This window comes from Anthonomus grandis, chromosome 17 (assembly GCF_022605725.1).
Source record: "Anthonomus grandis grandis chromosome 17, icAntGran1.3, whole genome shotgun sequence".
NCBI lineage: Eukaryota > Metazoa > Arthropoda > Insecta > Coleoptera > Curculionidae > Anthonomus > Anthonomus grandis.
The window spans coordinates 53,038-197,216 of NC_065562.1; the positions used below are offsets into that span (position 1 = coordinate 53,038).

The 144,179-nt window shown below is 33.5% G+C and overlaps 1 protein-coding gene and 1 pseudogene across 1 annotated transcript; one reads left to right on the top strand and one right to left on the bottom strand.

The window, feature by feature from the left end:
* The first annotated feature begins 41,987 nt into the window (after positions 1-41,987).
* Positions 41,988-118,857, top strand: LOC126746540 (uncharacterized). Its single transcript, XM_050454850.1, has 4 exons — positions 41,988-41,994; positions 42,036-42,215; positions 42,260-43,072; positions 118,412-118,857. The coding sequence occupies exons 1-4, from the start codon at positions 41,988-41,990 to the stop codon at positions 118,855-118,857; spliced, it is 1,446 nt and encodes a 481-aa protein (XP_050310807.1).
* Positions 118,858-136,508: 17,651 nt separating this feature from the next.
* The window catches only part of LOC126746541 (putative nuclease HARBI1), a 7,841-nt pseudogene continuing 170 nt past the window's right edge, over positions 136,509-144,179 (bottom strand).

Sequence of the window (144,179 nt, forward strand, 5' to 3'; positions counted from 1 at the left end):
AATAGGTATATTAAATTAACTTTAAATAAGTAGATAAATGATTAGTTTAGATACGTAAAGAAACAAATATACATAGAGTACAAAATGTAATGTAACGCAAAATACCTTACAAGTTAATTTGAGATAATACGGACGACATAGGCTATAATAAATTACTTTATAAATCCCTTAGAATGGTAGGATATATAAAGAACACTATTTTAAAAAAAATATATATATTTTAATGCTATTATTAGGTTAATCACTATGGTGCTAAATCAGGAGCAGAACATGAAGGAAGAACAAGATTACAGAGTTGAGGTAAGCGCGGGAGCTTATTGGAAACCACTCCCAGCGACAAGAATCTATGAAGCTACAGTACCATTGACATATGAAACGGAATGGACCGAGGATACCGATGACAACACGATGGATGTAGGAAATCTCAAATGCAGCCAATTGCAAACGAACGAATGCTTCGTAATAAATAGTATAAGAGGACTAAATAAAGCATTCTTTAAAGAATTAACTTTACTTAACGAACACTGGGGCATAGCACCACTAAGAAACAACGAACCATCTAAGAGAGAGAAGAGGTCTCTAGACTTTATAGGCTCAGGATTATCATGGTGTTACGGAGTGGCAACATTGCAAAAACTAAATATGGTCGAAAACTCAGATGACGGGATCAGGAAAGGGCTAGACACAATGTCACAAGGACTGTCCGATACCGTAAAACAAATGAGCGAAAACTCCAAACACTTTCAAGACTATGAGAAATTAGTCGCAGCAACGTTCTCGGACATGGAGCTAAGGATAAAGAGCATAGAGAGGTTCACTAAACAACTGGAAAATAAGGTGGCAAACACGACAAACGAACAGGAATTACTAATAATGACAAACTTCTATAACGGATATCTAAACCTAAAAAGGATGGTATTACTAGTAAGGACTCTCAGGAGACAAGCTATCGTAAATTCATGTAGACACCATAAAATACCGGCGGAAATTGTCAACCCGCAAGTCCTAAAAAAGGATCTGGAGGATTTCGAGTCAAAAATCGCAAATTTAGAACAAGGACTGGCCATCCCTATATCTGAACTAGCAGCATACTTCGAAATGCCCATATGTGACTGTTCCTTTACAAAATCAAGTATATATGTTCACATAAAAATTCCAATAATTAAGAAAAACAGAAATTGGCAACTACTAGAGTTAATAACCACACCCTTTGCTTGGTATAACCAGACCTGTATTATACGCCACCAACCGCTATACATTGCAGTGTCCAAAAACGGAAATAACCAGGGCGACTTAAGACAAATATCGGGGACAGGCCTACATGAATGTAAGCCATACCAAAATAAATTATGCTATTTACCCAGATTCTCAGCAGACATCCTACAAGGGCCTGAATGTGCGAAAATCCTATATAAAGGGGCAACAGTAAAAGAACTAAGCCAATACTGCCCAATGGACTGCCACTCAGCAACATCGATGACAATATCCGAAATTAAAGACGAAACTTATGTCATTACCCACCCGAAACAGGACATGACCATCTCTTGTGACAAAAGTAAGCCTCAGAAATTAGACACGACATTAGCACGTCAAGGCTCTATCAAAATTTTCCTCCCATGCAAATGCCACCTCAGCGTAGGCAATGCAGTTATTATACCTGAAAATTTCCCTTGTCCAGAAGACATCACTACCAATGCAATAGTAACCCACATAATACCTGCAACCTGGTCAAATCTAAATTCCTATATCCTCAATCCCAACATTATTAGTACCCCACCACTCTACAAAAACATTTCCGAATGCCTAAATACAAATTGGACACTAGAGATACCCCATCTTAACCTCACATCCAGCGATAACACCTTAAAAAACATTCTAAAATCAGTAGAGAAAAACTATCCAAATGTAATCACTTATGGTGATACACATAGCTTTCACGGGGACTCATTTTTTCTAATTTGGAACATAACCATTTCAATCTTGGTAGCGTACATCCTAATTAAACAAAATAGAATAGCAATAGTAGCGGCAGTTCCACAAATACGTGGAGAAATAGACTGTCATGAAAAAAGCCCCTCAACAAGTGTTAAACACGAGGCTCTCTATATAATAATTTACACTTCATGTTTACTTTTCCTTCTATTCTTATTGACTTATATTTTATATATAACGCTCAGATACTTCAAAAACAAACCAAAAAATTCAACTACAACCCAAAATCCCATGTCCCTTAGAAGTGCAAAAACATTTGACGAAACAATATTATACCCAATCCCCGACCCAGACAATGACTCCGAACCCAGCATCGAACCAAACGCCATGTCAAGGTTTCGGCTAGATATAAAAAATAGTGCTAGCCTTTTATCACTGTCCCCTGGTAAAAAAGTAGATGCTAGTATAGAACGCATCGAAATAGAATAATTACTTATTATTTTACGCAAGCTTGCATATAGTTAGTATATACTGGGGCCCCTCTGAAGATGATACATTTCACCATGTTATTTAAGCCTTAATTGTAGTCATGACAATCTAAACAATTTAAGGATAAATATCATAGTAATTTGCAAGTCACATCAGAAAACGTATAAATAATTTTGATTTACGCGCGTATATACATATTCGAAATGAAGTTTATTGAAATAATAATATATTGAAATGAGATGATAATGGGGAAATATTATAAATATATCGCCGGTAGGCGAGGGACAGCGAGCCTAAGGCACATAAATATTTAAGTAAAAGCTAAAAAGAAAACATATTATTAAAAATAATGTAAAAGAAAGGGTCTAATTAATAATCTATAAAAGTTAAAAAGACATACATAAATAAAAGTTATTTAGAAGAGAGGGGAGAAACAATTAATGAATAAAAAATATATTTTTTTTGGGTTTTCTATAAATAAAAAACTTTGTTATCTAAACTCGAAATACAAGAAACTTCAAAAGATCTGAGACAAAGGAAAATTAATAAAATTTGATTATGAGTCAAATTATCCTAAAATATATAATACAAAAATTGCGAGGAAGTCAACAATTTCTGAAGATATAATATAAAGATTTAACATGAAATCAAAATGATTAAATATAAAACCATTAAGCACCATATAATAGCACATACTTACACTTTGTTCTTTCTTTACATATAAACATACCATGAGATGCCACACGTACAAATTCGACCTGAACAGAAAATAAGGGTACGCTCCTACCAGAACCACAGAAAGTAGCCGATGGAACCAGAACCAGAGCCAAACAGGAACACCTCACATCCGCGCACTGCCTTGTTGTCAGTCCTGACCATCCCAATCGCAGACAGGGTGATGCCAGAGCCATGGCCATCCCAGGACAAGCTAAGTTACCACTGCGCCAATGGTCAAAGTCCAAACTTGCCCGAACTCACGACGCTACCAGCAGCGGGTTGAAGTGTTCAACCTATGATCTCCAGTAGGGGATGCCAACATTACGAATCATGGATTCAGCTGAAGATACGGCAGGGGCCATCCATAAAACACAGTAAGCTTATGGGATAGCTCACTGGAAATGGTCAAGAAGGGACAAAACAAAAACCAAAAGTTTTGTCACGCCACAGCAGCTGCAATGAAGGAGTCTCTGCCTACAGGTTCCAGGAAACCGACGGCGTTGAAGGACTGGTACAAAACAAGGGAGAAGTCAGGCATACAAGGGGGTGTCATGTGATGTCGCAAGGGTTGCCAACGGACGAATGGAGGCGTCAAACCCGTAGGCGTTCCAGACGAGGAGTCAGACATACACGGGTGAAGGTGTCCTAGGACGACACATGGAGGCGTCAAACCTGTAGGCGTTCCAGACGAGGGGCAGGCGACAACGCTATGAACGTCGCCGCGTCGCCACCTTATGGACCGGACCCGGATGCTGAAGACATTTTGTGTTCAGAGACTACGTAGTATTAAAAAATGTGGACATCAAAAGCGATAGTTACTTTAATTGTAGTTAAAATTTAATGAATAATAAGGGTTCAGCTCTAATTAATTATACGTTATTTAGGCACATCGTTGTTCTGATCTTACTAATTGTAAATTTTTTTTTCTTCTGGGTCTTCTTCGATCATGATTTCGATTGTTAACAATAAAGCTGGAGGCCAGCTTTTCTATGCACGGGGGATATGTCAAACGAAGATAATTCATTAAAAAACATTTTAAATTTTATTTTATTAATATAAAAATCACTTAAAAATATTCGTTCGGTATACCAGGTCATTAACCCACAAATTGTGTAAGTAACAATTTCCTGATTGCATGATGAAATAACCAAGTCATTTCGATCGTAAAAAGATTGCAAAAGTACTTTGTCGACAGAACGATGGTTTGGAAAAAACCGGAAATTCTGTTGACAAAGAAAATTAACACTAGGGTACGACGAACGAAATTTGGCAGAGTTACGACCGGGTCTCGGGCAAGAAGAGGTAACCGAAAGCAGTGCGGAAAAGCTTTGTGAAATGTTTGCTCCAAGAATAATAATAATGTAAGTACAACATTTTATCATATCGAAGAAGATCACAATTATTGTCACTTTATTAAGTTACGTAACATTACTTTCACTTTAATTATAGAATTCGCTACATATTCCCATGTACTTAAATTATTAATCCTGTTATGTCGATCTTAGTTTATCTCTTGTAAAATTAGCTCTTTTATTTGGGTAACTCCACTTAAATCGTTATAATTATATTTTGCTGTCAATACAAGGTATTTAGTAAACTATATATTTTGTTTCAATGCTAAAGCGTACCTTAAGGTCCTAGTTACATACAATGTATGTAACCGTCACACGGCCTGGTCCTAGACCGGGCCAACCCCCGGTGTGACAATACTACTAAATTATTTGAATCTTTCTTCCTTTATGATAAAGAAAGAGTATATTCCAATAGGATTTGCTCAAAAGAAAGTTCAATAGTAATTTTAATAATGTTCAATTGGTAAAAATAAGCTCAAAGTAGGTTTTTCAAATATATGTTTCAATGAAATTTTTAAATTAATAATAACTTAAAGTAACTTTCCACTCGCTCAATCCCAAGTAAGGGAAAGGGTTTGAAAGGAAATTGGCACTTACCTTTTTCCAATCAGATGAATCCCCGCGTTGCTAAGGTGCTGTGTACGTGCTGCTAAATGGTGTTTCCACTGATCTCTCGTCTCAGAGCGATTCTGATAAGGTTTGATCTCAGCTTCCACATTCGTATCAGGACTGAAGAGTTAAAACTCACGTTTTTACGATTGATCGTCTCGATGACGTGCAAATCTTAACCAAAAACTGCCCTGATCCTACCCGACTGCGCCAGTTATGTTTCCTATCACGTTCATAACGTTTTAAAAAACTTTTATTTTGACAAGCCGCGATACAGTGTACTCTAAGCAAGAACAAAGATTACCTTAACTTAATATTACAAGTGATTATGTAGACTAAATAATGCAAATAAAGCATGAAATATAATATAACTGAGTAAGCATATACATAAGCAAAATATTATATATAGGGTGGCATAATTGTGTACATAACTGATTTTAAATTAATTTTTTTTAGCAAAAAGGATTAAAAACATGCTTTTTTTACTAAAAATTAAGGGGGCCAATTACTGTATTCGTAAGATGTATAGGGTAGATAGTTATCAGGCGTAGCTTTACGTACTATTTCCACCTTCCGGGCTTTATCGTCCTTACAATGCCCTTGATACATAAATAGCTAAAACGTTGATACATCCGCTGGCTGGAGAATGCGGGTTGCATTGGGGTAGAGGGATATGAGAATAATTTCCAGGTTACTACACAAGTGGCTTAATTTTCGATTAATATGTGTTTTATGACCGTCGACAAAGAGTATTACCGGAATATTAATGCCTACTTTTTTTAAATGCTTATAGAAACTATTGGTTACATATTCGTAGAAGATTTCTGTTTTCATCCAGCCTGTATCACTAGTTGCGAATGTAAATCCATCAGGAACAGAATCACCGATTTCTTTACGAAGTCTTTTACCTGGATATATGATCAATGGCGGAGTATAACTTCCCGCAGCACTAAAAGTAAAGAGCACGGTAAGAGTTGTTTTTGCTTTACCCGATTCTACCTTATATACGTTTTTGGTGCCCCTGGGCGCGATTACTTTTTTATTTTGGGGGCATAGTTGAAAATTCGTTTCATCGGCATTAAACAGTCGCTCGGGATGCTGAAGCACTTCGCTGTATCATTTTTCACTTAAATAAGAATAAATACCATCAAACCAAGATCTTATATCACTCTCGCTAACGTTGGATGATGCAGCAGATACTCCTTCAGTTTTTTGGATCGTCAACTCCGGGTGTCTTTTCATAAAAGCTTTATACCATCCATCTCCTGGCAGGTTACCTTTGAATGGCTTTTCTCGAGGTGATTCATCGAGAAATTGTTTCACTGAAATTTGGATATCCTCTTTTCTACGCGGTAATCCTTTTTTTTGGCACTCTTTAATCCAGTTAACCAAAATGACCTCTTGGTTGTTAGAATGGGAGATGGGCCGTGGGAAGTTTGGAAAACTTATCTGACAGCCTAAATTGCAAAGTAGCTCTGGGAATGTTGTACTTTCTACAAGCTTCTCTTTTGGGCATTCCATTATTTACTTCCTGAAGAGCTTTATTTAAACTATCTTCCGAATACCTTTTAGTATATGATTCTTGATTTGCAGTCTTAGGCATTCTAGAATAAAAAAAAATGACAATAACAACTATAAAAAAAATAAATAAAAGGTTTTAATTATGTATATTATATTATTATTATTATTATTATTATTATTATTATTATTATTAAAATAGTTATTATTGTTGCTATTTTTAACAAATTATGCCAAAAATGTGGCTTAAGAAAAATTGTGTAAACTCATCAAAATGCTATTTACACAATTATTGGCCACCATATCCGATAATTATTGGTCGTGGACAATAACTCAATCCAAACAAAATATTTTATCTATATAAAAAATATAGATAAGGATAAGTAAGGATATATGGATTTATAAGGATATAGGTTGTTATAACAACGAAAATGTATGCTTAAAAGCTAGTTATTTATAATTTACAAGATTTACATAAAAATGTATTGTTAAGTATTAAGTTATCAAATTTTTTTTCTACACAAGTGTCATGAAACAGTCGAGTATAATTAATGCAACGAATTCCAGTTTTTCTTATGGTTATATTAAATAAACAATTGTGACATAAGCCCGTTAATACTTTTATATTTTTTAGTATCGTGTTTAAACTATTTGGGGGTTTAAAAAAAATTGGAAAGAACGTTAGTTTTTTTTGCTTTCTCATCAGGTGTGAATAATTTTCTTTTTGTTGAATAAGGTAAGCTTAAATAATTTACAGGTGAAACGTCATTGATATCAACTGGTTCTATTGGTTTTAGTGGAGAAGACAGAAAATCAGAACTTTGATCTAAAGAGGTTTTATAAGAAGTCTCTGAAGATTTGGGAAAAATCAATTCGACCTTTTTAAAATCCGAGTTTAGTGTGTTAGAAGAGGAAGTAGTATTTGGCAAATGTACTTTTGCATTGCTTTTTAAAATAGTTAAATTGTTATTAGAAAAATGTTCGTTGGTGTTATTCGTTAAATCTAAGTTAGCATCAGAATTTTCCTTCATATCAGCACTTAGTTTTTCTGAACAATCGGATGGAATTTGTTTTTCCTGAAGGTTAATACTGTTAGTAATATGTCTTTCTAGTAATAAATTAGGATTTTTTTTTATCTTCCTTATAATTAGAATTTTTTTTATTTGCTTTTCCTTTTACCATTTTCCCCTTACTCTTTATTTCTTGTTGCCTTAAACGTTCTTCTTTTCGTTTTATCTTTTCCTCTAATTCAAATTGTTTTTTTTTCTATTTTAGCTTTCTCTGCATTTTTTATAACTGTAGATGTTAACACAAAGGGAAGTTTTTCGGTTTGTTTCTTACCTTTTCTTTCCCCTGTTACTGGCCATACAAAATAGTCGCTCAAGGACTTATTTTGTTCAGATGAAAGAAGCAAGTCTTCTGAAGCTACATGATCATCGTTTTTAATACTTTTGGTATTACCACTAGAGAAAGTACAGCTTGGATTTGCACTGTTAGCATCAGTTGAATTTAGTTTCTCATTTAGGTCTTCTTCTAATATTATAGGAATATCTTCTATCTCAACATTTTCGAAGTTTGGTTGATCCTGGGGTTCATCTATATTAACGATATTGATTTCTTCCATGTTTTTATTTAAAAACATTTTATATAATTTAAACAACATTTGAAGATCTTAACTTCATCAAAATTTTTAAAAAGGGTAATTTTTTCTAAACCAACAACTGAGGAGAATTCGTCGAAAGTTATTGATCCGGATGCAATAGAATTACTATTACCAACCAATGTATTAAAAGGATCCATATTATTATTTCTAGCCTTTACTTTGCCCGTACATTTGGAAAAATCTATGGCCGAGACATTCCATGGAAAAAGACCACATGCTCGAAAACCGTTTTGAATAACTTCAGGTCTTAATTCGTTCAAAGCTGTGGAAAGTATAGGGGCAAAATTTTCTTTGGTTATAACACTCTTTGGGTACTCTCTTCGAAATTTTAGTACTGCTTTATTCCAATATAGTTTTAGGGGCTTAAATGCAGATACATCGGCTGGCTGTAAAATTCTTGTTCACTTGTTTGATATGTGAGATGAGTAACGTGACCGTCAACAAATAAAATTATAGAAAATTCAGTTCCTTTATTAAGCAAATATTTATAAAAAATATTTCCAACATATTCGTAAAAGTTATTGTTCTTCATCCAGACATTATCACTACACCCCACCCCCCAATCATCAGGAACTGAATTGGTTACCTGCATAGGTAGCCTCTTATAAGGGTAAATAATCATAGGTGGTGTACGATCGCTGGTGTTGAAGATAGTGGACTGTATATTTATTGAGAGCCTTTTGTTTTTATTAAAACATTTATTAAACAGCTTAAAACTGATAAATTACAGGAGCAAAACTGAACTTAAATGTTATCGCGTCGCGTGAATATCTGGAAGAGAGAGAGCGGAAAATCGGGCAGTAAAACCACCAATACTGCCGGAGCTTACACTTGAGTCTGTTTTATTGGCCTAATAACAGATGGCGGTATTAGTTACAGAATAAATACTTATGGAAATGTACATACCGCCGGCCTTGAAATAACTGGGTATTTCAACACAAAAGAAACGAACAATGATTAATTAATTGTTTTGTTCTACGTCAACTGGCAATGGACATAGCTTTGTTATTGCCCTCCTCACTACACCATTTTTTGTGCGGACAGAAACCACGCGCACTAAATTGTCATTTCCGGGATGCACTGCAACTACACGTCCTAAAGGCTAATGCATGGGTGGTTCGTTGTCTTCCTTCAGGAGAACCAAAGTGTCAATTTTAATGTTCGCTTGCTTGACACGCCACTTTGAACGCTGCTGTAAAGTATTCAGATAGTCTTTGCTCCACCTTGTCCAGAACCGTTGAACCAATTGTGAGAGCTGCTGGAAATGCTTCAACCAGTTAGTAGAAGTGTCTAGAGTAGCACGTTGAGGTACAGCAACCAAAGCCTCTCCAATTAGGAAGTGTCCAGGCGTCAATACTTCCAAGTCCGTAGAGTCATTAGTAAGGGGAAATGAGGGGATTGCCTCAATTTGCGTGAGTAATGTATAAAACTTTCAAAATTCAAATGATAATCTCCGAGAATTCGTTTAAGGTGGTATTTAAAAGAACGAACTGCTGACTCCCAAATTCCTCCATGGTGGGGAGATCTTGCAGGGTAAAACGCCATTCAATTGAATGTTCAGCAAAATAAGAATTATATTTTTCATGTACCGTATCTCGGACTATTTGAGTTAACTTTCCAAGCTCATTGTTGGCGCCTACAAAATTGAGGGCATTATCGCTAAATAATTGAAGCCCCGACGAGAGACAAATCTTTTAAAGGCGTCCATAAATGCATTGGAACTCAAATCAGTGACTAATTCAACATGACAAGCACGAGTACTGAAACAAACAAAAATGCATAAGTAGCTTTTAATCAAAATTCTGGAACGCGTTTTTCCGTCCTTCATCAAGTAAGGGCCGGTGTAATTAATACCGCAAATTAAGAAAGGACGGGAAGGTTTGACCATTTCAGTAGGCAACGAACCCATTAATTGATAAATATTTTCAGGCTTTACGCGGAAGCATACCAAGCATTTACGCAAAACACTTCGTACGCAATTTCTACCAGACACTATCCAAAATTTCGTTCGTATTTGAGATAAAATTATTTGGAGACCAGCATTCAAATGCTTTAAATGGAAATGATTAACCAATAAGGTCGTAAGAGGGTGTTTTGATGGTAATATGACTTGATGCTTACTGTTGAAGGGTAAGTTTGAATTTACTAATCTGCCACCCACTCGCAGCAAATCATTTTTATCGAGAAACGGATTTAAACTTAAAAGTTTACTATTTCGATCCAAAGGTTTCTTATTTTTTAGATTCTCGATTTCCCGTGAAAAACAATCTATTTGCACTTATTTACAAATTTTAAAAAGTGCATTTTCTAGGTCAGAAGTTAATAAACTGCCTGTTACCTTGGAAGGACTCTTTGTATTGTTGCAAAAGCGAAATATATAAGCAACAACTCGAATTAAAGTAGTATAAGAAGACCACTTTTAAAACATACTATTCGGGGTTCTAACTTCATTTTGATGAACGATAGGAAAAGATAAATGTATATCTTGTTTTCGTATTTCGTTACCTGAAATTTTTATTTTACGCAGGCTAGGCCAAGTTTCCGGTTCTTGACTTAAAAAAGATGGTCCGTACCACCATAAAGGCGATTTTTCCAAAACCTGTGGCTCACAGCCTCGCGAAACAATATCAGCGGGATTGTTTAATGTATCTACGTGAATCCAAGTAATTCCGTCAGTAATGCGCTAAATTTCAGCAACACAGTTTGCTATAAAAATTTTCCACTTGCTTGGTTCTGAACTTCAAAACCAATCAAGTACGATCATCGAATCGGTAAACAGAAAAATATCAGATATTTGACACTTTAAATTATTAACTACGCGGTCTAATAATTGAGCCAACAACATCGCGGCGCATAATTCAAGACGCGGCAAGCTAGTTGAGCTTAAAGGTGCTAATCGAGATTTGGAGCAAATTAAAAGTGAATTTAAATTACCTATGTCGTCACGAGAAATTATATACAAGCATGCGCCGTAAGCGTCTTGTGATGCATCAGAAAACCCACAAATTACTATTGATTTTGTAGAGCTGTGCTTTGAAACGACGCATCGCGGAATGTTAAAATTATTTAAATAATTTAATATCTCAAGAAAATTAAGCCATTCCTCTGAAATCTCTTTGGGTACTTGGTCGTCCCAATCAAGGCAAAATTAATTTTGTAAAATTAATTTTGCCTTGACTATGACTGGATTAATTAATCCGAGTATGTCAAACAACTGACCAATTCCGGCTAAAATTGAACGTTTCGTTATTTGTACGTTATCCTACTTAAGAGAAAATGTATAGCCGATTGTGTCATTTTTTGCATTCCACGTAGTGCCGAGTGCTTTTGTTTCTTCGTCGCCTTGTATACAGTATGAAGTAGGAAAATCGTTTACTTAAGATGTGCTCTCTAGCACTCGAAGCTCGTTTGACATCCATTTTCTAAGATTTAGACCTGCTTTTGCTAAAATTTCTGAAACCTCACTTTTTAGTTTTAACGCATATTCGATGTTATTATGGCCAGAGATAAGATCATCAATATAAAAGTCGTTTATAATTATTTTACTTGCGTTAGGATGTGATTTTTTATGTCTTAGACCGACTTGATGAAGTACTCGAGTTGCTAGAAAGGATGCACTCGCCGTACCGTACCGTTGATCGCGCCAAAGAATTCGTTGCAATTTTCTCTGCGATTCATCGACTAAAATCATTCGATACATTTTTTCATGTCGGCAGTCATAAGTATAGGGAAAAAGCGCATTTGTAAAACAATTTCAAACACGTCTTTTTGAATTTTTGGCCCTACTTTTAAAACATCATTTAGACTTAAGCCTGTGCTTGATTTGGCACTGGCATTGAACACAACTCGTAATTTTGTTGTCGTACTTTCCTTTAGTACAGCATGGTGACTAAAATAAACATGTAGATCCTCGGGAGAATCTAAGGCTGGGTCTATTCGCGTCATGTGACCCAAGTCCTCATATTCTTTTAGGAATTTTGCGTATTCCTCGCGTAAATTCGGACCTTTTTCTACGCGTTTTTCTAAAGAATTAAGGCATTTTAACGCACCCGCGAATGACTCACCAAGTTGTATATAATTTTCCTTTAAGGGAAGTTTGACTATAAACCGACCGCTTTTATCGTTTCGAACATTTTCCTTAAAATGTAATTCGCACTCTAATTCCTCATTTGTTAATTTATCTTGCTTACTTCCTACCGTTTCTATAAGCCAACATTTTATCAAAGTATTATTTAAATAATTATTATTATTCAGATTTAAAAAACATGAAACTGGCTTAGACGAGTCACTATGTCTGAATGTTTATTAGATAGGGGTCCTGCAATAATCCAACCAAATTTCGTATTTTGCAAGATTGGTTTATTGCGGCCTAATTCGATGTTTTTATTATTTAAGCTGTAGTAAATTATGATGGTCGTTTAGAAAACCAATTTTTTTTTTTTTTTTTAATTAAAATTGTGACTTATATTTTTTATGTAAGCACAAGGTGGACTTAGACAATTCAGTGAGAGATTTAAAGTGGACTGTATTTGTGTGAATAAAAGTAAATGTGGAAAGGTCGAAAAACCAGCCTTTAAAGATCCTTACCTTAAGGTGTCTGTATCCGGCTTCAGCAGGCCTGCTCTGGACTTCTTGGGTCTTCTAATTCGGGTTTAATCACTAAGAGTGGTTGCGGGTTTGATAAGTAAATCACAATCTGTGATGCGGTAAGATTAAGACAACAGTTGCGGAAAAAATGTATAGATCACGACACTGGAATCAATGCGCGATGATCAAGTGCTAACAAGGAAGTCGTCTTCTCTCTGGTCTCCGTTCAGCACAAACCAAAGGTATTCAGAAATTTAAAGGCTATCGTACACGCGTAGATTTGTTGTTGTTAAGACTTAGAAAATATTAATTAACTTGGTAATAAAGGAGAAAATTAAATTAATTGAAATGGTAGTTTTAATTTGGAGAGCAAAACAAATAAATATTATAAAAAGAAAAAATCTAAACTATTTGGACGTTCACAAACTAAATGTGGACGGACCATTTCCGCCCGACCAAAGCGCAAGTTTATTCTACCGGCAGAGGACAAAGTTTGACCGCGGGCCTTTTAAAAGTGCCAGTAGACGTTTTAACTTTAGCTACTCTTACAACTCCATCACTACCCGGATAAGTCTCCAAAATTCGCCCTAGCGGCCATTGAAGTGGCGGGATTTGGTCTTGTTTTATGACAACAAGTGACCCAGGTTGTAAAGAAGGGGAAGACTGATGCCATTTTGTGCGCTGGTGAAGAGTATGAAGATACTCGTGAGACCATCTAGACCATATGGTTTGTTGAAAGCGGGTTAATAACTGCCAACGAGATAACCGATTAATAGGAATAGTTTCCAAACTTGGTTCAGAGGGCGCTGTTAGAGGTTCCAACAGCAGAAAATGACCGGGAGTAAGAGCGGTTAAATCATTAGGGTCCAGACTCACAGGAGTTAATGGTCGAGAGTTCATTAAAGCTTCAACTTGGGTAAAGACAGTATAAAGTTCTTCATAGGTCAGGATATGATCTCCGATGACTCGAACTAAATGAGTTTTAATTGATTTAATATTAGCCTCCCACAAACCTCCAAAATGAGGTGAAGAGGGTGGATTAAAATGCCAACTAATCTGGTAATTAGCGGCTGCATCACGAGCAAATGAATCGAAAATTTTACGAGCTTTTACAAAATTAGTGCCGCAATCACTATAAATATGTTCACATCGGCCTCGCCGACTAGTAAAGCGTTTAAACGCTGCGACAAAAGCTTCAGCAGTTAAGTCGGAGACTAGTTCTAAATGAACGGCTTTAACAGACATACAAATGAATAAACACAAATAAGCTTTAAGTGTTTTAGAGCCTCGAGTGCGTGACATCGTGATAGTGAACGGACCAGCATAATCAATCCCTACATGAAGAAAGGGTTTAAGTTGACTAATGCGGGGAAGCAGTAAATTACCCATTTGGGGTGAAGTAGCTGTTGGATTGGTTTTCCAACAAGTAATGCATTGCGACAATATTCTTCGGATCGTTCGTTTAGCAGATAAGATTCAAAACCTTTGAAGCACTAAAAAATGAACCGTTTGGACTCCAGCATGGAGATATTGAATATGAATAGATTTAATCAGTAAATCTGTTAAACGAGATTTAGAAGGCAGGAGGGCAGGAAATTTTCGGTCATACTCAATAGGTGCGTGACCTAGCCGACCGCCAACTCGAAGAATATTGTCGGTATCAAGAAAAGGTGATAGTTTCAAGAAGTTTTTAGATAATTTTTGACCTGTTTGAAGAGAATGAATCTCATTGGCAAAAAAAAGTTCCTGACTGCGTTTAACAAAACAAAGGCTAGAGCAGTATAGCTCATTAGAAGAAAGCATTTCCAGACGCTTTTGTGATAAATTTTTGCAATTATAATAAAACCGACGAATATAGGCCAAAATGCGTACCGATTTAGAAAAAGATGAATTTCGATCAAGAAGACTGTCAAGAAAATTTGACTCCACAACCGTAGCCAAAGTTGTGACAGTACGTTCCTCAAAAAAGGCATCAGCAGAAGGTAATGTTGTTTCAACATGATTGTGAAACGGAAATTCAGAATTTTGTAGAATAGGAGCAGTCCACCATAAAGAACAATTTACCAGTTCGGAAGGCAGCATCCCGCGGGAGCCCACGTCAGCAGGATTGTCTGCAGACGGAACGTAAAACCAAGAACAAACATCCGTGTTTTCTTGTATGAGAGCAACTCGGTTACTTACAAATGTTTGCCATTTGTGCGGAGAAGATTTAAGCCAACTTAGAGCTATAGTGGAATCGGTATAGCAAAAAACTTGAGAAATGTCAAGTTTGCCAGAAAAGACTTTTAAAACAAAAGCTGAAAGCTGAGCGGTTAAAACTGCGGCACAAAGTTCAAGTCGCGGTAAGGAAATTTTCTTTAATGGAGCAATTTTGGACTTAGAACAGACAAAATAAGTAAAAATTTGAGAAGCAGGGGAAAAGCAACGAAAATACACAGCACTACAGAATCCTTTTTCACTCGCGTCGCCAAAACAATGAAGCTCACATCGAGAAGATTGCGATAAAACCATAGAACGACAAAGATTAAAATTATTTAAACTAGAAAGATCGGTAGCGAATTTATCTCAAAGCCGAAGAATGTCACCAGGCGGTTCCTGATCCCAATCAAGTTTTAATGTCCAGATTCGTTGAATTATATGTTTAAGTAAAAACGTAACCGGGGACAAAAGACCTAAAGGATCAAAGATTCGTGCCAAGTGAGATAAAAGATTTCGCTTGGTACAACTTCTGTCGACAATGTTAACTTTAAATTGAAAATTATCTGTTACAGCATTCCACTGCAATCCTAGGACCTTTAAAGATGCTTCATTTGCATTACAAGAATCAAAATTTACCGGATTTATGGCTACCTGATGAGGTAATAAATCATTAAGAAGTTCCGGGCAATTAGAAGACCATTTTTGAAGTTCAAACCCTCCCTTTAGCAACAAAGCTGTAAGTTCAGTTTTAAGGGACAGCGCAGATTCAAGCGATGACGTTCCCCCGACGTAATCATCTACGTACATGCTAGAGCGAATAGCTTCAGCTGCCAATGGATAGGTAGCTTCTTCATCATCGGCCAATTTTAATAAAGTTTTAATAGCAATATAGGGAGAACAAGTTAAACCATAAACCAGTCTTTTGATACGGAAGTCCTGGATAGGTTCATCTGGAGAGAATCGCCAAAGAATGCGTTGATAGTCCTGATGATCAGGAGCAACAACAACCTGCCGATACATTTTAGAAATATCAGCAGTAAGAACAAATTTGTGGTAACGAAAACGAAGCAAAATAGACACCAAATCGTTCTGCAGTTTTGGACCACAATACAAGGTCTCATTTAGAGAGGGTAGGTTGGGCAAATGAGCAGATCCATTAAAAACGACTCGTAATTTTGTAGTTAAGCTCTCAGGCCTAATTACACAATGATGTGGAAGATAAAAGCAATTAGATAACGAAGGAGATACCGACTCCATGTGATCTAAGTCAAGAAACTCCTGAATAAACTGACGATATAATTCATAGGTTGGGCGATGTTTTATGAGTTTGCGCTCTAAAGAATAAAACCTATGGAGAGCTAATGAACGTATATTACCAAATGTAGGATTTTCCTCTTTAAAAGGCAATTTGACAATAAATCTACCAGAGTCAGATCGTTGGTATGAATCTAAAAATATCTTTTCACACTGAATCTCGTCTGACGATAAATGATGTTGTTGAGGAATTTGCTCAAGGTCCCAAAATTGTTTAACTTGAGATTCCAATGAAATAGGATCATCAATTTGGCAAAATAACGTGGTCACTGATAAAGGTCCGGGGGTTGAAATAGGTCCCATTAAGATATAACCAAAAACAGTATTTACAGCATCAGGCTGACCTGATTCACCCCGAATGCGCCCATCTAGTAGCAGCTTAGAAAATATATCAGCTCCTAGAAGCATATCCACAACATCTGGGCAATGAAATCGTTTATCAGCCAATCGAATATTAGAAATATGTGACCAATTTTCAATATTAAGTCGATGTCTGGGTAATTCTTCACAAATTTTGGGAAGAACAAATGCATCAAGGTTAAAGGTAGGATTAGCTTTATGCAAAGGTCGAAGAGAAAGAGTAACCGCGTGGTAAATGCGAGTTTTCATAGAGCCGAGTCCATGTAACTGCACTGAACTTTGCGTGGGACGGAGACCTAATCTTTTGACACATTTGTCAGTAATAAATGAGGTCATGCTTCCACTATCCAATAAACAACGTAGCGGCTGATAAATACCACGATTATCGAGAATTTCCACGCGGGCGGTAGACAAAAGTATGCTAGAATGAGATGAAGTAAAACCTGTATGCACAATAGGCAACGAAGGCTCACTTGAGGATTGAGCTTGCGAAATTAGAGGAATATTTTGAGAATTTGAAGTCGAAGTTGATGCGGGTAAGGACAAGCCTGAGGAATTTCGTGAAAAATGTAATAGCGTATGATGACGTTGATTACATTTGTGACAATTTTTATCAGAGCGACAATCAGCAGAGCGGTGACTAGTACTTAAACAATTAACACAGCTTTTATGTGTTTTAATAAGCTGATAACGCTCATGAGGGGTTTTGGATAAAAAATCTGAACATTTAAAAATTTGATGATTGGATCTGTTGCATATTTTGCAATTGGATGTTGTTGAATGTTGGGGGTCAGTTTGGAGCATTAACGACACAGGGCGTGATGGAGTTTTAGAAGTATAGTCGGGTTTTTTATATTGCGGTTTAAAGGAATTTTTCTTTGCAGATAAACTTAAGTTGTCAAGAACCATGCAGTTTTTTAAAAGAAAATCATATAATATTTTATAGGTAGGCAGCGAAGTGGAATCATCATAGAATAATTCAAATCGAGTAATTACGGAAATATCTAAACGTTTTAAAATCATTTGTATTAAAACAAAATCCCAAGAATCGGTGGGAAGACCTAAATTCTTAAGTGCGGCAACGTTTTCTGAAAAAATATCCAATAAATTCCTAAGTTCGGTTGGATTGTCACTAATAACCTTAGGCGCGTTTTCTAGATTATTCCACAACGTAGAAGCCATTAATCTGACATTTTTATAGCGTTTTATTAAAGTTTCATAAGCGATTATATAATTTGAAGACATTACAGGCAAATGTTGTATTGAATTTAAAGCAGGACCTTTAAGTGAGGAAATCAAATATGTAAATTTCTCACAGTCAGACAAATTCGAATTTTGATGAATCAGTGCATCATACATGTCAATAAAGGGTGGAAAAGAAATTATGTCTCCGTTGAAGGTAGGCAAATTAATTTTGGGTAATTTAGCTGAAGTTACATGATTGTTTAATAATGGTGATAAAGACGTGCTAGGGATACATTGAGAATATAGAGATTTAATTTCATAAAATGTAAAATCGAAGTCCTTACGTACCAGATCTTCCCTATTAAAAGCTTCATTATCAGCAGAAACCAAGCAAATAATTAAATTATGATTTTCATAAAAAGTTGCGTAAATGGATTCAATAGTTTCAAACATGTATTTAAAAACTTCAATAAATTGTAAATCCCCTTTTTTAACATTATTCGCAACTGACTGCATTTCTTTTAATTTTTGGATTTCAGTTTGGCGTAAAGCCTGATGTTTTTTAAGTTTGTCAGCCATAATGTAAAAAAAAACTTTTCAAGTGACCTCTATTGATCAAAACTAAAGTTTGAAAGCAATAAACTAAGTTTGTAAAATGAATCGTGGGCGATAACTGCTGCAAAATAATTAATATGCTTAAAATTAAATTAAGGAAAAAATCAAAAAATTAAATATACATCGAAAAATGTAAAAAATCGGATCGTACACGGTCTCCTTTATCCTCTGCCTAGCGAAATCTACTTTAACAATACGACAATAGCGGTTGAAATTCCACTTTTTTTCTCGGAAAGTGTCCAGTTTTTTATGCACTGACTTTTAACTAATTTCACTAGTTAACATGCCTTGCATATGGGAGATAAATTTTAAAATAATAATTAAATATAAATTATTCAAAAAAAATTAATTTGAAAGTTCCAAATAATTCAGGCAATTAAGTTATATAGAATATTAAATGAGAGTATTTATAATGCAGAGCTAGCCTGCGTTTTTCTCCAAACAACAACTACTTTAATTTAAAAAAAAAAACAATATTATGTATTTTTTTTTTGAATCATCCGTGCTCGATTTAGGACCAGTGTGGTCGTTTAGAAAACCAATTTTTTTTTTTTTTTTTTAATTAAAATTGTGACTTATATTTTTTATGTAAGCACAAGGTGGACTTAGACAATTCAGTGAGAGATTTAAAGTGGACTGTATTTGTGTGAATAAAAGTAAATGTGGAAAGGTCGAAAAACCAGCCTTTAAAGATCCTTACCTTAAGGTGTCTGTATCCGGCTTCAGCAGGCCTGCTCTGGACTTCTTGGGTCTTCTAATTCGGGTTTAATCACTAAGAGTGGTTGCGGGTTTGATAAGTAAATCACAATCTGTGATGCGGTAAGATTAAGACAACAGTTGCGGAAAAAATGTATAGATCACGACACTGGAATCAATGCGCGATGATCAAGTGCTAACAAGGAAGTCGTCTTCTCTCTGGTCTCCGTTCAGCACAAACCAAAGGTATTCAGAAATTTAAAGGCTATCGTACACGCGTAGATTTGTTGTTGTTAAGACTTAGAAAATATTAATTAACTTGGTAATAAAGGAGAAAATTAAATTAATTGAAATGGTAGTTTTAATTTGGAGAGCAAAACAAATAAATATTATAAAAAGAAAAAATCTAAACTATTTGGACGTTCACAAACTAAATGTGGACGGACCACATAGGGTTAAAATGAAACAACCTTCTTAGGGTTAAGTAGGATAATATAATGAAATATCAAAAAGCTACATCCAAGGATCGTTGAACTTCCCGTTGACCTGGTTTATGATAATGCTTACTAGACATTATAATGTTTTGCTATATAGAATTAATTAATGTATTATTACAATATAGTAGATTCCTATTTACACAATATTTGTTATACTGGGTGATACTTCCATACTACACCTCCCTGGGAAATTTAAGGAATTTACATATTTCTTTTAAATTAAAAATTCCGGATATATATACTATAAAAGTAACAACTCTTCTTAACACATTTCTAAAATTATATACATACATTCAATTAATATCCAGTAATTTTGAAAATTTCAACTTTTTACCTAAATAACCCCTTTTTTCCATTTTTTTTTCACAAAACCTTAACTAATAATACACCAAACTAATAAATTAATTAATTATTACCTAACTATGCGAAGGGCCCTTTATGCACTAATTACTTACTTATGATATAATTTAGTTCTATTTTTATGGATTAGAATCTCTTTATTTTCTTTTACAATTTTTACATTAGGAGATTCATCTTGAACGACTACATACGACCCTAGGAAACAAGGACTGGCAATTTTATTACCATTATATTCATTTTTAACGAGAATTAAATCTCCTTTCTTATATTCAATGGAATTTATATTTTTATCATAAGATATTTTTCTTTTTTCTTTTGAAAGTAAAATATTATTTCTTGCGTCATCATGAGCTTTCTGTAACCTGTATTTCAATTCAATTGGATAACTATCAAAATTGTAAATAGGTTCCACGATATTTTTTAAATTACTTGATATCTGACATTTTTTCCCAAAAACAAGCTCAAAAGGAGTATATTTAGTTTCAATGTGAACTGCCGTATTATACGCAAAACACCAGTACGGAATCCATGAACTCCAAGCTGTGACATGGTTTTCTGACTGAATTCTTAAATATGCTCCTAAAGCCTTGTGTGAATTTTCCAATGACCCTATGTTTTCGTGATGGTATGCGGTGGAATGAACTTCTTCTATTTTTAAATTTTTGCAAACTTCACTCATTGTAGAAGAAATAAATTCAGATCCCCTATTTGCAATTTCCTGCGGAATTCCATATCTTAAGATAAAATTTTCCACAAATGCCTTTGCAACTGACACAGCATCTTAATTTTTTAATGGATATGCTTCCACGAATTTTGTTAATTCACACTGCAGGGTAAGAATATAGGAAAAATCATTGATATCTGTAGGTAGCGGTCCTACAATGTCTAGATAAATTTTTTGAAACGAAGAACTGGCTGTGGTAGTAATCACCATTGGCTGTTTTGTATAATGATTTGAATATTTTTGTTTTTGACACATACCACATCTTTTTACAAATCCCTTAACATCATTATACAAATTTGGCCAAAAGTAATACTTTTTTATATTATTTGTCATTCTATTTATACCTGCGTGTCCACTGGTTGGAAGTAAATGAAAATCATTTAAAATAACTCTTTTTTCATCATTGTCCACTACTTTGATAATTCCTTTTAAAATATTTATTCGGGGCCCCTGATAACTAATATTATTTTTTATTTCTTTCCCTATACATTCAATTAATTCTGCAGAATTTTCGTTTTTTAAAATATACAATTCTTTTATGTCAGCTCTCTTACTAATATCGGTCAAGTCTCTCAGCATTCCGTCTCGCGTCAATGTTGATCGAGAATTTTGACTTAAATATACAGTAAGATGTAGTGGTACATAATAAAAATTTCCTGATTGTTCAGTTATAATTTTTGACAAAGATTTTATTCTTGATGAGTCTATCAAGAATAACTCAGTGCAATTTTTTGGTTGTCTAAGGACTTCCACAATGTTTGGTTGATCAGGCCAAGCACTATGACTATCCTTGTCCAACTTTTCATCTTCTTCTGCTATATGTTTACACTGATTTCTAGTCATAACAGCAATCATGTCATTGTTCATAGTTTTTAACTCATTCGATGTTAGAATAATTCGAGATAACGCATCCGCTGTAACATTTTCACTCCCTTTTACATACTCTACATAAAAATCGTATTCTTCAAGGCCTAAGCGAAATTTTGTTAAACGACTAGATGGGTCTGTAAGGCTGAATAAGTACAACAAGGGTTTATGGTCTGTCACTATTTTAAATCGGCGTCCGTATAAGTATGGGCGAAAATGTTTTACAGCCCAATAAATAGCTAAAAGTTCTTTGTGAATAGTTGCATAATTTATTTCGGCCTTATTTAAACTCCTGCTTGAATATGCTACTGGTTTATTATTTTTGTTCGAAAGCACTGCTCCAATAGCAAATTGTGAAGCATCTGTTTGAAGTATAAATTTATTCGTGTCCGTAAAATCTGGATACTCCAACACTGGATATTGAACCATTGCTTTCTTTAAAATTTCAAACGCACTATTACACTCATCTGTCCATTCAAACCTCGCATACTTTCTACATAACTTATTTAGGGGTACAGATAATTCCGCGAATTTTGGTATAAATTTCCTATAATAGTTGGCAAAAGCAACAAAACGTTTAACTTCATCTGAATTTTTTGGAATAGGATATTCATTTAAAGCTTTAATTTTTTCTGGATCAGGAGAAATGCCTTTATCGCTAACAATGTGACCTAAATAAAGAAGTTGCTTTCTTAAAAATTCACACTTTGAGGGATTTAATTTTAAATTTACTTTACAAAGTCTACTAAAAACGCCCAATAGATTTTTGTTATGTTCTTTAAGATTCCTTCCAAAAACAATAAGATCATCAATATAAACAAAACATTTTTCATAATTTAGACCTGCCATCGCGATTATCATTAATCTAGAAAATGCGCTGGGACTAATTTTTAACCCCATTGGATATAAGAACTCGTCCTCGGTAACCTCTCTGAAAACGCTGACCAGGTAGACTCGTATTACCTCGGCCACGATTATTATAATGAAAATTCGGATTAGCATTATTATTAAAATTTCTAGAATTACAATTGCTATGTGTGTGTCTATTAAAATTATTGCTTCTAAAAAATCTTCCTGTAGGTGGTAATCTTTTACCGCCTCTGGCAAAACCTCTATTATGCCTTTGAGATAAATTGAAAATTTGTTGATTTTGGGTTGAAATTTCTTCATCTTGTGCCGCTCTTATGGCATCTTTTAAAAATGTAAAATTTCTGGCTGATATGATTGTGCTAAGCTTTTGATTTCTAAGCCCGTTTGTAAACTGTTTTACAGCTGTTTTTTCATTTGAAGGTTTCAAAACGTCAAAAGCATTAGAATCACCCTCTGCCTGAGAAATTTTCAAATTTACAAAAATATCTTCGAGCTCTTTGCCAAAGTCAGAAATAGATTTATCTCCTTGTTTAGTGGCAAATAATTTAATCTGAAGGGCAGTATCGGATTTTTTAGTTAAAAGGTGTGTTCTTATGTCCCTGATTAGAGCCTCAACAGAACTATAACTAGTGTTTAAACGTAATTTTGCGCTACAAGAAATTCTTGTTTTCAAAATAAAACTAATTAACAAAGTCTTTCCCTCATCATTAAGCATAGAACTGTAAAATTCCGCAGTTTCACATAATTTATTGGTAATGGCCTCTGAATCATCCATTACGGGCAAAAGGCTTGTGGCAACTTTAAGATCAAAAGAAGACATTTTCGATTCAAGATTCGCGCTTTGTCCTGGAATTTTTTGAATTTCTTGGTATACCGCTTTAATTTTTTCTATAATTTCCCTAGCAATGACAACATCCGAATCATCTATTTCCGAATTTTTAATTTTTTGATTAATATCTGATATCTCTTTGCTTAATCGAGAATAAACAGTTTTTGCTTCGCTTATTTTTGTTAAAGCTATTGGTGTTTTTCTCCTATCATAATTTAACTTTACTAAATAGGCTCTGATATCTTTTAAAAAATTTAGAATATCCTTTAAATTATCTCCCATTAAAATAAATACCTCGCTATTTGTAATAAAAATTAAAATAATAATCCTTGTTATAACTGAGTCCGTATTTAGACTAACAATCAAAATAATAATGGGTACTATAAACAATTTAAAAACTTACATGTAGGTATACAACTAAATTAATATTAGCACTTTTTAACAGCTACTATACATCTTTGCTCAATTTGTAGTTATAATATTCTTTTTCCCATTCCATTTTCCATTCAATTCTCCATTCTATTTTTCCATAGTTATATTTTTATTATTTTTTAATGTCCATATAACCTAAAAGAGAACCTAAAATTTTAAACTTGTTCCTCTTCGTCTAGCTCAGCTCTGGATCGTCTTAACTCATTTTTATAGATTTCTCTGCGAATAGTATGCTTCAGTCCTCTTCTACAGCGTTTAACCAAAACGTATATGGCAACAAGGGCCACGGTTGCTACTAGAATTTTCTCCTTAGACTTGGCGTTTCCCATTTTTTAAGATTATTGGAACTATTTTCTTCTTTTGTCCACCAACATCGTTTTTCTTCTTTTATCCTTTAGGTATATAGGAGGCAGGGTCGCCATGTAGTAAATTATGATTTAAGTAATTATTATTTAAGATATAGGGTTAAAATGAAACAACCTTCTTAGGGTTAAGTAGGATCTATAATGAAATATTAAAAAGCGACATCCAAGGATCGTTGAACTTCCCGTTGACCTGGTTTATGATAATGCTTACTAGACATTATAAGGTTTTGCTATATAGTATTAATTAATGTATTATTACAATATAGTAGATTCCTATTTACACAATATTTGTTATACTGGGTGATACTTCCATACTACAAAGCAACGGAAAATATTTCTGTACCCAAAAGAATATCAATTTCCTGCGATTCATAAAATTCAGGATCCGCGAATTCGATATGCGATGGTATGTGCAACAAAGAGCGGTCAAAAGAAATTTGAGGTAAATTTACTGTTACGTTCTCTACCACTAGAAACTCTACGTCGCATTGAGAAGAACGGTATAACGATTGTACCTTTGTTTTAATTTTCGATAAAATGTTACAAGATGCGTTATTAATGCCAAAAACTGGCATATTTATTTTTTGTTCAGGCAAATTAAGCTTTTGTAAAAGTCGCTTACAGCACTAATTCGACTGACTCGCAGAATGTAATAAGGCACGGCATTTTACTGGTTTGTATAACGAATCGTATAAATAAACCACTGCGGTGGCCAACAATACCTGCGTTTGGCACGTTTTTATTTTCTCTTTGTACGAGTTTAAATTATTTTAACTGTCTAAGTCGACGAACTCGCTGACTTGGCAAAACGTCGAGCAAGCATTTATGGTGGAGAAATTAGAATTATCACTTTGCTGCTCGGCCGCTGGCGGCGCTGAAGACGCTGACGTCAGGTGATGGCCGGCCGGTCATTGGTGCTGCTGCTTACCGGCACTGACACTGTTGCCAATGCGTTCCGCTTCATCAGAGGAAAAGGGATTTGGACTTTTTCCGGGACGATTCGGGACGGTGTTTAAATTGCAGGTATTTTGATATTGTGTGAAACGGGATTTATTTGGATGCGGATGGGAATTATGCTGAGGGATGTTTTGAGCTGAAAAACTAAAATCGTGTAAGGCTGAATTGTGCTTTCTATTGCAAAATCTACAATTTCGACTTGTGCAACTCTCGACATTATGCCCTCGTTTTAGACAATTAGTGCATATTCGCGCGCGCTTGACGTTGAAAAATCTTTTGCTTTCCGGTAAAGCAAGCAATTTTGGGCATTTATGTGCAAAATGATTATTTTCGTTACAAAAGGAACAATTTAAAAATGTGTTTTCTTGTGGCGCTGTATTATAATTATTATTGACAGGCACGAATTTCTTTCAATTACCCGAGTTTTCAATATTTACATGGCTAACGACGCAAAGAGGAGGCGATTTTAAAGTCGTTTGATTTTTACTATCAATCGTTTCTAGTATTTGACATTTATTTTTAAGATATGCTAAAATTCATCTAGCTTAGGTGAATCCTTTTTGTTAAATATTTCCCATTCCTTGTGTGTCGTTGTGTCTAATTTTTGGGAAATCATGTATATAATTAAGGTGTCCCAATGATCAACTGGTTCGTGTAATGTTTTAAGGGCACGGAGGTTTCTGATTACGTTATCTATTAATTTTCGTAGGGCTTGATGCGATTCTTTACCTACGCTTTGAGTTTCGAAAAGATTACGCACGTGATTATAAATAAGTACCCGTTTATTTTCATATCGCTCACGTAATAATTTTAAGGCTTCGTCGTAATTATCACAAATTTCTAGGGATTGTAAAACTTGTAGCGCTTCACCGCGAAGACACGATTGTAGATGATAAAATTTTTGAATTTTTGATAGTTCAAGATTTCTGTCTACCAATGCTTTGAAAGTTTCATAAAACTGCAACCAACCTTCGTACGAGCCGCTGAATTGTGGCAATGATATTGTTAAGTTTTCATTTAATTTTCATTTAGTTTATTTAGTTCATATTGATTCATGTTCTTTTATCACTCGGTATTTTTTTCTTTAGTTAAATTTAATGCCTTTGGTTGACTCACCTTGTTAAGGAAGTATTTCATTTGTTTAAATAATTTAGTTTTTTGTTTGTTTTAAGGCCTTAAACAGTGCGCGTTTCATTTTCATTCGAGCTTTAATCGTCAAACAGTTTAGAGTCGCGACTCAACACCGAAAAATCGCTAGCGTGAAAATGTAGATAATTCGTAAATCTCGGCCACCGATAATAAAGGTAAGGTCTCACAACAGCTTTTTCCAAGTTTTTAGTTAATCTCATTAAGTGTTTACAGTCCACTAAATTACCTTTTTCCTTTTTTTTTTCATCGTGAGTTAACTAACTTTTTAATTTTATTTTTTTATTTGAACTCAGCGCAATTAATCAACATTATTTTTGGTCCTTCGAGCCGGATTTTTTGCTATTCACACTTTGGCCTTTTGAAAATTAACTTATAATTTTATAGAATAAACCGCCCAGTTAATTCAATCATATAGGCTTAAAAAGTACAATTAATTAGTTGATCAATTTTCTTCTCTTTTTCAATTTCAAAAATACATTGCATTATTCATTTCATCTTTAGTTGGTTTGCAGATAGTTTAAATATCGATCGCATTTTTTTCGATAACATTTCATCGCATTTTCTTAACAAGAATTTATGAATTATCGTTTAAATCAACACAGGTCGTTTTTCAAGTTGAATTCTTTTGCAGGATTATATCTAAAGGTAAACAGTGCACATATTTTTTTCCAACAGGTTTCATTTTTATATTGGTTTTAACAGGGTATCACAAGTACATTCATTGGAGTTTTTTAATTGTTGCTTGTATTGTATACGCAACATCATTCTCGTTTTCTTATAGTCGGTCTAAAGTCGGTCTTGAGACTCCGTTTCTTGCCTTGAAATTTTCTTCTGAATTCATTTAATTTCTTCTGTTTTCTTCGTTAAATCGATATGTCCGATAAACTGAAAAGAGCCAAAGTTTTTAGACAAACTGGATTTAATCGTCTATCGGCTATTCTTAATATATCGAGAAGTGCTAAAGAAGACACTTCCCAACACATAATCTTTAAATTGAGTTATGATATTTTGGAATCAATTAGAACTGAGTTTTTCAATCAGCATAACGTTGTCATTAGTTGCATTCTAGATGATGAGGATCAATTCACCGAACAAGACGCGGTACGAAGCTCATTTGAAAAAGATTTTTGGTATATTAAATCGATTTATTTTGAGCTATTTGGAGAATCATTGACTACAAATATTTCGTCTTCATCGTCTAGTAATCAGTCCCATGTAACACTGCCAAAATTAGAGATTCCATCCTTTTCTGGAAATATTACACAGTTTTCCACTTTTAAAGATATGTTTGATGTTTTGATTCATAATAACAGTACTTTGCGTAACATAGAAAAATTTAATTATCTTTTGAGTTTCTTACGTGGTCAGCCTCTGACCTTGATTCAGAAGTTACCGATGACAGATGTCAATTACACAACCGCTTATGAAAAACCTCGTTTAGTTGCGGCCACACCCTGGGCAGCTATCGAAAATACCCCCAAACTCACAACTGAGAATCCTGCCGAGCTAAGACAACTTTTGGATACATTTTCTGATAATCTTGCTGCATTAGGAAATCTTAACTTTCCTGTAGCTTCATGGGATTTCATTTTGGTTCAGATGTTGCTTAAACGCTTACATGTTTCTATTGCTACTGAATTCGAATTGCAATATGATTCACATACTACTCCATCATTTCAACAGCTTACAACCTATCTACATAAGCGTTGTGCCGCTCTCGACAATGTTTGCTCAGCCCTTCATGAAAAAGATAAAAAATCACTTAAGAGAGAGGATCGCTTCTCAAATTCCAAGGTTGCTCTTCTAGGCACTGAGCAATCTAAATCTAGCAGTTGTGCTATTTGTAAAACAGCACATTCTGTTTATCGTTGTCCTATCTTTTTAACAAAAACGCCTAATGATAGATACCAACTTGTAAAATCGCTTAAAATGTGTTTAAATTGCCTTAGTAGTAGTCATTCTGTCAAAGAATGTAAATCGCCGCATGTTTGTCATAAATGTAGACAAAAACATCATACCTTACTTCATTTTGAGAGAAATTATTTTTCTGGTAGTAGCAGCAGTACTACACCACCCGCACTCTCATCAACCAGCTCCAGCCACAATGATCAACCATCTAGCTCTCAGGCGGACTCCAGGTCTACCAATTCTTCGCATCTGGTAGCGAGTAGCCTTAACAATTATAATTCTAGTAATGTGCTGCTTTCTACGGCTCTTATAGATATGTTAGATGGGTCAGGAATATTTCAGAAAATTAGAATATTGCTTGATTCTGGCTCGCAACTTCACTTTATCTCACAAAATTGTGTTAAACGTCTTGGACTTACTTCCTATAAGACGCCTTGCTCCGTTCAAGGTATTGGAGAAGCTCATGTACAAAACTGTGTAAGAAGTGTATTTACCAAGATTCGACCTTGTAATGAATTCACTCCGAATTTTGATTTGGAAGCTGCAGTTCTTCCAAAAATTTGCGGGCTATTACCTAGTCATCCTATTTTTACCGCAAACTGGCCTCATTTACGCAGCGCGTCCTTGGCTGACCCTTTCTATGATACTCCTAGCTCTATTGATGTATTAATAGGTGCTCCGTTGTTTCCCTTTCCCTGGAGGGTAGACTTACCGGTGACTATAATGAGCCAGTGGGAATTAACACTGTTTTTGGTTTTATATTGATGGGTAAAACGGTTTCCAACTCTTCACCTATCGCTACACAATCGCTTCTCTGTTATCAGGCATCAGTTAATGATACAATGCAGAAGTTTTGGGAAGTTGAAGAAGTACCACATGTCAAAGTTTTATCTCCCGAGGACGAGAAATGCGAAAATATTTTGCGTAAAACTACGTATCGCAATCTTATACGTATCGCATTTCTTATCGTTAGAACGCAGGTTACAGCAAAATCCGAAGCTTTATGCAGATTATGCTGCTTTTATAAAGGAATATTTAGATCAGAACCATATGGAATTAGTATCTTCAGATGTAATCCCACAAAAATCGTTCTATATTCCACATCACTGTGTTTTAAAGGATTCAAGTCCCACTACTAAGCTTCGTGTCGTATTCAATGCCTCTGCCAAATCATCAGATGGTATGTCACTTAATGATCATCTTCTGTCTGGTCCGAAATTGCAAGCTGACATTTTTGCGTTGCTTCTTGGTTTTAGAATTCATCGATTAGTTTTCCTAGCGGATATTCGTCAAATGTTTCGGCAAATTATCGTTAACCCTGCCCACACTGATTATCAGAGAATTGTTTGGCGCTTTTCTAAAGATCAACCTATAGCTGATTACCGCCTTCTCACGGTAACGTATGGACTAACATGCGCGCCTTATTTGGCTATCAAGTCATTGTTTGTTCTGTCTGAAGAGGAAAAGGATAATTTTCCTGAGGCCTCGCAAATTATTTTAAATTCATGCTATGTTGATGATCTAACTGGAGGTTCATCAACAATTGAAGATTCTAGAAAACTTCAAAAGGACTTAGTACTGATGCTGCAGAAAGGAGGGTTCGAACTTCGAAAGTGGTGTAGCAATGATCCTCACTTGCTAGCTGATTTACCCCCTTCTTATTTGTATAATGAGGACATTTCTCTGAATTTTGATTCAGAAAGTCCGCTAAAAGTTTTAGGTCTTTATTGGAACCATTCCTCTGACGTGTTTCAATTTTTCGTTAACTCTGTGGATAGGGGTTGCACTAAACGCCTATTGTTATCTAATTTGGCAAAAATTTTTGACCCACTGGGCTTTCTTTCACCTTTAACGTTTCTCGTCAAGTTTTTAATTCAGCGTTTGTGGAATTTAAAGTTGGATTGGGATGCAACGCCTCCAAATGATATTCTTAATCTTTGGAAACAATATGTTAGAGATATTTCAACCCTTTCTAGCCTCAAAATTCCTCGCCTACTATTTCCTTATTCTCCTGTTGAAACTTTGGAACTACATGGTTTCTGTGATAGCTCCAAAAAGGGTTACTGTGCCGTTATTTACTTTTGTAGTTTACTACCTAACGGTCAGGCAACCACTCGCTTTAGTTATGCAAAATCAAAAGTTGCACCACTAAAGACACTTTCTATACCACGTCTAGAACTTTGTGCGGTCGTGCTATTGTCTCGTTTGCTATCACATGTTTACGATATTTATAAAACATCTTTTGTTATCAATAAAATATACGCCTGGAGTGATTCTACAATAGCACTTTCTTCGATTAAAGCCTCTCCGCATCGGTGGAGTACTTTTGTTAGCAACCGCGTTTCTTTTATCCAAGAAAGATTACCTTTATCTTGTTGGCATCATGTTTCATCTGAGAATAATCCAGCCGACCTCGGTTCTAGAGGTTTGCTCCTTATGGAGTTATGTAATAGTTCACTTTGGTGGGCGGGTCCTAGTTTTTTATTTAGCTCAACTCACAACTGGATCCCCTTCATAAACACTCCTTCACATTATTTACCTGAAGAAAAGAAAACATGTCTCTCAATTTTTTTTTCTAAGGGTTTTCTGGATAATCTTATTTCAAGGTTCTCGTCGCTCGACAAACTGAAACGCATTATGGCCTATATTCTTCGCTATAAGCATAATATTTCATTGCCCCGCAAAAAATATGAGGGTAACCTTACTTTGGTAGAACTCCACAATGCATTAATGCTTTTGGTTAGACATGTTCAGTCGCAAACCTTTTCCTCGGATATAATGTTAATTCAAGGAAATAAAATACCTTCGAAAGCGTTTAGAAAATTGAATGTTTTCCTAGATAGTGCTGGGATACTACTTGTCGGTAGTAGATTAAAACATTCTTTAAGTTTTAACAATAACTATCCCGCTCTCCTACCCAGTAATCACGAGTTTACAAGGCTTGTAGTTACTTTTTTTCATTTAAAGTATTTTCACGCTGGTGTGCAGCGTGTTCAGTTTCTTATTACACAGCAATTTTGGATATTGTCATCTAAAGCCGTTATTCGTCGTATTCTTGGTAAATGTGTTAGATGCTTTAGATGTAGGCCTCAGTCAATTCAACCTCCTATGGGTGATTTGCCTGCATCCCGCGTATCACAGGTAAAACCTTTTCTTCATACCGGCGTTGATTATGCTGGTCCATTCAATGTCATGATGTCTCGTTACCGCGGCTGTCGTACCAGTAAGGCCTATTTATGTTTGTTTGTTTGCTTTGAGACTAAAGCTTTGCATTTAGAATTGGTATCCAGTCTATCTACGGAAGCTTTCTTAGCTGCTTTGAGACGATTTGTAGCTCGCCGAGGTCGCTGCCAACATTTGAACAGCGATTGTGGTAGCAACTTTATTGGTGCATCCAAGCAGTTAAATAATTGTATGTTAAAATCCGCCGCATCTGAAGGTATAACATGGCATTTTAACCCCCCCTCTGCGCCCCACTTTGGAGGATTGTGGAAGGCCGGAGTGAAATCTATAAAAACTCATTTATACAGAGTCATTGGTATGCAGTGTTTGACCTATGAGAAGCTAAATACTGTATTGGTTCAGATTGAAGCCTTTCTTAACTCGCGACCTCTTACACCCTTTAGTAATGATCCCAATGATATGACTGCTCTAACCCCGGGTCATTTCCTGACCCTGGAACCTTTGGGTGTTCCTCCTGAATTGGATGTCACCTCAATTCCCGTTCGTCAATTGGATCGTTGGCAAATGCTTCAAAAAATGCACCAAGATATTTGGCGTCGTTGGTCTGGTGAGTACTTGCATACGTTGCACCAACGTGCTAAGTGGCATAAATCCAGTGGTAATCTTTCACCAGGAACTTTAGTTTTAATTCGCAATGATTTGGCCCCTCCTCTGCATTGGTCAATGGGCCGCATAACTGAGGTACATCCAGGTTTAGATGGAATAGTGAGAGTTGTTACTGTTCGCACTAGTAATGGGACTTTAAAGCGACCTGTGGTGAAGCTCTGTCCTTTGCCACTTTCGGAGGACTGAAAAATGCAATGCATTTTGGTGGGCGGTATGTTAAGTTTTCATTTAGTTTATTTAGTTCATATTGATTCATGTTCTTTTATCACTCGGTATTTTTTCTTTAGTTAAATTTAAAGCCTTTGGTTGACTCACCTTGTTAAGGAAGTATTTCATTTGTTTAAATAATTTAGTTTTTTGTTTGTTTTGAGGCCTTAAACAGTGCGCGTTTCATTTTCATTCGAGCTCTAATCGTCAAACAGTTTAGAGTCGCGACTCAACACCGAAAAATCGCTAGCGTGAAAATGTAGATAATTCGTAAATCTCGGCCACCGATAATAAAAGGTAAGGTCTCACAACAGCTTTTTCCAAGTTTTTAGTTAATCTCATTAAGGGTTTACAGTCCACTAAATTACCTTTTTTTTCGTTTTTTTTTCATTGTGAGTTAACTAACTTTTTAATTTTATTTTTTTATTTGAACTCAGCGCAATTAATCAACAGATATTGGTTGCAATTTTGTGACACAACTTTGTGCCGTTTGCACTTGTGTGTTTGCTTCATCGTACTGTTGCGCGCTATTATTTCGAATGTTAGATTTTTCAATAATGCGAATAGCTTTAGATGCTAAACTATAATAGTCATCTTCAAAAGATTCTCTCTCACATTTACGGTTCTGATCCAGCTCTTCTAAACGCGATTGAACTTGTTGAAACTCAACCCAAACTGTCTCGAGTTTATCTAAACGTAATTTTAGTGAAACACTGTCTGGATTTTCACTGTTAGCGAAAGTTCCAAATCTTGTAAGACTACTTTTTAATTGACCTCTACGACCTATTAATTTTTTAATTTCAACCTGAATGGCTGTTAAATTCTGATCGACCTCTTCACCTTGAAACATTTTTTGTTATATACAGGGTGTCCGGAAGCTATGGCCAATATCTCAGACACCTCTTCCAACCAATCGACAAGTTTTCGGTACCCCAAAGAATGTTTTCAAACCCACAAGTCGAACACCCTTAATAAACCTGAGCCAATGTCAACCAGAACATCTTATACAATGCCAACAAATTCTAAAATTCGCCCCAATAATCATTTTAAGCCATCTGGCCCAAGAAATTTCATTTCACAAGAACTTTTCCAAATGGAAAACAAAAATCTAGAAGAAAATGTCACCAACTACCACCCCAGTGAAGATAATGTTGATTATTATAAAAATAATGTTGAAAATCCTTATGAGACAAATTCTTACCAATTAAATGGAAATAACCCCTGTACATCAACTGATTACAACGATTTGGAATATGAACCAGAATATTCCTATGATGAGAATACATTCCCTATTCCAGACCAACAAATAGAAAATGAAAATTTTCCTATTACCAACCCTTCGAACATCTTAACATAACATACGAAGTAAATACGCAAGTCACTAATAGCCTCCCTTATATTGAAATTCAAAACCCACCAATAAAACTGTTAATAGATACTGGCTGTTATCCATCAATATTACGACCCTCCATAGCCGAAAAATATTTTCCTGACAAAATATATCAATTTTCATCGATATTAAAAACCGGAGTTGGAGAAAAAGAAGTTCTCTACAAAGCCAATATTCCAGCTTTTGCAGAATTGCAAACAAACGATTCGATTTATTTTATACTCTATGATTTTCATAACTATTATGATGGTATTTTAGGCCTTTGAGAATTAACTAAATTTATGTTTAACATTGACCTATATCATAAAAGGCTGATAAAGTCAGGCAGTATTACAACCTTGTCATTCAGATATCGCGAGCTTGACTCAACATTTAAAATCACGGTCAACGCCCACGAAATTCTAAGCACAAAGGTACCCGTAACAACACATGATACTATTGACATAATTATACCTAAAGGAACAATAAATAACTCTTTATACATACCAGAAACGCTCTGCACAGCAGAAAATAGTTTTGCACATGTTGATATTCAGAATAACACAGATGAAAATATTACTGTTGAATTAATGAGTCCAATTGACTGTAAAATTTTACCAGATTACCATAAAGATAATTTCGAATTTTTTCACCTAGACAATTTAATTAATTCAAACCCAGAAATATCCCATAATAATTACTTTACATCTAACAAGAATTTCGATATTACCCAATTTATAAGACATGATCATCTTAATAAAGAAGAAAAGTCAAAAGTTTTTAAATTAATCAGAGAATTCTCAGACATTTTTCATAAAGAAACGGAAAAACTATCATTCACAAACAAAATCAAACACGAAATCAAAACACGATGAAAATCCAATACACTCAAAATTATACAGATACCCTTTCATACACAAGGAAGAAGTTCAAAAGCAAATCAACAAAATGCTGACAGATGGAATTATAAGACCTAGCCAAAGTCCATGGAGTAGTCCAATATGGATCGTAAGTAAAAAACCTGACGCAAGTGGAAAACAAAAATGGCGAATTGTCAATGACTACAGAGGAGTCAACTCTAAAACAATTGATGACAGATACCCTCTGCCAAACATCAATGATATACTAGACAAACTAGGAAGGTGTACAGACTTTTCCACAATTGATTTATCATCAGGATTCCACCAAATAGAAATGGCACCAAACTCTATTGAGAAAACAGCATCCACAGTGGAAAATGGCCATTATGAATACGTAAGAATGCCATTCGGATTAAAAAACGCACCAGCCACCTTTCAGAGGATCATGGACAATGTACTGAAAGGTATTCAAGGAAAAGCCTGTTTAGTCTATATGGATGACATTATTGTCTTTTCAGCAAGCCTAGAAGAGCACATAAAAAAATTGCACCATGTTTTCCAAAGATTACGAACAGCAAAATTGAAAATTCAACTTGACAAATCTGAATTCCTAAGAACAGAAGTTGAATTCCTGGGACATGTGATAACGAAAGACGGAGTTAAGCCGAACCCTAGAAAAATAGAAGCGATCCAGAAATTCCCGATCCCGAGAACACCAAAGGAAATAAAATCATTTATAGGACTCTTAGGTTACTACAGATGCTTTATAAACGGATTTGCGAAACTAACAAAACCATTCACGAAATGCCTAAAGAAAAGAGCAGTAATAAAACACAGCCCTGAATACATACAAGCCTTTGAAACATATAAAAATTTGCTATGTAACGATCCTATACTACAATACCCAGACTTTAGAAAACCCTTCATTTTAACCACAGATGCCTCAAATATAGCAATAGGAGCCATATTAAGTCAAGGAAAAATAGGACAAGATTTTCCAATTGCATACGCATCTAGAACCTTAAACCAAGCTGAATGTAATTATTGGGCCATAGAAAAGGAACTTTTAGCCATAGTATGGGCTACAAAATATTTCAGACCTTATCTATTTGGCACAAAATTTATAATCGTCACAGACCATAAACCCCTGCAATACCTCTTCAACCTAAAAGAGCCAAACTCTAGATTGGTACGATGGAGACTAAAATTGGAAGAATTCGACTATAAAGTCCAATACAAAAAAGAAACCCAGAATACAAATGCTGATGCTCTATCCAGGAAAGAGATTAACATGATAGAAAACGATTCTATACTTGGAAGCCCTGGAGACATCACTGAAGAAATCGATCAATACATTGCAAATGAAAACGATACTTTAGATGATTTAGATCAATTACCAGATTTATTTAACCCTACTTTAGATCTAGAACCAAAATCAATAAAATCAAAATTCTTTCTGATATACAAATATTACCCCCTCGTGACCAACGTCCACAAATTGGAGATACAATTCACTCGGCAGTAGATGACCCAATATTAAATATACCCATAACAGAAAATTGTTTAAATACCTACAACCATCAAGTTCTAATTACTCACAATACAAATAAACAATATTGTGCCTTTAAAACAAAACATTTTGAGAACAAAATCAGATATCACCTAACTTTGACTAGCAACTATGTAAACGAAATTGTATACTTTTTCCGAGAATATATCGATCCTAAAGTTGTACACTGCATGTATATTCAACAATCTGAAATTGACAATTTAGGAAATAAAATAGGAGTAATCTTATCCAAAACATTTACACTCTTACAAATTAGTAATCTCCAATACATTCTTAAACGATATAGTAAATAGAAATGCAAACGAATTTAATAAAGAACCATCATGAGAAACTTGCCACCGAGGTATTAATGAATGTATGATGTCACTGAAAAAACTATATTACTGGCCCAATATGAAATTAGACCTCACCCAGTATATCAACAATTGTGAGATATGTCAACAAGCTAAGTATGACCGCCATCCTCCAAAAATAGAATTTTCATTAACACCCACACCTCGAGAACCTCTAGAATCCATCCACATGGACACTTTCCAAATTTCTAACGTAAAATTCCTAACTATAATAGATGTTTTTTCACGTTACGCCCAAGCTTACCCCTTAGAACCTAGTTGCAACGCAATTACAGTTCTAGATAATTTAGCAATTTTTATAAGTCATCATGGACTACCTCATCAGATTACCTGTGATAACGGCACAGAATTTAAAACTTCCCTATTGATTGATTTTTGTAAACTTCACAAAATAAAAATTCATTTCACTACTACCGGAAATTCAAATAGCAATAGTCCTATCGAAAGAGTCCATTCAACCTTAATTGACCACATTAGAGTTTTAAAACTTAAATTCCCAAATGCGACAATGAAACAACTAATGATTTATGCTATTACAGGTTACAACCTCTCTGTACATAGTGTTACTAAACAAAAGCCCTTTGATGTCTTAAATGGACGACCAAACGCTTTAGACCCTTTTGACCTAACCGATGAGATCATATTAAATAAATATGTTAATGATCGTAAAGACCGATTAAAAATTGTCTATGACGAAATCTATAATCAATCTCTCAATACTAAATTACGTTTAAATGAAAAACAAAATAAAAATAGAGAAACCCCCATAGATATCCCATCAGGATCAAAAATCTATGTAACAGATAAATCCGCTTCGAGAACTAAAGATAAAGTGCGTAAGAAAATAGAATACGTTCAAGAAGATATCGGCAATACAATCATTACTGAAAATAAGAAAGTTATACATAAATCCATGATACAAAAACCTAAAAAACACTTTCTTTTTCCCTAGCAATAATGAACCTCCTGACACTTCAGAAGAGCTTCGCAGTTCTCCTACAAGTATTATCAACAACAGTGATAGCGACTAATCCTATCATAACCCCAATCAAATCCCCTTTATTCCCATTTCATCTAGGAAATGCGAGAATTATCGAACTAAACTAGAAGATAATTTTAGAATTTTAATTGCCGCTTGTTAGACATGCTTAAACATGGTAGCTACTTTATTAATGAAATTAAAACTAAACTTAATAATATTGTCAAACGAAGATAATTCATTAAAAAACATTTTAAATTTTATTTTATTAATATAAAAATCACTTAAAAATATTCGTTCGGTATACCAGGTCATTTACCCACAAATTGTGTAAGTAACAATTTCCTGATTGCATGATGAAATAACCAAGTCATTTCCATCGTAAAAAGATTGCAAAAGTACTTTGTCGACAGAACGATGGTTTGGAAAAAACCGGAAATTCTGCTGACAAAGAAAATTAACACTAGGGTACGACGAACGAAATTTGGCAGAGTTACGACCGGGTCTCGGGCAAGAAGAGGTAACCGAAAGCAGTGCGGAAAAGCTTTGTGAAATGTTTGCTCCAAGAATAATAATAATGTAAGTACAACATTTTATCATATCGAAGAAGATCACAATTATTGTCACTTTATTAAGTTACGTATCATTACTTTCACTTTAATTATAGAATTCGCTACATATTCCCATGTACTTAAATTATTAATCCTGTTATGTCGATCTTAGTTTATCTCTTGTCAAATTAGCTCTTTTATTTGGGTAACTCCACTTAAATCGTTATAATTATATTTTGCTGTTAATACAAGGTATTTAGTGAACTATATATTTTGTTTCAATGCTAAAGCGTACCTTAAGGTCCCAGTTACATACAATGTATGTAACCGTCACACGGCCTTGTCCTAGACCGGGCCAACCCCCGGTGTGACATATGGTGGAGGCGCCGTCCCTTTTTCCTTTTTTTTTTTAGCAAGACATGTTAGTTTTTTTTTACTATACAGTTTAGACATAAAGTGGAGGCACAGTTTATTTTCTTTTCTATACAGTATGATTAAAAATTTAATTAAGATCTTTTATTTTTATTTTTGATTTGCGACATAGAGAGGAAATGACAGAATTAATAATTTTAAAAAATAATTAAGGGATATAAAATTTAATACAATAATATACAATAATTGCGGTCTTCGACATTAAGGTCTATTTTATTTAATTTTTTTTTTTGACATACTTCAGTAGATATATCGAATATATGTGAATATAGGTGATACTTTAAATTTAAGCTTTTTTTTCAATTCAGCGAATTTTATTAATCCATTTATTATTTATTTCATAATTTATTTATAAATTAAAGTGTATAAATTTAACAACGTCGGCAAACAAAATTTTGCGCTTACCAACTATCAGTTTAATCTTCGAGCTAAACCGAACGGCTTCCACTTATCACGAAATAAAATCTCTCCCACAAGGAATGTCAACACACTACCACACATTAAACAACTCTTCTTGACACGTCGAGACATATAAACATTCATTAAATATACATTAGAAGAATAATGCGTCTCCGTTCTATGGCAGGATTCGCACCTCCAGACACAACGATATTCTCCCATAATCCGTAACTATTTAACTAACTTATAAAACCATAAATTAAACACAAGTTAATAAGCGCTTTTCGATAAATTCGCAAAACTAACAGAAATTGGAGAAACATGTAAAACATGTGTAAAAAAAAAAAAAAAAAAAAATATATATACAAATAAATGTCGTTATACTGTTAACGCTAATGAACGAAGACGGGATTGTAACCCGCAGTAAAACAAAGAATAAAGTCGAAAAACCAGGTCCCTTAGATTTTTCAAATATTTCCGAATTTAACCCCAAGCACCAAAGCTCGAGTGCTAATGTATTTGCTCCGGCAGTGTCAAGTCATTAAAGGACCCAACAGGTAGGCTGGCGAGATGGTCGATAAAACTCTCGGAATTTGAATATACTATCATCCACAAGAGCGGGGTATTCCATAAGGACGCTGATTGCTTAAGTAGGTACCCAGTACTACAACCAACAACCGATATAATAGGCGACATAGACGAGACCCCCACATTTTTATTACAATCCGACGACATTGGCAAACTACAAAGAGAGGATAAGCAACTTAATACAATAATAAAGGCATTATTACACCCAGACAGCGTGTCAATTGGAAAAAGGAGACGAGCCAAGAATTATAGATTAGAAGAGCAGGTTCTTTATAAGGTAAATTTAAGCTCAGACGGCAGGACAAAACTCCTAGTAGTACCAAAATCCCTAATTGGAGAAATAATGTACTCTAATCACTCAGAGCCCTTAAGCGGACACCTCGGTACGGCCAAGACACTGCATAAAATTAAACAAAGATTTTATTGGGAAGGACTGCAGAAAGATGTAGAAAAATTTATTAAGGGGTGTCCTGACTGTAAAGCAAGGAAAGGACAACAAAATAAAAAACCAATTGGCCTGTTGCATCCTATACCCGTAGAAACACCTTTTGAGAAAGTGGGTATAGACCTACTAGGACCTTTTAGAAAAAGCAGCAACGGAAAAACAATGATCATAGTAGCAACAGACTATGCTACACGCTGGGCAGAAACCGAGGCCCTCCCTAGCGGAAAAGCAGGGCCCGTAGCCAGATTTATACTAGAAAAAATAATAACACGACACGGTGCACCAAAGCATTTATTAAGCGACAGGGGTAAAGTTTTCCAGTCAGAAATAGTACGAGAACTTTTAAAAAGAATGGGCACAGCTAGTCAGTTCACGACCGCTTACCATCCTTCGACTAATGGTCTAACAGAACGGCTCAATAAAACTCTAGCGGATATGATTGCCATGTATACCAATACCAACCAAACAAATTGGGACCAGTATTTACCCTATGTGACATTTGCTTACAATACATCGAAACAAAACACTACAAGGTTTTCGCCTTTTATGCTGGTACACGGCAGAGAACCCATCTTACCGATCGAAGCAACCCTAATGCCGCCTCCCAACCCCCAGGACAGAAGTGAAATAAGAGATAAAGCACTACTATTAAGGAATTTGGCAGTGCAGAATATCCAGAGGAGGCAGGGTATCGATAAACTACGCTACGACACCAAACATAGACATATAGAATACGCCGTAGGAGACCAGGTGAAAGTATTCACCCCTATAAGAAAAGTGGGGAGAAGCGAAAAACTACTTTTAAAATGGTTCGGTCCATACTATATAACTAAGAAGACTTCAGACGTAGATTACGAAATTCAAAAGGGTTCAAATAAAAACGCGAAAAGATATATAGTTCATGTCAGTAGAATACTCCCTTATAACGACCCCTGGACCCCAGACGCGACCCCAAATGTACAATAATCGCCATAAAAATCGAAAAACTCTGTAATGTAAATACGTGACATATATAAATTTATATATATAGTACCTCTTATAGATTCTTTTTTTTTACGGTACATGTTCTATATTACAAAATATATACGAACATTTTTTTTTTCTTTTCTTAATGGATTCTATAAACAGGAGATACAACTCAACTTATTTATTACATTATTTTTAGCATCTAAGATAAATATCATGCTAATCATAAATATCATGACCGCATTACAATATGCAAAATAATCAAAAATAATATATCACTACAAATTAAAGAACCTAAGACTATAGTCGGTTAATTAGTAACTTAAGGTGTACAAAGCGAAACCCTATACACTTAAATTCCTGACGACATACCTTATTTTTAATTCGTAGCAATATATAGTTATAAAAGCAAAAAACGCTAAATGTTTAATATAATAAGTATAAGGGGTATATATATAACGGATATATAGATATAAATAGATGAAAAGTTCATTTTCATGTAATACGATAAGCTCATAGCTTGGGAAATATTATTTCATTATATGCATGACTATTATAGTATTGTTACATACGGTTAGATTAGGTTTGATGTGAGTGGGACACCTGGTCCATATTGACTCACTCCTAAGTTTACTACATATAACTAATATATAGGTTAATTCATAGACAAAGGGAATAACATTCATATTTTAAATGAAATAAATAAATAAAGAAATTAAATACGTATATATATATAAACGTAAATATATACTAGGTATAATAAACTCAAAGTAATCAATAGGTATATTAAATTAACTTTAAATAAGTAGATAAATGATTAGTTTAGATACGTAAAGAAACAAATATACATAGAGTACAAAATGTAATGTAACGCAAAATACCTTACAAGTTAATTTGAGATAATACGGACGACATAGGCTATAATAAATTACTTTATAAATCCCTTAGAATGGTAGGATATATAAAGATCACTATAAAAAAAAAATATATATTTTAATGCTATTATTAGGTTAATCACTATGGTGCTAAATCAGGCGCAGAACATGAAGGAAGAACAAGATTACAGAGTTGAGGTAAGCGCGGGAGCTTATTCAAAACCACTCCCAGCGACAAGAATCTATGAAGCTACAGTACCATTGACATATGAAACGGAATGGACCGAGGATACCGATGACCACACGATGGATGTAGGAAATCTTAAATGCAGCCAATTGCAAACGAACGAATGCTTCGTAATAAATAGTATAAATGGACTAAATAAAATTCTTCAAAGAATTAACTTTACTTAACGAACACTGGGGCATAGCACCACTAAGAAACAACGAACCATCTAAGAGAGAGAAGAGGTCTCTAGACTTTATAGGCTCAGGATTATCATGGTGTTGCGGAGTGGCAACATTGCAAAAACTAAATATGGTCGAAAACTCAGATGACGAGATCAGGAAAAGGCTAGGCACAATGTCACAAGGACTGTCCGATACCGTAAAACAAAACACTTTCAAGACTATGAGAAATTAGTCGCAGCAACGTTCTCGGACACGGAGCTAAGGATAAAGAGCATAGAGAGGTTCACTAAACAACTGGAAAATAAGGTGGCAAACACGACAAACGAACAGGAATTACTAATAATGACAAACCTCTATAACGGATATCTAAACCTAAAAAGGATGGTATTACTAGTAAGGACTCTCAGGAGACAAGCTATCGTAAATTCATGTAGACACCATAAAATACCGGCGGAAATTGTCAACCCGCAAGTCCTAAAAAGGGATCTGGAGGATTTCGAGTCAAAAATCGCAAATTCAGAACAAGGACTGGCCATCCCTACATCTGAACTAGCAGCATACTTCGAAATGCCCATATGTGACTGTTCCTTTACAAAATCAAGTATATATGTTCACATAAAAATTCCAATAATTAAGAAAAACAGAAATTGGCAACTTCTAGAGTTAATAACCACACCCTTTGCTTGGTATAACCAGACCTGTATTATACGCCACCAACCGCTATACATTGCAGTGTCCAAAAACGGAAATAACGAGGGCGACTTAAGACAAATATCGGGGACAGGCCTACATGAATGTAAGCCATACCAAAATAAATTATGCTATTTACCCAGATTCTCAGCAGACATCCTACAAGAGCCTGAATGTGCGAAAATCCTATATCAAGGGGCAACAGTAAAAGAATTAAGCCAGTACTGCCCAATGGACTGCCACTCAGCAACATCGATGACAATATCCGAAATTAAAGACGAAACTTATGTTATTACCCATCCGAAACAGGACATGACCATCTCTTGTGATAAAAGTAAGCCTCAGAAATTAGACACGACATTAGCACGTCAAGGCTCTATCAAAATTTTCCTCCCATGCAAATGCCACCTCAGCGTAGGCAATGCAGTTATTATACCTGAAAATTTCCCTTGTCCAGAAAACATCACTACCAATGCAATAGTAACCCACATAATACCTGCAACCTGGTCAAATCTAAATTCCTATATCCTCAATCCCAACATTATTAGTACCCCACCACTCTACAAAAACATTTCCGAATGCCTAAATACAAATTGGACACTAGAGATACCCCATCTAACCTCACATCCAGCGATAACACCTTAAAAAACATTCTAAAATCAGTAGAGAAAAACTATCCAAATGTAATCACTTATGGTGATACACATAGCTTTCACGGGGACTCATTTTTTCTAATTTGGAACATAACCATTTCAATCTTGGTAGCGTACATCCTAATTAAACAAAATAGAATAGCAATAGTAGCGGCAGTTCCACAAATACGTGGAGAAATAGACTGTCATGAAAAAAGCTCCTCAACAAGTGTTAATCACGAGGCTCTCTATATAATAATTTACACTTCATGTTTACTTTTCCTTCTATTCTTATTTACTTATATTTTATATATAACGCTCAGATACTTCAAAAACAAACCAAAAAATTCAACTACAACCCAAAATCCCACGTCCATTAGAAGTGCAAAAACATTTGACGAAACAATATTATACCCAATTCCCGACTCAGACAATGACCCCGAACCGAGCGTCGAACCAAACGCCATGTCAAGGTTCCGGCTAGATATAAAAAATAGTGCTAGCCTTTTATCACTGTCCCCTGGTAAAAAAGTAGATGCTAGTATAGAACGCATCGAAATAGAATAATTACTTATTATTTTACGCAAGCTTGCATATAGTTAGTATATACTGGGGCCCCTCTGAAGATGATACATTTCACCATGTTATTTAAGCCTTAATTGTAGTCATGACAATCTAAACAATTTAGGGATAAATATCATAGTAATTTGCAAATCACATCAGAAAACGTATAAATAATTTTGATTTACGCCCGTATATACATATTCGAAATGAAATTTATTGAAATATTAATATATTGAAATGAGATGATAATGGGGAAATATTATAAATATATCGCCGGTAGGCGAGGGACAGCGAGCCTAAGGCACATAAATATTTAAGTAGAAGCTAAAAAGAAAACATATTATTAAAAATAATGTAAAAGAAAGGGTCTAATTAATAATCTATAAAAGTTAAAAAGACATACATAAATAAAAGTTATTTAGAAGAGAGGGGAGAAACAATTAATGAATAAAAAATATATTTTTTTTGGGTTTTCTATAAATAAAACACTTTGTTATCTAAACTCGAAATACAAGAAACTTCAAAAGATCTGAGACAAAGGAAAATTAATAAAATTTGATTATGAGTCAAATTATCCTAAAATATATAATACAAAAATTGCGAGGAAGTCAACAATTTCTCAAGATATAATATAAAGATTTAACATGAAATCAAAATGATTAAATATAAAACCATTAAGCACCATATAATAGCACATACTTACACTTTGTTCTTTCTTTACATATAAACATACCATAAGATGCCACACGTACAAATTCGACCTGAACAGAAAATAAGGGTACGCTCCTACCAGAACCACAGAAAGTAGCCGATGGAACCAGAACCAGAGCCAAACAGGAACACCTCACATCCGCGCACTGCATTGTTGTCAGTCCTGACCATCCCAATCGCAGACAGGGTGATGCCAGAGCCATGGCCATCCCAGGACAAGCTAAGTTACCACTGCGCCAATGGTCAAAGTCCAAACTTGCCCGAACTCACGACGCTACCAGCAGCGGGTTGAAGTGTTCAACCTATGATCTCCAGTAGGGGATGCCAACATTACGAATCATGGATTCAGCTGAAGATACGGCAGGGGCCATCCATAAAACACAGTAAGCTTATGGGATAGCTCACTGGAAATGGTCAAGAAGGGACAAAACAAAAACCAAAAGTTTTGTCACGCCACAGCAGCTGCAATGAAGGAGTCTCTGCCTACAGGTTCCAGGAAACCGACGGCGTTGAAGGACTGGTACAAAACAAGGGAGAAGTCAGGCATACAAGGGGGTATCATGTGATGTCGCAAGGGTTGCGAACGGACGAATGGAGGCGTCAAACCCGTAGGCGTTCCAGACGAGGAGTCAGACATACATGGGTGAAGGTGTCCTAGGACGACACATGGAGGCGTCAAACCTGTAGGCGTTCCAGACGAGGGGCAGGCGACAACGCTATGAACGTCGCCGCGTCGCCACCTTATGGACCGGACCCGGATGCTGAAGACATTTTGTGTTCAGAGACTACGTAGTGAAGTTATATTTGTATTTTGTGGTAAAAGACTTAAAAAATGTGGACATCAAAAGCGATAGTTACTTTAATTGTAGTTAAAATTTAATGAATAATAAGGGTTCAGCTCTAATTAATTATACGTTATTTAGGTACATTGTTGTTCTGATCTTACTAATTGTAAAATTTTTTTTTTCTTCTGGGTCTTCTTCGATCATGATTTCGATTGTTAACAATAAAGCTGGAGGCCAGCTTTTCTATGCCCGGGGGATATGTCAAACGAAGATAATCCATTAAAAAACATTTTAAATTTTATTTTATTAATATAAAAATCACTTAAAAATATTCGTTCGGTATACCAGGTCATTTACCCACAAATTGTGTAAGTAACAATTTCCTGATTGCATGATGAAATAACCAAGTCATTTCCATCGTAAAAAGATTGCAAAAGTACTTTGTCGACAGAACGATGGTTTGGAAAAAACCGGAAATTCTGCTGACAAAGAAAATTAACACTAGGGTACGACGAACGAAATTTGGCAGAGTTACGACCGGGTCTCGGGCAAGAAGAGGTAACCGAAAGCAGTGCGGAAAAGCTTTGTGAAATGTTTGCTCCAAGAATAATAATAATGTAAGTACAACATTTTATCATATCGAAGAAGATCACAATTATTGTCACTTTATTAAGTTACGTATCATTACTTTCACTTTAATTATAGAATTCGCTACATATTCCCATGTACTTAAATTATTAATCCTGTTATGTCGATCTTAGTTTATCTCTTGTCAAATTAACTCTTTTATTTGGGTAACTCCACTTAAATCGTTATAATTATATTTTGCTACAATACAAGGTATTTAGTAAACTATATATTTTGTTTCAATGCTAAAGCGTACCTTAAGGTCCAAGTTACATACAATGTATGTAACCGTCACACGGCCTTGTCCTAGACCGGGCCAACCCCCGGTGTGACAATATTAAACCGCATAGCCGTGAAAAACGAGGCTTAGTAAATATATTAGGTAAAACGTCAAAATGGCTTTTTGGTACATTAGACTCCGATGATGGAGAAAGATATGACAAAGCAATTGAAGAATAACGCTATAGTCAAAATACATATAAAAAAGAAATAAATATGAAAATATCATTAACAAAAGATCTAATTAATTGTTACAATAACACTATATATACACTAAGTAAAAATCAAAACTTTTTAAAAAATCATGTTGACCTTTTCAAAAAGCAAATGAATAAAACAATTATTGATCTTTCTAGATATTTAAAACTTCAAAATACTATAAGTCAATTAATTATAAATTGCCAGAATTTTATTACCTTTCTAGATAATTTAAAAGATGCGATAATGTTTGCTAAACTCAATACCTTACATAGTACCGTAGTTTCAGCTATCCAACTAGAACAAATGATTTTAAATCTAACTACCCTTTACGGCGAGGAAAGACTAATATCATTTAGCGACTTAAATTATTATTATCAATTAACAGGACTTCAAGTAAGTTTTTCAAATGATAAAATAATTTTTGCTATTAATTTCCCTATATTTATAAAAGAAACTTTCGAACTTTTCCACTTGTTTGCTATTCAAACAAACCAAACCATTATAATTCCCAAACTTCCTTACCTTATAATTGACACTGATCTACACCAATATCAAGAAGAGGCCTGCCCATTGATTGAAGACCTATACGTCTGTGAAAATGCCCTAGGACCCCAAGTGGATGACTGTACTACGTCCCTTATAAGAAAAGCAGAAAACCTAAACTGCAAGCTGCTTAAAGTTAACGTAACTACATCTATTATCCATCCTATAAATCAGCAATATGTTGTTGCTATTCCTGCTAGCACCAAAATAAAAGCACAACAAACGTGCCAAAACAAGCAAATATTCTTTATTGATATATAAGCTTGCTAGAATCACAATTCTGGAATCAAGAGGATATCCTGAGATCCAACCCTTTCCATCTACCGGATGTAGCATTTAATGACTTGGAAATACAGCTGCCAGAAGAAACAATCCAACTAGATTCAATCGACTTCAACCACATCAAATCGTTAGCAGAACATTCTAATATCTTGAAACCCCTTCCAGAGGAAGAAGAAAGAATTCACCCTGCAGCCTGGAGCTTTAGTATAACTCTTGGAACCATACTAGTCATATGCTGTATAATCTTCGCTATCTACACACTTATCAAAAGGAAAAGGTCTACTGAAGAAGAACTAGAACTTCAAGATAAAGAAGAAGCTGAAGAAAAAGATGCTACCCCTGGTACCTCGAAAATCAACACACCATCCTTGTTGTTTTCGACTTAGGCGGGAGGAGTTATATTGTATTTCATGCTTTATTTGCATTATTTAGTCTATATAATCACTTGTAATATTAAGTTAAGGTAATCTTCGTTCTTGCTTAGAGTACACTGTATCGCGGCTTGTCAAAATAAAAGTTTTTTAAAACGTTATTAACGTGATAGGAAACATAACTAATCCCACTAAATGATTTACAAGTGAATGTTAACCGAAAAAGATGATATTGACAAGAAAAACTATAAATAAAGATTAGCTCTAACTTACCTGTTTCAAGAAAAATGGACACAAATTCACTTTAGCAAAACACGTTTTCTCTCTAACAGCTGTTAAACGACAACTAAACGATGATATATCCCGAAGCTTTGCATTTCCTTAAAGGATGGATCACACTATTAAAGGTTTATTTACACAGCACTAATTAGAAATATTATAAAAACTGCGGGCCAATAACTGTCAGGGGGCCAACAACTATCACGTTTACCCTACACTAAATGCAAAACTCGACATTTGCAATAGAAGCAATTTTTCAGGAAGCGCAAAAATCTGTAAAAAAAAATATTTTTAGTGTTATGTAGTTGGGAAAATGTTTGGTAGATGAGTCTATCTAAATTCTTTCGATTTGTGTTTATTTTTTAAATCATTACTTATTTATAAATAAGAAAAGAGGAAATAATGTTTGAAAATATACAATTTTGCATTTATTTTTTGCAAATACCAAGTTTTGCATTGAAAGTAAAGAATAATAATACCAAAACTATGTTTTGTGAAAAAGTTTATTAAAGAAAACAACACAAATTCTAAATAATTTTTAAGAACAAAATTTATTTCTCTAAATTCCTATTTTTTAGAAAAATGCAAAAAAGTACCCAAAAGTCCTTAAACAGGTTAGATCCTAACTCCTTCATATTCTTCAATGACCACATTATTTTCATTTTCATTTTCTTCAATTTGTTGGTCTTCTTCAGCTCCTCTCTGTTGGTAATTATGAACTGCGTTCTGAAGATCCTTGTAAAATTCCAATTCTGGATTGCTAGCCCAGTCCAATCCAAAATGATTCTCTAGTAAATTAAAAATAGAGGACTTATCTCCTTTTAAGCAATGCACTCCAGTAGGAATTTGTTTAGGCTTTAAACGAGAAAGGGTTTTTCCTCTCTTTACAACTGACTTAAACACACCCAAATCAGATTTATAGAGCACTTCTCCTCTTAATAGAGTGCTCGTGTAAATACGAAGCGTTTACTTTCATTAAATTTAAAGTGCCATTGGGCAGGTTTTTTTATTACTTGGTACACTGCGTTTTTCCAATCAAGAATTGTCCAGTCTTGACAGCCTAAGAACCCTTGAATGATTTTGAATAATCTGCTCATATTCGTGGCGATTGATTAACACACTTTTTTTTATTTCGCGTTCGATCAACCCAAAAACCCTTTCTGGGGGAATGAATGAATGGCCAACTATTGGAACTGTAAACTCGATAGTTTCAATGGTTTTTGGTGCCTCATAACAGAGCCAGTATGCTAGCATCCCCATGACGGTGCTATTTTTATTTATGGCCAAATTAGTATTTTGTTACCAAAATATTTTGTATTTTCGAAAATTTAATTCACAGGGCAAAAACACACGAGTAGTTCGATTTCTTTGATAATGACTTATTTTGCATTCCAAATTTTCAATGAATTGCTTAATTAAATCCTTAAGATGGTCATTTTTGTTTTTAACCCTATCACCACCACGTCGCTCTTTGGCAAACTCATTAGAAAGCAAATAATTTCTTACATTTCTTTCCAACATGTCTCCACTAAAACGGGTTATTCCGAGAAAAGCTTTTTTACAAACTCTAAATTTTTCCTTAGTTATTGTTGGAACAAAATATTTTATGAAAAGTCCATGATGATTTCTTAATGATTTTCTGGGTTTTGAACCCTCACAAAATTGTAGCACAAAAATCGTCTTGTTTTACCTTGTCAACATTTGAATATAACGCCATGTGGAAGCTTTGAATGTCCCTCATGCTTAGTTTCCGACACAAAAACACTGGTTTTTTATTGTGAGCACATTTCGGGTATTGGGGCAAATCATGTGGCTTATGTCTGAAATTAAAAAAAAAACAAACTATAATAATTTGTAAAATTTAAATTTTCCTGGATACTTATTGTTATGCAGGTTTAAACAATATTATTATAAACGTTGCATTTACCTTTCAATTTGCATCTTCCGTCTTTTCCAGTTCTCCTTATTTATTTCGCGTTTTCTCCCTTTTCCTTTTTCACATGGTTATACTGTATCCCTTCCTATAGTAGTAGACACTTTTTTTGAAACTAATATTAACAAATTAAAATTTTAACGGCTTAAAACTGCGAGACGATGTTTATACTATCAAGTACAGTAACAAACTAAAAATAAAAATAATGAAATTATAACACATGGTATGCTTCCGTTACAAGTGTTTCTAGCACTCTTATTGGTTGATTGAAAATAGGGTCAATGCGCCAGTTAGCCGGCCGCCGCCAGTAGTCGTCCACAAGCAACTTTAATTCTATATAACTTGAATTGCCTGCCAATATTTAGTTAAACATACGTCTATCTAACATCTCTCATATCTATTCTGCTGGAATGTCAAATGTCAATGTCACTGTACTAACTTCAGTCCTAATAAATCCCGCCAAAAGTAGGCGCCTTCAAGATTAGTGTGTTATTGTATTGGTTTTAAAATTAGTGAACTTACGCTATGGAAAATGCAAAGGTTAGTTAAATTTTACTTGCTAAAGTTAAATATGTTTTAATGTGTTTTGGTGGTGGATTATATGTTTAAATAACATTTTAAATGGTCAAAACGAAAAAAATTTGCAAATTAACCTTAAAATAGAGAGGTCCGGTCACTGGCGAGAACTCTTTTTAGACTAGCCAGTGGTCGGCCGGGGAGCGTATTTACCAACCCTAACCCGTTGCAGTGCTAACCGATTCCGACTATGGCCGACAGCAAAATTTACAAACCATATCCCGATACAGTTCTCTGGTACCTGTACGAAGTTAGGATTCGTAACACCGTGCTTTGTTTTTTATGATGATTATGACATAAAATTTTCAGTTTCATCCTAACCTAACATTTTTAAACTGTTGTTTTTTTTCGTGGCGTACTTTCATAAGTATTAAAGTATTCATAAAGTATTCATAAAGTGTTGTGTAAAGTGTATTGAGCATTGTATGTCGATCTTGGTATAGAGACAGCTATTAAAGAAGATGAGAATGGATCAGTACTAGCTTAGTAACACCAATAATGCGTCGTGCTCACAAAATGGAATTCTCTCAAGATATAGTATTTGTGGATTCAAGCGGATCTTGCGACCAAACTAACACGGTAGTAACGTTAACGTACGGTGTTTCCAAAGTTGGAGGAATTCCTTTAGGTTGTGTTTTACATATTAGTAAGTCCGATTTCAACGAAGACAAAAAATTGGAGTTCAGCCAGGATCAATTTCAAGAAGGAAAAAAAGAGCTGGTCTAACTAGCGGTGCTAGTCGCATGCAAGCTGGTTGGCCATCCAAATTTAAAAGTGCAAAAATAAAAAAACGAAAACGCAAACTTGGTTTAAGTGTATCTTTAAATATATCCAATGCCAAACCTCATTAATTTTTTACAAAATTTTGTAGTGCTAATATTTTGTCTCAAGACAATTAAGGCGATTTTGTTTTATTTAGTTTAGGTATATGCATATGTATGTACAGGGTGGCCCAAATTCGACCCTAATCATTGGGATCTTGGAAACAATAAGAGATACAGGGTCGGTTTCGGTTAAATTATGGAAAAGTTGCGTAATTTGATGTTTATTAAAATTCCGATTAAACATTTTAAAAAATTCGGATACGTTCGGAAATATTCGGAAAAAAACGAAATTTTGAAAAAATGGTTTTATTTTTTTCTAAGCTTATTTTTTACTTGATTTTAAAATAGTTTGCACTTTTGCATTGCTACTTTTTCCATGCTACATGGTGGTGTTTTTAGTTTTTTTAAAAGACGTTTCATCTTTTGACGTCCATCATCAACTTTTGGTTTTTCTTATGGACGCCATAGTAGATTCTTGCATTTTTAGAAAGTCCTTTTCAATACCTTTTCATCGATGTATCGCACGTGCATATCAGATGTGTAGTTTTTTTTCTCTCGCTCTTATGGGAAGTACCCAAATCGCTTTTCCGAAATGCAAGTGTAATACATCAATAAAAAGCTACTTTTACTCTAAAAGTACCTTTTAAAAATGTAAAAATCCAATATGGCGCTTATAAGAAAAAACAAAGTTAATGATGGTCGGCAAAAGACGAAACGTTTTATTGAAAACCACCATGTAGCACGGAAAAAGTGGCAATGCAAAAGTGCAAATTATTTTAAAATCGGATAAAAAATAAGCTTAGAAAAAAATAAAATCGAATTTTTAAAATGTAGTTTTTTTTTCTCGATATTTGCAAATGTATCAGAAATTTATTAAATTTTTAAACGGAATTTTAATAAGCATCAAATTATGCAACTTTGCCATAATTTAATCGACCCTGTATCTCTTACCGTTTCCGAGATCCCAATGATGAGAGTCGAATTTGGGCCACCCTGTACATTCTATGTAATTTTGTTGATTATATTAAAAACCCAAGTATTTTGTTTTTCGACTGTTTAAAAGTTTACGCACGATACAAGTGTGTAATTAAAATATATTGTTTCACTCAAAAATAATTTGTTTCACTTTTATTTTTATTACTAAATAGAGCTCGTAGACCACCGACCTAGTTTCTTAGCCTTACAAACATTTTTACACTTTACCATACTTCAAACAGATTCCGCCACCATGTAGCAAGGAAAAAGTGAAAATGCAAAAGTGTTAATTATTTTAAAATCCGATAGATAATAAGCTCAGAAAAAAGTAAAATACATTTTTAAAATTTCGATTTTTCACGATTATTTTCGGAACCAATCGGGAGTTTTAAATTTTTTCAAAGGCATATTTTTGAGCTCAGAAATGCGCAACTTTTCCCAAATATAACCATCTTCGTATCTTCTATGGTTACCGAGAACCTATTAGTGAGGGACGAATTTAAAATACCCTATATATTGTCTCTCAGTCAGCAGTCAATGTGATTTTGCCTTTAATTTGTTTTGTTCCTAAACGTTCTTAAATTAGTGCTGCGAAAGCGGCCATTATAATATTAGATTGGAAATTCAATGCAGTTGACTAATCTCCTGATCCTAACTCCCTGCAGTACGAGTGAACTGTGTCGGGATATGGTTTGTAAATTTTTCGTTCGGCCATAATCGGAATCGGTTAGCACCGTAGCGGGTTAGGGTTGGTAAATACGCGGCCGGGGAGGCAGACTACTGGAACGTTACGCAGATTATATTTTCATCCTTATCTCGCTTATTTTTTAGGATATGTGTGTGTTTCTGTCTTACTGTGTATTATTAAATGTGTAGATGCTTTGTACCAGTAGTCGGCCACACGAATAACCAATATTAAAACGGCAAACAGATATTTAATCTTATGACCGACTACTGGGATACACCTAAATTGCGGCTTGTGCCGATAGTCGGCCACGAAATTTTAAAGGCCTATCAGCTTTATTTTTCACCTGAAGATTTGAAATTATTCCTTTCAGAAAGCTAGAAACCCGAAAAAAAGGAAGTTCCATGAATATTCCGAGGAGAATTTGCAAAAAGCGGTTGAAGCAATAAGGCAAGGCGGAAAAATACGTGAATCTAGTCAAAACTATAAGGTTCCCAGATCAACTATACAGGACCGGCTCAAGGGCCGCGTTGCAGATAAACCACGGAAGATGGATCCTGATTTGAGCGTCGAAAACGAAAAAAAAATAGTTCAATGGTTTATCAATATTGCCAAATGTGGCTTCCCCATTAAAAAAATCGAGTTACTTGACACTGTACAAAAAATTGTTGTGGCTGAAAATATAAAAACGCCGTTTAAAGACAACAGACATGGTCCAAAATGGTATGCGTCATTTTTAAAAAGGAATCCAGAAATTTCTGCTAGGACAGCGGAATCCGTGGATAAGTCAAGAGGCAAATTAACTGAACAATATATCAAATCGTGGTTTCGAGAGCTGGAAATATATTTAGAGAGCATTGATGCAACTGACATATTAAGATCATCTAGAATGTTTAATGCCGACGAGAGCGGATTTAGTCTCTGCCCCAAAACAGGCAAGGTATTGGGTCCTAAGGGATATAAAAACCTTTATGAAGTCAAGAAAGGTAGCGAGAAAGATAATATAACAGTACTTATTACGTTTTCTGCCAAAGGAAATTTGTGTCCACCGTGTGTTGTATACCCATACATTAAGCCGCCAAGAGCCATTGCAGAAAATATGCCACCAGATTGGATACTGGGTAAATCAGAAAGTGGTTGGATGAGGTCCGACGTTTTTTTTGAATATGTAGCCAATGGGATGCACGATTGGGTTTTGAAACATAACATTAAAAAACCAGTATTATTTTTAGTGGATGGACATCGGTCCCATATGTCAGTGGATGTCAGTAAATTTTGTGACGAAAATGAAATCATACTATTTGCATTGCCTCCCAACTCCACACACGTGATGCAGCCTGCGGACGTTGCCGTCTTCAAGCCTCTAAAAGATTATTGGCGCCAATCCGTTAGAACCTGGCAAACTGAGAATCAAGATAAAACCTTAAAAAAAGTCCATTTTGCTTCAGTGTTCAAACGGGCACTAGATAATAAAAAAATGTCCGAGCACATAAAAAATGGCTTTAGGCTGTGTGGTTTATACCCATATGATATAGATGCTGTGGACTATAGCAAGTGCATCCAAAATACACTAGAAAATATTACTAACGACGTCGACGGCAGTATCATGGAACACGACAAAGAAACGGAATTACTGATTAGCGATTTTGAGATTACGCGTAAAGTTTTAAGGAGTTTCAAATCTAACCTTCATAATCTAGCAGGTGATCTGGATAAAATATTGCCTGAATTGAAAAAATTCGAACGAAGCCTACAACATAGCAGTCATCCTTCTCCTGCAGGTGATGAATTAGTTAAAGATGGTAATTACGACATCGGTGAAGATTGATTTCTCACTTTCATTCCCACCCACACAATTGATGAAGTCGACACTTTACCAGTTGATATTTTACATGAAGAACGTGAAGAAACAATTTCCAATGAGGAATTTATTGGTGCTGCTGAAAACAACCAGTCAATATTTACATTAACAAATGAAACAACCAGTATTTTACAAGTTGATAATTTGCATGAAGAACGTGAACGAACAGCTCCCAATGAAGAATTTGGTGCTACTGCTGAAAATCCCGAAGCTACATTATTACCAACAAATAAACTGAAGATTTTGAAAAATAACAATTTGCGTGAAGCAAATTAAAAAACAGCTGTCAATCAACAGTCGTTTAGTGAAAATGAAAACCCCAAACTGAACCTTACAGAAAAAACGGTTTATGCATTTGAAAAACATTTAATATATCCAAAACCACTTCCTAAATAAAAAAAAACAAGAACAGGACCAAATACAAGTGCAATTTTCGCGATGGCGTGGAGAACGTATTACATTAATAAAGAAAATGAAAAAGTAGAACTAGAGAAAACTCGGCAAAGTAAACGAGAATTGGCTCAAAGAAAAAAAAGCGAAGATATATTGGAAGTCAAAAAGAAACAAAAACTGAGTCTTAATGATAAATTATCTGAAGAAGCGAATGTGGTTGTGACACCAATAAAACAAAATTGTGCATTTTTTGCTTTACTGTGTTTTGATCTCAAAAGAGCTCAAAACACAGATGGAGAGGTTCCATCGACGTCAACAGTAAAGCAAGGGGTTAGTAGTGTATATGCCGGTAGATTAAAATATTTTGTAAATAAGTGGCATGCAGTTACTAATGACAAATTTATTTTATCATATATTTAAGGTTATAGGTTGTCTTTTATTAAAAAGCCTATTCAAAAATATGGTTTTGTAAAAAATGGTAAATGGTCTGTTTCTGAAAAAAGTTCCATTAATTCGTCTATTCAAGACCTTTTAAAAATTGGTAAAGTAGCTAGTAACTATTAGTAAAGTAACACCATGTAAAAATCAGTACGTTTCAAAAATATTTTTAGTTCCGAAACCAGATGGAAGTCATAGGTTAATTTTAAATCTAAAATCAATAAAACAAAATTGTGGCTTGTGCGAAGAACAACTTGACAGTGACGCAGAAGATGAGGGTGATAAAAACATTGGCTGTGACATGTGCCCTAGGTGGTTTCACCTTAAATGCACAGAGCTGGCAGGGCAAACCTATGAGGAAGTCATGCATATAGACTTTTATTGCAATTCATGTACATAGTTGCAATAATATTCATATTCTATAATTGTACCTAATTATCAAAACCAAAAATATTTATTTTTTAATACTTTTATTTTTTTTTAAATTGCCTAGTTTTTGTAAGTTAAAAGAATATGCATGTTTAATTTTTTATGTTTTTGTTGTTTATGCAAATATACTTATGTTTTTTTATTTTACAAGCCTACTTTTGTTACATTTCACTACCTACACTATTCTACTTTTAACTAGGTACTTCTTTCATAACTTCTTTAAAAATGAATAAATTTTGGAAGTACAGGCCTGGTGAAAATTTACACATTTAATCACGGCCGACAACTGGTGCAGGCATGGCCGACTATTGACATATGAGTGGCCGACTACTAGAAAAATTACCATTTTTTATAAGACAGGTAATAGTTAAAATATATTTATCTGTGGGTTTTCTTTATCTCTCTTGCATAAAAGCTAAGTATATGAACTGGACAATGATAGAGAAACCCACAACCTAACTCATATAGGCTCTATGTTATTTAAATTTACAGCTGGGTATCCTCAAAAAAGGCCGACTACGAGTTTTGCATTTAGTATACTCATATGCAATGTGTAGGTTTTTTGCGTCTTTTGGGTTGTTGTTTCTTGGTTATATATTATGATTCGTGTTCACAGCAAATTCATTTCAACGATTGATTTCAATTAGGACCCTTCATCTTAAATCGCCCGTTTTATAAACGCAAGCGGACACCGCGAATACCGCCCGCCCGCTTTTTCTCCGTCAAATAGGACATGGCGTAAAAAATGCACGAATCGGTTCCTCCCGATGAATCTCTGGTAACATTGACCCGTCTGCGGCGAGACGAACAGTGTTCTGCTTTGCTTTAACGATGCGCTGTTGCCAAATGCTCACCTTCCCGATAAAGCGCGTTAAATTAATTTCAGGCAAAGTCACGTGCTGATGATTGCTCTTAATCTTCACTCGATACATATTTTCCTTTTTAAATTGTTTTGATTACTTAATTAATAAAAGAGGCATAGTCATTCGACCTAAAATGTTTTGTATTGGATAACTTATGAAAAAAAAAATTAAAGTTGTACGATAATTTTGTGGTGCAGTGTATTTTATTTCAGGTTTAAATGAAAATGGTAGATACAAAAATTGTAGGATAATATGAATAATATAGCCAAAATTACTTTTAAAAATAAGGTTTATGTCTAACTTATCATTGCACAATTTAACTTTTCTTTTAGAAATTAAAGGAAAAGATACCTGAATATAAAAAGTTAGGTATTTCGTTGAAGATTAACGACAATCCATTTACTGTCGTAATAATAACACCAATAATGAGACGAGCCCATAAATTACCACACACAAAGGACATTATTTTTCTTGACAGTACTTCTTCATGCGACGCTGAAAATCATTCAATAACATTTGTTCTGATTACCTGTGGTGGAGCAGTACCCCTCGCAGTTTTCATAACAAAAAATCAGACAACGTCTATACAGGGTGTTTCCTAACTACGGTACGAAACTATACAGGGTGAATCGTTAGGTCGTTTTATGAAAAAAAGTTCCTATGAACGTATGTCGGGAGTTGCTTTCTTTCTGAGATACAGGGCGATGAAGGTTCAAAAAAATAACGGTATTTTAAAAATACTATAACTACCCCTATTTGGTTGAAATTTGGTGCAGTTATTTGAAGTTATAAGACGCTTATTTAGCTGTAACTAGATTGAAATTATTAGGTCCAGTGGAGTGTCAGTGGGCACCACATGCTTATTGTTGAGAAAAAAAACAAGGCCAATAATTGTTTTGCAGCGTTTTATTTATTTTTGTATTTAAGCACCTAAAAATACAACTTTTTCGTATCTTATATTATCTTCATATCTGGCTTTATTTTCGAAAAAAAGAATTTAAAGTATCTTTAACTCATACTAAAAATTATTCATGGACGACAACATGAAATAAAAACCAATTAATTCGATAAACAATTTCGACCTTAAAGTAAATGAGCAAAATGCCCACCTTCTGATAAAATACACGACTGCAAACGATTTGTCATTGAGTGTCTGACATGCTCAAAAATACCTGGAGTATCCCTTATGATATTGCAATTGACAATTATCCGATTCCTCAAGTCATTCACATCTAGAACAGGAGTTTTATAAACAAGAGCCTTCAGATGGCCCCATAAATAGTAATCCAGGGGATTCATATCAGGACTGCGAGCCGGCCAATTTTGAGGTCCTGCACGTCCAATCCAGCAATTAGGCTAGATGACGTCGAGATGCTGACGAGCAAGAATACTGAAATGAGCTGGAGCCCCGTCGTGCATAAACCACATGTTGACTCTTACTTGTAGGGGTACTTCTTCTAATAAAGTGGGTAAATGGTGTTGCAAGAAATCCGTGTAGGATTCACCTGTTAATCTTGCCGGTAAAAAAAATGGGCCAATTAGGTAGTCACCAATAATTCCTATCCAAACGTTCAGCAAAAATTGTTGCTGAAAATGAGTTTCTCTAATAACGTGGGGATTTTCGTCGGCCCAAAAATGATCATTGTGGAAGTTCATAATAGCATCTCTTGAAAAATTTGCCTCGTCCGTAAATAAAATATTTGGTAGGAAATTATTATTGTGTGCCATCGTATGAATCAACCACCTGCAAAACATTAATCTTGGATGAAAATTCCGAGGCAGTAGAGCTTGTACACGCTGTATGTGATATGGATGCAGAAGGTTTCTTTTTAGAACTTTCCAAACGGTTTTTGAACTGACTTCAAGCTGCAGTGCAATCTTCCTGATACTATTGGAAGGATCTTCTTCTATCGCATCAAGTATAGCTTCTTCCAGTTCAGGCGTTGTTATAGTTTCTGGTCTTCCAGCACCCATATTTTTATTAAAACTCCCAGTTTCACATAATATTGCATGTAGTTTTCTAAATGTTTTTGCACATGGAATTACTCTGTTAGGATATCTGTCCTAGTAAATTCTTCGTGCTTCTTCCGCATTTCCATTTGCTAATCCATAAATAAAGTGCATGTCAGTCATTTCATGGTTAGTAAAATTATTCATGATGGAGTAATGAATCACTGCTAATTGACAGCTGAATTTTACTTATAGCAATTCTATCACTGTCAGCTGGTCTCCAAAGCAGGTAGGTACAAAGGTGGTACTTGAATGGACTTGCCAATTATTTTTCATAAGAAGCAATGTATTTGTTATTTTGTTGTATTTTAATAATCTGATAATAAAAATCGTAGAAGTTGAATGTTTATTATCATAGTAAACAAGACACAAGAGACCAAAAAGTCGTGCATTGTTGGTTGTGGACATTTTGCTCATGTACTTTAAGGTCGAAATTGTTTATCGAATTAATTGGTTTTTATTTCATGTTGTCGTCCATGGATAATTTTTAGAATGAGTTAAAGATACTTAAAATTTTTTTTCTCGAAAACAAAGCCAGATATGAAGATAATAAGATAAGATACGAAAAAGTTGTATTTTTAGTTGCTTAAATACAAAAATAAATAAAAAGCTGCAAAACAATTAATTATTGGCCTTGTTTTTTTCTCAACAATAAGCATGTGGTGCCTACTGACACGCCACTTGACCTAATAATTTTAATCTAGTTACAGCTAAATGAGCGTCTTATAACTTCAAATAACTGCACCAAATTTCAACCAAATCGGTTTAAGGATAGTTATAGTATTTTTAAAATACCGTTATTTTTTTGAACCTTCATCGCCCTATATCTCAGAAACAAAGCAACTCCCGACATACGTTCATAGGAACTTTTTTTCATAGAACGACCTAACGATTCACCCTGTATAGTTTCGTACCGTAGTTAGGAAACACCCTGTATATCTGGTTTATCTGGTATAAAAGAATGTCTTGGGAAAAATGCCTTTGGTGGTGTCTGCCCAAATTCCATAATGCCAGATGATAGTGAAGCAGAGAGACAAGCACTCCGTGTATTATTTCCTTCATCAAAACTATTGCTCTGCGCTTTTCATGTTTCACAGTCAATATAGAGGTGGTTATTGGAAAAAAAACATTGCATTGAAAAAAACGATCGTCCAATTTTATACAGACATTTCAAGAATATACTCGTTTCTTTAAACAATGAAACAGCTGAAAACAATTTTAAATCAGCTATATCAATAGATTTAAACCTAAAATACCCAAATTCGTAAAAAGGGCATCTTATTTACAATGTTATTGGGATCGATGTCATGCATGGTGTTGGGCATATAGTGTAGGGACAGTAGTACTCATGGTCATCAAACCAACCACTTTTCTGAAATATGCGTCCGACTTTATATAAATATAGTTTTAAATCGCTGCAAAGCTTATAATGTTGTAGCATTAGTGGATTTTACGTGCACCGTTCTTGAACAGTATTATGTTAGGCGTTTCAGAAATCTTGCTCATGGACGCGTTCCTATAAAAAAAAATTGCTTCATAATATGTTACAACAGACAACCTATTTGACCAAAGACAACATAATTCAAATTAGCAGGTTTACTTTTCAAGCACCCAGTAGCAAGTGTGAGCACTTATTCTACGATATCGACATGAACGTGGGGTATTGCAAATGTACCAGTGGAAACCTCGGAAAATTCTGTAAACATCAGGCTGCTGTATTTTTCCATTATTTCGATCCTGTTGAAACTACTGTTAACGAAAGATATTCGGTGGCTATTCTGGCATTAATTTTGCCGCCCCTCCTTTAACCCACCGAATCCGGCCTTTGATAAACATTTGTAAATAAATAACTTGAAATAATTTAACGTTAAAAAAAACAACATTTTAGAAACATAAACACTTTATTTTATATTAAATCATAATTTTATTTACAATTTATTTGTAATGTGATGTATTTACAAATAAGTTGTAATTCAATACAAACATTTAATTAATATACATACGCAACCAGCACTTTATAATATGTATAGGTATACATAAAGGGGCAGGTAGCTAACATATGATTATACAAAGTTTGCTTTTCTCGCTTTTTTTAATGCAAATGTTTTGTTAGACAATGCAAACAATATTAGACACATCTATATTTTCTGCAATTTCTTTTTCAATACTAATTATTGATAAGTCAGAAAGCCTCTTGACCCATTGTGGATCGTAAATAATTTTTTATTATTTTGAGTTTAGAAAAGCTTCTTTCTCCACTAGCTACTGTGACAGGTAATGTTAAGAAAATTCTAATGGAAATTACTAAATTGGGAAAAACATAGATGAGGTTATTTACAAATAGGTAGGTAAGAACATTTAAGGCATTCATTTCAGGGGAAATATAGGGTGCAACATTATCAATTTAATCAGAAAAATCTTGAGCTAAAATATCTTTGTCATTTTTTGATGGATCATATAAAATTTTCTCAAGAGCTTCAGATTTTGCAAACCTAATTGATTTTTCTGTTTGGAGAAAGCTATGTAGGTTGTTAAGAAAATTAAACAACGTATCATGTTGCTTCATTTGCTCGAATCTTTCTTCCAATTTTAATAATGTAGTATCTAATATAACAAAATAAAAATTAATTTTAAACTGATCAACTGGCTTTTTAGGGGCCTCGTCTACACACTCATAGTTAAATAAACGCTTTTTTGTTCGGGGTCTAACAATATTAATCGGAGAAACGAAGGGTCGCAATCAATATCTTCGGCAACTTTTTTGGCCTCCTCTAAAATGTCAGTGAAACCTTCATCTGATCTAATACTAGATATATATGTTTTAGTTTGTTTTAAGATTAAAATAATATTAGGTAGGGCAACATCGGATTCCTGCATCACTTTACTTGCAATATTAATTTTTGTTAACACATTATACCATATAATAATGGAACAAATAAATTTAAACGACTTAATTTTTAAGAGTAATGAATTAGTTTTGGTATCGGAGTCCCTGTTATTATCAGAGTAAAGTGCAAATAAAGCGTCATATATTTTTCCTAAATTATGTCTAAGAACTTTCAGAGCATCTATTCTGCTTTCCCATCTAGTACTAGAAAGAGGTTTTAGTGTTAACGTTGGGATTTCATCTTTTAAAATTTGCCAACGTTTAGTTGATGCGGAGAAAAAAAACGTTCCTGCACAATAGCAAAGAAACTTGTAATTTCTAAAGATGCTTTTGCAGCGTCATTAACAACTAAATTTAAGCTATGGGCTGCACAAGGCACGTAGAAAGCTCTAGGGTTCAATTCAATATTTTTTTTTGTAAACCATTATTGCGACCCTTCATATTCGCTCCATTATCATATCCCTGACCCCTTAAATCGCCTAAACAAATGTTGTGAGTCTCCAAAAAATCCAATAAAACATTAGTTAAGCCTTGTCCTGTCGAATCTGATATTGAAATGAATCCCAAAAAATGCTTTCTAATTTCGATTTGTTTTGATGTATTATTTAATAAAACAAACCTTATTACAATAGTTAGTTGGTCTTGATGACTCACGTCAGGAGTCCAATATCCAAAATAATTGAAAAATATTTACTAGCATTTAACATAGATTTATATCTATGTCATGTCTTATTTGTTCTCCCAGAAGGAAAATTAATTCATTTTGATTATGAACACCTAAATAATGAGGCATATTTGATGGAGTTTTTTTAATCCTGTTAATGTGATCGCATATTGTTTCATTAAAATTCGCAATTGTTTCGATTAATTTTAAAAAGTTTCCGTTTTGTTGCTCGTATATCTTGTTATTTTCACCTCTAAAACTCAAATTTTGACCGACTAAAACTTGACAACATAAATTATAATTTTCAACAGAAACCCATCTATCTTTTTCCATGTTTATTAATTTCTCGTTTAGTGAATCAGTTGTCGTTTTAGAAGAAATTGATTGTTTTAAATCAAGCCAAGAATTTGTATTACAAATATGCCCCTTTGACTTTTCATGTCTTTCTATAAGTTGACTTAAATGTCTCCAATCGTTATAACCCTCAACCAAACCACTACCACCAGAAAAAGTTTTAAATATTTTGCAAGGAAAACAATATACACAATCTTTTGATTTAGAATATACTAGCTAAACCCTCATAATTATTTCTCCATTACACATTTTTTTTGTATAATAAATAGATGAGAATCCTCTATTGTCTTTATTTAAAGAAAACGTCATATCAGCCTCCGTTAGTTGCGTAGGCCCTAACTCTATCAGAGTTAATTTACTTTTATCCAATAAAACATTTGGCCAATAGCCAGGATCCTTATAGACATTAATATTTTCAAAGCTTACTTCAGATCCTTGTTCTGCTAATAAAACATCACCTTTCACTATAGTTTTGGTATTCGATGAGTTCTCCTTCTCTTCTCCGCTGTTGACCATTATACATATAGTCTCCGTCACATGCATGAAACTTGTATGGTGAAAATCGGAATCGTATGTCGCCCATCTTGCTTGGCAAAATTGACAGAGAGCTGACAGACAGTTGATGACATTGACTGATATATATGATGATATAGAATATCATTTGTCATTGTCATTGTGAAACCATTTGAGTTTTTCTTTCATTTCAATGAATGCTGGAAGCGTGGGTTGAGTTTGCTATTTGTTTTAAGGATGTTATTTTAAATTCATGACTTTTTTTCTAAAAAGTTCTCTTTCAATATTGGGAGCAATGTTTTAATCAATTTGCAGCCAGCAATTCCAGGTTTCTGATAAGAAAATCTGATTTTATTTATTACTATTATGTTTTTGTATTGTCAATCTTCAGTCTTTAATAAAATCAAATTCAGTTGATTTCAATGAAGATGATTCACCTTTCAAATATTTAATTTTTAACTTGATTGTTATAAATGCATATTACAAAACGTCTGGACTCTCATTTCCTTTTGATAATTAAAAAATTGATTAAAATTTTCATTTAAGTATCCTTTATGTAATAATGGTTCAGATACATAGTAATAAAAGATTTTTCAATATCCTTCAGTCCCCATTACAAGAAAAACATGGAGAGAGATATGCAATGTAAATTTTATTAAGACTTTAAGCTATAGAATTTGTTCTGGTCAGTTCCCTTCACCAAATTTTAATAATGCTGATACTGCTGCATCTACGCTACAATATCTACATATTTATTTAAACATTTCTTTCGTCATTATTTTTCACATGAATCATTCAGAGAATTTATTTATAAGGTTTGCACTGCCTATTTTTTTTATTTTATTTCATATTAATATCATACCACTTCCTATGTTCAGCGAGATGAGACATAGGTACAGAGACTAATAATAGAGTGGAGCGCCCAGAATGGATCAGAGTGAAAGTTTTTGTTATAACTTGTTTTTTTTTAATTTTTTGTAGGGATTTGTCTTTAAATTTAGTTTTTTCTTTCAATATTATAGTTCCAAGTTATGTTGTTAGTATTATTGGAGACTAACAAATATATATTATGTATGTGATATATGCCATACTATAAGTTGTAGAATATAAGAAATATATATTAAAACAAAGATAATTCATTCAGCAGTGAAATTATTTTTTTTTTACAAAGATTATACATTTTTATAAAATATTTAATTTGGGTGTAGTTATATTTTATGTATGTACTTTTTTGCTCTTTATGTCTGGATCTGACATGTTTTGTCTTTAAATCATTTTTAGTAATATAGACTATATGTATTCTTTTAATTTGTGTAGGTTTAGTACATGAATGTTAGTACTTATGTCATTAGTCTTGTATTATCCGAAAAGATTATCTTAATTGTCTGCTAGGTGATCTATATATTTTATAAAATGTTCCTTTTTTTTTGGGCCACAATGTTGAAGATTAGAATCTGCACTGTAGAAATTTGAATTTGTCGGCCTTTTATTTGCATGAATAGTTTTGTACTACACTTAATAACTATTTTGTGCATTGTATTTTTGCAAATAAAAAATATTTATTATTAATATATTGTTATCCTCTATAGAATCTGTTTGTGTTACTAAAATAGGGATATTATTAATTTAATGGTAATATCTTTACATGTATGTCAAGAAAATAACACAAAAATCTTCACAATATTTTTTAATCTGTTTGGGTTGGCATAGTTCAGTGCTAATAAAAGACTTTTAAACATTTTTAGATTAATTTTAATTTATAGAATATCTGTTATAATGAATTATTGTATGTTATGTATATAATTTTAATTTTATTTTATGTTATATTATACATTTTTAAGTAATTATTTTTCAGGAAAATTAAATAATAAATGTATTAAAGAAAAACATTGTTTTATTTCCATTTTGAAATTGGTGATGTACATTATTGTTAACTGATTATTGGAGTACATGAACTCATTTAGATATGTATGTGAAATAAAGCTAAAGAATTTTATTTTATCCTGATCAATATCTGATGTTAACACCTAATCAAAAAGTAGCCTTTATGATTAGGTGTTTGCTATGGATATTACGATTAAATAATAACATGAGATTTCTTATTAAATAAAATTTCAAAAATTTTCCCGCCCTAATTTGGCCACGCCTTTCTACCATTTTGATTGGTCCAATTAGTTACGTCAAGCTGTCAAGTTAGTTACAATAGCTTCCGTTGCCAAGCGAGAGGACGCTAGCAGATTTGTCACAAAAATTTCGATCATTTTGTATGCAACCACCACTTCTCTATATATTTGTGTTCTGTGGTCTCCGTCACATTTTCATCTCGGGCTTGGGAACTTGATGGTTTGTCATGTGATCTTGTTGGGATTAAAAACGCTTGGAGTGAACTGCAAGCCTTTTTAGTTAATTCTTCTTTTTCACGCTTTCGTTTTCTGTACTGTGATCCAGAAAGCTTTTTTCGATTATCAGACATCTATAATAAAACAAATCCAAGTTATCCTATATTTTGCCTGAATGAATAAAGAGATATATTTTTAACGTTAGTTAACTATTCGAATATACCAAACTCCTTTTTAAAAAATACAATATTTATTTCGTACAAACTTAGCGTAGCTACAATTTCAACTGACTAACTAAAAATTACAAATGGTGGATATTTATATGAGTAAAAAAGCAAGTTAAGCATAAGCAATGGTCAGCATTCTCCATAAGGGACTGTGACATAACTCCTCCACCCCTAGTGACAGCTCTACCGCTAAGGAAGCTGGATCGACTGCTGGTTGTCCTCTTGGCATTCTTTCTGGGCACAGTATCTTTTTCTCAATTTGGCATAACATAGGTAGCTAATCCCAGTTACCAACATGATGTAGATAAGGATTGTCCAAAATGAGGGTACAGCGGCTACTCTGGGGAATTCTAGTGAAGGGTCGATTGCAACTATTTGGCTCTGCAACTCCTGAAGTTCATCTAGCTTTACATCGGTTGATGTGAAACTTAGGTTTAGTAGTGGCAATGGTTCATTGATCTTGTTTAGATCTGGGAACAGTAGTGGTTGTGGGCTGAAGTTTGTGGGTTTATCATCGTTAGTAATGATAAGTTCGTTGACTTTGGCCAAACAGTTGTTCGGAATATTAACCATATAGGATCCTATAAGTTGAACCTCTTCTTCTTGTGCTTGGCATTTCAGTAGAACTAGTGCTTCTTTTGGTAAGACAAATAACCAGTTGTTTGAGCTAGCTAACTGGTTAATTATGATGTGGTTAAGAACGACTTGTATCTGGCTACATATGGAAGTGCTTTTGACATAGGACAGCAGTTGGACTTCGCAAGGGCTAGATTCCTGAACATCTTGTAGATTAGATTTGTCACAGAGGAACAGCTGTGTGGAGACTTCTTGACAAGCCTGGCTTTGATATGCGTAATGCAATTTGTTTTTTATTATATATTTATTTCGCGGTAATATAACCTTAAACCGACTCTGTACAAGGACAGGGGCAGCATATAAGTGAAATATCTCAAAATTTTCGTTAAATGTTACGGGAACATGTAGGATAAATGTAATTCTATTATTTAGAATGTAAGAGCTTATTTTTATTATTTTTTTCTATTAAAAGCATGTTCTCAAGTTCAATTTTTATTGGTAGTTGATTAGAACCTACTCGTTGTTCTAATTGTTTTAATTCGTTAAAAAGATCTGTGGTTTTAATAATACTAGGATGCATCGTTTTAAGTTTAGCAAAAGTTATAGAGTTTTCTAAGTCTTGTAACGTAGAATCTATAAATTAATAAACATTAACAAGAGCATCAAGAATGTTTCTAATATTATTAGAATTCTGATTATGATCAAAATTTTTTAGAACATCAGCTATTTGATTTATCCGAAATTCCAACATTTCTTCTCGCTTAGCAATTTGTAAAATTGTGTTGTTAAATTTCTTTATAATATATATAATATATCTATATATTTTAATATAACACTAAGGATTAAGGAGTTTTGGTTCATTACACTTTGAGACAATTTATTGTCGTTCTTTTGCAGTTCATCGATAAGATGGTCGTAACGTTCACCATCCGCTGCATCTAAGTTACCGGCTATAACCTTAAATGCTAAGCCTACAATATTGATCAACCCGCGTTTCATTCTGTTAGGATGTGGTACAAGCTCTTTAAGTTTATTCTCTACTCTATTTTGAATTAAATCTAATATTTTAAGATAATCATAATTATCTGGCAGATACTGAGGATGTCTAATTAAAATTGTAGTGATATTTATTGATTTTCTATGCAATTTGTTCATCTCCAACATTATCGGATTAAGGTCATAAACATGAATTAAATTATATTCAAAATCGCGAATTTTAGCATGCCCTAATTTAATTGGTAGAATTCCAGGATTGTCTTCTAATTTGCTTAAGGTAATCCGATCTTGAGGTAATCCGATAGTAGCATGCAGAGTCGCACTGCAAATAATAATTTTTTTTTCTTAGCCTAAGCCTGTGGTTGCGATAAAGTAAATGTATGCTTAATATATAAAATTACTATAAAAAATAAAAAGTAAATAAATCTAATGAAAACTTAAATTAATTAACGAACCTACTTAAATATATATATATCTATATTTTTTAGTCGAAACTATACGTGGTTCTCAAAGGCCGTTTAATATTGTCCATATGTATCTTTTTATGAGAATTTGTCTCTACAGTTTTTCGGTTTTCGTCCAGGTTAACAATATGTTCTTTTCCCGAGAATTTGTCGCTAAGTTTTTGCCGACTATGTTTTTTAATAAAACTCTTTTGTTCGGGCTTAAACAACTCTGGGCTATCACGTTTCTGGTTAATGTTTTTTATAACATGTTCTTTATTTCTCATAAGAATTTCGTTAATTTTCGCGTATAGGATTTTTGATTTATCTTTATGTTCACTGATGTAATCTGATAGTAAAATGTGATCAAGATTAAAATCAAAGGGGTCATCTGAGGTTATATGTCCGTTAATTATGTCTATTGGTTTAAGTTTGGTGACTGAATGAAGGGTGTGATTATATGCTAAGACAGCATATTTTATTTTTTGGTCTATTCTTGAGTTTTTAAATCCTTGGGCATTTAAAAGTCTAACATGTTCGGAGATAGTGGAATGGAATCTTTCTATTACTCCATTAGATTGAGGGTGATTAGGCGAAATAAAATGAATTTTTATTTTATGTAATTGGAGAAGTTCTGTGATAACTGTATTTTTAAATTCGGTTCCATTGTCTGAAATAACCTGTTTGGGTATACCATGATGTGAAAAGAAAGAAATGAGGTGGTCTGCTATTTCATTAGCCGCCAATGATTTAAGCATATAAGCTTGAGCGTATTTGGAAAAACTGTCTAAGATTGTTAAGAATTTTGTTTTTTCTAGGGTGTAGGTGTCAACATGTATAATTTCAAACGGTCGGGTAGCAGTAGGGGTTATATTCATTTCGATATTAATGGGATGACGTTCATACTTTGTTTTAATACAAAGCTCGCATTCATTAATAAAAGTTTGTACCGAATTTTTCAAATTTGGCCAATAATATTTTGCCTTAAATTTTTCTACGGTCTCTTCAATACCTCTGTGATTACTTTTTCCTTCATGGTAGTTTTGAATAATTTCGGGTATATTGTTTTTATCAGTGACATCCAATAGCTTATTAAGACATCTTTTAAATTGAAGACTTGGCCATCTAAAATTTTTTCGGATAACTTCGCAAAAAGGTTCATAGACATCGTCATTTTCAAAATATAAATAATAAAGTTTATTGGGAACAACTATTTCCTTAATAAACTTTAAAATATCATTTTCAAAATTATTTTTACTAATCTGAACCAAAATTCTTCTTTTCTTTTCGAAAAGAATTGTTATTCTTGGTTTTGTTGGTGAATGATTTACCAAGGATATAAATATTTGGTTTGCACCATAATTAATAGGACCTTCGATTATTGGTACACCTACAATCGGATCCTGTTCTTGATTTGTATGTATGGTGTCATTTTCATCGGGTTTCTGTTCATGTTCTGGTTCCTGTTGCTCATCAGGCATCTCCCTTATGTCATCGTCGGGGTTAACAAACACTGAGGCTAAATCTACGTTATCATTGTTGGTGTTATTTTCCTTAGACGTTGAGGGTAGGCCAGTGCCTTCTTCTTCAAGTTGTTTGTTAAATTCTTCTATATATTTTTTCAGTGAAAAATCTCCTTCTTTAACGTGTAACTCGATACGAGATAGAGCATCTGCATTGGTGTTAGCTTTTCCTTTTTTGTAAGTGATGTTGTAGTCGTATTCTTCGAGTTTAATTCGCCAGCGTAAAAGTTTTGAACTTGGGTCTTTGAGCGAAAAAAGCCATTGAAGTGGTTTGTGGTCTGTGATTATGTTAAACTTTCGACCAAATAAGTAGGGCCTAAAGTATTTAGTAGCCCAGACTAAACATAAACACTCCTTTTCTATTGTAGAATAATTTTGCTCTGAGTCATTAAGTGTTCTGGAGGCGTAAGCTACTGGCAATTCTCTTCCTGGAGGTCCTTGGCTTAAAACAGCTCCTAAGGCAATATTACTAGCGTCCGTTGTCAGGTTAAATGGCTTTGAAAAGTCTGGATATTGCAATATTGGCTCGCTGGTTAGAAGATTTTTACATGTTTCAAAACAATCTAGAAATTCTTGGTCGTGTACAATTCTTGCTCCCTTTTTTAGACACTTCGTAAGAGGTTTAGTTATTCTTGCGAATCCATTGATAAACTTTCTATAGTATCCCAACAGTCCGAGGAATCCCTTAATTTCCTTTGTTGTTTTAGGAATTGGATATTTCTTGATAGCGATGATCTTTTCGGGGTTGGGTTTTACTCCATGAGGGGTAACGATATGACCAAGATAGCCTACCTCTCGTCGTAGGAATTCGCTTTTGTCAAGTTGTATTTTGAAGTTCGCTTCCCTTAATCTCTGAAATACTTGTTTAAGGTTTTCAATATGTTCTTGTAGTGACGTCGAAAAGACGATTATGTCGTCCATGTATACTAAACATTTCTCGTTTTGGATACCCTTGAGTATAGAATCCATTGCTCTTTGAAACGTCGCGGGGGCGTTTTTAAGCCCAAAAGGCATCCTTAGGTACTCAAAGTGTCCACTTTCTGTGTTAAAGGCGGTCTTTTCAATATCCTTTTCATCCATCTCAATCTGGTGGAATCCCGACGCTAGGTCCAAAGTAGTAAAGTACTGACACCTTCCTAATTTGTCCAGTTATATTTGGAAGTCTGTTATATTTGGAAGAGGAAATTTATCACCAATGGTCTTTTTATTTAATTTTCGGTAATCCACAACTACTCTCCATTTTTGTTGGCCGGAAGCGTCCATCTTTTTTGGGACTACCCAAATTGGGCTCGACCAGGGGCTATTTGATGGTCTTATGATATTTTGATTTAACATTTTGTTTATCTGACATTCTACTTCTTTTTTATGGATAAACGGGTATCTATAGGACTTGGTATAAATGGGAATTTCATCTGTTGTTTTTATTGAGTGTTTTATTTTTGTTGTAAAAGTTAAGGGCTGGTCTTCCTGATGAAAAACGTCAGCGTATTTTTTACAGAGGTTAAGAATAGCTTCCTTTTCTTCAGGATTTAAATGATCTACTCTAATTTTTGAAGAATCTAATGTAGGATTATCGCAATGCACGTCATTAAAATTGTTGAGATTAATGTCAGTAAAATTTTTTCGAGAAAATTTTTCTACTTCTAATGGTTCAGAAAAATCTAAAATAACTTCGTCACAAGAATTATTTAAAATCGTGGTTAGCGCATAACCATTTTTTGCTAAAGTTAAACATTCGGGGATTTCGCAATTATGTATTTTCGTGTGCGGTATTATAACTTCTCCATTTTGAATATTAGTTTTAATTTTTATGACTTGCTCGGTTCTAGAAGAAACAGTTACACAATTAAGTTCCATTTTGGTCTTATGAAATTCTAATTTGATTTTCGAAAACGGCGTTACTAGAAAGCCTTTTTTAAAATCGATATTAGCTTCTAGCAGTTTCAGATTATCTAATCCTATTAAACCGTCAAAAACATTATGAAACTTAAATAAATAAAACTTTAAGTCTTTATTTTTTTGCAATTTAAAAATTTTTGAAGCCAGTACTGTGGTACTAAATTTGTGAGAGGATTTTTGAAAAACTGTGCTGACGATAAAAGGGTCATTGATAATTCGGTAAGGAAAAAATTTAAAAGCAATTTCCGGATTTAAAAATGATTTTGTTGATCCTGAATCGATTAAAAGTTTTATACCGTATTCCGGGAAAATTATATATGATAATTCGCTGGAATTCGAATTAGTAGAGTTCAAGGATATTACTATTTCTCGTTGCTGAGATGACTTCGCTTGCGAAAATTTGATTCCTGTAGGTGATGATTTTCAGTATTCCTATCATCAGCTGTGGTTTCGTTGGCCGTCTCGTATGAACTTGTCGCCTCATCGGTAACTTGGTATTCTTGATAAGGATTGTCGTATACGTGTTCTTGGTCATAGTACGTAGGTGCATTATAATAACAAATCGGAGAATAATACGGGTCATCATAGTGGGCGTTTTCGTTATCATCATACATTTCTGTGGAATATAATTCCTCAAAGATGAAATTGGGTTGGCTGCCTGTATTTCGAAATATGGTTTGATTTTTGTTATGTGGTTGGTTTGGCTTAGGGCCACTAGAACAAATGCTCATTGGTTCAGGGGCAGGCAGTGGTTTATTTTGGTTGGGTCCAAATACATTGATCTGATTTGGTCTGGGATAAATTTTAGACGACGGTCACGAATTGTAAGGCTTGAGCTAAATTCAAAGGTCTCATGCATCGAATAGTTGTCCCTAAGGGTTCTTTTAGGCCAGAGAGAAAAGTTTTTAAAGCTAGTTCATTATATAACTGTTTTTTGGTATTTTTTCCTTCAATGATATTTTCGTTTATATCAATATGAGAGCATAAAAGATTTAAAATATGAAGAACTCTATCGTAAAATTGGCTAGGTTGTTCATTATTGTTTTGTCTCAACATGACGAGATCCCTATTAAGACATGTTTCGTCTCGTTGGTCCGCAAAGTTACGCCTTAAAGTATCTTTTAAATCGTCCCAAGTTGTAACATTTTGAATATTTATGATAACTTTTGCTTGTCCGGTTAGTTTTCCAATTAAGCAATTTAACAAAAAGATATTTTGAAAATCAGCTGGGTTTGATGCCCTATAAAAATTAGTTATAAGACTTTCACAAGTTGATAGATAGCGATGTAAATCGTTAGGATTTCCATCAAATGTCAGAACACAATTAAGATATTCCGGTTTGAATTGACTCATTATTGATGCTTTTGTATTACCGTTATTGGAAAGAAATTTATTTTCTTGAGAAGTCAATGCAGAATTGTTATCACTAATTACTACTAAATTATCGATTTCTAATTTAAAATTACTTTCAATAGGATTAAATAATTGATTTTTAGTACTTGAGTCAGCTGAAGGTTCACTTATTTTTAAAACATTTAATTCTTCGATTATATCATCAAGCTCTGACATTAAAACAAGTTTCCAATTCAAATTGCACTTACATTAATATTCCTAGGCTTATTGTTCTGGTCATATCCGGTCCTATAAGGATGATCCTTCCAGAGGCAATGTAGTCCTACTCGAAGCAGCAATCCTTGCGAAATTGCCCTATGTAGTGGCAGTTTCCCAGCAATCCAAAAAGCACTTAACGATTAACCACTTTCTAGATCACAGTTTATACAGCTCACAATGTTCTTAAAAGTCCGATGTACCGTCGAACTTAGCGAACCGTAGATTCGAATCCGTGATTTTAAAAGACTTCTACGATAGAACGACTTTACACGAATACTACCGACTGCGCCAGTTAACTATTCGAATATGCCAAACTCCTTTTTAAAAAATACAATATTTATTTCGTACAAACTTAGCGTACCTACAATTTCAACTGACTAACTAAAAACTACAAATGGTGGATATTTATATGAGTAAAAAAGCAAGTTAAGCGTAAACAATGGTCAGCATTCTCCATAAGGGCCTGTGACATAACTCGTTTCAAATAAAAAAAAAAATATTAAGATTAAATGCTACTTTTTTATTAAGCAAATAACTAATATTTCAAAGGTGAGTAGCGAAACGGAATTAGTGGATGAGTGCGACTAGTGGCTATTCATAACGCATATCATTTTTTCATTTTTTCCTCAAGTTCAAATAAGTCAACATTACTTTTTAAAATAAAATTAATTGTGCTAACAAAAATTTTTAAAATCTCAAGAGTAAAAAAATTGGGAGATTTCTAATAGGAGCAATAGGTATCTAAAAAAAGAAAAAAAAACTCCTTAAATTTCAGGAAAAATAAAAAAATATTATGCATTATAAATAGGCAGTAGGTTCAATAATCCACCATTTCCGTTTGGCTACCCATTTTCCAAACATCCTATATATTTCAAAAATATAAAAACGATATTTAAATTTTATATGACAGCTCAAAAAAAATGTAATCAAATTAACGTATAGCAATATTAAACAAAAGCTTTTAATAACGTTGCGATTTACACGACTACAGGCTACACGCTTAAAATTTAAAATGAAACAAGTGCACGCACTGCATGCATTTATATGCCTTGACCACAGACAAGTATTTTCGTGAAAAATCTTCGTCGCGACATATTTTTTCCAACTCGTTGCGACCTGAAGCGGACTGAAGCGTATAGATATATCTATATAGATCTATCTAGGTATACCTATTAAATTTGAATCGGAAATATAACTAATAATATTTAGAATGTTATAAAATAAAGTAACTTTAATACATTAATTAATAATTAATAATATTTACATATGTATAATATTTTAAAATAATATGTGTATAATAGTTTTTGAAACAAATTATTAAATTTTAAAAATATTTATTAAAAAAATATTTATTTAATTTTTTTGTGACTCTGACCTGCCGCCCGGGTGCCCCGCACCCCCGGGTCGGAACGGTCCTGTATCCAGTATTATTTTACATTAGTATGCCGAATGCATAGAGTCAAAAGCTACCCGCGATTAGCAATGCGTGTACAAAACGTACCTGCGATTAGCAATGCCAATGGGAGAACGATATTTTCAGGCAATTGCTAATAGATTGTAGATTGTGCCTATATGCACACGGGAGAGCAGCTTTTTGCGTTCGGGCGTATTATGAGAATAATTATGCGTGCGTAGTTGTTCGTCGAATTTTCGGTCGACAATTTAGACTGCATGACATTAATGAGGCTCCCAGTTCAAATCTAATTAAGCAGTGGGTTAGAAGATTTGAGAGAACTGGCTCAGTACAGACTACACGAACCGTCGAAAATGTTCAACGGGTGACTGAATCGGTACGTGCTACACCAACAATGTCGACTCGCAAACGGTCTTGAACTCTAATGATTCAGAGGACGAGTCTGCAACGAATGTTACATCTCGATTTGAAACTACACCCTTATAAGATCCAGCTAGTCTAAGAATTAAAAGCTTCGGACCTGGAAGCAAGAATGACTTTTGCAAATGTAATGTTGGATACTTTTCAAGACTTTTAGAATATGCTCTTCTCCGATGAAGCTCACTTTCATCTAAATAGATTTGTGAATAGACAAAACTGTCGTTATTGGAGTTCCGAGAATCCGCGCGTGAAACATCAAAAACTACTTCATTCTCCGAAAGTTACTGTTTGGGCTGCACTTGCTAAGTGGTGAATTATTGGACCTTTCTTCTTTGGAGATAATCGAGGCCGAGCCATTACTGTGAATTCGGAACGCTACACAGCAATGTTAAGAAATTTTTTAGCCCCATATTTGCAAAACTCGCACCAATATAACCTAAATACGCAGTTTCAGCAAGATGGAGCCACCTTTCAACTTGAGTATTGCAGTGGTAAGAGAAATGTTTCCCGCAAGACTGATTTCTCGCAGAGGCGATATTTCATGGCCTCCTCGAAGTCCGGACCTTACTCCAGCTGATTTTTTCTTATGGGGACACCTTAAGAGTAAAGTGTATTGTAATAATCCTACAACTAATATACCTTAACTTAAGGACAATATCCGACAGGAAATTGAATTAATCTCACATGAAATCCAAAATTTCCGCACACGATTGGAGGAGTGCCGTCATCGCAGAGGACATCATTTGGGCGATTTAATTTTTAAAACATAAATTCCCATGTACTCTATATATTTCAGTCAATAAACAATACCAAAACATGTCGATATTTTTTACTAAATTTCTTAAAAATGAATTTTCTTATAGGCCACCCTGTATAATGAAAGAAAGCTAGAGTTACTACAGATAATGTCAAAAGTAGATGCAGTTTGTTTAACCACAGACGGATGGACTTCCATTAATAATCAAAGCTTTATTGCCCTAACGGCCCATTTTATTAAAACTTATGAAGGAAAACATAAGCTTGATTCCTGTCTTTTAGGATGTATACCGTTCAACGAGAAACATACGGCAATAAGCTTGGCAAACTTTTTGAAGTCTTAAGTACATGAATGGGGCCTTACAAATAAAGTTTCCTGCATTATATCAGATAATGCTGCAAATATCACTGCTGCAATAAGGATTACTAACTGGCGTTTCTTCCCTTTTTTTGCACATACTCTTAATTTAGTGTTACAGAATGCCATAATAGAACTCCAAGAGGAAATCCATAAAGTTTCTTCTTCTGTTCTCTAGCCATTTCAAATTACAGTATTCTTTTTTTTTTAATGACACATTTAGTCTTGTACATTTCAGCTTCATATTGTACTGGTTTGTTAATGAAATTTTATTTATACTCTTATAAAACCCGGTCCTGGACTAAAGAAATATTTTAGAATTTAAATTATATCCCATATTGATTATTCCATACTTTATTTATTTGTTTTATAACGAATAATGATTAATTGGGCATGTACAATTATTGTGTATGTTGTACTGTCCATAGTACAATATCTGATTATGGCTTGACCATACCAGATATGCTGGTTGATTTTACTCGGACTGACCTATCTAATTTTTGTCTCTTTTTATCTTATGTAAATATTAGTTTTCTTGGAAGATAGCAAGAAGTTACTGGTCTAGGGAAAATCGAAATTGAGTGTCATAGTGACACATATTTTCATTGCCAACTTCCTTGGGCCATAAATTTAGTTATTTATTTTTTTATAAAAGGTTTTATGGTATTTATAAAAAAAAGTTAAGTTATTTTCGATTGGCAATACATTTTGTGCGTGATTGCTTAAATACGGGTTTGACCTCTGCGGTCGTCCCTTTTTCCAGACCGCCATCATGAAGTGAAGAGTGCTTTAGTTCTTTTTGAAATTCGTGTGAATTTTACCCATATAGGGATATAATTGACTAAATGTGGTGATAGTAAATAAACTTTTTGGGCGTAATGCTATAGTTTGTTTTTTGTTGAATTTACTGGCCTTTATGGCGATTTAAAACCTAATAATTTTTCACGTGCCCTCGAACATCGGCAAAATGGCGGTCCTGATTGGCATTGGCAGGGGATAATTTAATTAACAAAGCTACATAACATGGATTTTGGACGGATTTTTATTTGTACGGACCTGATTTCTTCATGCCCTTTTATTTTGGGGTTATGTACTCTACTGGCTCTAATCTAGAGAAGATTTTAAACAACTGTGAACTAACGTCTAACCTAGACCACTACCAGAGCTTGGCGTATTGTGAAGTGGAAGAGGTGAAGCTTGGAAGCCTGCAGTTTTCTTTGACTGGGAATTGGATGTCTGGGAGAATCTCGAATCTGAAGTAGTCTGCTGTGTGTGGAGCTAAGTGACACAACATAACATTTTTTTTATTCACTTATTTTATTTTTATTATCACAACTTTTATATTTTGAGTTGAGATACATATATGACTTTACAATCTGAGCGGGGTGAACCGAATTGTGGTGGTTAGGGGATGTAATTATCTTTCTCATTCAAAGGCTGGATATATTTATATTATTTTGATAATCCAAAGGCCCACCAGGTTCGACTGTACTTTGTCTCAAAAGTTTATTTAAAATTTTATTGACATTATTTAATCGATGCTATTTTATTATTGAATATTACTGATAAGAGTACATATATATGTGACAAGTGACTCCTGTGAAGTAAGACGCAGCCGGCTTCGTAGTACTACGAGTATATACTTGGGTTATATTATTTATTTTCAGACTACTCCTAAGATGTCAAATTTTCTCAGATTAGCTAGTAAATATTAGAGTAAACTAATAAAAGGGTAATTTTGATTGGGGAAGCTTCAACAGTTAGGGTTGTTATTTTTTTTTTGCTTAGGTCAATGTCCGTGGCGGGATATACCGGGCCATGTAAGTTATTAGTTTAATTGAATTGAAGCTTCATTCCCCAAAAGGTATGGGTGTAACATAATTTATTTTATTTTGACAACCACACTTTTGATTGTGTATTTTTTTTTAGATATATTTCTCATAGATATATTTCTTATAAGCATGGTCACGAATGACAGTGCACCATTCTGGAAAATTTAATTTTATGGCACGTTATCTGTTGACAACTTTGTTTTTCTTGTAATTAGAAACTTAAATGTTGTGGTTCCTTATTACCAACTTAAATAATTATTCCTCTTAAAGATAAATAAAATAACATAACATAATTCTCTGTGATAATCAAGACTTAAATAAATTGTTATTTTCTGTTGTTATTTTATTTTTCACTTGAGTTGAGTAGGTTAGAATATCATAGGTAATTTGGAAACAATAGTGTATACCGACTTGACTTTGATTTTGTTTTCCAAGTTTCGTTTTGAACTTGCCTAAATAAATTTTGATAAATGTTGGGCGTCCATTGGGATTATATAAAATCCAAAACATGGTGGCGCCATACTGATTTTGACATTTATTTGGGTAACTCTTGGGTAGTTACTACCTAAGAAATTTTGGTTCATTTGGTTGAGAAAGAAGCTAGAACCCACATCGGCTTGAGCTAGCAGCATTGTGAAGGATTCCTTCTCTGGGCGTTTCAGGTAAGAGGGGTCAAGTTCCTCCGGGCATCAACAACTTTTGGAGACCCTCTTAAGGCCATAAACCTTTCACTATTTTTAGTACTTCTTTTCTTTTGATTAACTTGGCATTCATCGGTTCATCATCTCACTTTAAAAAAAAAAGTTATAACAATATTTTAAACAAAGTTCCAGTGCATTGGTGGAATTAGAAAGTATGGAATCACAAATGGGATTCCAACATTTAAAACTAAAACAAGATGTGGTAACACGGTGGAATTCCACGTACGATATGCTTAGTCGGATAATTTTAATTAAAAACGCCGTCGTGGCTGTGAGTTAAATAAGTTTCCAACACGAGGGTGTTTAAAAAAACTTTTATTATGACAGGGTGTGACCGACTTATAAGACATACGAGCAAAGAGTTGCTAAATAATAGGTTACATGAGAATATATAAGCTTAAAGTGATTACAAAGCATAATAAATTGAATATAAAGCATAAGATAAATAATTAATTAATAAGCATATTTAAATATACAGGTCGTCAAAATTATACATATAACTCCTACCGCCTAAGACGAAAACAACAGGCATGAAGGGCTGTTTTCGGATTTACCATTGGTAGGGTTGTTAGCTTCTTCTTTTTCTTCTTTCTTGTTAATTAGGAGTTCGTATACTGCAAAGGCAATAGTAAAAACAATTAGCAATAAACCAAGGGTAGTAGCGAAACTCCAAGTAACAGGGTGGACTGGGTCGTCATCTTCCGGAATAGTCTTCAGTAGCTTAGCTTGTTCTTGGACATGGTTGAAATCAATGGAATCTAGTTGAATAGCATCTGAGTGAAATTTAAATTCGATATTGTCGAAATTAATTTTTGGTAGATAGAAAGGGCTGCTTTCCACAGTGTCTTCTTTGTTCATTAATTTGTATCCAAGTAGACTAATACCACAATTATAAGGTATAGAAATTAGGCTCGGTTCTGTCACGAAGAGGATTTCTTTATTCTGGCACAGCTTCTGGATTTTAATCTTGGTAGAAGTAGATATTACCAAAATATGTTGATTGGTAATAGGGCGTATAATTGGTGTGGTTACATTTACATTGAGTAGTTGGCATTTCGTCATCTCAGCTTTCTTGATGAGGGTACAACACAATCATTGAGTTCTGGATTTAAAGCATCTCGGCATATGTAGAGGTTTTCAATCTTGGGACAAGCTTCATCTTGGTATTGTTGTGAGTAAGTGCCCATCAAAAGGTAAGGTGATTTGGGTACAATTAAGGATTCATTTATAGCAACTGAGAACAGGTGAAACAATTCAAATGATTCTTTTACGAATATTGGAAAATGAATTGCAAAAATTATTTTATTTTTTGAAAAACTGACTTGTAGTCCTGCTAATTGATAATAGTAATTAAGGTCCTCTAACATTAATATTTTATCGGTACCATAAAGGGTAGATAAATTTGAAACTATTAGTTCTAGTTGAGAAGCAATTTTGCAAATGAGATTGCATCTTCAATGTTATCTAAAATTGTTATAAAACTTTGACAGTTAATAACTATATGGTTTATAGTATTTTGTAATTTTAGGAGTATTGAAATATCCGTTATTGTTTTATTCATTTGATTTTCAAATTGATTAACATGTGCCTGTAAAGATTTTTGATTTTTATTTAATATGCTTATAGTATTGTTGTAATTATTAATTAATTCTTTAGTTAAAGACATTTGTAAATTTAATTCCTTTTTATAAGTATTTTAATTATTACGTAATTCTTGAATAGCTTTTTCGTAGCGCTCTTCATCATCTGAGTCCAGAGTACCAAATAACCATTTTGAGGTTTTTCCTACAATGTTTAATAGTCCACGTTTCGTTCTATGCGGTTTGATATTATTTAATTTAATTTTTATTTCATTAATTAAATATTTTGCGTGCGTAAGCAAATTAAAAGTATTTATATGATGCATTAACATTAAATTTATTATATTGGTATTATTGCAAGAAGCATCTAAAATATTATAAGCGTTTTCTAAATTACTAAGTTCTAACAATAAGGGTTCTAAGTCTATAAAATTTATAAATGTATGCTTATTCTCTATTACTCGTGCATTACCAAGGTGGAATGGGAGTAAGGGCGTATTTATAGGGGTGACTGATAAGTCGTTCTTAGTTAGATCCGTCATCTGTTGTGTCGGTGCAGTTATCAGTAGTGCGATAAATGTCATCATCAGGGGGTTCATTTTCTTGCGCAAAAGAAAGTCTTTTAGGGTTTTGAATTTGTGATTTATGTATGACTTTCTTTTTATTTGAAATTACTTTAGTTCCGATATCTTTCTTTACAATTTCTATTTTCTTTCTGGGTTTATCTTTTGATCTATGAGCTTGTTTGTCATTTACATAAATTTTACTACCGGAAGGAATGTCAACGGGATTTTCACGTTTTTCATTTTGTTTTTGATTTTGTTTTATTTTAGTATTTAGGGATGTTTTAAATATATTGTCATATATTATTTTTAGGCGTTCCCTTCGGTCAGTAATATATTTATTGAGAATTATTTCATCGGTTAAATAGAAGGGGTCTAAGGATTTTACACGGCCATTGATGATGTCGAATGGTCTTTGTTTTGTGACACTATGATATGCAAGGTTATAGCCTATTACTGCGTATAACATAAGTTGTTTGGTAGAGGCATTGGGTTCTTTTAGTTTTAAAACTCTAAATAAATCTATAAGGGTTGAATGGACTCTTTCAACAGGGCTATTATTGTTTGAATTACCGGGGGTGGTAAAGGTATTTTTATATTATGTAATTTGCAAAAATCAAGCATTAGTGATGTTTTGAATTCGGTACCATTATCGCAAGTAATTTGTTGTGGTAAACCGTGATGACTAATAAAAGTACATAAATTATCTAGCACAATGGTTGCTGTGCAACTTGGTTCTAATGGGTATGCTTGAGTATATTTAGAAAATACATCTATTATTGTAAGAAATTTTGTGTTACAAATTTGAAAGGTGTCTATGTGAATAGATTCTAAGGGTTCAGAGGGTGTAGGTGTCAAAGCAAATTTAATTTTAGGTCCATGTCGATCGTATTTAGCTTGCTGACAAATTTCGCAATTATTAATATATTCTGCCAAATCATTCTTTATATTTGGCCAGTTATATGTTTTTAAGGACATCAAGCATTTGTTTATTCCTCTATGACAAGTTTTCTCATGGTGGTTAGTTATTAGTTTTAATTGCATATCTTTATCTATTATATCATTTAAAAATAATTTTGTCATGATAAGTTTATAAGAATTATGTCTAAACGTATTAGGTAGTATTACACTTATTTTATAATCTAAATCATTAATTTCCGATTTCATAATGTAGATACAATGTACTGCTTTTCGATTTACATATTCTTTAAAGAATTTAATAATTTCTTGTTCATAATTATTTGTTAATGTTAAGTGATACCTATTTTTATTATTAAAATGAATTGTTTTTAAAACGTTAAATTTTTCATTGGATTTTTGTGTAATAATGATTTGATTTGTGTAAGTGTTCAAACAGTTCTCTGTTGTGGGTATATCTTCATTTGCTGAATGGACTGTATTTCCATCAGATTGTTGGTTTTGAATATTTTGAATATTTTGAACGTTAAATGGGGGTCTAATTTGAATGTCTGATATTATGTGGATTTTCTTTTTGGTTGGGCAAATATATTTTCTAATTGATCTAATTCTTCAATTGTCACATCTTCTGATTCATTAGATAGGTATTGGTTTATGTCATCTGAGATATCGCCAGGGTTTCCTGAAAGTGATTGATTTTCTATTACATTAATCTCTATGCGAGATAATGCGTCTGCGTTAGTATTTTGGGTTCCCTTTTTATATTTTACATCATAGTCAAATTCCTCTAATTTAAGTCTCCATCTTACGAGACGTGAATTTGGTTCATTCATATTAAATAAATATTGTAAAGGTTTATGGTCAGTAATGATAGTAAATTTTCTTCCAAAAAGATATGGTCGAAAGTATTTAGTTGCCCAAACAATAGCCTCCTTGCTATTCTATTGTTGAATAATTAAGTTCTGCGGGGTTTAGTGTCATAGATGCGTAAGCAATAGGTAGATCTGAGCGTATTGTTCCTTGGCTAAGTACAGCTCCTATAGCAACATTGGAAGCATCTGTCGTAAGTAAGAATGGTTTCTCAAAGTTGGGATATTGAAGTATTGGGTCGTTGCATAGTATGTTTTTACATATATTAAAAGCTTCGATGTATTCTGGTGTCAAATTTATTGTAGCTCCCTTTTTTAGACATTTTGTAAATGGTTTAGTTAATTTAGCGAATCCTTTTATAAATCTTCGGTAATAACCTAGCAATCCTAGAAAAGATTTTATTTCTTTTGCTGTTTTTGGAATTAGAAACTTTTGTATTGCGTCAATTTTCTTGGGGTTTGGTTTTATGCAATTTCTAGTTATTACGTGTCCTAAAAATTCTACTTCAATTCTAAGGAATTCGGATTTGTCTAATTGAATTTTTAATTTTGCGTCTCTTTTGCGTTTGAAGTTTTTCGAAAACGTATTTTAGGTGTTCTTCAAGGCTTGTAGAGAACACGATTATATGATCCATATAAATTAAGCAAAACTTCCCTTGTATATCTCTTAGAATATTATCCATTATTCTTTGGAAGGTTGCCGGCGCGTTTTTTAAACCAAATGACATTCGAACATATTCGTAGTGTCCATTTTCTACTGTAAAAGCGGTTTTTTCAATTGAATTAGGAGACATTTCTATTTGATGAAAGCCGGATGATAGATCAATTGTTGAGAAATAAGTACACCGTCCTAGTTTATCTAATATATCGTTATTATTGGGTAAAGAGTAACGATCGTCTATAGTTTTGGAATTTACATTTCGGTAGTCGTTTACTATCCTTCATTTTTGTTTTCCACTGGAGTCTAATTTTTTACTAACAATCCAAATTGGACTACTCCACGGACTTGAGCTTGGTCTAATAATACCGTCGTCTAACATTTTATTTATTTGTCTTTGTACTTCTTGTTTATGTATAAAAGGGTATCTATAAGACTTTGTATGTATGGGGATTTCGTCGGTGGTTTTAATTTCGTGCTTTATTTTATCAGTAAAAGTTAATTTGTCACTTTCTTTGTGAAAAATATCTGAAAATTCTTTTATTATTTTAAAAAGTTTACTTTTCTCCGTCGTTCACGTTTCGTCGTTACCTATTACAATTTAATTTATAGGCTTCAGTAGGTCCATCAATCTCGTCATAATCAGCTTCGTTTTCATTAGTATAGTAGTGTCCCCAACAAGGTTCCATTAGTTTTGAAAGTAAATCCTCAGATATGTCAATAGTATCTACTTTTCTCAATAATAATTTAACAAATTGTTGCTTGAACGTTACTGGGTTTTTGATGTTGTTGAGTATAAATTTAATTTTCCTAATTTGCGATCTTGTAGGCGTCATATTATTATTATTAATATTGTAGCAGTGTGCAGATGTTGCTTAGTCGAATGAAAAAAGGCTTTTGCAAATAAGAAAAAAGTAATTGCTGTTATCATAGGCTAACGAGAGAATAGACGCGTAATCTTACCAAGGGACGTGGCGCACGCCGCACTTGGTGCTGTCGTCGGCCGGCCTTATTAAATTGGAACTTTTTAAAATCGCGCCGGTTTGTTTCGACGGAGCGATGAAGCGGGTTGCCGGATTGTGCTAAATTTAACAAAATTAAACTACTGCTACAGATGAATGATCAGAAATTCGCCCAGTAAGATATTTTTATCTGTATTAACGCGTATTTTTTTGTAGAGTAGATTATTTGATTAGTTTTATTTTTTCTTTACGTTTATAGTGGAAATCATATAGTTTAGGTATTAAGGTTTTTAAGATATTTAGATACTAAATTTTATTAAATAAAATCTATTGTTGAGGCGAATTCATGTTTTACAGAAAATTATTTTATTGCGTAGTATTGCGCCTTCTAAAAAATGGTTAATAAAGTTAAGAATAACATAATAGAACATTTTAACCAATTGAATAGTGTTTTATTAGGCATAGGTATGTGTCTACTAATAAACAAATAGACGCCAGTAGATAAACAATAATATTAAAGTCTGATTAACCATTCTGGGGGATTTAATCTTTAATAATGAAACCAAGGTTATGAAATTGTTTGGTGCCCTCATTATGACGTGTTGTAATCCTTCCGGGTGGTTGATCAGAGTCATGAAATTCTACCTCTGTTTTTACAATTTTGGTATACTCTTTTCCACACCACCCCTGAGGTAGAGTTCACGGCGCGTTTTTTTTTTAGGTGGTTTCCCCTAGTCCATAAATTAAGTTCGATTATTTAAAAATTTAAAAATGAAATTTTCTATTTAATAATAATTTCTGAGCGACTCTCTTTAAATTCTGAGGCACTGCTATAATAAAAATTGGTTTATGAAATTGCTTCATTCAACCAATTCGAACATAATCTCATTTGTTAAAAATTATAATTATCAAGATCAATAAAAAAGAACCACACTGCAAAAATGCCGATGGGATAACTATAATACTAGTGCGTATTTAATGACTCAACTGTGATGAAATAATCCGAAATTAATTTAAACAAAGCAAATTTTCATTCTATAATAAAATTATTCTATTTAGAAAATATATAGAATTCTATAAAAAAAAACTTAAGGAAATAGAAACTTGTAGAAGTAATAAAATTCTTCTTACTTCGGACTGTAAATTACTAGAAATTCAAAATTCACTTTTTCTAGGTATTTTACATAAAAACATTAACATCAAGAAATAGTTATACTTTACATAATAAATAAATGGCTAAAATGGCCCCTAACCTCTTTATAATTAATATTTTGGTTCTTTACAAATTTTGTAAATTTGCAATTTTTTGCTTGCTATTTTTCGATCTGATTCTTGACCATTTGCAAAATTTAAATAGGCTTATCTGAACCAATTTATTAATTAAAAATAGCTTATAAGGATAGCACTCATCGCTGTTAAGACCCAACCAAATCATGTATTTCGAAATTACTTTATTTTTAATTTTTGTAGCTACTTGATGCTTATATTTATTGTAATAAATGTTAAATATGGCCATTGATCTTATAATAACTTGCTCGAGTTCGGGGCTTGGAATAATGAGTGATGTCCTTTCTTGCCCAGTTAAGCTCTTATTAAGGAGAAATGATTGTGAAGGCTCTGACAAATTTATATTAGTCTGGAAATTAAGTTTGCATTTTGAACACTTAAATTGTTCTATAACACGTGTTACTAAATATCCAGCATAATAATGATTTGCAGATTGTTCTAAACTAATTTTTGATATTACAGTTTCTCCTATTTTGGCAACCTCCATTGATTCATTGGACATATCATCACTGAAATTATCATCATCCATGTGTATGTTAGTCTTGCTAGGGTTAGAGGTGTCAATAATGATGTTTTTAGACAAATTTGTGGTTCTTGTTAACTCCGTTAATAAAAGGTCTGTGCCTGTGTCTTCTTCGCAATTGGATATAGTAGAGGGTGCTAATAAACCTGTTATACTTTTGATTCTAAAAAATAATCTAAAAGATTTAGCAGTTGGGTTTAAATTCCACCCTCCCCGTTGTCTAGCCATGGAAAATAAATTTTCTAAAAAGTCTAGATTTAGTCTATACGTGAGTATAAACTGGATCTTATCCCGCTTTTCGCTACTAAAAAGTTGTTCTATTGCATTAATAGTCTGTACCATACCATCGAAACATGGAGGCCTTGTTTCAAAAATGCCGGACCCTTTTTACGGCCAAATTTAGATAAAGAACCAAAAACAGATTTCCCTTGTTGTAAAATAAGGTTTACGTATGTGCTATGCTCATTTAGGGCGCAACTGTAAGGATTCTTTGTAATAGGGCGCTTGCTGTTCAATGCGTCAAATAAATTGTTCATTAACTCTACAAACTCCGCTGTATGAAGGCCTACTTTTTTAGGTATCAATCCCTTATCCACGTAAGTTTTTATGGCAGCCGCCATAGTTTTGGAAAATACTTGTAGAGCCAATGAGCAAGACATTTTCTCGAAAGCATTGGGGTTTATATGCCTGTCCGTAATTTTGGGAAGTGTTCTAGCAGTCCGGAAACATTTGTCAATTTCGTACGTTTATAATTACGTTAAAAGCTATGCTTTTTTTGTGATGGCAATTTAAAAGTCCCTGATAGCAAATTATTTCTTACGCTTTTAAAAAGATGTGGGGCATCAAACAAAGCAAAAATTTTTAAATCATTAAAATGGAAATAGGGTTGTTCTTTCATAACCTTCAATAATTTATATGCTGCCCTGTTCGGAGTACCTTGGTCACAGACTAACGCTTTTGGTATAAATCCTATTTCAGTTAATGTTTTAAGAATATACAAAATTAAACGCTGTAGATTTTTGCCAGTTGTCGCTGAATGAGAGAAAAAGTAGGCCAGGGGATACTTCCAAGATGAATATATACCTCGAATTGAAAAAACTAAAACATGTGAAGCCTCTTTTGGCTGACGACCCAAAGGGCCTAAGTCTTCGAACCCTCAACAACGTCAAGTTTTTTATTATATTCAAAGCATTTTTTAATTAGACACTTCATCAAAAGCCACCAGACATTTTTTTTCTTTTTTATCCATGCCCTCGCATTTTAGTTTAGACAGGTTTTTATATTGTCATTAATACCAGTCTTGAATGTATTTTGTCCAATCCATTTTTGAATGGTTGACGTAGATGGTAATATGACGCCTTTATTTCTCAAAAATGTATAACAAGATGGCGATTTATAGTATAGAGATATTGCCAACTGTTTTTCGGATTGAGAATATAGAGTGCGTCGTTTACCTCTTATTTGCATAACTACACATGTTTTGGCAGTAACAGATAAAAATGATAAAAAAGGTAAAAGAGTAAAAACTGTGAATTTTGACTGGCGTACTTTTTCTTGTGAACGTCTCTTGTGCCGCATATTATAAATTTCTCTCTTTTGACATGATATTTTTTTTTTAAGCTTCAAGGTAATGGGAGAAGTTTTACTAGATGGAAGATCGATATTTTCATCTATAAAATCAGATTCTTTAACCTATGTTTTTTTAAAGTTTTAAAGTCATGGTCAGTAAAATGATTTGCGCGAATATGCTTGTTTTTTAACAAGTCTTGGGTTAGACCGACTAGTTGTGAATTTCCTAAAAAAAAAAATAGATCTAAACAAAGCAAGAAGTATGATCTTTCAAATAAAACTTCAAATAAAAAGTTTCTCTACATCACTTCATATATTTTTTAACTGTTAGCAAAATTGATAAAATAAAGTATCATCGTTGCATTAAGAAGAATACCAGGTTACTTCATTTCTAAAATTCTTAAGAGTCATCACATAAAAAAAAGTTGAAAATTTAGGTTAATTACCATAATAATTTTACAGGCTATTTTCGACACTTACTGCCACTTGTAACACGTAACACCTTCTGTAAAAGCTCGTCAAAAAAGAAAATTGTTGGTGTATCTTTTTTTGACATCTGCCAAGTACGTCAGAAATTTGCTTCAAATTTATTTAATTTTTTTTTAAAGAAAGAGTTTGATGTTTAATTAATCAATTTATATTAGTTTTGTCTCTAACTAAACTTTTATTTAAAATTATTTGTAATAAATCACTTTAATTATTAAAAGGAAGGCAACCCTAAAATAAAGTTACCAATCGACCAAAAACTATGTTTTAAAAAGATTAAAAATTATAAAAAATGCTTGTTCAAGGAGCAGTTTAATCAACCATTAATTACATGGTACAGATTTATTTTTTTATATTTACTTATCTGATTTAACTTTTTTGGGCCTTGTATAAAAAAAAAATTGTAAGATAAAATTTGTACCTAACCTATAATAAAAAATACAAGACTGTCCAATTTAAATAATTTTTTTCTTTTTTTTTTAACTTTTTACAATACTTTGTATATATCTAAAACTATGTGTAATAAAGACTGTTTGAAAAACACATTCCAAACAAGTTAAACCCCAAATAAAATTGTGCCGCCACTGTGTTTTAGACAAAGAAATCTTTTGCGTATGTTCGTCCCTCTTTAACACAATCAGACCGCCAAATTCCCGAAATCGGGGCGAATTAGATGCGGCGCGGACAAGTACGTAACGATTTACTACAGCCCCCGTCCCCCGTCGCGACAGTCACAGTTCACACTCGCTCGAAGACGCATTGCTCTTGTTTCTAGCTCAAATTTTCCTCTCGCCACAAATTGTCGAGTGACAATTATTTGCTCTAATTGCAGAAGAATTGCAATATATATATTTTATTTGCTCTTAATCGTTAAGATAACGATTTTTATATTAAACCTATATATTTTTATGCGAAATGTGTTCAATTTAAGTACCATTTTGTATGCAAAAATAACTGTACGATATTTATTTTTGGCTCGGTAATTAAACCAATTGATAACATAAGACGACGTAAGACGTCTCGTTAATTGTCTCTGATCGTGATGGCTGCTGCTCGTGGTACCTGTGCATTGATACTTTGATTTGCCGTCGCTTCTTGGTAAGGTTTAAAGCGCTCTCTCACTAATTTTTATTATAAAAACAATATTCGCTCGTTCAAATATGTGTAAATTGTTACATATTTCTCAATATTTGTTGTAAATTCTCATTCTCAAAATGGATTTTAAGCAATTAAAAAATAAGCGCAAATATATTAAAGGGATGATTACTCGCATCGGAACTTGGGTAACAGATCACATGGAAACAGAAACAAATGTGCAAAATATTCAAGTTAGGCATGTTAAATTACAAAAATTATTTGACGATTATGATGAAATTCAGCTCTCTATTCAGGCACAAATTGATGAGACAAACACTGACTCAGAAGATAGTGACGTCACAGAAACTTTGGTTTCTGATCTGCTCGCACAATTACAGAGGGCTATTAGTAAGTTAACGAAAACTACACATACACCTCCACCCTTAAGTTCTAATCCACCCCCTAACCATAACCCTCACTCTAACTCTAACGGAAATCAAATTTCAACTAACATGAGACTGCCTGAAATTACAATTCAACCATTTAGTGGAGAATTTTCTGAGTGGACAGGTTTCTTACAATTATTTACCACATTGATTACTAAAAATAAATCTATTTCAGATGTAAAACGTTTGTTATACTTACGTAGATTTTTGCGCGGTGAACCTTTAGAAATTATAAAAAGCTTACACTCAACTAATGAAAGTTTTTTTTACAAATTGCAATTGACTTACTCAAAAAAAGGTATGAGAATAAATTGATCGTAGTCAACACTCTTTTTGCTTCCTTATTTGAGGGCTCGCCTTTCTCAAAAGGCACAGCGGAAATACTCAGAAAATTTGTCACTGATTTAAGAAAAAATTTAGAGTTACTGAATAGCTTAAAATATGAGTTTTCAGACTTATGGGAACTTTTGTTAATTTATTTACTACAAAAACGTTTAGAGTTTCCAACGTTAAAGGCTTATGAACTTGAAAGAAATTTGGAAGAATTGCCAAGCATTAATTCATTTTTAGAATTTTTAGATAAAAGAGCTACCATCTTGGAAAATTTAAACTCTGTAAGCTTCAATAACAAACCTGACAAAAAAGCCTTAAATAAAGTTGGGTTGCATGTACAAAATTTTGCAAACTCATCAAATTCTCTAAACGCTAACAACAAACAAGCCTTAACTTCATGTATTTTTTGTAATCACACTTCACACAAAATTTATCAATGTGATAAATTTAAACAGTTGGGTTTAAATGAAAAAAGACAATTTGTTAGTAGTAAAAACATTTGTTTTAATTGTCTAGGTACTAAACATTCTAGAAATGAGTGTCCTTCAGGTGGATGTCGGGCTTGCTCTGGTCGACACTACACTCTTCACGATCCTACGTACCGATCTTTTGGTGGAAATGCAGTAAATGCACCACCATCTCAAACAAACAATTATTCTCGAAATGAAGAAAATCGCACTGCTCATTCCAATCAACGGCAATCCTCTTTCTCGCAACAAAATAGAAATCAATGTTCTCAGGTTCAAAATACATCTCACAGAAATATCTCTCAAACTTCAGCTCTTACCTCAGAAAGAAACCTTCCAAATGACGTTCAAGAAAATATGTCGCAACCCCCTTTAATTGAAAATCAATCCTTGCTCACAAACAGTTTGAGCCTTGTCAACCTTCTCTTCCAACTCTCTCTAGTACTCCTAGCAACTGCTGTGGTTACTATATATGACAAATATGAAGTCCCTACAAAGGCTAGAATTTTGTTAGATTCAGCAAGTCAAAACTCGTTTGTAACTGAAAATTTAATCCAACGCCTTAACTATGTCCCTTACGATCAACCCTTAAGAATAAGTGGTATTTCCAAAGGCTCACTTGAATGTAACAAAATGGTGAATATTATTATTCATTCAAATGTCTATCAAAACCAAAGTTTTTCGTTATCTTGTGCTGTTCTTCCTGTGATAACCTGTAAACTCCCTCAAATACCAATTAATAAAGAAAAGTTAAAAATTCCCCACCACTTTAAACTAAGCGACCCCAACTACGATTCCCTCTCTGAAATAGATATGCTCATTGGCGCAGATTTATATTATAATCTGTATACCAACGATACATATCATTTAGGAAAGAATCTTCCAGTGTTAATAAATACTTACCTGGGCTGGGTTATTGCAGGACATGCTGCTATTTTGTATGGTCAACATTCAATGTCAAAGTCCCTCGTAAATTGTGCCTCTGTTCATACAGCAACTCTGGAAAGTGTTTCTATGCTCACCTGTGAAACTCCCTCTCTGGATTCCATCATGGAAAAATTTTGGAAAATAGAAGAACTCCCCCAAAAAGTACACCATTCAGAAGATGATATTCTTACTGAGGAAATATTCGTGTCAACTACCAAGTTGTTACCAAGCGGTAGATTTCAAGTAAATCTCTCCTTAAAAGTCCCAGCTGAGAATCTAGGTGATTCATTTTTTATTGCTCAGAAAAGGTTTGAAAACCTTGAAAAGAAGTTTAAACATGACCCCGAATATTTTTGTAAATATCAAGATTTCATTCATGAATACCTAACCTTAGGTCATGCAAAAATTGTCCCTCTTTCACTGAGTGACAAGAATGTAGTTAAATATTTCTTCCCCCATCATGCTGTTTTAAATCATAGCCCGACCACTAAATTCAGGATGGTTTTTGATGGTTCGTGTAAGTCCTCTTCAAACTTGTCGATAAATGACATAATGCACAAAGGCTATCAGGTACAACCTGAGTAATTTGATATTATATGTCGCTTCAGGACATATAAATATGTACTCACATGCGATATTGAGAAAATGTATCGCCAAATACAAATCAACCCTAGTCAAACATCCCTACAAAATATTCTGTGGCGAGATGACCAAAACTCCCCCTTGAATTGTATTGAGCTGCTGACGGTCACCTACGGCACAAATTGTGCACCCTTTCTGGCTACTAGAGTTTTACTTGAGATAGCTACTCAAAATAAAGAAATGTATCCTCTTGCATCATATGCCCTTCTACACCAATTTTATGTAGACGATGGATTATCCGGAGTAGATAATTTTAATGATTTAAAATTACTTTATAATCAACTGACTACTCTTCTAAAATCTCATGGATTTTTTTTGCATAAATGGTGCTCCAACTCTCAAGAATTTTTATCATCAATTGCACAAGGAAAAACCAAAGAATATGATTTAAACTTTGGTGACACTCCTAACAAAGTATTGGGACTTATATGGAATCCTATTCACGATTTGTTGGGTATTGCACTTCCCTGCACGCAATTAGTTGGTCCATTTTCAAAGAGAAAAATTTTATCCATTATCGCACAATGTTACGATCCCTTGGGATTATTATCTCCCGTAATCGTAATTGGAAAACTGATCATCCAAAAACTTTGGATGTCTCAATTAGATTGGGATACAGAGATCACAGAAAAGCCCCTTATTGAGGAATGGACTAATCTCATCTCAAATCTGAACACTTTTGCCAATTTAAAAATTCCTAAATGGTTGTTCTCTAATAAAACCATAAAAAGAATAGAATTTCATGGATTTGCTGATGCCAGCACAAAGGCATATGCGGCATGTGTTTATGTTCGAACGATAGTAGAAGAAACCACAGTTCATACCTCATTAATCTCCTTAAAATCTCGAGTATGTCCGCTTAAGGTGGTATCTCTTCCCAGGCTCGAATTATGTGCTATGCTCTTGTTGTCACAATTAGTGGTCAAACTTGTTAAAATTTTCGAGCAACGCATTACTCATGAAATAGTACATTATTGATTTTGACAACCTATATGAATTCTCTATACCCGATAATATCCCAGAAGCGAAAAAGACTTCTCATTTAAACGTTGAAAATATCAACTCTCATGTTTTCTCTAATCTTTTTGCCCATTTCTCACGGTTTGAACGTTTGCATCGTTCTGTTGCATGCATTTTAAGGTTCATCCATAACTCATCAAAACCAGCTCTAAAGGTTACTGGCATTTTGTCAGTTCCAGAACTCCAAAACTCTCTCAAATTAATTGTGAAAATCTTACAAGAACAACATTTTCCAAATGAACGAAAGGCTCTTTTAAACAATCAGGTAATTAAAGATAAACATATTTTAGTCCTCAATCCATTTATAGACAGGGATGGAATAATTCGTGTTGGTGGAAGATTAAGCAACGCGAATGTTGATTTCGATCAAAAACACCCGATGTTACTTCCATCACATAACACTGTAGTGTCCATGATATTACATCAAGAACACATAAGACTCGGACATGCTGGTCCACAAACTGTCCTTTCTAACTTCAGATTAAGATTCTGGCCTCTTAATGGGCTCAGGGAAACAAAACGTCTCATCAGAAAATGTGTAAAATGTTTTCGTTTCAGAGCATCCCCAGCTCAACAAATAATGTCTGACTTACCTGAGTCCCGAGTCACTGTATCTCGACCTTTTAATAAGGTAGGAGTGGATTTTGGAGGTCCCTTCTTAATTAAATCCTCAAATCTTCGAAAATCTCCTCTTAGTAAGTCTTACATCGCAATATTTGTATGTATGGCTTCTAAATCTGTACATATAGAGTTAGTGACAGATGTTTCAACTGAAGGATTCATTTCGTCTCTTAAACGTTTTATTGCACGTAGGGGAAATCCTGCACAGATATTTAGCGATAATGCTACAAACTTTTTGGGTGCAAGTAACCAAATAAAGGAAATATTTGACTTTTTCAAAAATTCTGATAATTTAAGTAAACTAGAAACTTTCACCTCTACACAAGGTATTGAGTTTAAATTTATACCACCAAAAAGTCCACATTGGGGTGGCATTTGGGAAAGTGCCATAAAAAGCGTAAAGTATCACATAAAAAGGTTAATTGGTGAATCCCGTATGACTTACGAACAATTTTCTACAATACTCTGTGAGATTGAAGCCATACTCAATTCGAGACCCTTGAGTGCTCTGTCCAACGACCCTAACGATTTGACACCGCTCACTCCCGGACACTTCTTGATAGGCACTAGTCTCACATCAATTCCTGAAAAAGATATCACATCTATCCCCGAAAACCGACTCAAGTACTGGCAACGCTGTTCCCAAATTAAACAGTGCTTTTGGAAAAGATGGACTGTAGACTATTTTAATCGGCTTCAAACTCGACCGAAATGGTTGAAACCCTTGCCCAATCTTCAAGTCAATGATCTTGTTTTGATAAAAGAGGATGACACACCCACACTCAAATGGCCTTTAGGTCGTATTATAGAAACGATGCCTGGTAAGGATGGCAAAGTTCGTGTCGTTAAATTAAGGACTCAGCACGGAGTCTATACACGTCCGATTGCTAAGGTGTGTCCTCTCCCAAATTCTGACTCTGAGGAATCTGATCTTCCTGGATTCAACAACTTGTATTGTTGACCCTTAAGTATTTTTTCTTTCTTTTTGTTGCTGGCGGGCAGTATGTTTGGAAAACACATTCCAAACAAGTTAAACCCCAAATAAAATTGTGCCGCCACTGTGTTTTAAACAAAGAAATCTTTTGCAAAGGTATCAAATTTTGCTGGTATTTTTGATAATTTGTTTTGTTGTATATTAATAATTTTACTGTTGTTATTTTAGTTAAGAAAAGCATAAATGGATGAGCGCATGACTTAAATTTAAGATTATTTGTTTTCGTTGAAATACACCCCAGTTTTCTTATTTTAACACTGATTGGGTGACTACAGAGATATTTATTTTACAAAAAATAAATATTCTCACATATGTAATTATTTGGTGTTTTATTTACTAGTTGCAGTCTAGCCTAAATAAAGGTAAAGTAGCTCAGGGTTTTGGTTAAAGTATACCCGAATAAAATTAGACTTGATCCGGTTGCCTCTGGTAAAAAAGTCTTCTATTTGTACATTCAAAATAGAACCCCTACGGTAGCAGTGGCGGAGCAGATACGAAAACTTAGATACGAATATTTCAAAAGCTGAAGATTTTTTAAAAAATCGTTAAGACACGTCAAATTAGTTATTGAAGAGTACAACTTTTTAATGAAAATTATTCCGTTTTTTCGTTTACCTCCTGCCATTGGGGTGGTATCTGACCTTATGGAAGTTCTTAAAAATAATAATAATTCCTAATGATAAAAAATAAATTATATAGGGGATTAACCCTAAATAAAATATCTACAAAAAGCAACCACTTTTTTTTCACTAACCAGTAACCAACTACAATAACATTTAACTTTTTGAGTCATTTGGGCCAGGTGTAAAAACTTTTTTTAATCAGTTAAAAACCTTTTTTTTGGGGGAAAAAATGTAAACGGCAACATAAAGACATACCTATGTATATTATATTGGGGCCTTTCAAATAAAGTATGGCCTGATAAATTATATATATTAGTTCCAAATCAAGTAGTGTGCTGTTGTCCCCCCCTCCCCAACCATTTACTTTAACCATACTGTGACCATAAATTATTGAACAGGTCCCTGTATTGCCTAATTAACATTTTCTAACCTCAAGAACAATTTTCCATCAGTTAAAAAATTATCAATATTAGCGAATTATAAAAAGCAAAAAACGAAAACAAAAATCTAGGAAACTAATAAGTTTGATTTGATGAACTTACCACAGTTAAAAACCCAATCGTGACAAATATTTGGTCTTTTAATGGGAAACTTAAACATTTTCAAACTGCATTTCCGCCTAAGGTTGTCGCAATTTAAATAATAACATTTATTGCCACCCGTAAAACGCGTAAGACTAGACATTTTTGTTTTGTTTCAAAAATTAACAACGCTAAAAAAGTAAACTACTCCCCTTAGGCCAATGTTTACGAAAAAAATTGCGGGCTTTATCAAGTTATGTACACAATTATGCCACCCTATATATAATATTTGCTTATGTATATGCTTACTCAGTTATATTGTATTTCATGCTACACATCTCGTGAGAGTTCTATATAATCACTTGTAATATTAAGTTAAGTTAATCTTCGTTCTTGCTTAGAGTACACTGTATCGCGGCTTGTCAAAATAAAAGTTTTTTAAAACGTTATTAGCGTGACAGAAAACATAACTGGCGCAGTCGGTAGGATCAGGGCAGTTTTCGATTGAGATTTGCACGTCATCGAGACGATCAATCGTAAAAACGTGAGTTTTAACTCTTCGGTCCTGATACGAACGTAGAAGCTGAGAAACAATCAGGTAATTAAAGATAAACATATTTTAGTCCTCAATCCATTTATAGACAGGGATGGAATAATTCGTGTTGGTGGAAGATTAAGCAACGCGAATGTTGATTTCGATCAAAAACACCCGATGTTACTTCCATCACATAACACTGTAGTGTCCATGATATTACATCAAGAACACATAAGACTCGAACATGCTGGTCCACAAACTGTCCTTTCTAACTTCAGATTAAGATTCTGGCCTCTTAATGGGCTCAGGGAAACAAAACGTCTCATCAGAAAATGTGTAAAATGTTTTCGTTTCAGAGCATCCCCAGCTCAACAAATAATGTCTGACTTACCTGAGTCCCGAGTCACTGTATCTCGACCTTTTAATAAGGTAGGAGTGGATTAGACATTTTTGTTTTGTTTCAAAAATTGACAACGCTAAAAAAAGTAAACTACTCCCCTTAGGCCAATGTTTACGAAAAAAATTGCGGGCTTTATCAAGTTATGTACACAATTATGCCACCCTATATATAATATTTGCTTATGTATATGCTTACTCAGTTATATTGTATTTCATGCTTTATTTGCATTATTTAGTCTATATAATCACTTGTAATATTAAGTTAAGTTAATCTTCGTTCTTGCTTAGAGTACACTGTATCGCGGCTTGTCAAAATAAAAGTTTTTTAAAACGTTATTAGCGTGACAGAAAACATAACTGGCGCAGTCGGTAGGATCAGGGCAGTTTTCGATTGAGATTTGCACGTCATCGAGACGATCAATCGTAAAAACGTGAGTTTTAACTCTTCGGTCCTGATACGAACGTAGAAGCTGAGATCAAACCTTATCAGAATCGCTCTGAGACGAGAGATCAGTGGAAACACCATTTGGCAGCACGTACACAGCACCTTAGCAACGCGGGGATTCATCTGATTGGAAAAAGGTAAGTGCCAATTTCCTTTCAAACCCTTTCCCTTACTTTGGATTGAGCGAGTGGAAAGTTAGTTTTAAGATTATTGTTATTTTTAAAAAAATTTTTATTGAAACACATATTTGAAAAACTTATTTTGAATTTATCTTTATCAATTGAATATTATTGAAATTACCATTGAACTTTCTTTTGAGCAAATCCTATTAGAATATACTCTCTCTTTATCGTAAAGGAAGAAAGATTCAAATAATTTAGTAGTAAAATTAATTTTAGAATTGAGTTTATGTTATTTAATTAATAAAATTATTTTTATTTTACTCTATGAGTGAACCAAACGTTGACGCATTAGCTGAAGAATTTTTCAGAACTCTCAAATTACAACAACAAAATTCGCATTTAGAAACAATCACTGAACAATCCGAGTTATCTAACACAATGACTACTACAAGATCAAATTCTATAAATTACACTCTTTTAAAAATGTATGTTGATACAATTCACCCTTACAATGGTGATTCTAATACCCTTAACAATTTCATTTCTGCCGCAGATTTTTTATTCGAAACATATGATAACCAAGAAGATCCTATTTTAAAAAAATTACCTTATTAGAACTATTAGAATGAAATTAATTGACCGTGCACTAATATTAGTAGGTTGCCGCATGGAATTATTATCCTGGGCACATATTAGAACTGCTTTATTAGATTGTTTTGGCGATAAGCGTAGTATAGAATGCCTTGAACAAGATTTGTTTGTAGCTATCCCAAATAAGAATGAACAACCATTAGATTTTGCAAAAAGACTACAAGTATTGCGTAGTGCTTTAGCTCAAAAAATTAATAGTTTTGATGATAATATTATGACAGCTGAAACAAAACTTATTCATCTTAGACAATACGATACTATATGTTTAAGAACATTTATAAGAGGATTAAACAACCCCTTACAAAGTATTATCCGATTAAAAAACCCAGATTGCATAGAAACCGCAATGACAATGATATCAGAGGAAGAAAACTTCCATTATACACAAAATTTATACAAACCATTTATACCAATAAACCATAACAAACAACCAACATTAATACACAAACCACCAGCATATTCACAGAATAACTCGCAACACAAAAATCATAATAATAATATACAATATCCAAATCAAAATAATTTTAGAACCCCAAATAATAACTTTTATCAACAACATAACTATAGACAGAATTTTATTCCACCTAGTTATCAGAATTTCAATCAAAATTCAAATTTCCCACGAGGTCCAGTTCCAATACAACCTAGGCCAATGCCTCAGAGACCTCTTCCAACCAATCGACAAGTTTTCGGTACCCCAAAGAATGTTTTCAAACCCACAGGTCGAACACCCCTTGATAAACCTGAGCCAATGTCAACCAGAACATCTTATACAATGCCAACAAATTCTAACATTCACCCCAATAATCATTTTAAGCCATCTGGCCCAAGAAATTTCATTTCGCAAGAACTTTTCCAAATAGAAAATAAAAATCTAGAAGAAAATGTCACAACCAATTACCACCCCAGTGAAGATAATGATGATTATTATGGAAATAATACTGAAAATCCTTATGAGTTAAATTCTTACCAAACAAATAGAAATGACCCCTGTACATCAACAGATTACAACGATTTTGAATATGAACCAGAATATTCTTACGATGAGAATGCATTCCCTATTCCAGACCAACAAATAGAAAATGAAAATTTTCCTATTACCAACCCTTCGAAAACCCTAACATAACATACGAAGTAAATACACAAGTCACTAATAGCCTCCCTTATATCGAAATTCAAAACCCACCAATTAAACTGTTAATAGATACTGGCTGTTATCCATCAATATTACGACCCTCCATAGCTGAAAAATATTTTCCTGACAAAATCTATCAATTTTCATCGATATTAAAAACCGGAGTTGGAGAAAAAGAAGTTCTCTACAAAGCCAATATTCCAGCTTTTGCAGAACTGCAAACAAACGATTCGATTGATTTTATACTCTATGATTTTCATAACTATTATGACGGTATTTTAGGCCTTCGAGAATTAACTAAATTTATGTTTAACATTGACCTATATCACAAAAGGCTGATAAAGTCAGACGGTATTACAACCTTGTCATTCAGATATCGCGAGCCTGACTCAACATTTAAAATCACGGTCAACGCCCACGAAATCCTAAGCACAAAGGTACCCGTGACAACACATGATACTATTGACATAATTATACCTGAAGGAACAATAAATGACTCTTTAAACATACCAGAAACGCTCTGCACAGCAGAAAATGGTTTTGCACGTGTTGATATTCAAAATAGCACAGATGAAAATATTACTGTTGAATTAATGAGTCCAATTGACTGTAAAATTTTACCAGATTACCATAAAGATAATTTCGAATTTTTTCACATAGACAATTTAATTAATTCAAACCCAGAAATATCCCATAATAATTACACTACATATAATAAGAATCTCGATATTACCCAATTTATAAGACATGACCATCTTAATAAAGAAGAAAAGTCAAAAGTGTTTAAATTAATCAGAGAATTCTCAGACATTTTTCATAAAGAAACTGAAAAACTATCATTTACAAACAAAATCAAACACGAAATTAAAACACATGATGAAATCCCAATACACTCAAAATCATACAGATACCCTTTCATACACAAAGAAGAAGTTCAAAAGCAAATCAACAAAATGCTGAAAGATGGAATTATAAGACCCAGCCAAAGCCCATGGAGTAGTCCAATATGGATAGTAAGTAAAAAACCTGACGCAAGTGGAAAACAAAAATGGCGAATTGTCAATGACTACAGAGGAGTCAACTTTAAAACAATTGACGACAGATACCCTCTGCCAAACATCAATGATATACTAGACAAACTAGGAAGGTGTACATACTTTTCCACAATTGATTTATCATCAGGATTCCACCAAATAGAAATGGCACCAAACTCTATTGAAAAAACAGCGTTCACAGTGGAAAATGGCCATTATGAATACGTAAGAATGCCATTCGGATTAAAAAACGCACCAGCCACCTTTCAGAGAATCATGGACAATGTACTGAAAGATATTCAAGGAAAAACCTGTTTAGTCTACATGGATGACATTATTGTCTTTTCAGCAAGCCTAGAAGAGCACATAAAAAACTTGCACCATGTTTTCCAAAGATTACGAACAGCAAGATTGAAAATTCAACTTGATAAATCTGAATTCCTAAGAACAGAAGTTGAATTCCTGGGACATGTGATAACAAAAGACGGAGTTAAGCCAAACCCTAGAAAAATAGAAGCGATCCAGAAATTCCCGATCCCGAGAACACCAAAGGAAATAAAATCATTCCTAGGACTCTTAGGTTACTACAGACGCTTTATAAACGGATTTGCGAAATTAACAAAACCATTCACGAAATGCCTAAAGAAAGGAGCAGTAATAAAACACACCCCTGAATACATACAAGCCTTTGAAACATGTAAAAATTTGCTATGTAACGATCCTATACTACAATACCCAGACTTTAGAAAACCCTTCGTTTTAACCACAGATGCCTCAAATATAGCAATAGGAGCCATATTAAGTCAAGGAAAAATAGGACAAGATCTTCCAATTGCATACGCATCTAGAACGTTAAACCAAGCTGAATGTAATTATTCGACCATAGAAAAGGAACTTTTAGCCATAGTATGGGCTACAAAACATTTCAGACCTTATCTATTTGGCAGAAAATTTATAATCGTCACAGACCATAAACCCCTGCAATACCTCTTCAACCTAAAAGAGCTAAAGTCTAGATTGGTACGATGGAGGCTAAAATTGGAAGAATTCGACTATGAAGTCCAATACAAAAAAGGAACCCAGAATACAAATGCTGATGCTCTATCCAGAATAGAGATTAACATGATAGAAAATGATTCTATACTTGGAAGCCCTGGAGACGTCACTGAAGAAATTGATCAATACATTGCAAATGAAAACGCTACTTTAGATGATTTAGATCAATTACCAGATCTATTTAACCCTGCTTTAGACCTAGAACCAAAATCGAATAAAATCAAAATTCTTTCTGATATACAAATATTACCCCCTCGTGACCAACGTCCACAAAATGGAGATACAATTCACTCAGCAATAGATGACCCAATATTAAATATACCTATAACAGAAAATTGTTTAAATACCTACAACCATCAAGTTCTAATTACTCACAATACAAATAAACAATATTGTGCCTTTAAAACAAAACATTTTGAGAACAAAATTAGATATCACTTAACTTTGACTAGCAACTATGTAAACGAAATCGTATACTTTTTCCGAGAATATATCGATCCTAAAGTTGTACACTGCATGTATATTCAACAATCTGAAATTGACAATTTAGGAAATAAAATAGGAGTAATCTTATCCAAAACATTTAAACATAACTCTTACAAATTAGTAATCTCCAATACATTCTTAAACGATATAGTAAATGTAGAAATGCAAATGAATTTAATAAAGAACCATCACGAGAAAACTTGCCACCGAGGTATCAATGAATGTATGATGTCACTGAAAAAATTATATTACTGGCCCAATATGAAATTAGACCTCACCCAGTATATAAACAATTGTGACATATGTCAACAAGCCAAGTATGACCGCCATCCTCCAAAAATAGAATTTTCATTAACACCCACACCTCGAGAACCTCTAGAATCCATCCACATGGACACTTTCCAAATTTCTAACGTAAAATTCCTAACTATAATAGATGTTTTTTCACGTTACGCCCAAGCTTACCCCTTAGAACCTAGTTGCAACGCAATTACAGTTCTAGATAATTTAGCAATTTTTATAAGTCATCATGGACTACCTCATCAGATTACCTGTGATAATGGCACAGAATTTAAAACTTCCCTATTAATTGATTTTTGTAAACTTCACAAAATAAAAATTCATTTCACTACTACCGGAAATTCAAATAGCAATAGTCCTATTGAAAGAGTCCATTCAACCTTAATTGATCACATTAGAGTTTTAAAACTTAAATTCCCAAATGCGACAATGAAACAACTAATGATTTACGCGATTACAGGTTACAACCTCTCTGTACATAGTGTTACTAAACAAAAACCCTTTGATGTCTTAAATGGACGTCCAAACGCTTTAGACCCTTTTGACCTTACAGATGAGATCATATTAAATAAATATGTTAATGATCGTAAAGACCGATTAAAAATTATCTATGACGAAATCTATAATCAATCTCTTAATACTAAATTACGTTTAAATGAAAAACAGAATAAAAATAGAAAAGCCCCTATAGATATCCCATCAGGATCAAAAATCTATGTAACAGATAAATCCGCTTCGAGAACTAAAGATAAAGCGCGTAAGAAAATAGAATACGTTCAAGAAGATATCGGTAATAAAATCATTACTAAAAACAAGAAAGTTGTACATAAATCTATGATACAAAAACCTAAAAAACACTTTCTTTTCCCTAGAAATAATGAACCTCCTGACACTTCAGAAGAGCTTCGCAGTTCTCCTACAAGTATTATCGACAACAGTGATAGCGACTAATCCTATCATAACCCCAATCAAATCCCCTTTATTCCCATTTCACTTAGGAAATGCGAGAATTATTGAAAGTAAACATACTTTCCTCCATTATGTAGAAATTAAACCATTAGTTATAGAGCTTACTAAACTAGAAGATAATTTTAGAATTTTAATTGCTGCTTGTAATGAAACAAATATTATTAACGCTTTGCTTTTACATCATATTAACACATTAGATATGCTTAAACATGCTAGCTACTTTATTAATGAAATCAAAACTAAACTTAATAACATTAAACCACATAGCCGTGAAAAACGAGGCTTAGTAAATATATTAGGTAAAACGTCAAAATGGCTTTTTGGTACAATAGACTCCGATGATGGAGAAAGATATGACAAAGCAATTGAAGAATTACGCTATAGTCAAAATACATATAAAAAAGAAATAAATATGCAAATTTCATTAACAAAAGATTTAATTAACAGTTACAATAACACCATACATACTTTAAGTAAAAATGAAAACTCTTTAAAAAATCATGTTGACCTTTTCAAAAAGCAAATGAATAAAACAATTAATGATCTTTCGATATATTTAAAACTTCAAAATACTATAAGTCAATTAATTATAAATTGCCAGAGTTTTATTACTTTCCTAGATAATTTAGAAGATGCGATAATGTTTGCTAAACTCAATACCTTACATAGTACCGTAGTTTCAGCTATCCAATTAGAACAAATAATTTTGAATCTAACCACCCTTTATGGTGAGGAAAGACTAATATCATTTAGCGACTTAAATTATTATTATCAATTAACAGGACTTCAAGTAAGTTTTTCAAATGATAAAATAATTTTTGCTATTCATTTTCCTATATTTATAAAAGAAACCATCGAACTTTTCCACTTGTTTGCTATTCCAACAAACCAAACCATTATAATTCCCAAACTTCCTTACCTTATAATTGGCACTGATCAAATCACACCAATATCAAGAAGAGGCCTGCCCATTGATTGAAGACCTATACGTCTGTCAAAATGCCCTAGGACCCCAAGTGGATGACTGTACTACGTCTCTCATAAGAAAAGCAGAAAATCTAAACTGCAAGCTGCTTAAAGTTAACGTCACTACCCCTATTATCCATCCCATAAATCAGCAATATGTTCTAGCTATTCCTGCTAGCACCAAAATAAAAGCACAACAAACGTGCCAAAACAAGCAAATATTCTTTATTGATACACCTAGTTTAATAGAAATACCATATAAATGCGGTATAAGCTTACTAGGATCACAATTCTGGAATCAAGAGGATATCCTGAGATCCAACCCTTTTCATCTACCGGATGTAACATTTACTGACTTGGAAATGCAGCTGCCAGAGGAAACAATCCAACAAGATTCAATCGACTTCAACTACATCAGATCGTTAGCAGAACGCTCCAATATCTTGAAACCCCTTCCAGAGGAAGAAGAAAGAATTCACCCTGCAGCCTGGAGCTTTAGTATAACTCTTGGAACCATACTAGTCATATGCTGTATAGTCTTCGCTATCTACACACTTATCCAAAAGAAAAGGTCTACCGAAGAGGAACTAGAACTTCAAGACAAAGAAGAAGAACACACCATCCCTGTTGTTTTCGACTTAGGCGGGAGGAGTTATGTACACAATTATGCCACCCTATATATAATATTTGCTTATGTATATGCTTACTCAGTTATATTGTATTCCATGCTTTATTTGCATTATTTAGTCTATATAATCACTTGTAATATTAAGTTAAGTTAATCTTCGTTCTTGCTTAGAGTACACTGTATCGCGGCTTGTCAAAATAAAAGTTTTTTAAAACGTTATTAACGTGACAGAAAACATAACTATCACATGACAATATTATGATATGCAAGTCATGCCAAAAACAAAATAATCACACAAGGCCGGGCCGGTGAGCCGTCGAGCCGCCCAACTCAATATAATCATAGAATACCCAGACAAATCAAGGTCGACACGCTAGAAAAGAAATTTTTTGGCACCTCAGCAGCTCGCATCGCGATATTTCTTGGCCGCCCAACTACCGTCCCAGCTGATCGAGTTGGGTGTCCAAATAGGTGCCATTTACAATGCATTGGAGTATTTTTCTATTTGTCTGGTTATTTTATGCTGTTATATAATAAATTAGTGTAGGTATTAGATCAATGGTGGTGAGGTTATCAGTTGCGGTTTTACAGTCCTGTGAAATAACCCTCGTTGATGATGATTCACTCTTTGAGCATGTGTTTAAATATTTCCATTCGCTATCACCGAATGTGCGATTTATAAATATAACTCTTAATTTATATTCCGATGCGTTTACGGGTAATGCCACAGAGAAGGAAGCAGGGTTTTTTTATCGAATCCATTCTACTCCAAGCAAATGGTCAAGTATTATTCGTTCTATTAAAACAAATGTATATTTCTTTACCATTATCCGGATGACTAATGAAAAATGTATTATTAATTAGAGCTGATAAAAGTAAAAATTTCGCTTAACATGGCCATATTATTTAATTGTAGTAAGTAATATGTTGTTGTTATTGAGGTGAGGAAAGGAAATAAACTGAAACTAAAAAACGAAATATTATGTTTTTATATATTTATTAACATGGTAATAAGTTACATAAATAGTTATACAAAAATGTGGCGTTATTTTTACTACACATGCAATTCGATAAAGAGTGAGAAAACCAAGCTGGTCGATCCATTTTAAAACTTGGAGTTGTCTGTTCAACGTTAAGAATTGCCACTTCTGGATTGTTCTTTAGAAGATCTCTCAGGAAGTTGTACTTTTGATGACCTCGTACATAGATTCTTTGAATATCATAATTCTTAATTATTTCCACTAAAGTTCTTTTTACGTCAGATAAGGTACTGGATCCTGCGTAGTAATTAATTCGATGATGATGTTGTCGTAAATAATTTGCTATTCTTTTTCAGCAATACTTAACTCACTATGCAATTTTGGAGGTTTAATTAAAAAGTGTTCACATCGAATCTTATCAAATATAGTAATTTCTTTCGGTATAATAAAATTATTTGAATCTTCAGTTTGGTAAACACCTTGAATGTCAATAGTTATGAATCTCATGTTGTTATTGTTGTTACCTAAACGGTTACTAAATAAATGAAGAATAAAATCGACCCTTTTATACTAGTTCTCTTATCAAAGTAGTCAACGGATTGTATTCTATTATTTTATTGTTAATAATTATGCAATAACATCGGGTATTATCGGGGAAATTCGTGCCAGCTTCGAATTCTAGCTTTACGTCGACTGTAGATAATTTTATAAATTGGCAGGAACAATCGATTACAAATATTGGATATTTTAAAAAGGCAGTATAATTAAACAGAGGAAAGCTTATATTCCTACCATAAAATAACTTTTGAAAGTCCGAATATAATTGATATGACTCGGTATATTTTCTTTTTGTAAAGTCGAAGTTTTGGTTTTCAAATGGATACACTTCGGAGTTTAACCATAACCGTATGTTATTAATATTTATGTCATCGTAATTATTTATATCTCTTGAAGGATTATCTTTTCGATTTGTCTGAAAGCAGACACAAACAAATCTTGGTCTAGTTAAATTTGAAGTGGTTTTTACACTCCATACATCTTTATTTGTGGCCTTTAGTGATGTCAGTTCATGGAATTCTCATTGTCTAAAGGGAATCTGAATAAATCTGTTTGAATTGATTTGTTCCAGTAAATGTAACTTATATGGATCACTAAGATGTATATGTTTTACTTTTAATTCAATTTTTTGAATATCTATAGTAGCTCTACTGGTACCGCTACTTTTATAACAAGTATTATCATTGCGAGCTCTTACTAAACGAAAATCATGTTTTCTTATAACAATTTTACGATAATCATGAAAGATACTAAATAAATGTCCTAATGGGATTCGAAGACTAAAGGTTTTGTCTTTTTCATTGTAAGTAGGAATATCATTAGAATTTAGACAGGAAATCCATCCGCCTCCTCCTATAGAAACACATTCATCTGGTGAATAGCATAATAGCCCTCATGTCCCTGCCCATGCCCCCATAATGTTTTAAAACAGAGATACTTTTTTTAGACAATTTATTTTGATGTTTTTTATTACTAGTAGTATGCGAGTCTTGTTGTTGCTGTTGTTGTGTTTCACTAAACGATTTATAATCGACTGATGACTTTTTCATTATGCTCTCTAATTTATTGCTTTTATTTGGCTCCTTATCCGTCAAGACTAACTTATTATTATCAAAGTCATCATATCTAATAATTAAGCCCATCTTGTTTACTTTCCAAGAAATAGTTGTTCAACTATTTCTTCAACTATTATAATAGTTGTTAAACTATTTCTTCGTTTTGAAAGTTCACTAGCTCTCCGTTTTGATCTGTTACCTCAACGGATATATTGTCAATGACATGTTTTTTATTAATCGGTAAATATATAGGGTTATGTGGAACAATATTTATAGCATAACCTGGATCAACAGTTGGGGCAAACTCGAATAATTTGTGGGCTGGTCTATTACCATAATAACACCCCGAAACGATATTACAATTTATTCGTATTGTCACTACTTTTATTATATTAACAGGTATATTGGATATATGGTTTTTTAATTTTGGTAATACCTTCTTTGAGAATAGCCTTCCCACTGACTTATCATCACTAAAGTCTAGGTCAAAGATACTCTGCACTTCACATTTTAAGGTATTATTATTAGGTTTAATAGATAAAATTCGATTTTTCTCTTCTTGCGTACAAGTATTTGATGAGCACAGTGTTAATCTTAGGTATTCTTCTATATCGCTTATTTCATATACTCCAGTCGGAATTTCGATAACTTGATCATTACTACCTGTTAAAATTTTAAATTGGTTATTCACATTTTCTTCAATATTTGGTATACTGTTATAGGTATGAAAACCTATTAGAGATATTGAGTAATTATAATTGGCATCAAGTTGAATTGGTGGAAAGAAGTCAGCACTTAAGATGCTACTATGACCTTTCAACGTGATTGTCTGAGACATGACTAAATAAAACACCTTTTTTTCTTTGATATTTATATAACTATATTTTCTTAAACATTATTATATAAATATTTTAAGCATAAATGTCCACAACAAATGAACTATAGTTTTGATAACAGTTATGATTATAAATAATATTACATTCGTTTCTTCGTGTTAAATAATCGACTAATTCTATAGGTGGCTTAAGATTGCCAAAGCTATCGAAATAGCAAATGTCTTTATCTTTCTTTATGTATGCTACCCAATGACTTCCAACTCCTTTTTGGGAATACAAATTAACTATACCGCATTCAAATTTAAAAGGTCCACGTTCTGGAAGACTATCTCGCATATAATATATACACCTCGAATTCCTTTAATTTTTAAATTATTTGCCGCTTTTTCCAAATCGAAATTGGTCAGAGGTCTCTTAGGTAGCTTTATTGGAAGTTTTTTGACTGCTTGTTTAAGTATAAACCAAGCCCCTTTCTATATTTGCTTAAATAAAGTCCTGCTCCTTTTTTCCCCAAAGCTATAGCTTCCATTCTTTGGTTATGCCTTTCGGTCTCTTCCAGTTTTTTTCTAGCAGCCTTCATGTCATTAACTGTCTTCGCAACAGCAGATATTCCTCCTGTTAGACTGCCTGTTGCACTCAATCCGGCAAGAATAGGTAAGAGAGGTAAGATTCCTCCTTTTTTAGGAACAGGAAGGACTCTTGGTAAATTAATTTGCTTTTTACCACCAACTCGTTTTATTATTGAACGTGCTTGATTTACAAGAGAGCCGATTCCTGTTCTTAACGATAAATCATGATTCTTTCATCAAAGGAAGTAATAAAGCTTTTCTAAAATTTAAATTTTTTGATTTTCTTTTTAAATTTTTCTTTTTCGATTTTCGTGATTTTTTCCGGGACTTTGCATCATTTTTTATTCCTAACCCCATTTTCCGCTTCGTTTTTATAGCATTAGTTACGAACCAGCTCGAGAATTTTTCTTTCATAGAACAATCAGGAGCTTTCACTCTTTCCCACGCTTTATATTCTAAGGCTTGGTCAGCTTTATGTCTTTAAGCTTCTAATGAATTATAATTTGCGTAAGCTATATCGTGTTCCCTGCAAGCGTTATCCAACTTATTAATTCCCTTTTCTCCTCTAACCAATCTTTCTGTTAATTTCGTGCCAGGTCCACAAAATTGATACCTATAGTAGTATATTATAAAAGTATAAAAAGAAAAAATATTAATATTTTTAAAATTATGTCCTACCCAGGTATGTAAAGCTCTATTGGTAAGCGATTTATAAGATTATTAAGTGATCCTCCTTCTTTCAAGGTCAACATTGATCTGATATAAAATACTATATATTATATATATACATTTTCTAAGCCGTTTATTAGAGTACATAGAAACATGACGATTTTTCCACAACCCTGTGCATTTCCCGTCAAAAATCAAGATTTAGAAGATACGAGTAAAATTAGGAAACATGGTCCGTTATTACCCAATACTGTTAGAGCTCTTATAGTAGGACCAAGCAATTGTGGAAAAAGTAATGTTCTTCTGAGTTTAATCTTCGAGCCAAATGGATTACGATTTGAAAATATTTACGTATTCTCTAAAACTCTAAATCAACCTAAATATGAATTATTGCGTAATGTTATGAAAGAAGTGAAAGAAATTGGATATTTTAACTTTCAACAAAGCGATGATATAATCAGTCCTTCGGATGCTAAAAAAAATTCTATTATAATATTTGATGACATAGTATGCGATAAGCACGATAAAATTAGGTCTTATTTTTCTATGGGACGTCATAGAAATATCGATTCATTTTATTTATGTCAGATTCCCAAACATTTAATCAGAGATAATGCTAATATGTTAATGTTATTTAAACAAGATAAAATAAATTTTAGACATATTTATAATGAGCACGTTAATACTGATATGGAGTTTGACATGTTTAAATAAATATGCTCAAAGTGTAGGAAAGCAAAATTTTTTTTTTTAAATAAATTTATTTTTGGTCATTGTTAAAGATGACGATATTAAAAAAGGGAGATACCGCAAAGGATTTGATAAATTCATTTTATTTTAAATAACTTTTTTTCTCTTTTTATACTCATCATAAACATATAAAAGCCGAAGTCGTAATGAAAAAATAGTCAGATATATTTCTAAAGTTAAGGTGATAACAAGTAAACAATAAATACAAAAGGTTTTAACATCCATTATGATGCTGTCTAATAAAAAGAAACATGTTAAACGTAAAATTATTAAAGTCGCAGAGAATGTTAGGAAAAAATATAAGTTATTAAAATCACAGGAACAAAGTGAAACTACCCAGTTTGATACTCTGTTTAAACCTATTTCCAGTCCACTGAAAAATATTCAAGAGAATATTTCGTACATAAAAGATACTACTGTAAAAAATAAAATACCTGAACCAGTGATGGAATCGAGTAAAGTAAAATTTAAAAAAAGAAAACCCCAAAAATATCGAATTTTTCAAACCATCAAAAAAAGAAATCCATTGCTAGAACAAAAAAGCGAAGAAAATAATTTTATTGTAGACGAAGAACAGCCAGTAGAAAGTTCTAATGATGATGATGAGACATGGTCTGAAGCGTACTCGGAAGAGCCTTAACAACAAAATCAACCACAACAACAACAAGAACAACATGTCAGGAAGTCGGAACTTTTTTCGCATTATTCTGATATACCCAAATTATATATTCAGGAATTGCTTAAAGGTAAAAAAGGCATATATGATACTACGTATGGGCCAAAGTTTATTAAAGGAAGTAAAAATGAACGGCAATTAGGAAACAAAAGAATGAAAATTCATTCTACAGGAGACTTGAAAATATACAATACATTATTTAAATCGACTATAGGATTATATGAATTATTATTTAAACTCAAGCCACAAAATTATACGACAACAGACTTTGCAAACTATAAAAAAATAATTTTAATATCAAACATCGCTTTTCGCGATTTTGATAAAACCAAACAGATTTCGGGAAATAAATCATGGAAATATAAAAATATAATTAAACCAATTTTTGAAAAATTACCAAAAGAGAAAACGGGAGGTAACATAAATGTATATAATAGAAAACCTATGGAATATATTTATTGGGATAATCCAAATGAATTGGTTGAACGTTTAGCGTTGTTACACGCCTCATCAACTGCAGGAAATAACTATTCCCATTTAAATAAGATAAGAGCGATAGAAGCATGAACTACGAGAGACAAATATTATATATTAATCAAGTTTATATGAGTAAATAGATCATTTCAAATATGTCTGTTGATAAGTTTGGACGTACAACGCATGAAGGTACAAGTAAGAAATTTCGTTTAGATTTTTCGCAGCTACATCAGCAGCTTGCTTATACAAAAGATGGGGATTTTGATTTACAAAATCGAAGGTTATGTAACGCTAAAGATCCAGAAAATTCACAGGATTGCGTAACTAAAAAATATATAGATGACATAAATAACACGATAGAGGCAAAAAATAATGCTTTATTAGAAATTATACAAAAAATATTATTATTCCATTAGAACTAAAAATTCAACAATTAGAGAAAGCAAATATAGAATCAAAAAACTCATTAAAACAGATATTTGAAGAAATAAATTTATTTATATCAAGAAATCCACCAACGGCAGGCAAGCATATGGCAACTAAGAAGTACGTAGATGATGCAATAGTATCAACAAAACAGTCTCTCAGAAGTGATATGAATAACACAAAAAATGATATTTTAAAAATTGTAGGAAATTTAATAAAATTGTAGAATTTTTTTAAGTAATAAATTTATTAGTCTATTAGTTTGTGCATTATTATGAGTCAAGAACCCGTACAATATGGATCTGACGAATACGAATAGTGTAAAAGCCAAAATTGTTGACGAGCTTCATAAACCGGCTCGTCGTAATTTTATTAGAAGGAAAACCATTTTAAAAGGAATTCGAGAACTATATCAAATTGATATAGCTGATTACCAAACTATAGAAAAATTTAATAAGGGATATAGGTACATTTTAGTGGTTATACATTGTTTTACAAAATTTCTAATGACTGAACCGCTAAAGTCAAAATCGACAAAGGAGGTAGCAACTACGATGAGAAAGATTTTAAACAAATATGGACGTGTAAAAAATATGCAGTCAGATCAAAGTTTAGAATTTTTTGGCTCGCATTTCCAAAACTAATGAAGGAATTTAACATAAACCATTATCATACCTACAGTGTAATAAAATGTAGTATGGTGGAACGAGTAATTAGAACACTTAAGTCAAAGCTACAAAAAGTATTTCATCTAAATGGAACATACAACTGGATGAATCATTTAGAAAATGTTGTTAAAAATTATAATACTACGAAACATATAACTATCAAGCTTAAACCTATAGATGTTAAAAAGAAACATGAGAAGCCATTACTTTCTACTGTTTACAAGTGTATTCCTCTTGAAGAGGATACAGGACCCGTACGTTACACCCGATATATGCAAAAGCCTCGATACCAAGTAGACGATATTGTTCGAATTTCGAAACAAAAAAATATATTTGAAAAAGGATATACCGCCAATTGGACAACGGAACTTTTTAAAATAATAGAAGTGAAATCTACCTATACCCAGCTACGTATATGCTAAGTGATTTAAATAATCGACCAATTTTAGGTTACTTTTACGAAGAGGAATTGCAAAAAACTATGCATCCTAATATATATCGTTCATGCGGAAGAAGAGAGTTACATCTCCAAATTTTTAATTTTTCACTTTTTTTTATATTTCAACTTAAAAACCTGCTAATTTTAATGTGAAAAAATGTTACATCTGAGTTTAAATAATTTAGCCAATAGATGGCGCATGTAACTGTTTGTACAGAAGCAAATTGACGAGTCGTTGCTTGTCAAGATCATTACATTTTCAGTTGCTCCATGTGCTTCCAGGAGAGTGCGCCGAGAAATTTGGAAAACTGTTATATCTAACAATATAACCATATATTTATTAGTTGTATTTTGTTTTGTGTTGTTAGAACAGTTGTATTTTGTTTTATAACAGTTTCGTAATAAGGTAAATATTAAAATTCTATTTATTTTTCTGGGAAAGAGGGTTATAAATCAAATGTAACACTCTTCTTTACTATAAAATAACAGAAATTTTTACCAAGCGCTCTGAAATAAGGTAACATTTTGATTTATAACTCTATTTCATGCAATTCCATACTATTTTTCGGTATTTTAAGCAACATCTAAAAAGAATTTTAGAGATATAACTGTCTTCCGCAAAATATGTCCAAATATGTTTTGTTATAATTTAAAATAAATCTTTTTTTAAAAAACAACATTTAAACAAAATAATTTTTTATAAATGGTATTTTTTGTTGTAGAGTTCAGTTGCTGTAAAATGGCTTTTCGTAACCGGACAAATCTCATAATAATGAATGCCAGCCTTATTATTTCAAATGAGGGTATTAGTGAAAACAATTTAAATAATAATAACATGCCTACAGAGAGTATTGCTGAGATAGTTGAACTCATTAACCAAAGTAAGTTTAATTGGTCTATTAATGGGTTTGTTAAGTATACGTGGTTTTTTAAATGTGTCTTTTAATATTGAGAGCTGAAAAATTGTGAATAAAATAAAAAAAATTATATACATATACCTACGATGTATATTTCTTTTTTACTTTTAGATGAGGATTTAGAATCTGCTCTTAGTGAGGAGGTGAATTATAACATTACAGATTACTTGACAGGAGAAGTTCTAGAAAAGGACACTAATAAAGAGAATCAATCACCATACAATCACTTGCGTAAGATAATTAATTATGGCAACTTCTTTTTAATATTTATAAAAATTCAAAATTTACAAATAAATATAAAATTATTATTGTGGATATTTTTTTTAATACTATAGAATGTTTTAAAAAGTTAAAAAGAGAGTTATATACGGTGGATAATATATAAAAACATTCAGAGTAAACAGATTATGAAATATCGTGTTTTAAATTTTAGAACCTACTGGAGCAACTGAAAGCCTTATAAAAGAGAGAATCAACGAAAATTTAAGTTTAAATGACGAAACTTTAAATTCAGTTTACGACAGTCAACCCGGGCCATCCAATAAAACAGGTAAATTTCGTATTAACCAAGAAATTATAATAATATTTACACTCGAAATACTATTTATAGCAACTTGAAGTTTTTTTTATTCTTTATAGATCAGCATTTTAAAGAATCATCAAGTGGAAGCTCAAGTAGTTCCTCATCGTCTACTTCCGATAGTTCAGATACGGAAACAGATGATGAAGAACCCTTTGGTTCTGACGATAGTATTGGTGATCCGAACTATAGCCTTCCAAAGAGAAAAACTATAAATCCGTCCTCTAATGAAAAAGACTAAGAAAACGACTAAAACTTAGCCACACTTGGCAAAAAAATGAAGCAAAAAAATTGAGAAACGCAGGTAAAGCTTACGCATCAATGAGATTAGTGAAAAATATGGACGGGAGCAAAGCAAAATTGAGAGTTGAGCGACCAGCAAGAAAACTTCTTCCTCCTTGTGAAGAAAGGTGCAAATTAAAATGCTCTCTAAAAATAAACCATGAACAACGCGAAAATATATTTGACGAGTATTGACGAGTAAAAGATATAGATAAACAAAGGCAGTTTATTTCATCAAACATGACAACTGTAAATCCCAAATATAAATATTCAAATGTTGAAAAACCAAGAAATCCGAATAATGCGTACTATTTTAAAATAGAAGAAAAAAACATAAGAGTGTGTAAATTTTTTTTCATTAATACATTGGCAATTAACCATAGAGTTATCTCTACCGTTTTAAAGAAACAAGCTGTTTGTGAAAGTGGAAAGGTAGTAGAGTCTGACAAAAGAGGACGCCATGGAAACCACTCAAACATAAGCGATTTAATTAAAAATGGAATTAGAGACCATATTAATAGCATACCTCGTATTGAAAGTCATTATTGCCGCTCGCATTCCAGTAAAGAGTACATTGAAGGTAGTAAGTGTTTGGCAGAATTACATAGGGATTACGTAAAAATATGCAAGGAAAAAAATGAACCTGCGGCAAATTATCTTATATATAAAAAGATATTTAATGAAGAATTTAATATAGCATTTCATGTTCCAAAAAAAGATATGTGCGAATTGTGTTTGCAATATAGAGAGTCTACAGAGGAAGCAAAACTGGAAATTCGGGAAAAGTATGAGAAACACATAAAGGAAGATCTTATCAGAAAACAGAAGGAACAAGATAAAGAAAGTCCAGATAATGTAAAAGTAGTAGTGTATGATTTGCAGGCAGTATTGCCATGCCCCATTGGCGATGCCTCATCGTTCTATTATGTGTCTAAATTGAATGTATTGAACTTTACCTTGTCTGATATAAAAAGTCACGAAGGGACTTGTTTTTTGTGGCATGAAGGTGAAGCTCAAAGAGGTTCAAGTGAAATAGGTACTTGCATTTTTAGATACCTTGAAGCTACCATAAAAGATCAGAAGGATGTTGAACCTGTTTTTTACTCTGACAATTGTGCAGGTCAAAACAAAAATAAATTTATACTATCTCTATACATGTACTCTATCAAACGCTTTGATCTTAAATCAATATCACATAAATTCTTTATACCAGGCCATGGACAAAGCGAAGGAGATAGTATGCATTCAATTATTGAGAGGCAGATAAAGAAGTTCAAAAAATCTAGCCCTATTTATTCTCCAGAGCAATATGCCTGCATAATAAGATCTGTTAAAAAAAAAACAGCTCCAGCATATACCGTCAATGAACTATCGTTTTCTGATATATACGATATTAAATCTTTAGCTACAAATATGTTTATTAATTTTCCAAAAGACTTTAAATTTCCAGAAATAAAAGAAATGCGATTAGACAGAGAGCACCCTTTGACCTTATCTTATAAATACTCGTTTAAAGAATCCGATTTTAGATCTGTAGAGGTAATAACTCGAAAAAAGATAAATACAAAAAAAATTACATTAAAAAGGGCTTACATGAAAAAAGTAGGTATAAGTGACTCTAAAAAAAAGGGCTTGCTTTCATTAATTGAGCGAAGAAAATGCGTCCCAATGTATTATTTAGATTTTTATAAAAATTTATAATACCTACTCAAAAGTAGTATACATTTAGCAAGAGTAATGTTATTTTTTAAGTTTTTTATAATTGGTTTGTTTTTCATTTTTTGTTTACTAGTTTTAAGTAAAATTATATTTTTAAGTTGAACAAACTATTAAACATAGGAACAATTTATACTAATTATAAGCCACTGTAAAAAATGTGTTGCAAAATAAAAAATTTGGAAATGCTAATGTTTTTTTTTATATGAAAAAGAGTTACATTTTTGTTTATACCGATTTTTTACTCAACATTAATACCAAAACACAATTACATTTTATTCAAGAAAGTTATATTTACCTACTATTTAAATCAATATGGCACAATAAAGTGCTTACATTAAGAAGGATTTTCTGTTCTACAATACTTAAAGAAATGGCCAAAGTTTGGTTAACAAACGACTATTCGTTAAGAAATAACAAATCTGTAAAGTTTTCCTAATATTTCAAATGGCATTTCCCAAAAAAGTAGTTTTTTGAACTGTAACGCTATTCTTCCGCATGAACGATATTTAGTCGAGAAAATACTTTCCAAAAGAAGAAATCAGGTATATGTAAAATGGTTAGGATTTGATGATTCTCATAATAGTTGGATTAATGTATCTAATTTTAAAAGTTAAACGTTTTAAGATATGTAATAAATCATAAGATTTAATATGTTTAAATTTGAGCTTTTATTAGAAATATTATTATAAAAATATCATTTTTAATATATTAATTAAATTTGGTATTATAATTTTCTTAATCAGTAAATAAAATACGTTTCCTTTTTTTTTGATACTAAAACCTATAATATCCCGGAAACTTCAAGTTTTTCTAGTTTATTTTTGGTTTTCCTGTTTATTGAAAAATATTTTAAATTAATAAAAATAGGTTAAATTATATATTTATATTAATTAATAATGGATCAATCAGCTTACATAATTTGTGGTTTTTTCTTTACTTATTTTAAATGATATATTAATTAATAATAAATTATTCGAGTTACATAATTTGCGGTTTTCAGCACTTTTGAATCTTTTAAAAACGCATAGTCGTAGCATACTGAAGTCACTTCTTTTTTTTTTGTTCTCTGTACCATATCAAAGCATTATAAATATGTTTAGTGATTATTCCAGTGAAGGTAAATCAAGTGTTGATTTAGTTTATGAACGCGACTCTAAGCCAACGATTGGCTTTTCAAAAATATGCATTCAAGAATCTTTTATTCAAGATCAACATGGTGAAAAATTATGCCATTTTTATTTTAATCTTTTTATTTTCTCAGCTCATTATTTTAATGAAGAAATGGATTATGGTGTGTTATGGTAATAATAATTAATAAATAAAATTTCGTACGTCTATGTGTGTTTTATCGATAGCTAATGAGTATAAATTAGAAAGATCGACTTTCTTTATTCCAGTTCGAACTTAGTCCTTACTCACAACAATTTACCTCTGTATTTACAAACAAAAAAAAAGTTTTTTTTTTTTAAATGGAAAGAATTTACAGTTTTGCCCGTTGCGATTTCAAACCAAAGATTAACGCTACTGATATGATTTGAATCAGTGGTATGAAGTCAAAGGAATACGCAAGATCAAAACCTCGTTCGGAGATTCACTTATAGTGGAACTGATCGATTCAGTTTTATTTTTACCAAGACGATTGAATGCAGTTATAACTAAATCAGTAATAGACGAGCTCATGAGCGATAAAGGTTGTTTCATACGGTTCATTGGACAAAAGCAAGTGGGGACTAATAAAGGGTGTTCAGATAGGGACGCTCGATGTTTGAACGGCGCGCGCGCCCAAACCGGTGGGGATACATCTGTCAAATTTTGTGAGGTTATTAAGTTAGTCTTGACATTTTATCATGGAGCAGTACACGATTCAACAACGCGTGGAAATTGTGAAAATTTATCATCAAAACAGATGTTCGATTCGTGAAACGTTCCGCGCATTGCGTCCAATTTATGGTGCGCATGGCCGTCCTGCTGAGTCTACTATTCGACGTCTGCTCAATAAATTTGAGAGAACTGGCTCAGTGGCAGACCAAACAACACCCGTACGGCAACGAACAGTAAGAACAATCGAGAATATTGCTGCTGTGCGAGAGAGCGTGCGTCAAGACCCGCATCAGTCATTGCGGCGACGTGCACAAGAACTTGCCCTTCCAAAGACCTCAACATGGACAATTATGCGTCGAGACTTGAAATTGCACGCGTACAAAATTCAATTGACGCAAGAATTGAAACCGCAAGACCATGGACAGCGCCGTACATTTGCCGCATGGGCTCTAGAGCAGTTGCAAGTCGACCCTGCATTTGCACGAAAAATCATCTTCAGCGACGAGGCGCATTTCTGGATGAACGGGTATGTCAATAAACAGAATTGCCGTATATGGGCTGACCAAAATCCTGAAGTGACTTGCTCAATTGCTATGCATCCTGCTAAAGTGACTGTATGGTGCGGTTTCTGGGCTGGCGGCGTAATCGGTCCATATTTTTTTGAGGACGCTATGGGCAACGCGTTACGGTCAATGGAGATCGGTATCGCGCCATGATTAATGATTTCCTGTGGCCTCAACTGGACGATATGGATCTAACAGACATCTGGTTCCAGCAGGATGGCGCTACGTGCCACACCGCACGCGCAACGCTAGATTTACTGCATGAAAAGTTCAACGGTTTCATTATTTCGCGCGGCGGCGATGTGCACTGGCCACCAAGATCGTGCGATAAAACGCCTTTAGACTTTTTCCTGTGGGGCTACGTGAAGTCTCAAGTGTATGCGGATAAGCCAGAAACAATTGCAGCATTAAGGGCCAACATCATTCGCGTCCTCGGACAGGTAGACGCTGAAATGTGCGGAAAAGTGCTCAAAAATTGGACCATGCGAATGCACGCTGTACAGCGCAGTCGCGGTGGCCATTTAAACGATATAATCTTCCATACATAATGTCGTCGAATGCTATTTACGATCAATATAGACTTTTAGTGCTGACTTAAATTTTTTTCCTTTTTTTCCATTTTAACTTTCGAGCGTCCTTATTTGAACACCCTTTACAACACCAGCGAATCAATTTGAATTTTCCAAAGGAGAGTAAAGGCGTAGTAAACTGGTAAACATGGAATAAGACTTGGTAAAGACAACACAGACACTATTTAAAATTTCAAAATCTCAACAAGAAATCGATACTTTTTTAAAACTTAATAAAAGGAATGAAGTTATAATACTTCAAAAATTGCATAGTACAGATTTATCAGTTGGAGAAAAAAGTAAATTAGAAAACATTTTGGCATTACTAAAATCATTAAGCAAGCAAATTAAAAGGAAACAAACTTCAGGTCAAGGTATAGGACCTAGTACCAGTACCAGTAACAGTACAAATACCAGTTCAAACTCGCCATCAGCTACCTATAAACTTCCTTCAACCGGAGATGAGGATTATAAGTATTTCGTTTCGTGCAACAAGGAAATACTTAAAGTCGACTCTATCGATGAGATCATCAAACAACTTTTTGAAACTATTCTAACGAAATCTGAAGAATTTCAACATCGAGGATCTGGTTGGAAATATGTTGGTACGTCATTCCTTTTAGTTTGTATTAATAAGTTTTCTCCTCTTAATGGTGCCACATACATTGCTTTACCCTCTTGGCTCGAAAGCAAAGGTTTAATTAATATAAAAAATAATGATAAAAGATGTTTTGTTTGGAGTATTTTAGCTCATTTATATCCTGTGGATGTAGATAAGGAAAATGTGTTATCTTATTCTCAATCAGTTCATGATATTTTAAATTTACGCGATATAGAAATGCCAGTAAAAATCTCAGAAATTTCAAAATTTGAAAATCAAAATCCTGATATTTCTATAAATGTTTTTGGTATAGATAGTTCTTCTAAGTCAATAATTGGACCTTTATATCATACAAAACAAGTTAAGCCACACCATATATATTTACTTTATTTTAAAAGTAACTCAAACAGTAAAAATGGTCATTATTGCTTTATTTCTGATCTTTCAAAACTGATATGTAGTCAGGTAAATAAAGCTAAAAGAAAAATATTTGTATGTGATCTTTGTTTAAATCATTTTTACTCTAAAAATAAGTTTGAAATTCATAAAAAAAATTGTTCACTTTTTGATGCTGTTAAAATAACTGTTCCGGATCATAAAAACAATATTTTAAAATTTAATTCTTTCAAAGCTCTTTTAAATAAGCCTTTTGTAATTTATTCTGATTTTGAATGTTTTGCTATTCCTATAGATTACACGTTACCAAATCCATTATTATCGTTTACCACAGCTTATCAAAAACATGAACTTTACAGTGTAGCATATTATATTGTCTGTTCATTTAATGAAAACTTTAATAAATTTAATTTATATAGAGGAGAAAATGTCTCTGAATGGTTTATCGAAAATATTCAAAATGAATGTGCGAATATTCAAAGTATATTAAAAGAAACTTTCTCTTGCCATAAAAAGGTAAATTCTATAACGGAGGAGCAGGAAGCCGAATTTCAACGAACAAGTTCGTCATCATGACCACTATACAGGAAAATATATAGCTTGTATTTGTAATACTCTAATACTGTTTATTTCCGCGAAACGTGTATGTTATATTTATGTAAACTCTTCGCGTACTTTTAAATTGCAAAATCGTACTTTCGGACTAGAAAAATCCTCGGAAACACCGGGTCTCCGCGCTGGCCGGGCGGCGCCGCGGTTTTATTTGTTTATATCAGACTTTAATACTTCAGTTCGTGTTTAATTTAATGTTTTCTCCTAGTTCGGCTTGTAGTTAATACCAGAGTGTAAATATGCCTCAAAAGTGTTGTGTTCCGGGTTGTAACGGAAACTATAAAAACGGACCTAAAGTGCATGTCTTCGGTTTTCCTAAGGATATAAATCTAAGGCGAAAATGGGTAAAAGCCATACACAGAAATGACTTTGAGCCCACAAACAACACCAAAGTATGTGAAGCTCATTTTCCTGAAGGTAGTATAATAAAGAGTACTCAAGTTCAAGATTCCAACACAGGTAAAATTTTTACAATAGAATTACTAAAACCACGGCTAAAAGAAGACTGTACACCATCTATTTTTTTAAATTGCCCTAGTTATTTGTCAAAAACTATAAAAATACGGCCAAGTAAAGATGAAAGGTTTAAAAATATTGACGAGTTGACTTTAGCAAAAGCCCTTGAATTAAGCAAAATTGACTTTGGCGAGCATGAGAAACAAAATAATTTTGACAGTTTTGAAGAGGTTATTGAAAAATTTTCTGCTTTTAAACTACCGAAAGATTGGTTTACTGCTCACAGTGAGTCTCAAGACAGCAAAAAGCTAACAATTTTTAAAATTGAATACACTCCTGGTCCATGCATTAATTGGGCAATTGTTTTTAATTTTAATTTAAATGTTGAAACTTTTTTATATAGCGAGCCAGTTTGTGTTTTAACATCAAAATTTAAAACTCCATATACTTCCCATAGTTTAGATGATTTATATGCAATACTTGAAGCAATAGACCTTACTATTATTACCCTGCCTTTGGAGGAAAATGTTACCAATAATGACAACCCCGATTGTGACTTAAATCCAAATACTGCTACCAAGACTGCTACCAATACCCTTGGCAATACTATTCTCGATCATGTCAAACCATCAAATCACATAAATAAAATGAAACCTGTGTTCGATTTTGTGTCAAACATACTAAAAAGTTTTAAAAACATTGAAGACAACAAAATAGTGCATGCTTTAGATTTTATTTGTGAACAATTAGCTTTGCTCTCAACTGCAAAGGAAAGGTACAGATATTCAAGTAGTACAATAATTTTGACTTCTATAATCTATACTATTAGTCCTCATGCATACAAGTATTTAAGAGATTATGGATCCCTAATTTTACCACATCCTCAAACTATAATGGGTATTTGTAACAAAGACATGACCGATCCCCACATAGATGAAAAAAAAATGTTTTTAACTTATGCGCGAAATGTGTTTAGTTTACTAAAGGATAATGAGAGATTTGTGACACTACTTTTTGATGAAATTCATATTGACCCTTACATGGACTATCAAGGCGGTAATATCACTAGAACATCAGTCAATAATAAGTCTCTAGCTTCCTCGGCATTTACTTTTATGATTACAAGTGTGTGTTCCAGCTTTAAGGAAGTAGTTCACATAGCTCCCATCTCCAAAATTACATCAGACATACTTCATAATTTTATTAGGACAATTATTGAAAATTTAGAGGAGATTGAGTACATAGTTTTTTATGTTATAAGTGATAATAATGCCATTAATGGGAAAGCCATGAGTCATTTTTCAACTACAGACCAACTTAGCATTGTTTATCCTCATCCTATAGATAATCAGAGACCATTATTTTACCTATTTTACACAGTTCACTTACTTAAATGTGTATTTAATAATTGGCTTAACTCTAAACCAGACCAAAAATTTTATTTTCCTGATTTTGACACTTCGAAGAAAAAATGTGCTTCTTTTTCTGCAATTAAAAAATTACATGAATTGGAGTATGATAAGCTTTTAAAGTTTGGCTATTCTTTAAACCAAAAAGCATTGTTTCCCTCATCTTTAGAAAGACAGAATGTTAAACTCTCTTTAAAAATTTTTAATTCTTTCGTAGTAGAAGCATTAAAGCATTTTGGTAGCCGTATACCATTTGCTGAAGATACTGCTGATTTTGTCCACATAATAACAACATGGTGGAAAAGTGTGAATGTCAAAACCCCATTCAAAGGCAAACATAAATGAGACATATTTCAAGAACCAATTGTTAAAAAACCACTCACTTATATTGACATAGATCCCAAGATTGAATTCTTGAAGAAAAATTATTAAGCTGGCTTGATACTTGCCAACCTAGTAATTTTTTTAAAACTTACTCGACAAACAAGAACTGCTTTCATCCATAGTGTTTATGGACTGCTCGAAATTACCAAATTCTGTTTTACGGAACTTAACATGAATTATGTACTTTTAGGGAAATTCCAAACAGATCCTCTTGAAGATAGGTTTGGTAAATATAGACAAATGGCAGGCGATCATTATCACATCTCTGTACGACAGTTATATGAGACAGAAAAGAGACTTAGAATTCAATCTATATTAACACTTCAGTCTCGCAGTTTTGGCCCTATTAATATTAATAAGTTCTATGAGCTTCCCGATTATGACCTAGATGATAATTGCTCTCCAGAAGACTTTTCCCAAGTTCAAACTTTGTTGTCCCAAATTTCAGTAAATGATGATCATTTTCAGAGCATCGAGGACATATTGCCATTAATTACGTATTTAGGTGGTTATTGTTGCTATGTTACAATCAAAAAGCTAAAATGTGACAGCTGTAAAGGAAAACTGGTATATAATGAACAATTTATCGTTGAAGACAATTTTGACCTAATTAATAAATTAAATCGTGGAGGACTGTTATATCCCCAAGACCAAGTTTTAAATATTGTATCTTTGACTTACATAATTTTTAACAGATTAATAAATGAATTTGAGGACATATTTTTACAAACCTATAACAAAAGACAGTTCATGTGTCAGTTAATTTTGAAATATTCTATTGCACAAAAACATGTATTACATTTTGATGGATGCACTAGCCATAATGCAATAGATGTTTTAAAGATAATTATTAAAAGTATATCCAATACACTTTTAAAAAATTATTGCACTAAGAATAATGATCAATTAAAAAAACAAGTGAAAAAAGAAAACTGGATACCCTAACGAAGTAGGCTATATAATATACCAACCACTAACACTACTAATTAAAATATAATAGTTCTTTATTAAGTTTATTTTAACTTTAAATAGTCTACTTACAAAAAACATATAAAATATATATTTGAATCTAAAGACTATGTAGGTCCTAGAAAATTAATTTAGTTCTTTATCCAATTGATTTACTTTAAATGATTCTAATTAATATGACATTCCTGATTATGAGAGTTTTTTTCAAATTTTCTTAATTATGACAAGGTGTGGAATAGTTCAATATATGTATTTATGTGTATATAATAACATTTTTTACTACTTGATGGTATGAAAAAATGATTATAAATACCTAAATACATATGTTGAATTTTGGTGCAGATGTAGGGGAGTTGGGAGTCTGATGCATTTAATATTACACCATAATATTTAACCTGACATTCAACCAGAACTAAAACATATCTTTGAATGTTTCCTGAACTCTATTCTATTCCTAGCATTTTTTAAAATAAGTCAAATATTGAGATATTAGCATATGAAATCCCTTGGTTTTTAAAAATCGGTGGCCCACATCGACGACGTCACGCGCCAAGCACTAAGGCCTTGTCTTTGAGTGGGTGTTGCAACACCGCATTCAACCTCATTTGCATATCAACGACCCTCATTTGCATATCAACCATCCACATTTCCACACATCCACATTCTTATCTTCCCGCCAAAATTCTTCCCGCCAAAATTCTGACAATCAGGGCGCTACGCACCTCCCCGCACCCCATTCCCCCCACCAATCACAGCCTTCCATTCGATATTGACTCCGCCCACTTGCCCCCCACCACTACCCAGCTTTCATAAGCTCCGTCCCCTTTTTTACTCCACCGGAAGTACATAAGAATTACATGGGGACACGTCATAGCCACCCGCGTTTTTACACTACTGTGTGCTATAAAGTACAAAAACATTATTATATTTTGTGCTGTTTTTGTTTGTTATTCTCTGTGAATTAATTTGTTATTCTCCGTGACTTGATAATATTGGCTGAAAAAAATTTCAGGTTGGTAAGTAGATTGAAGTAATTATTGTTCTGGTAAAGTAATGAAAGATAACTTATTGATTGGCGGCGATTACTATAATAGTAGCTTCTGTTGTGATTGCTTATGAAATGGTAGTTGAGGTAGTTCCCTTAAATGTTACCCGGCAGCAAAACTATAAGCAGCTCAAATTACCGGAAACCCACTAACGTTTTGGCGGCGTAAACCTTATTATCTTACACATGTATAATAGATAAATCGCGTGCCAAAACAAAACTGGGACTGCAAAATCTAATTTCTCCTGGTCTATTAGAATATTAGGTATGTTTTGATGTTGTCAAATTTAATTTAAGCCATATTTTCGTTACTATCTAGCGGCTCTGCGTAGAATGATCTCCTTTATTAAATTGCCTATTGCCTATTGTACATTCGTTAGAGTTCGACCCGGCTGAGCCCGGCGGTATATATATTGTGACGTCAGACTGTTGATAAAATCGAAGGTTTTTACTATTACATTCACTTCGAAAAAATTAAAATATTGGTTTGACAAATGACAATGATATTTCTCATGAATTGTTTTTTTCTATTTCGGTAAACCATAAAATATACATATACAGATGCCTTTTTACGTATTATTAAATAAAAATATTTTGAAATAGGATAAATTCTATAAATTCTTGTGTGCTTTTTAGCTTTTTCAGCTTATATTTAATTGTATGGATATTAAATTAAAAAGGAGAGATTTAATGGAACCACTCAATTGCTATTTTTCAGTTGTGCTTTTGTTGATAGAAAATCAGTTTAGATCAGCCTTATACACTAAATTCTATAGACCTTCTAAACTAAATATGCACTATTATTATTATTATGTTTTGCAAATTAATGCCACATTAATTCATAATAAATAAAAAACTGTCAAAACAGTGTCAATTCAATTGTGTAACAACAACTGAACCGCTTATAAAAACTCGACCACGCCAGATTGCGCTTCAAGCATTTTTAAGTGTGACGTCATTAAGTTTGTTCCAACCAAGAATCTCAAACCGATTTCAAACAATTTACAAATCGTCCTCAATGCGCATGTCCGTCAATCAACGTTTCTCTGATCAATTTCAAACAAGGTTGGAACACCTGACAATTTGCTCGCTGTTTGCAGCACGCCTGATATTAGACTTATTAGAGTGACATTTGACACAAAACAAAACAGCAAAATCTTCAATTCAACCTCACCGTGTCATATTTGTTTTGTTTCTGGTTTTTGCTTTGAATTATTTTATGTTTTGCTTTGACTATTTAAAATGAACCGAGAAGGTAAGTTAACGCACCTGTGTTATATTTTTTAAAGTACGGTAAATGAATGATTATAAGAATAGGGGTATTTAATACAAAAATAAATAGGTCCCATTTTTTTTAGGTCTGGAAGAGTTCCTGATTTTTTTCTCCGGAGTCAGGTAATTCGACAATATTCACGAGTACTCCTAAGCATCTAAATACATTCCCACACTCAGAAAAATTTGATAGGTTGATTCAAACAAAAAATATACTGTGTGCAATATTGTTAAGTAACAAAACCGCTTTTTTTGTAACAAAAACTACTATATTGTTAATTTTAACTAAAGGGTAATAGTTAATGTAATCATAAAAAAATTGTTACCATACAAAATTAATTTATCTAATAATTTAGATAATTTTAACTTAAGTTTTGTTGCCTAACAACCTTTTCGTTATTAAAAAAGTTATTTTAACTATTTCTTTATTTGTTTTCCCACCGTTTAGTAAAATTTTGTTAATTCAAACAAAAAAATGTTTAATTTATTTTTAACTATTATTTTATAATATATCTAACCGAAATTCTTTGTTAAACTACTATTATATAGAAAATTAACACTATTTTTTGTTAAATCAGCCCACCAATTTATTTGGATAAACCAAATTATTGTTTGCAATAATATTTAATAAGTTAATTTTACTATTCCTAGTATAATTTAACAATAGTTGGGTTACATAACCATGTTTTTTTGTTAATTGAAACTAAAAAATGTTCAATTTTAATTTTACCTATTCCGACGTGGTAAATTGACGTGGTAAATTGAACCCACTTTATTTGTAAAGCAACTAATATTTAGTAAAACAACAATTTTTTTTGTCAAATCAACTTACTACTTTGTTTGGATCATCCACAATGTTGTTTCAAATAACTATATTCATTGATTGATTTTACCACTTATTCCAGTTAAATTTACAACGTTTTTCGGTATTCCTGGAAATATAAGTAGCACATACATATTCTTTGCTTGCCGCCCGTTTCATTCTTTTCCACAATAGGGCTCGCGTTGCACGTTGATAAAATTGCGCGCCAAATAATAGGAATAGGAAATAATTTTCTTCATTTTGTATTATACACTCAGTGTTTTGTGATTTATTTTTTATATTTAATAAGAGTGAGTAAACAATTGGTGTAGTAAAGATGGATGATGATTTTTCAGTAAGATATACAAATCAGTTTGTAAATTCTCTACTCAATTCAACTAAAGACAACGAAGACGAAGGTAGTCTCAATTTATCCAGCCTGTCTAATCCTCCTCTTGAAATTGGTTTAAACTATTCTGGGCTGACTTATCAAGCTGAGTCTGAACCAGAAATCGAGGAAACTTTAACATTAAAACGCCTTCTGAAAAGTTGGGGCTTTGCAAATTTATTCGAAATCTCAAAATGTAAGTAATTTTTCCATTATTACCAATTTCATTTTTAAAGTATATCCACTTATTCCTTGTGCAATACTTATGGATCCACATTAACCTCCACAGAAAAAAAAAAAACCTATATTATATGTCAATATGGTCGACGAGACGAGAGTGACGGAAAGTTCGTCCGGCAATTTTCGCGAAAAACGCGATGAAAAATTAAAAGTTTTATGTGTGCATTGCAACAAAAGCTCCGCGTGTGCCGTGGTTTGCGGAAAATGTAATAAATCTTTCCATGCATCGTGCCTAATCCAGGCAGCAACTCAAAAATCCGCGGTGTGTCGTCATGTACCGTCGAATGGCTGTGACGAATTTTGGGACACGGAGAGAAGCCTTTACCAAAAGATAATCCAACTCCTAGAAGAAAGAAACCAGCTCCTAACGGAAAACATCAATCTCCTTAAGGAAAACCAGGGAAATTTAACGGAAAAGCTGCAAAAGATTGAAAGTGAGGTTAGAAAATCCATCCCCAAAAAACCGCGCAACTCAACTTCGACTGCGCCTGCTCCCACGGTGATGACGCCGCGAGGCGCTTTCAAATCACCGTCAACACTGCCAACGCGACCAGATGTTGGGGTCTTCAACCGAAATGTTGGGGTCTCAGCCAGCAGTGGCAACATGGCAGAGCCATCTGTCAATGTCGAAGATGTCACCAAAGTCATTCCTGACAAACTTCAACAAAAACAAAAAGAAAAACTTAAAACGAAAAATCCTCATATTGCTCTTGATACAGAAACTCAACTTACCCAATCTCAACAAAACGAAATCGGAGAACTTCCAAACATGTTTCCTTCTGAAGCAGTCATTACTATTAACCTTGAGGAGGAAACCAAAAATGGAGATGATGAAGGTTTCAAGTTGGTTTCATTCAAAAAAAGGAACCACAACAGAAGACCCAGTCCCATAAAAGGTGAGAACAAGGACGACCTGCTAAAAATTGTTGCCCAGCGGCCAATAAATCCTGGATCTTTGTCTCGGGCTTTGCCCCAGAAACAAAAGCAGCTGATGTTGTCAACTTCCTCAAAAAATATGAACTGGATGAAAACTGTGTCTGTGTAAAGATGATTATGAAGAAAGACAGCTGGTACAGCTCTTTTAAGGTGGGTGTCCCCTATCATAAGAAAGAAGCCATATTATCACCCAACTTGTGGCCAGTGGGTACCACAATAAACCATTTTATGCACCTGCAAAGCTCCCAGACCACAGACCAGCTGAGGACTTCCGAGGTGCAGTAAACGCCCCTCCGTTGCGTAATAAGTGTTCTTCTAATAACTTTAATAATTGTAATGATTTTAATGTAAATTTTTCGTCTTTTAATATTGTTCACTACAATATCCAATGTCTTCGCACTTCTTTTTTAGATGTAGAGGTACTCCTCAATGATGTATCAGCAGATTGTTTATGCATTAACGAACATTGGCTAGTACCAAACGAGCTTTACTCAATAACTATCAAAAACTACCAAATGGTTTCAGGCTTCTCCAGGTCGGTGATGACTCATGGCGGTGTAAGTATATATATTAAAGAACCCCTATCTTCTGTCTCATTAAATCTTGAGAATTTATCTATTAAAAAACACTGTGAGGTAACAGGCATTCTGTTAGATACACATGACATGCAGCTTGTCACTGTGTATCGTACTCCTGATGGCGACTTTGATCAGTTTTTCAGTGCAATGGTAAAAGCTTTTAAAAAACTAGATGTTGACAAGCCTCTCATTATAACGGGTGACTTTAATGTGCATTTCGGTAAAAGGGATATTAGGGCGTTGGAGCTTTGCAATTTCTTTAGGTCATTTAATCTGAGAAAATCGGTAAGGTTTAATACACTCGGTAACAATTGTCTTGATTATGTTTTTACTAATATTGATTGCTCATTACTTACGTCTGAACCTGTTGATCTAACTCACACCTCAGATCATAAGGGCATATTATTTAAATGTCAAGTGGCTCGCACAAACTTTAAAACTCGGATAAACTACAGACCTATTACTGATGTAGGATTGTCTACTTTATGTAACACTATGTCCTCTCTAGACTTTGATTTTATTGATAATATGTCTCTAAATGTGGATTTGCGCTTTCAACTGTTTATTGATTCTATAAATGATGCAATTAAATTTTCTTTTCCTGAAAAATCAAGACTACTTGGGCATGATAAATCTCCTAGGGTGGTGAATTGGTTTGATGGTAACTTGAGGGATATGCGGGAGAGGCTAAGGTTCCTTGCATCATTACATAAAAGAGACCCCATTCTCGTACCAAAAGAAATGTTATCTGATTATAGGAAAAGATATAGACATGCAATTAAAAATGCTGAAATTAAATCAAATGATGATTTTATTATGAATTCAAGTAACCGCCAGCAGGCTATGTGGAGCATTATAAATAATAAAAATCAAAATTTATCAAAAAAAAGCTCATCACTTAATGCAACTAGTTTTAATCATCATTTTTGTTCCATCGCTGAGAAAGAATTAAGTAAACTTGAACATACTGACCAAACTTTTCAAGTATATCTGAACTCCATTCCACATACCAACTTATTACCCTTCAGGTTTAGAACAGCTAGCCCTAATGAGGTCATGGAAGCCATTGATGAATTAAAAAACAGCCACAGTAAAGACTCTGATGGAATGAACACAAAAATTATCAAAGCTATAAAAAATGAAATTATCATTCCCTTAACTAAATTAATCAACCACTCAATACTAACTGGCATTTTTCCAGCAGCATTTAAAACTGCAAAAGTTGTACCTCTTTTTAAAGGTAAAGGATCTGCTGATGACTATAATAGTTATCGTCCCATCTCCCTCTTACCTATTCTGTCTAAAGTGCATGAACGAATCTTAAAAAACCAGATTAATGACTATTTTGAGTCAAATCAGCTCTTTGCAGTAACTCAATTTGGCTTCAGGAAAAACAGGACAACAACTTTAGCTATAGACCATTTAACAAGTAATATCCTGGAAGGATTTGAAAGGTTTCTTGATACCTTGGCCTCGTTCCTGGATCTCACAAAGGCTTTTGACTGTGTGACACATAGCATTCTTCTAAAAAAACTGGAAGCCTACAATTTTCACCGGGAAGCAATTAAGATGCTTGAGTCATGCCTGTCGAATAGAGTTCAGTTTGTTGTCTTTAATCAGAATAAGTCTGATATTAAGCCTTTGAAATATGGAGTTCCACAGGGGTCTGTCTTGGGACCCATACTATTTCTTATCTACATAAATCTGGCCTTTTCACAGGGGGGCTCTGTTAGCACTGTTCTGTTTGCTGACGACACAACTTACTATCAAAGTTATCACCCTTCAAATATCATTAATTTAGATCTCCAGACCCCGGAGAATAACCTCTTTCAATGGTTCTTGGCAAATCGTCTTTCTCTTAATAGTTCAAAGTCACAAACACTTAATTTTACTTTGCGGCACAATACATTGACTGAGCATCCTGCTTTTGGAAGTTGTTCAGATGAGGCTAAGTTTCTTGGTGTTCACCTTGATCCAGGATTGACTTGGGAACAACATATAGTCAAACTGTCTAGTAAACTGTCCAGTCTGTTATTCCTCTTTAGAAATCTAGCGGGAATTACTTCCTTGCAGGTCTTACTTACAGCATATCATAGTAGTTTTCACTCACAGCTAACTTATGCCATACTGACATGGGGTCATTCCTGCCATATAGATAAAGTATTTGGGCTGCAGAGAAAGTGTATTCGTATTGTGACTGGTCAGGGTTACCGAGATGACTGTAGGGAATCTTTTCGGAAGCTTAAAGTATTAACTTTGCCGTCCGTGTACATTATGCAGTGCCTATTGCGTGTTCACCAAAATCTGGATCACTATAGAACCCACCTACATTTTCATAATTATGAAACTAGAAATTGTAATGAGCTAGTGCCTGAGTTTAGCCGGCTTGAGAGATCAAGAAATGGAACCAGATACTTTGCACCAAAATTTTATAATTGTCTTCCAACAAACATTAAATCTCTTAGCCTTCCGCAGTTTAAAAAACAAATAAAAATGCATCTTTTGAGGGGTGCATTCTACTTATTTGGGGAGTACTTCTCATCCCAATTTTAATTTTAATCTTATATGTTAATATTGTCTTAATAAGAATGTATGTTAAGTGTTTTAGGTTTAGTGCAAATATTGTGATTAGATGTTATATTTTATCTGCTTTGGGGCAAAACTTGTTAATTTGTATTTTATCTTTTATCTTTATTTGTAAGTAAGTGACTTGACTTGTAATAGTGCATTGTGTGTATATTATTATTATTAATAAATAAATACTACTACATTACATTTGCTGCCCAACAAACAAGTGTTTTGTTAATTTTCCAGTAACTAGGTTAATACATTTTCCACTTTTGTATTCGTATATTGTTATAGTTTCTTGCTATGAATTAATGAATATTTAACATTTAGATTTTGCGATAGATTATTAAATAAAATCAGCTTAAGTGATGAGCCAGAATTAGAGTATAAATCTAAGCATATCACTAAATCTACTTTAAAAGAAATGCCCTATTATGAAAGAATACAAAATTTGGATTTGTTTAACGATGCAATTGTAAGCTCAGAATCGTTGATTTTCCTTAGGGAAGTAAAATATAAAAATACGCTGTATAAAGTCAATTTTTTTTACTTTCAAAGTCATTAAAATTTTATGAGATTGTTCATATAGCTGTGAAAATTAAAGAAAATTTGAAAAATTGTTATTTTATTTATGTTGAGCATAAAATTAGTAAAATCGACAATCACTTTCAATCTTATAAAGTATTAAATAAAACCAACAATTTTTTTATATTTTCAACACAGCTTCATGAATTTCACTACGCTCCTATTCACGTATATAAATCACCAAATGGTTTCGAATATATAAGACCAAAATATTATTAAAATCTTATAATTGATAATTGGTTATAGAAATAATGTAACAGATATAAAACAAAATTTTATATAATAAAGGAACATACAAGTTTGGTGGACAGGTATAGGGATACTGACATGATCGAAACTAAATCGGCGTTTGCGAATCATTTATTGGCCTCCTCACATGGTTTTTCTTTAACTCAGAGAGCGGATATTTTGCATGAGTGCTCAAAAGGCAAAAAACTGGACTTGTTAGAAAAGATGGAAATAACTAAAGCTAAGAAGAGCCCTGTCCTTGTGTGTGTGAACGATATTTTCACGTTTGAACCTGACCTCATTTATAACAACCTGTCTTAAAAAAGTCTTTTCTTTTTCGATTTTAGATATTTTTAGTTTTTATTGTTAAGATGTTTACTTATATTCACACTTAATAGTATAGTTCGGAGTGTTCCCCATGTTTTATCATGTTACTTGGTGGCCTATGGGTTAGACGCGCGCCTGTGAATCTAAAGGTTGCGGGATCGTTCCCCACTGGTGACATTTTAAATTTTTACTTTTTTATTTTTTAAGCATACATTTTTATCTATGGTGGGAATTGTTAACTTAACCTAGCTTTTCTTTTGTGTTAGTTGTAATGTGATCTGCGTAGGTCTAGGTAATGAGTTTTATAAGCGTTCTTTTTGAAAAATATCTTAATGTATTTTTTAGGCCTGATGATGCTCCGACAGGAGCGAAACACGTGTAGCTTTTGAGCTTTTTTAAGAAATTATATAGATTGGATGAGACCGTGACTTTGTGTCCTTACCTTTGTTTTTGTTTTCGTTTGGTCTCTTAGAGAAAAATGGATGATACGTTTCTATTTGAAAATGCTAGTCAAGCTAAATTCATCCGCTATTACAAGAAGAACCTTATCGCAAGAAAAAATTTGTTGCTTAAAATATGGTTTCTTCAACAGTGCTTATTTCATCGATTAACACCGAAATTTATCAACTTAAGGTGCAACATACGAAACAACTCCTCTGACACAGCATTGGAAGTGGCCCGAAGAACTTGGCTGAGGGAGGAAGTCAAAACCCATTATAGAAGCTTGAATAAGGTGAATTCTATACTAAAATACCTTTACTTTACGTTGAACTTATTCTTAACCCATTGGGAGTTTTGTACTTTAGATTCAGCACTTAAAGATGAGGTTCAAATATTTTCTAAAAACTCCTTTTTTCGTTTAAACCGCAAATTAAATCACCTTAAGACATCTCAAGTTCAATCTTTAAAAAAAAAGAATAATAATGTATACCGTAGGCAGCTAGGAGAATGTCACATTCAATTTCATAAAAGGTACTTGAATTTAACAAATGTGGCTTTCACACCGGATGAGGAAAGTTTTTTGAATCTTAATTTAAAATATAACTTTTTTAAAAAGACTGACTTGCGCACGCGAGAGACTTTAGCTGTGGAGGCTGAGAATGTTTTGCAGACTACCGATATTCAAAATAAAAATATTTTGCGTGCTAAAATAATAAATTTTTTAAATTCTAATAAATCTAATTTTAATAATAAACATCTAACTTCTCTTAAAAATAAAATAAAGAATCACGATTTAATCCTTTCGAAAGCTGACAAGGGTAACTGCCTGATTATACTTAAGAGGGATGATTACATAGAGAAGGTTTTGGATTTTTTGGGTTCGGGTGACTTTGTTAATGTAAACAAAGATCCTACTAGCTCTTTTTTCTCCAAGGTAAAACAAACCCTTGATAGGTGTAATCTGACTTTAGAATTTTTTCATACTAGGAAAGAAAAATTATACCCTATGAATCCCAGAACTCCTCTCCTCTACGGCCTTCCTAAAATCCATAAACCCAATCTCCCTATTAGGCCAGTAGTATCGTTTGTAAACTCACCTTGTTACAACTTGTCAGCCTGGTTAAATACCACACTCAGAGATGTAACTGGTTTCAGAAGTACTTTCCACAAAAAATTCAGTAGAGTTGACAAATTTTTTAAAAAATATCTGCATACCAGAGGGTTCAAAACTAATTTCTCTCGACGTTAAGAACTTATTTCCAAGCATTCCACCTGGTGATTGCCTTGATCTAGTCAGGTCCCTTTTGCTTAAGTCACCGCTTGACAGATTTATTGTTGATGATCTTTTAACACTCCTTAAGCTAGTACTTGATCAGAATTTTTTCGTTTTCAACAACAAGTTTTTTAGACAAGTTACTGGACTAGCAATGGGGTCTTGCCTCTCTCCTCTTCTCAGTGAGATTTTTATGCACCATTTGGAGAAAAAGATTGTCAATGGGAAGTTTGGTGCTTTTCTCACTGTATATAGGAGATCGTTTACCATTGAAGAAGAAAGAGATGGAAAGTTACCTTTTCTTGATGTTCTTATTTCAAAAAATACCAACAAACTTGAATTTGAGATCTACCGCAAACCCACCACTACGGACAATGTCATCCAATACTCCTCAAACTCCCCTTATTCCTACAAGTTTGCCTCTTTTAATTCCCTTTTCTATCGCCTTTTCAACATCCCCCTTTCTAGAGAAGCTTTTCTTGATGAACTAAATATAATTAAACATATTGCTTTTAATAATAGTTTTCCACTTGATATAATTAATCGCCTTTATTCTAAATTCTTTAATAAATACAAACTTACTTACAACTTAATCCATCTTAATAATGAAAATAGTCACCTTTTTAGATCAATGTCCTTTTTTTGGTAATATTTCTTTTCAGCTTGCAAAGTTTTTTAAGTCTACAAATCTTACAATTGCTTTTAAAACTACAAACAGTTTAAAAAGTCAGCTAGTTAGTACAATAGATAAGGCAGATAATAACAATAGATAAGGCAACACCTAAAATTTAAAATGAAAGGCAGATTTCTTTTCAAAATCAGGGGTATATTCATTAAGATGTAATGACTGTAATGCCATTTACATAGGGCAATCGGGGAAAAAAATTTCCACCAGAATAAAGGAACATACAAGTTTGGTGGACAGGCATAGCTATTAATAAAGCCAAACCAAAAAATTTAAATAAATATTTAAGAAAAATATCGCTATACCACCTAATTGTATAACAACTAAAAAAAAGTACGGCAAACAAAAATAAATAGTCATTCAAGTAAAAAAAATTGGTAGAGAACGAACATAATCGTAAGTATACTTCGTTTTTTTTGTTGCCTAAATGAACATATTGATATCGGACAAATATTTTCTTTATACAAACAAAATAATAGTAATATAACAAAAAAATTGTTAAAGTACGAAAAGAGATGTCAATACACTTACTATTATTTAGTTAATTCGCTAAGACCATGTTAAAATCAACGAAAAAAATTGTAGCAGAACAAAATCAATTTAACCATTAAAATTTGGTTAATATAACTATGAAGGTAGTTTGACGCATTTTCATCTGCTCTTTTTGGTTGATTTTACTTATGCTTTTTGTTGAGCGCAGTGCCGCAGCATATGCTAAAAGAACGTCAAGTTGAATTTGTGGCTAGTTGGACGACTAACCAAACGAAAGTCTTATTAGACATTTACAAAGAAAATCATAGCAAGGTAGGAAGTTTTCAAATGAAAAACTTTAAAAAACTGTGGGAAGTAATGGTTGTTAAAATCAATGAGATACTAAATACAAATTATACGGCTAAGGGAAGAAGAATGTCCAGCCTGAGGTTTTGTTGTCTTCAGACACTGTGGAACATTTACCGGAAGCACCACAAGATGAAGTACCATTTATTTCATTAAATGCAACCCCCAGTCAGACCTCGGGGAAAACTTTCCCCTTAAAAAGAAGGAAGTTAACGAACAGGAACTCAACCATTGAGCAAATTAGGAAAGATCAAAAAAAATATAATGATGGGAGGCTACAAATTGAAAGAGAGAAGTTGGAGCTGCAGAAACAAAAAATAGCTCTATTGAAAGAAAAAAATGAACTTTTAAAACAAAGAAACGAACTTTTGAAGAACAAGGCATGTTCTTCTTGTTTAGCGAGTTTTTATGACTGATTTTTAAGGAAATTTGTATTGTTTATCAAATAATAAATAATATTATGTTTAATTAAGTTTTATTTTCTCCATGAAAATTATATTTCTTTTGTTTAGTTCCTAAGTATGTTAAAATTCAATAAAACTATTATATGTATCTATGTAACAAATATATTTTAAAATTAATACAAATAATATTTTCATCATGTTCGTAAGTTGTTTGCTACCCTATCTCTAATAGTCCGAGCTTCTATGTTGTCAGCAACTTCATTGTCATTTTCTTCATTAACTGAAATATTATCATTATCCATTTCTGCAGGATCATTATCCAAATTAATATCGTCATCAATTGCAATATTATGAAGTACACAAGGATAAAATGACAAATAAATCTAATTTTTCTTAATTTTATGTGATAGATCTGTCTACATTTCTGTTTCAGTATGCCAAAACAATGTTCTATGACATAGCGGTGTTTGGACAATTTTAAATTATAATTTTGTTGCGGTCTAGTAAGGTTGCCCCTGTCTTTATAAGGAGTTAACAAATTGGCATGTAAAGGATACCCACTATCTCCTAACAGAAAACATCGTCCACACTTATCTTCCAAGCTGTTTTTTAATGGAGAGTTTCTAAACACTCGGCTGTCATGCACGGAACCAGGGTACCCAATAAAAATGTCTAGTATTTTTCTTCTGTGATCACAAACTGCCTGCATCTGTAATGATATAATTACAAGATCAGATAGTACTATACCAAGAAATCATGTAAACTTACCTGAATAGAATAGTAACCTTTACGATTTAAGTATGAATCTGGGTCATTTTCAGGTTTATCTAATTTGATATGTGTTCCATCAATAGCTCCGATAACATTTGGAAAACCATTGATTCGAAAATGTTCTTCGCTGATTATTTTTTCATGCTCATTTGGCCACTGTATTATTTGTGGAGAAAGATGGTCAACATGTCAAAAACATGGTAACTCGATGAAAAATTATATTTATGAAGCTTATTGTAACATCAAATCTATCAGCAACATCTCGAAAGCTGCTATTCTGGTGCCCCATATACCATAAATATATTAGAACCTAAAATTTAAAATGAAAGAGTTAAATATTATTATTATTAGTAAATACTTATGTATACACTCCCCGACAATAAATTCCGAACAACTAAAATTTTACCATAAGACACAATACAAACATGACCTATTTTAAATACCCATAACTTTGGTAATTAAGATATCAATTCGATTAAAAAGAGAAAATGTCGAGCTATGGCCTCATTATAAGTTTGATACTCTGCTTTTATTAGTATATTCTACAGGGTCTTTCAAAGTTTTAGAGCAAATCAATCCATAAGAATTACAAACTTTTAACCATCCTGTAGGATATATTGATAACCGTAAAGTACCACACTTATGATGAATTTATAGCCTGACATTTTCTTAACAATTTTCTTTTTTAATTGAACCGATATATTAATTATCACTGAAGTTATGTGTATTTAAAATATGTCATGTTTCTATTGGGGTTTTTGCGAAAATATCAGTTGTAGAGGAATATAATAAAAAGAAATGTGTTATAATTATAACCCACCTGATGTAAAGCAGCTATATTTCCATACTGTCCGATCTGGCTATTAAAATATGGGCTTGTTTCAAATCTATTACTTATGTGAGTTGCAGTTTCCCTCCTTAGCCTGAAATGTTCAAAGAACACTTCTTCACGATACTGTGGTACTATTACTTCTAAAATTATTATTGCATATACAAATTAATTTTCAGCTTAAAAAATGAGGATGTCTTACCCAAATAATTTTGATTTTTTATTCTCGGTTCGTCTAGCAACAATTCTAAATCCTCGTCATCACTACTGTCCATTGACGATAAATCGCTCACCTCACTAAACTCTTCCTTACTTATATTCAATTTATTTATTTAAAAATCAGAGTAGAACAATAAACCCAAAACACAAATTTTAATTTGATGCACAAAAATGTAATGTTTTATTTGTAGGTTATAAACCCATTATAAACAGCTGTATTAGAAAATATTAATGCGCCTGCGCCAAATTAATAGCAAGCGAATAATCCACAAACCGTCCTGATAGTTTTCAAACAGTTTGTAAACTTAGTTGGAACAGAAAACTGTTTGTTTGCGAATCGTCATAGACTTTGGTTGGAACGAATTTAACTTAATGCGCAGAATCCTGATTGTAAGAAACTGTTTCTGATTGTGGTTGGAACAAACCTATTACTTATTTACGAAAATCATCCGCTTTTAAACGCGTTAAAGTGATTTTTCATGCATCCGTCATACGATCATACGACGCGTCGCGACGGTACGAAATCGTTTCTATTAGTGGAAATACTAGCTTCTTATTGGTTAGAAAATGATATTATTTTTAAATTTATTTGGTTTTTATGCATCCGATATCCGATCGACGTCAGTACGAAATTATTTGTCATCTGTCACTATTTTTGTCTTATTTACTGTCAATGTCAGAATTGGCGCCTATTCTTTTAGCTTGTTTAAATGAGATTCGAGCTTTTCAAAGTGTTTTTGTTAATTTACTTTGTATTTGTGCTGGTTGGAATACAATCCGGTTGTGGCCTTACGAATATCAAATTTGCTATTTTTATCAGTACCAAATGCAATAAATTAAGATGGCAGAGAGACATCCAGATCAGTCCGTGGAGGATGAACCAGTACTAGAGGTAAGAAAAGAATCTTTAGATAGATAAGCTCCCAGGATTCCCTAAACCTGCCGCTGTCCCTTACTACAGTGATGTATTGTTGCTGTGCATTTTAAAGTTGAGTGACTGAAGACTTGTAATATATACATTTGTGATTTTCAGATGTCATCCGAAGTTATTGAGTACACTGTGGAGGAACTCCTCATTTCATGTGTTCAGGCAAGACCACCGCTGTGGGACTCAAGGTTGGACCTGAAGGAAAGGGACAATATGTGGCTAGAGATTTATAAGGAGTTTGGGGAAAATCCAAATTTTTCTCTAGATTTTCTCCAAAAAAAGTGGAGAAATCTAAGAGACACATATGTGCGAATTAAAGGGGAGTATCTTCCAAGTGGGTCAGGAGCAAAAAGGAAGAGAATATTTTGATAATATGTCATTCCTCAATGACACATTGAGTTTCCGGCCCACTGTATCAAATGTCACACTACCAAGGGAGTCACCCTCGGCTTCAGCTGTTCCATTACCACTGACATCTCCCATTAGTGGTGATGAGAGGAGACATAGGCAAACGGGTAGTCAAAATGCGGTTGAAGGAGCTATTTTGAAGCCCTTGAAAAAGTCAATGAACCTGTACAGATACCCGCCCCAACAATGCCAGATATTAATCCAATCTGTCAGAGAATATCTGATATGTTGGCATTAATGCCTCAAAAGGAGAGAACTCTTCTTGAAATCAAGCTGCTGCAAGTGGCATATGAGGGCAGCAAAGAATACTTGTAAATTATATTTATTTGTATATATGTATTATTTATATTTACAAGATTCCAATTTAGTTTAATTGAATGTATGTTATATGTTAATATTACAATTAAATTAAATTGTAATCTTATTTCCTAATTAAACACATAGATTCAGTTTTTCACCTTAGTTTTACTGCTTTATCATTAAACAACTACCTATCTGTAATAAAAAAATGTCTAGTGCAATAAATTATATATTTTAGTGTAGTATTGCTCATAATTATAACGTAAGTCTATAAAAAAATAATATAACTTATATTAGTACAATTATATTGAATATAATATATACTATCGAGTTTAATGAAAAAGTTTACATTATGTTCACATCAATTAAATTAAAGAACTAAATATAAGCTATATAACTCCAGAATAAGGCAATGTTGACCATCTGAAACAATTTACAAAATGTGAGATTTACTTAATTTAAAAAAATCAAAATGGTTGAATAAGTCAATCTTATATATTGTAACGAAATTCGGGAACACACTTTTATTAGCAACGTCAAAAACACTAACCTAACTCGCTTTGACTGTCGTTTAATTGTTTCCAAGGTAAAAACTGACTAAACAATTAAAACTGAATGATTTGTCACGAAGCACGTCCTTTTTAAAACTCGATGGAACAGTTTCGAAATATTTAGAATTATCTTCATTGTTTTTGCCCAGAGACCAATAATTTTAGGAGAATACTGACAGTCAAAGCAAGCAAGTATACAAATTCTAGAAAATTAGAACTACAGGGATTTACAATAATATAACCTAAATAACCTAAATTGGGGCCAAAATGGGGCTCTCAAACAAGATGAACTACTTAAAAACTAAACACTATAGATAAAAATAATAAACCAAACGTAAGTAGAACCCTAAAGAAACCCTACGAATTAACTTTAACTACAGAATACTAACAAAATAATTAACGCATTTACATTTTCATAATACTGCTCCCCTCTCAAGTTTGATCGTCCCGATTAAACATGGGACCACCTGAGTCATGATAGGGCGCTAGCCGGACGATGTTTACAATTTTCATCTTCGCTGTCGGATGTCGCTGGATACGGTACACCACGTCGTTGATTCTGGTGACCACATTGAATGGACCTTCCCAATCCTTCTGGAGCTTTGGTGACTTGCCCTTCGTCCTCCGTGGATTGTATAACCAGACTTTATCCCCAGGATTAAAACCGGTAGAATTTGCCTTTATGTCATAACGTGATTTCATTCTGTTACTTTCTAGATGAAGTTTATCCCGTGCTTATTCGTGAACAATTTGTAAACGCTCTTGTAAATGGTCGACGTACTCCTCAAGGGTTTCAGACTTATGGGGTCTTCCAGTAATAATGTCCAAAGATACTGCATCATCTTTCCTCTTGTCCGGGTTTTTGGGCCCTTGCTTGACGAACACTGCTCACACTGTCGGCACCAGCGTTCAACATCTTGATGACTGTTCAGCCAGTAAAACCGTTCTCTCACTTTTGCCAAGGTCTTACTAACTCCAAAATGTCCTCCGCCGACACCGCCATGAACAGCTTCAAGGACTTCCGGAATACGTTTTCGAGGAAGGACTGTCAGATATGTCTTTTCTTTTCCATCTACGCTCTCCCAGACTCTTTTTAATAATCCATCTTTTATAACCAATGAATTCCATTGAGACCAATAAGCTTTAAGTTCTGGAGATTTGTCAGAAATGTCTTTCCATTCTGGTTTTGAAATTTCTCGAGATTTCAGTTCGTAAATAAGACCAAATACTGGGTCATCACACTGATCTTGGATTAAACTAGCTACATCCCACTCTTTAGAACTGTGAAGGCCAATACAATTACAAGTAAATATCTCTGGATGCTGTTTTGATTCCTTTTTAAAACAATGTTGACATGTTTCAATACAGGGTCTTCTCGATAAAGCATCGGCATTTTGGTGATATGCGCCTTTCCTATGTTCTATTGTAAAGTCATACTCTTGTAATCGTTGAAGCCACCTTGCTATTTGTCCTTCGGGGTTTTTAAACTGAAACAGCCATTTCAACGAAGCATGGTCGGTTCTAAGGATAAATCGTTGACCATACAAATATTTATGGAAATGTTCAATAGCTTTTACTGCTGACAATAGCTCTCGTCTGGTGACACAATAGTTTCTTTCTGGTTTTGATAACGTTTTACTGAAATAAGCTATCACGTGTTCGCCATCTTCATATTTTTGTGATAGAACGGCCCCAATTCCAACATTACTCGCATCGGTATCCAAAATAAAAGGTTGTCCAGGAATCGGATATGTTAAAATTGGAGATGTGCATAGTGCTCTTTTTAACCGTTGAAATGCTTCTTCACAGTCTGTTGACCAACTAAATACCATTCTGTCCTCCGTGAGCTTATGTAGAGGCTTTGCAAGATTAGCGAAATTTCTTACAAATCTTCTGTAATAGGTACAAAGGCCCAGAAAGCTTCTTAACTGGTGTTTGTCAGTGGGTCGTGGCCATTTTTCGATCGCCTCTACTTTATCTGGATCAGTCTTGACACCTTTTTCTGATATTACATGGCCAAGGTATCGAACTTCTTTTTGAAATAAGCAACATTTTTTAGGACTTAGCTTCAGGTTGGCCTCTCGCAGTTTAACAAATACCTTTTGAATATTCTTCAAATGATCTTCAAATGTTTTTCCTAGTATGATGACGTCATCCAGATAAACTAAACACGATTCCCAAGTCATTCCACGTAAAACTGTTTCCATAAGTCTCTCAAAGGTAGCTGGAGCATTGCAGAGTCCAAAGGGCATTACTGTAAACTGCCAAAGTCCTGTTCCAGTCGAGAATGCGGTCTTTTCCTTATCTTCTGGGTGCATCTTTACCTGCCAGTATCCACTCTTTAGATCGAGTGTTGAGAACCATTGTGAACCTGATAGCGTGTCCAGGGTGTCGTCAATTCTTGGTAGGGGATAACTGTCTTTCTTGGTAATATCATTCAGTCGCCGATAGTCTACACAAAATCTAGTGGATCCATCCTTTTTCTTCACTAGTACAACTGGAGATGTCCAAGGACTCTGAGAAGGTTCTATCACTCCTTGTGTCCTCATTTCTTGAAGCATTGAGGAAACTTCTCCTTGTTTAGCTATCGGAATTCTTCGAGGTGCTTGTTTAATCAGAGCACTGTCTCCAGTGTTAATTCGATGCTGCACCAAATCAGTTCTTCCCAGGTCTTTATCGTGCAAGGAAAACACATCTTGATTTTCTTCAAGAAGACGTCGCAATTTACTACACTGGTCCATGGTTAAATTGGCAGAAGATTCTTCAAATAGGTTTTGTAAACATATAGGAAAAGGTCTGTTTGAATAACGACTTCTATCAGCATTTTTCATGACTGCCACTACTTCAGAGCATACGCCAATGTTCTCTCCTTGTTTCAGGTGTTGATCATATCCTTTTAAATTTACCATTCGAACCAAAATAGTAGATTTCTTCTGCGTAGTATAACGTCTTGGCTGGAAAAATTCCTTGACCATATAGTTTGCAGTTTTCCATGGGCTCAATCAAAACAGTTTCTCCCTCTTTTCCTCCAGTTGTAGCATAAACGACCACCTCTGAATTTCCTGGTATAGTAACATCCTTGAATAACTTAACGACTCTGGTATTTACTTTATCTTCATATAGGTGGTGCATAAAAATTTCTTCATTTCTCGTCGTCAATATCCGGTTATATACATCCATTTTAAACTGCTGAGCATTCATAACATCTAATCCTAATATGACATCATCCATGATTTCTGCCACTAGTACTGGCTGTTGGAATGTTGTTAAGCCAATGGTGACTGTAGCTTCATGCAATCCAAGAATCGGGATCCTTTTTCCATTTGCAGACTCCAGAATTAAATTGGGTGGTGCTGAAAGCCTACAGTGTGCTACGATGTTCGGCTTCACGATAGTATGACTTGATCCTGTATCCACTACCATCTCCGTTCACGGCCGCATATTTTTCCCGGTACTACCAAGCTCTCTCCAGGATGTGGCAGCCGGTTTAGTCTTATACATGGGGCTTGGTAGCACCCAGCCAGCTTGCGCCCCATAAAGCTGGCTTGTTGAAGTTTTTCCTGGTTCCTTGGATCTCTTAAAGGCTTGGGGCATTGACGTTTAAGGTGCCCCTCCTCATTGCAATTCCAGCATTGCAATGGTTTTTTAGGTTTCCTCGCTAATAATAATTCAATCTTCTTTAGGCGGTCTTCGAGATCACTTTCTGAAGTTCTGATTTGTCTTATTCGTGTCTGCCTTCTAGTTGCTTGAAAAGCTGCCTCATACTCTAGTCCATGGGCCAAAGCTTCTGATATACTTTTATGATGAGCCATCCTTAGAGCATGGTTAGTATCTGGATCTCGAACTCCGTCAATAAAAC

Bases quoted from the DNA above. Each gene is read 5' to 3' on its own strand.
- LOC126746540 (XM_050454850.1), top strand. The intron at 42,216-42,259 runs GCACAATGTCAC...AAACAAAACACT, and splicing joins CGAGATCAGGAAAAGGCTAG to TTCAAGACTATGAGAAATTA. The intron at 43,073-118,411 runs GTAAGCCTCAGA...TATTTTTTTGAG, and splicing joins GACCATCTCTTGTGATAAAA to GACGCTATGGGCAACGCGTT.